Source organism: Hyla sarda, chromosome 9 (genome assembly GCF_029499605.1).
Source record: "Hyla sarda isolate aHylSar1 chromosome 9, aHylSar1.hap1, whole genome shotgun sequence".
In the NCBI taxonomy this organism is placed as follows: domain Eukaryota; kingdom Metazoa; phylum Chordata; class Amphibia; order Anura; family Hylidae; genus Hyla; species Hyla sarda.
In genome coordinates, this window is record NC_079197.1 from 84,360,216 (window position 1) to 84,504,394 (window position 144,179).

At 43.7% G+C, this 144,179-nt stretch overlaps 1 protein-coding gene across 2 annotated transcripts; it reads left to right on the forward strand.

Annotated features, from left to right (window-relative positions):
- Positions 1-15,324: 15,324 nt before the first annotated feature.
- On the forward strand, positions 15,325-74,777 carry LOC130291114 (ras-like protein family member 11A-like). Of its 2 annotated transcripts, XR_008847798.1 has the most exons (5): positions 19,432-19,689; positions 21,327-21,383; positions 22,447-22,529; positions 31,441-31,525; positions 69,941-70,073. XR_008847798.1 is itself a non-coding variant. In XM_056539539.1 (4 exons), the coding sequence occupies exons 1-4, from the start codon at positions 15,521-15,523 to the stop codon at positions 70,406-70,408; spliced, it is 729 nt and encodes a 242-aa protein (XP_056395514.1). In that variant the 5' UTR covers positions 15,325-15,520; the 3' UTR covers positions 70,409-74,777. The 2 variants fall into 2 exon arrangements, 1 of the variants encoding a protein (XP_056395514.1); XM_056539539.1 differs by lacking the exons at positions 19,432-19,689; positions 31,441-31,525 and adding an exon at positions 15,325-15,641 and having other exon boundaries at positions 69,941-74,777.
- The last annotated feature ends 69,402 nt before the right edge of the window (positions 74,778-144,179 follow it).

A 144,179-nucleotide genomic window follows, 5' to 3' on the forward strand; every position in this document is an offset into this window, starting at 1 on the left:
TCCCTAATGCTGATGTGACTAGCAGTTGCAGTGTAACGCTGTGGTAAGAGCTATTCACACACACACAGTCCCGTCCTCTCCATCTGAGTACATAGATGAAATGAAGAGAGGCAAGATGGCCGCCGATTATATAGGGGCTGTGACATCACAGGGGTCAGTGAACACTGATAGGCTGCATCTCACATGTGATTCAGGGTCAGCCCGCCTACCTTCATTCCCGCCACTGTTTCCCCGCCACTGTTTCCCGCCCTCCCATAATCCCCTGCCCCATGTACTCACATGTGGATCCGCCATCTTAGGTCTCCAATAGCCTGGAACACTGTAAAATGGAGTTTAATGAAGTGATTCGCGTGATCGAATCGTGGCGATATTCGTATTCGTTGCGAATCACATTTTTCATGAAATTCGTAACGAATTCGGGTTTGTCAACTTCGATTCGCTCATCTCTAGATAGTATTGTCCGTTCTGCTAAGTCGCTGTTCACACTATGAGTTTTCTTGTATCCGTTTTCTGAGTTTTATTGTAACAAGACTTCCCTGTGACCTTTTTTAATGAGACTCTGGGGAACGGAGTTTTACTACAAGATATCTCTGTGCTCCATGGTGGACTCTAGGAGATTGAGTTTTCTGGAGGTTTTCTGGGGGATTGAGTTTTCATTCCTGTTTGCTCCCAGTCTTGTGTTCTGGACCTAATCTGTTTGTAAGTTGTCTGTGTCCAGTGTGAACAGTGTTCTATATTTATAACTTGTTTTGTTGATCTGATCTTTGTCCGTTGAACTTGTATCTGTTTGTGAACAGTGTCCTATGTTCCTGATCAATTTGCCTGTTTATATTCTGCCCTGTTAGTATTTGTATTCTGTCTGGTATATCTGGTTGTCTAGTAGTTTTGCATTTCTGGCCTGTGACCGACTATGTATATTATTTTATTTTTTTACTCCACTGCACTGTAGCGCAGGGAGGGACGTGCTCCACATTGTCGATCTATCGCTTAGGATGGATGGGCAAGTGGGCAGGGAGAGTTTTTTTAGGGTCAATTTAGGGCTCATTATCCCTGTTCCCGCAGACTGTCATGACACTTATCATCAGTGATTTGAAATGGATCTGAGCAACACTTGGTTTAGTACTCTGGGAGAATAGGTCACAGAAGGTATGACATCATCATTATGATAAAGCTTAGGACCGCAGCTTAGGACAATCCAGTGAATGACTGCCTCACTTCTATACGAATGTTTGGTACCCTAGTCAATATCACTATTATTCAAGTGTATGCACCAGCCACAGATACCAAAGGAGCAAATCAATGAGTTTTGTTCTATATGAGGGAGGGAGGCAGCCACCCAACAAACAGCTGATGGGTACCAACAGCGCCTCCCAAAGTCCACTGGAAAGTGAACACTGTTGCTCTCCGTAGCAGCAGTGGTCACGTTCATGTGAGCTTATCTCAGAATGTTTCCAGAGGCAAAGGAGGAGGATACGTTCACATTCACAGCGTCAGCTTTTGCAGGGTTTTCCCTTCAGAACCAGCGCTGCCATAAAAGACTGTTCTTCTCCTCCTCCACCTCTTCTGACACCCCTCCAGGAAAGAAGAGAACAGAGTAGATAATAGAGACTCCTTCCACTCAGACACCTTAGAGTCAGACCCTGAAGGAATGTCTGGCTATAAAAAGGTGCACCCTCTTTAAAGGGAAGATAAAACTGCACCTAACACCATTTTCCCAAGGCTAAATAACAGTAGTTCAACATCCTCATCTTGTTTGAACACCTCATCCCGCAGTTCCCTATACGAAGCTTCTCCTTCTACAGCGGAAGGAGGAAGGACAGTACTGTGCTTGTGACCATCTGGTAACACCAATCCAGATAATCATACAAATGAGCGGCGTCCTCCAGGCGGTCCCGGCGGCGTTGCGTCCCGGCGGAGAGTTTCCGGCAGCAGGGCGGCATCTTCATTGGCAGCAGTGAGATCGCCGTAAAGCGATCTCACTGCTGCCTCTGGGAGTTTCAAAACTGCAACTCCCAGCATGCCCAGACAGCCTTTGGCTTTCTGGACATGCTGGGAGTTGTAGTTTTGCAACATCTGGAGGTCCACAGTTTGGAGACCACTGTATAATGGTCTCCAATCTGTGCTCTTCCAGATGTTGCAAAACTACAAATCTCAGCATGCTCAGTCTGTCCAGGCATGCTGGGAGTTGTAGTTCTCTAACATCTGGAAGAGCACAGATTGGAGACCATTATACAGTGGTCTCCAAACTGTGGACCTCCAGATGTTGCAAAACTACAACTCCAAGCATGCCCAGACTGCCCAAGCATGCTGGAAGTTGTAGTTCGGCAACATCTGATCCTTCAGATATTGCCGAACTACAACTTCCAGCATGCCTGGACAGTCTGGGCATGCTGGGAGTTGTAGTTTTGCAACAACTGGAGGCACACTAGTTGGGAAACATTGTTCGTTTCCTACCAAAGTGCCTCCAGCTGTTGCAATTGTTGCAAAACTATAACTCCCAGCATGTACTGACAGACCATGCATGCTGGGAGTTGTAGTTTTGCAACAGCTGGAGGCACACTGGTTTGGAAACACTAAGTTTGGTTGCAAAACAATTGAAAGTTTATTACTTAACTTAGTGTTTCCAAACCAGTGTTCCTCCAGCTGTTGCAAAACTACAACTCCCACCATGCACGGACAGCCAAAGGGCATGCTCTGAGTTTGCAACAGCTGGATGTTTGCCCCCTCCCCCCAATGTGAATACATATACATATACACATACCTCTACACAGCCCCCCTCCCCCAAAAAATGAAAAACGTCTGGTACGCTACTGTTTCCAAAACGGAGCCTCCAGCTGTTGCAAAATAACAACTCCCAGTATTGCCGGACAGCCATTGACTGTCCAGGCATGCTGGGAGTTTTGCAACAGCTGAAGGCACCCTGTTTGGGAATCATTGGCATAGAATACCCCTATGTCCACCCCTATGCAAATCCCTAATTTAGGCCTCAAATGCGCATGGCGCTCTCTCACTTTGGAGCCCTGTCATATTTCAGGGCAACAGTTTTGGGACACATATGGGGTATCGCCGTACTCAGGAGAAATTGCCTTACAAATTTTGGGGGGCTTTTTCTTCTTTAACCCCTTATGAATAGGTGAAGTTGGGGTCTACACCAGCATGTTAGTGTAAAAAAATACATTTTTTACACTGACATGCTGGTGTTGCCCTATACTATTCATTTTCACAAGAGGTAAAAGGGAAAAAAGACCCTCAAAATTTGTAATGCAATTTCTCCCGAGTACGGAGATACCCCATATGTGGGCGCAAAGTGCTCTGGGGGCGCACAACAAGGCCCAGAAGGGAGAGTGCACCATGTACATTTGAGGTGCTTTGCACAGGGGTGGCTGATTGTTACAGCAGTTCTGACAAACGCAAAACAATAAATATCCATATGTGACCCCATTTTGGAAACTACACCCCTCACAGAATGTAATAAGGGGTGCAGTGAGAATTTACACCCCACTGGCGTATGACAGATTTTTTGGAACAGTGGTCTGTGAAAATGAAAAATAAAATTTTTCATTTGCACAGTCCACTGTTTCAAATATCTGTCAAACGCCAGTGGGGTGTAAATGCTCACTGCACCCCTTATTACATTCCCTGAGGGGTGTAGTTTCCAAAATGGGGTCACATGTGGGGGGGGTCCACTGTTCTGGCACCATAGGGGCTTCCTAAATGGGACATGCCCCCCAAAAACCCTTTCAGAAAAACTCACTCTCCAAAATCCCATTGTCGCTCCTTCCCTTCTGAGCCCTCTACTGCGCCCGCCGAACACTTGACATACACATATGACCTATTTCCTTACTCGAGAGAAATTGGGTTACAAATTTTAGGGTGATTTCTCTCCTTTTACCCCTTGTAAAAATTCAAAAATTGGGTCTACAAGAACATGCGAGTGTAAAAAATGAAGATTTAGAATTTTCTCCTTCACTTTGCTGCTATTACTGTGAAACACCTAAAGGGTTAAAACTTACTGAATGTCATTTTGAATACTTTGGGGGGTGCATTTATGGGGTATTTCTAATATGAAGACCCTTAAAATCCACTTCCAACCTGAACTGGGCCCTGAAAAAGTACGATTTTGAAAATCTTGAGAAAAATTGGAAAATTGCTGCGGAACTTTGAAGCCCTCTGGTGTCTTTCAAAAGTAAAAACTTGTCAATTTTTTTATGCAAACACAAAGTAGACATATTGTATATGTGAATCAATATGTAATTTATTTGGAATATCCATTTTCCTTTCAAGCAGAGACTTTCAAAGTTAGAAAAATGCTAAATTTTCAAAATTTTCATGAAATTTTTAGATTTTTTACCAAGAAAGGATGCAAATATCAGTGAAATTTAACCAATAACATAAAGTAGAATATGTCACGGAAAAATAATCTAGGAATCAGAATGATAACTAAAAACATTCCAGAGTTATTAATGCTTAAAGTGACAGTGGTCAGATTTTCAAAAAATGCCCAGGTCCTGAAGGTGAACATGGGCTGGGTCATGAAGGGGTTAATAAAAAAATGACCCTGTTTTAAGAAATTATATAGGTATACCAGATATACAGGCACTACTAACACCAGAAATTCTTTGCTTTCTACCATTGGCAATGTAGCCCATAATGATTTAACGGATAATACTATGGGGAAAATCTAGTTTAAAATTGCTGATGCAGCTTAATAGAGCACATCAGGGAGAAAATCCAAATATTGACCCAAGTGTTTTGCTAAACTTAAAGATGATTTTACTGAAGGCGGCAAGTAGGGCAGTCCTTATTATAGGACAGTCCTTCAATTACATCCCTAATGCAAGAAGACCACGTTGGCTAATGGCAGCAGGAGTATCAGGGTTAGCTCCAAAATGTCATGAATATCCTAATTTGGATAATTCCAACCTGTTTGGTCCAGAATTCAATCAGGAAGTTAAAGGCAGATAGAGAGCCAGCAAGTCATTTTCTGATTTAAAAAATCCTTCCTATCAGTTTAAGAGACCCTTTCATTTGGAGGGTCAGTTGTATCAGTCCCAAGGCCAGACCAAAAAGTACACTCAGGGACTAGCAAGAAAGCCATATTACAGAGATCAAGGTTTCATCCAGGAGATTTTTTCAGAAATGCCTCTACCAAACAAACCACCTCAGGTAAGGAAAGAAAATTGTACCCAGTCTCAGAATTATTTAGACATATGACAGGGAATTACTTCAGACTGTTGGGTCTTAAATGTAATAAATTACTTCAATTAAAAAATCTTAACCCTTCCAGTACTTATCAGCTGCTGTATACTACAGAGAAAGTTGTGTAGTTTCTATCTGTCTGACCAGAATAGAAGTGGTTTGCACATGCTCTGCACATGCTCAGATTTGCACATGCTCTGCACAGATCCTTACACGGACAGAGGTGTCTGCAGAGAGCACTGTGGTCAGACTGGAAGAAACCACACAACTTACTCTGGAGCAGCAGCTGATAAGTACTAGAAGGGTTAACATTTTTAAACATATCATTGTTATGTTATAAAATACATACTGTAAGTAATTTAAATAATACATGCCTTTTTGAAGATAACTTTCAGATAGGAATCTAAAACAAAAATCAAAACATTAGAGAAAGAATTCAACAGAACAGCATAACACTGTGACCTCTGAATACAATACTGCCACACACTGTATATTCTTATTATAATGCCACAACACACTGCACCCTCTGAATATAATAGTGCCACTGCCACAAACTGTACCCTCTGAATATAATACTGCCACACACTGTACACTCTGATTATAATACTTCAACAAACTGCACTCTCTGAATATAATACTGCCACACACTGTACACTCTGATTATAATACTACAGCACACTGCACCATCCGAATATAATAATGCCACTGCCACACACTGCTCCCTCTGAATATAATAGTGCCACTGCCACACACTGTACCCTCTGAATATAATAGTGCAACTGCCACAAACTGTACCCTCTGAATATAATACTGCCACACACTGTACACTCTGATTACAATACCACAGCACACTGCACCATCTGAATATAATAATGCCACTGCCACACACTGCACCCTCTGAATATAATAGTGCCACTGCCACACACTGTACCCTCTGAATATAATACTGCCACACACTGTACTCTCTGATTATAATACCACAACACATTGCACCCTCTGAATATAATAGTGCCACTGCCACACACTGTACCCTGTGAATATAATACTGCCACACACTGCAACCTTTGAATATACTACTACAACGCACTGTGCCACAAGCTTCCACCCCCTTCTGTTATTGTGCAGCAAACCTTCCCTCCCCCACAACTTCCATTATTGTGCAGCAAACTTCCACCCCCCTCACAAATCCCATTACTATGCAACATACCCCCCTCTCCCACACCTTCCCTTATTGTGCAGCAGACCCCCGTCCCCCCACACCTATCATTATTGTGCAGCAGTCCCCCCCCTCCTCTCACACCTACCATTATTGTGCAGCAGACCTCTCCTCCTCCCACACCTTCAATTTCTGTGCAGCAGACCCCCCCTTGTACCCCCACACCTACCATTACTGTGCAGCAGAACCCCCTCCCCCCTCCATTTCTGTGCAGCAGAACCCTCTTCCCCCACACCTTCCATTACCATGCAGAACCCCCCCCCCCCACCTTCCATTAGAGTGTGGCAGACCCCCCGTCCCCTCCTCAGCACCTTGCTTTTTCTTGTGGATTGACTACTGCTGTTTTGACTGCTCTTGCTCTGTCTTCCTTCGTGACACCAGCCTCACTGCAGCTCGGCTACGCTCTGCCCACCAATATCATTCAATCTGGCAGGCTGTGCACAGTGGGACACAGACACCAGGAATGTAATTTCTCTTTCTGTGGAATGGTTGCATTGGGTGAAATAGCAGGAAGGTCGGACAAAGTGTCACCCCACCAGGGGGTGTCAACCGGTGCGGTGCGCATCCCCGGCAGCCCCCTAGCAATGCTACTGTGCTGGACCTTAAAGGCTTCCATACTCAGCAGACAGGAGGCCATCAGCTGGCTTCCTTCTGCCATTGAAACCATCAGGACCCTGCAATCGCTGATGGGGACCCCCCTTCCCATGGCAATTGTAGAGATGCCAAGGTCTGTACTGACCATTTCATCTGTAGGGTTAATACTGCCGAGACCAGAGCAATCTCAATCTCGGCAGTTGTGAATGACAGTTGGGTCCCACCGCTGTTCTCGTGCACCGCATACTGAAGTGCAGTGAGAATGCAGGATGTATGCATACGTCCTGTTGCAGGAACATGTCAGTTGCAAGGACGTATGCATACGTACTAAATTGGGAAGGGTTAAAGGGGTACTCAGTCCCTAGACATCTTATCCGCTATCCAAAGGATTGGGGTTAAGATGTCTGATCGCGGGGATCCCACCGCTGGGGACCCCCGCAATCTAGGAGCAGCAGCACCCTGCTGTCATCACTGCACAGAGCAAACTCACTCTGTGCGTAATGACAGGTGATACAGGGGCCGGAGCATCATGATGTCACAGCCTGCCCCCTTAATGCAAGTTTATGGGAGGGGGTGTGATGGCCACCACGCCCCCTCCCATAGACTTGAATTAGGGGGCTGGCCGTGACGTCACGAGGGGGTGGAGTCGTGACATCACAATGCCCCGTATCGCCCATCATTACACACAGAGTGAGTTTGCTATGTGCAGTGATGACAGGGGGTGCCGCAGCTGAGATTGCAGGGGTCTCCAGTGGAGGGACCCCCGCGATCAGACATCTTATCTCCTATCCTTTTGATAGGGGATAAGATGTCTAGGGGCAGAGTACCCCTTTAACATTTATTTTAAAGAAAAAAAACAGATTATGACAGAGCGGCTCCTGTAATATATAGGGGAGGGGAGGGGAGGATAAATGGCTCCTGTACTGTACAGGGAGGGAGTGATAAAGGGACTCCTGAGTCTCATAAGGCTTGGTACATGTGTGCCAGTTTCTTGATAATCCTTATTTTCTCTTGTGGTTTAGTTGCTTGTAGCATACATTAACAATAAAGTAGCTCATACCCGCTCCAAACATTTCAAAAGCTCACATGATTTTGCAATAACCTTCCACGCTGCCAAGAACATATAGGATTTCAATTTACTGGAGCGCTTGTAAATATTTAGGCGATCTATCGCTTAAAGCAACAGAGCACATTTAGTTTTCTAATGCAGCTGCAGGGCTATTTGTAAAGAATGGTGTAGGTGAACGATAATCACTCAGACTTATCAAACTGTGCGAGAGAAAAGCTGAGAGATTTCCCCATAACAACCAATCACAGCTCAGCCTACTTTTTACCAGAACTCGTAAAGGTAGGAAATCTGAGCTGGAAAATATCTCACGTTTTTCTCTCGCTCAGTTTGATAAATCTGGTCTATTGTGTATGTGCGCCAAATTTATTGATTGGTTGCATGTCATGTGATAAATATGGTGCTTGTACACTTTTTTTTTTTTTTAAGTGACACTTCAGTACACCACTTTGTATGGTTCCTTCTCTGCAACTTTTTCTTCCACTGCTTAACCTATTGTGCCAAAATATGTGACTTTTTACAAATGCTGTCAATAACCAGTGTTAATAGATAAGCAATTAGACCGTGTAGTAGGAGATATTGGCGCTGGATGAAGGAACCAGGAGGAGTGCAGCATAAAATAACCAGTGTTGTAAGCCAGGTCATGGCTGGTGTAGATTTGCGACACATTGAGGACTAATTTTGTGACAAATCGTACATGACAAATTTGTGACCACTGCAGAAAGATAACCAGACTGTGGCATAGCTACACATCAGAATCAGAATAATTTAGCCTAAGAGTTAGTAAAATCTATGTGATGCATAATTCTTCTGTGTAAAAATAGGAAAATATTTGTCACGATGCCGGCTGGCAGGAGGTGGATCCTCTGTGCCAGAGAGGAATTGGCGTGGACCGTGCTAGTGGACCGGTTCTAAGTCACTACTGGTTTTCACCAGAGCCCGCCGCAAAGCGGGATGGACTTGCTGCGGCGGTAGTGACCAGGTCGTATCCACTAGCAACGGCTCAACCTCTCTGGCTGCTGAAGATAGGCGCGGTACAAGGGAGTAGACAGAAGCAAGGTCGGACGTAGCAGAAGGTCGGGGGCAGGCGGCAAGGTTCGTAGTCAGGGTGGATAGCAGTAGTACTGGTACACAGGCTTTGGACACACAAAACGCTTTCACTGGCACAAGGCAACAAGATCCGGCAAGGGAGTGCATGGGAGGAGGTCAGATAAAGGCAGGGAGCAGATGGAAGCCAATTAAGCTAATTGGGCCAGGCACCAATCATTGGTGCACTGGCCCTTTAAGTCTCAGGGAGCTGGCGCGCGCGCGCCCTAGAGAGCGGAGCCGCGCGCGCCAGCACATGACAGCAGGGGACGGGAACGGGTAAGTGACCTGGGATGCGATTCGCGAGCGGGCGCGTCCCGCTGTGCGAATCGCATCCCCGACAGCCATGACAGTGCAGCGCTCCCGGTCAGCGGGACCGACCGGGGTGCTGCGGAGAGAGAGACGCCGTACGCGCTCCGGGGAGGAGCGGGGACCCGGAGCGCTAGGCGTAACAGTACCCCCCCCCCTTAGGTCTCCCCTTCTCTTTGTCCGGTAACTGCCTCCCCTGGGATGAGGACACCGGGAAAGGATGGAGGGATTCCTCAACGGCAGGCAGTACAGCAGGAGTGGGAATGGGGAGGGAGGGCAGAGGGCGAGGCCTGGCACGGGGCAGTGTGACACCAGGACGAGGGCCATGAGGAGGCACCGAGGCTTGCCTGACTGGACTGGGAGGGGGGGAGAGGCACTTCTTAAGGCGGGCAGAGTCCATAACGACCTTAGGGAGACCGGATACAGGAGGAACCACAGGGTCACGGCAGGGAGTACTGGTAACCGGTATAAGGCAGTCCTTGAAGCAAGAGGTACCCCAGCTCTTGATCTCCCCTGTGGACCAATCCAGGGTTGGGGAATGGTGTAGAAGCCAGGGTAGTCCAAGGAGAACTTCAGAAGTGCAATTGGGGAGGACCAAAAACTCAATTTTCTCATGATGAGGTCCGATGCACATTAGGAGGGGCTTCGTGCGGAAACGCACGGTGCAATCCAACCTGGCTCCGTTGACCGCGGAAATGTGGAGTGGCTTGACAAGACGGGTCACCGGGATGCAGAATTTATTCACCAAGGACTCCCGAATAAAATTCCCAGAGGCACCAGAGTCCAGGCAGGCCACGGCTGAGAGGGAAGAGCTGGCTGAAGAAGAAATCCGTACAGGCACCGTGAGACGTGGAGAAGCAGACTTAGAGCCAAGAGACGCCACACCCACGTGAGCTGGGTGCGTGTGTACGTTTCCCAGGCGTGGAGGACGGATGGGGCAATCCACCAAGAAATGCTCGGTACTGGCACAGTACAGACAAAGATTCTCTTCCTTACGGCGATTCCTCTCTTCCAGGGTCAGGCGAGACCGATCCACTTGCATGGCCTCCTCGGCGGGAGGCCTAGGCGCAGATTGCAATGGAGACTGTGGGAGAGGTGTCCAGAGATCTAAGTCTTTTTCCTGGCGGAGCTCTTGATGCCTCTCAGAAAAACGCATGTCAATGCGAGTGGCTAGATGAATGAGTTCATGCAGGTTGGTAGGAGTATCTCGTGCGGCCAGAACATCTTTAATGTTGCTGGATAGGCCTTTTTTAAAGGTCGCGCAGAGGGCCTCATTATTCCAGGAAAGTTCAGAAGCAAGAGTACGGAATTGTATGGCGTACTCGCCAACGGAAGAATTACCCTGGACCAGGTTCAACAGGGCAGTCTCAGCAGAAGAGGCTCGGGCAGGTTCCTCAAAGACACTTCGAATTTCCGAGAAGAAGGAGTGTACAGAGGCAGTGACGGGGTCATTGCGGTCCCAGAGCGGTGTGGCCCATGACAGGGCTTTTCCAGACAGAAGGCTGACTACGAAAGCCACCTTAGACCTTTCAGTAGGAAACTGATCCGACATCATCTCCAAATGCAGGGAACATTGCGAAAGAAAGCCACGGCAAAACTTAGAGTCCCCATTAAATTTGTCCGGCAAGGACAGGCGGAGGCTAGGAGTGGCCACTCGCTGCGGAAGAGGTGCAGGAGCTGGCGGAGGAGATGGTTGCTGCTGCTGTAGCTGAGACTGAATCTGCTGTAGCTGCGACTGGAGTTGCTGAGTCATGGTGGTCAAGTACGACAGCTGGTGATCTTGTTGGGCAATCTGTCGGGATTGCTGGGCGACCAGTGTGGGGAGGTCGGCGACAACAGGCAGAGGAACTTCAGCGGGATCCATGGCCGGATCTACTGTCACGATGCCGGCTGGCAGGAGGTGGATCCTCTGTGCCAGAGAGGAATTGGCGTGGACCGTGCTAGTGGACCGGTTCTAAGTCACTACTGGTTTTCACCAGAGCCCGCCGCAAAGCGGGATGGACTTGCTGCGGCGGTAGTGACCAGGTCGTATCCACTAGCAACGGCTCAACCTCTCTGGCTGCTGAAGATAGGCGCGGTACAAGGGAGTAGACAGAAGCAAGGTCGGACGTAGCAGAAGGTCGGGGGCAGGCGGCAAGGTTCGTAGTCAGGGTGGATAGCAGTAGTACTGGTACACAGGCTTTGGACACACAAAACGCTTTCACTGGCACAAGGCAACAAGATCCGGCAAGGGAGTGCATGGGAGGAGGTCGGATAAAGGCAGGGAGCAGATGGAAGCCAATTAAGCTAATTGGGCCAGGCACCAATCATTGGTGCACTGGCCCTTTAAGTCTCAGGGAGCTGGCGCGCGCGCGCCCTAGAGAGCGGAGCCGCGCGCGCCAGCACATGACAGCAGGGGACGGGAACGGGTAAGTGACCTGGGATGCGATTCGCGAGCGGGCGCGTCCCGCTGTGCGAATCGCATCCCCGACGGCCATGACAGTGCAGCGCTCCCGGTCAGCGGGACCGACCGGGGCGCTGCGGAGAGAGAGACGCCGTACGCGCTCCGGGGAGGAGTGGGGACCCGGAGCGCTAGGCGTAACAATATTATAACAGTAATTCAGTGGGGCAAAAAAGTATTGTCAGCCACCAATTGTGCAAGTTCCCTCACTTAAAAAGATGAGAGAGGCCTGTAATTTTCATCATAGGTATACCTCAACTATGAGAGACATAATGAGAAAAAAATTCCATAAAATCACAGTGTCCGATTTTTTAAGAATTTATTTGCAAATTATGGTGGAAAGTAAGTATTTGGTCACCTATAAACAAGCAAGATTTCTGGCTCTCACAGACCTGTAACTTCTGTCCTCCACTCGTTACCTGTATTAATGACACCTGTTTGAACTTGTTATCAGTATAAAAGACCCCTGTCCACAACTTCAAACAGTCACAATTCAAACTCCACTAAGGCCAAGACCAAAGAGCTGTCGAAGGACACAAGAAACAAAATTGTAGACCTACACCAGGCTGGGAAGACTGAATCTGCAATAAGCAAGCAGCTTGGTGTGAAGAAATCAACTGTGGGAGCAATTATTAGAAAATGGAAGACATACAAGACCACTGATAATCTCCCTCGATCTGGGGCTCCACGCAAAATCTCCCCCGGTGGTGTCAAAATGGTCACAAGAATGGTGAGCAAAAATCCCAGAACCAAACGGGGGGACCTAGTGAATGACCTTCAGAGAGCTGGGACCAAAGTAACAAAGGCTACCATCAGTAGCACACTACACCGCAAGGGATTCAAATCATGCCGTGCCAGATGTGCTTAAGCCAGTACATGTCCGGGCTCGTCTGAAGTTTTCTGGTAAAAACTCAATTCATTGTGTCTGGAGGAGAAAGAATGCTGAGTTGCATCCAAAGAACACCATACCTACTGTGAAGCATGGCGGTGGAAACATCATGCTTTGTGGCTGTTTTTCTGCCAAGGGACCAGGACGACTGATCCGTATAAAGGAAGGAATGAATGGGGCCATGTATTGTGAGATTTTAAGTGAAAACCTCCTTCCATCAGCAAAGGCATTGAAGATAAAATGTGGCTGGGTCTTTCAGCATCACATTGATCCCAAACACACTCCCCGGGCAACGAAGGAGTGGCTTCGTAAGAAGCATTTCAAGGTCCTGGAGTGGCCTAATCAGTCTCCAGATCTCAACCCCATAGAAAACCTTTGGAGGGAGTCGAAAGTCCTCGTTGCCCAGCGACAGCCCCCAAAACATCACTGCTCTAGAGGAGATATGCATAAAGGAATGGGCCAAAACACCAGAAACAATGTGTGAAAACTTTGTGAAGACTTATCGAAAACCTTTGACCTCTGTCATTGCCAACAAAGGGTATATAACAAAGTATTGAGATGGACTTTTGTTATTGACCAAATCTCTATTTTCCACCATAATTTGCAAATAATTTCTTTAAAAGTCAGACAATGTGATTTTATGGATTTTTGTTCTCATTATATCTCTCATAGTTGAGGTATACCTATGATTAAAATTGCAGGCCTCTCTTCTTTTTAAGTGGAAGTAATTGCACAATTGCACAATTGGTGGCTGACTAAATACTTTTTTGCCCCAATGTACCTTTACTAAATAACCTGAAAACTTCATAGAAAATATATTTTTCTGGTTCGCTAATATAGGCATTAATGCTATAATAATTTTGTATTTTTGCAATATAAATATTTATCATCAAATGTACATTAAAGAGGTATTCCGGCTTTATACATCTTATCCCCTATTCATAGGACATTATGACAACAATATTGTAATCTTTTACTTTAGTATAAACTGTTACTACTATAGTTAGATCCTCATATCTAAATTTTCCATGACATGAAAATATACCAGCTTTATGTTAAAGGGGTATTCCAGGAATTTTTTTTTTATCTGACTATGCTACAGGGGCTGTAAAGTTAGTGTAGTTCATTATATAGTGTCTGTACCTGTGTTTCATGGTGGTCTCACAATTCTTCTGTTATTTTGGCCCCAATGTTTATTTCTAACAGCGTACAAAATGACTGTTATCTCAGGTTTTCCCAGGTTACATCACTAGTCAGGTGTTCAGAGGAAGCCTGTCTTTGCTTCAATGGGTGGAGTGACCGCTGGGCGGGAACATTTTCCAAGAATTGTAGTTTTGCAACAGCTGGAGGCACCCAGGTCATAAAATACTGGTATTTTGCTTTGAAGAGATCACAGGTGTGTTTCAATGGTGGGATGGCTGATGCGTGGGAGGGAGAAAAGTGACTGCACACTTACAAACAAGGAATCATGGGACTTGTAGTTTACGGGAACAAACAGGAAATAGCTAGTTCACAAAAAGATTATGGTAATCTCACAACATAGCCATTTAGCCCCAAGACAAGCGCAGATCCTTTCTAAGCATGTCCATTACTGTCTGCCAGGTACATACTAAAATCACCTTATGATGGATAACCCCTTTAAATTAATTCTGCAACAAAACATCACAAGAATATTAGCTAGATAATGATATTATACAAAGCTACATTTGATCATTAATCATGGCATAGGAACTCATGTCTCTAACATACACAACCCATTAAAACTATAGTTTGAGAAAGTCTGCTACTACCTCTAGATGTGGACAAGGTTCTAGCGCTACATTTAGTATCAGTCTTTGAAAGGCTGCATGTTTTACAACTGACTCACAGTCTCCAGGACTTATTGTTCTCTGTCTCCCTCTAGCAGGGTGTCTCACAAGTATAAGGATTAAATCAATGAAGCCTAAACTCCTTCTCAAACTGAAGAACCAACAGTTCGGTTTAACCATTTCTATTCAGAATATCTAACGCTATAGGCATTCTTTGGGATTCAGAGTTTCTTTCTGTGAAACAACTTTCTACTATGTAAATGTTTCATTTTTTGTGTATGTGAAGATGTTTGTGTACCTTTGAACATACACTGTAAGTCAATTCTTATGTGTATCTATGTGCATTCTTTTTTTTTTATTTTTTAAAGCTCCCTAAAGATATAGTTCAGATCCTCCCTTTTAGCAAAAATCATATGATTATGAAACAGTTTTTAAAAATTACTTATAATGAGGTTTGGATCAAAAGGTGCAGCAAGCAAAGACTTAAAGGACAATATTGATTTTTAAATAAAAAGTTGATATATAGTACTTCAAGCTTTTTAGTTGATTTTATATACAATCTGCACAGGAAAGATATGGATGTCTAAAATGTTATCTACAGAAGAAGTATCTGTGGAAGAGATACAGTTAAAATCACTATTTCCCATATCCCCTCCCCATGGAATGTCAATGAACAACTTCTGATTGGATGTTGGATGGAGGAATCAGTTTTCACTCAAGCTGGGAGAGAAAAGTTCCCCTCTGCCTTTGACCAAGTCCCTCAGTGTGGGGACAGTTCTGTTTTGCCTTTGGAGGTCTCAGCAGCCTGACCTACTTTCAAAAATGATATTAGATTCAAGAAGCCGTGGAACCTAATAATAATAATACTTTGTCATTCCCATTGGACATTTTTCTGCACTCATCCCCATAGACTATGTCCCAGTATTCCCACAACTATCTACTAGTTCCTATCCCTGAATACCCCCTATTGGATTGTGATACTAACAGGAACGTCAAGATTGTGGTTCTGGGGGGCAGCGGTGTTGGAAAAACAGGTAAGACTGATATATACCTACCTGTAATTCTCAATCTCCCAGTTTGCACACATTTAGATGGTATATTATAGCTTTCTGTTTTTCTATGTTGTTTGTAATATTGTTAATGGGTTGTTGGATCTATTAGATACTTACCAGCATCCATAATGCTATTTCTGTATGCTCTCAGTGTCAGCACAGAGAATTAGAATGTAAGCTCAATGAATGGTAGTGTGCTGCCAAAGCCCTTCACTAGTGTATATGTATATGTCACAGCAATTTACTAGAGCCAGTGATTCTCTTGTATATTCTCTTCTCAGCATTAGAGACAAAATGGAGAATATATGCAGAAATAAGAAATACGTATTCATATAAGGCTGTTTATATCAATTTTAGACATCTATATAATAGTTATCATAGTACTTCCTGAAAAGTTGCATATAACTAAGGCTGGGTTCACACTACGTTTTTGCCATACTGTTTTCGATCCGTTTTTCTAAAGAAAACCGTATGGCAAAAAACGGATGGAACAGTATGGAAAAAAGTAAACCGTATGCGTTTTTAAACAGTATACTGTTTTTAAAAGTGCATACAGTTCCGTCAGTTTTTATAAAAAAAAAAAATATACGTTTTTGAAAATGTTGTCCACTTTTAATGGGAGGGGTCTTGGGTGGGGACTTTAAGATTCAAATGCGCATGTGCAAAGTAAAAACGTATACGTTTTTCCTGTATGGAACCGTATACATGTGCTTTTCCCATTGACGTCCATGTTAAAAAAAAACGTATGCGGTTGCAGTACGGTTTTTAAACCAGAGACAAAATCGTGGTTGACCACGGTTTTGACTCCGGTTTAAAAATGGACAAAATTTTCAAAAACGTATGTTTTTTTTTTTTTTTTATAAAAACTGACGGAACTGTATCCACTTTTAAAAACAGTATACTGTTTAAAAAACGCATACGGTTTACTTTTTCCCATACTGTTCTATCCGTTTTTTTGCCATACGGTTTTCTTTAGAAAAACGGATTGAAAACAGTATGGCAAAAACGTAGTGTGAACCTAGCCTTACTGAGCTGATTTTGTATATAGTTTAAAAATGGTAATGTATAGAAATGTTTGGAAGCAATAAGAAATATACTCTTTGTTACAATGTGTGATATAAGCATCAGCTGCTAAGGCCATGACAAGACGACTGCTTCATTTGTGAGATCCCAGCCAGAAATGCGTTGTGCAAATCAAATTGTATGAAGTGACTGTTGCATGATTTTCCTTTGCTTGATTCACACTCTAATAGAATTGAATAGCAAAGTAACACTGCTGCCTTAGTCCCCATTCAGTTCTACTGAAGCATGGCTGTCACATGACTGATGTAGATCACAGCCAAGTTACATCAAAATGCAACTGCTATACATCTTATACATCTTCTTGATTAAGACACAGAGAAAAGCAAATTAAGTGCATTCCAAGTGGTGCGTCTGTCATGCAACTGTCACACAATATAAACCCCCTATATAGCCCAGGCCTAAGTCTCAGAAGAGTGTAAAACTCTAAACAAATATTATTAAAAACTAAATTATTATTTTCCTGTTGCTTATATTGTGCAAACATATTCTGAGATGATGTAGTCAGATTGTCTTCACTGTGTTGCAAACTAACTTTTCGAACAAAGATACAATATGGACAATTTCCACATTAGATACATACCCAATTTATAGGTGCAAAATCTAAAAAAATAAAGATTTTGAACCCAATAGTGGTCTTCAACCTGCGGAACTCCAGATGTTGCAAAACTACAACTCCCAGCATGCCCGGACAGCCGTTGGCTGTCCGGGCATGCTGGGAGTTGTGGTTTTGCAACATCTGGAGGTCCGCAGATTGAAGACCACTGCATAAGAGGTAATACTCACGTGTCCCCGCCGCTCCGGACCCGTCACCGCTGCCCTGGATGTCGCTCCATCGCTGTTGCCGTCGCTCCAGAATGTCTCTGCTGCCGGCCGGGTATCCTTGCTCTCCGTCGCCGCCATCACGTTATTACACGCGCCGTCGCCGCCATCACGTTGTTACACACGTACGTGACGACGTGATGACGAGGAAGGAAAGCGCCGGCCATACAGGGGATCCTTGAATGGAGAAGACACCGAGGAGGCAGGTAAGGTCTCTCCCGGTGTCCTGTAAGCACTAACCCGGCTATTCAGTCGGGCTGTTCAGGACCGCCGCGGTGAAATCGCGGCCGTCCCGAACAGCCCGACTGAACAGCCGGGTTAGTGTCACTTTCCCTTCAGACGCGGCGGTCAGCTTTGATCGCCGTGTCTGAAGGGTTAATACAGGGCATCACCGCGATCGGTGATGTCCTGTATTCACCGCGGGTCCCGGCCGTTGATGGCCGCAGGGACCGCCGCGATAGGGGTGTATTCACCGTATAAGACGCACCGACTTTTTCCCCCCCCAGTTTTGGGGAAGAAAAAGTGCGTCTTATACGGCGAAAAATACGGTACATACAGCAACTCTGACAGCACGGTACATACAGCAACTCTGACAGCAACTCCAAAATCTGTGCATATTAATGTTATATATATTGATGTCATATATATAACATTATTCATTCTAGTAGGTACCATTTGGTAGATCCATTCAGTAATTTTTCATTTTTAAATACTGAAGCTGAAAAATACTTTTACACTCAAGTCTCACCTGGGCTACTTGCAAACAATCACTAAAATCAAAGGTTATTTCCTCTTATGGGGTTCATAAAATGCATGTAACTATAGAGGGTGCAGAGGTTGCAGTAGCACCTAGGTCCTGAGTGGGGGCTTAGTTGCCTCTCTGCAAAATAAAGTAGCGCAAAAGAGTACATCACTACAATTCAGCAACCCATCATTCCATTTGGCAAGAAAAGTAGGATTTTAGAGAGCGAGGAGTCTCAGAGGTTGAATAGAGAATATGTTTTTTTAGGACTGGAATACCCCTTTAAGAATATAGGTTGCAACAGTAACAGGAAACTTGTACTTCAAATGGCCCAACCATTCTCTCTCACATAAGAGAACACTAGTCATGTAACTTGCATGTAAAGTTTTGGACTCTGTTACAGATTTTGCACCTAGACCCAGTATCTTCAAATTAGTCTTTTGGTGAAAGTGCTTAAAGTGAATCTGTCAGCAACCTGTGGACAGGTCATCTCTTTTTTTTGGTACCAGACCCTCTTAGCTTTTGTAACCTATAAGAAATTAACAGAAATGTGGCTTAGTGTGCATTTACAAACACAGGATCCGCTGCGAATTTGAAGTAGTAAAATCCACAATTAAAGATTCACAACTGCAGATTTTATAAGGCAAGAATGCTATGTAAAATCCACAACTGTGGATCCAGTGTGTGTGAATACATAAATGAATGAATAAATAAATAAATACATAAATGAAGGAATACATAAATGAATGTGTGTGTATGTGCGTGAATACATAAAATGGTGTAGCGCTGGGCAGCATGACTGTGCTTGGTGATCCCTTGAAGACAGTTATACTAATGCATTATTTACAACATCTAAACCTTCCTTTATTAAAGGAAATCTGTCATCAGTGTCACCTGCACTAATCTGTTGGTACAGACAGGTAGTACAGATGACACTGATGACAACGATTCTTACCTGGTCTCATTCAGTGCTGACATTCTCCGGATATCCTCTTTGTATCTTCTGCTCTGGGCCCGACTTGAAGCATGGGCAGAGCTTACTGACGTCACCGCTGCTGTTTACTAGCAGCGGGACCCGGCAGAGAACAGTGGTGACATCACTAAGCTCTGGCCATTCTCCAAGTCGGGCCCTGAGCAGAAGATACCGACAGGGCAGGCCTTTGGGGTGTGCGAGCTGTGTGGCCGCACAAGGCGCCATAGCAACAGGAGCGCCGGGTGGCCGACACAGCTCGCAGAGTAACAGGCCGGTGTGAGGTGGAATTTTGAGCCCCGTGAAAACTTGCATCCCCTCCTCTCCCAGCCCTCCGAAGATTTCCGAAGCTAGAGCTGGTACACTGGTACACGCCCCCTCCCTCATCTACCCTCCCTGAGCTTGGGAGGATGCAGGTCTGTACAGGGAGAGAGTACACACCCCCTCCCTCATCTTCAAATGCTTGGGGGACGCAGGTCTGCACGTGGAGAGAGTACACGCCCCCTCCCTCATCTCCCCTCCCTGAGCTCGGGAGGACGCAGGTCTGCACGGGGAGAGAGTACACCCCCTCCCTCATCTACCCGTGCTCAGGAGGACACTGGTCTTTACGGGGAGAAAAAAGCCAGAGCAGGGGGAGAGAGGAGGAGCACGGCTCCTGCATCTCCCCTCCCCACGGAGGACGCAGATCTGCACGGGGAGAAAGAAGCCAGAGCAGTGCTCCTCATCTCCTCTGCCTGAGCTCTGTCTGTGTTTACTGAACAGGATGACAAAGTACACGGGCTCGGGATTCATACACTGCAAGGACTGGGGATGATTTCTATGTGAGAAGCGGGGGGACATGCTGGGAGTTGTAGTCCTTGTTATGTGTGTGTGTGTGTGTGTATGCTAGTGTTTCAAAACCAGGGAATGCTGGGAGTTGTAGTCCCTGTTATGTGTGTATGCTAGTGTTTCCCAACCAGGGCATGCTGGGAGTTGTAGTCCCTGTTATGTGTGTGTGTGTGTGTGTGTGTATGCTAGTGTTTCAAAACCAGGGAATGCTGGGAGTTGTAGTCCCTGTTATGTGTGTGTGTATGCTAGTGTTTCCCAACCAGGGAATGCTGAGAGTTGTATTCCCTGTTATGTGTGTGTATGTGTATGCTAGTGGTTCCCAACCAGGGAATGCTGGGAGTTGTAGTCCCTGTTATGTGTGTGTGTATGCTAGTTGTTCCCAACCAGGGAATGCTGGGAGTTTTAGTCTATGTTATGTGTTTGTGTGTGTGTGTGTGTGTATGCTAGTGCTTCCCAACCAGGGAATGCTGGGAGTTGTAGTTAAATTATCTGTAATAAAAAAAAAAGATTTTTTTCCTCTTTGTGTTTGTTTACGGGGTAAAAGGGGGGGGCACAAGGTTAGCTCACACAGGGTGCCTGAACACCTAAGGCCGGCCCTGGATACCGAAGAGGATAGCTGGAGAACCACGGAACGGGACAAAGTAAGTATCGTTGTCATAAGTGTCACCTGCACTACCTGTCTGTACCTAGAGGTTAGTGCAGGTGGCACTGATGTCAGAATTCCTTGAAAGGGTTACTCCGCTCCCCAGCGTCCAGAACATTGAGTTCCTGAATGCTGTGTGCGGGCTTCCGTGTTCACGCCCCCTCCCAAAGACTTACATTGACGGGGCGTGATGTCATGAGGGGGCGGGCGTGAACATGGAAGCGTTCAGGAACTAAATGTTCCGGATGCTGGGGAGCGGAGTAACCCTTTAAAGAATAGGAAATAAGGTTTATATATTTGCAAAAGGACAATACTCTTTACAAAATTGTATTGTAAGCCACCTTTTATAAGCTTGACTGAGTATGAGATGTCAAGGTTTAGAATGGCCTTAAAATCTAATCTGTCACCACATCACCTAGATGGTATCCTTAAATAATTATTGAGAATACAGGTTTTACCATGTTCATGTGGTGCTGTGATGCAAAAATGCAGTGGAGCAGTAATTTAAGACTCAATAAATATGTATTCTGTAACACTCCCAGACTGGAACTTACTAAGGTTTTTTCTTTTCCTTTGTCCTAGCTCTGGTTGTAAGATTTCTCACAAAGAGATTTATTGGAGACTATGAAGCAAACACTGGTAAGTTTGAACAGTAGGTGGAGAGAAGGATCAATTGCCCAGCATGTGCTTAGTTAATGAACATAGATGGCATAGCAGCCTGTAGATTCCTGGTTATCCTTTCTGGGCATTAGCAGAGGATAAACTTGTACAATCAATATTATCTGAGACCCTGTCTGTCTTTCACTAACACTATCCTCATCTCAATGGAAAGCTCTATTTTAATTTAGCTACTAACTGATTTATATATCTGGACTTCCCATGTTGGGTCCCATGTTTAAGATCCCTATTTCTTGATTGAAGAGTGATTAGCAAAGGTACCTCTCACTCTTTAGGATCTGTCCTGTATTACACAGATAGGACTAGGTACAGTATAACGCAAAATTTTTACTGTGGTGACAATGCATGGATATTAGACACTTGCTGAAATGTTTTCCCATAGATCTATAGATTAAACTGATAGTATGGGAAGACGCCACATGATCAGCATAATTTTAAGGAACCCTTCAAACAAGTAGTTTCCCAGAGCAAAGAAACCTAATTATAGTCTGTAGACTGATAGGACTAAATAAAAATACAAGGTTAAAAGATAAACACAATAAAGCATGTCCATATATTCCTTATCTTCTAGAATCAGAAATAACAAATGTTAAAACATAAATCTAAGGCCAAAATCCAAAAGAATGGCAAAGCGCCATTTCAGCAATCGGGTGCAAAAACATATTTTTTCATCCATCAAGTCCGTATATAACTATTACATAAAGTTATAAAATGATAGCAATATTTTTGTACTGATGTGATGGGTGAATAAGTTGGATTACTGGAATTCTGCTTTTCCATTCCTTTTGATTTTGGATGTCTATAAGGTTCTTTGGTCAGATCTTTTGGCAAGATGAACCAATCACTTCCCAGAAATACAAGTCTCAGCACTGTGCTCTTTCAATATCTACCTTTTGGCATAAATATTGCGACAAATTCAAGAAGCCCAACTTTTTGCACAGGGGTGGTTCTTTCTGCATTGTTAAGTATTTACATTTTTTCATGAATTTAAAGTTCAGTAATTAATTGTTTTCTTACTATATAGGTGCATTATACTCAAGAAAAGTGACAATCGATGGGGAACAAATTTCCCTTCAAGTTCAGGACACACCCTATGTTTCAATGGAGGTAAGCAGTATAAAGCTTTTACACTTGCTAGATGATATATGTTTAAAATGGTCAAAATTTTAACATTAAAATATTTTTTTTTACTTTTCCACACGTTTACATTTAAATGTCCAGCTTAGGCTGTATCCACTTTACGTTATTGCTATATATAGGTTTACATTGGGATGTATACAATGGGTGGTATGGAAGGTATAATCCTCATTTACCTCTAAGGTATACCTTTGTATAACCATACAGTGGAATATGGAATGTGTCAGCTGTTAGTCTCAAGAGTGAAAAAAATACAGTTAAATATACAGGTTTTTTGTTTGTCAAACATTACTGGAAATTACCGTCTTTTATTGTAGGTATTTTAGTGCATGCCCTGTACAGGTGCCAAATATATCCTTTTATTGTGTTCGATGGGTAATTACTGGCTTATACCATTGTTCTTGAGCTATCCCGTTTCATACGCCAAATGTAGAGTGAAAACAAAATGTGAACAGACCATTGTCCCAGGAGCCATATTTTTCCTGGTCTTTTAGTATTTATTGATAACAGACTGTAATTTATTAACTGCTGGATATAAAGAAGAATTTCCGAGTACACTAGAACCTTGTTATTCCTCAGTTTGTAATGGTTAATATTTAATCTGTAAATTTGTTTAACATTAGTTTAAAATTTTTTTGTAGGAATTGATTCAGATGTTTCCATTCCATGGTGATGTAGAAACAGATACTGTTTTTCATAATACATTACAGGGCTGGGACTCATTGTAAACAGTAGCAGAAGGACCATAGTAACATATCTATCTTGGAGCTTTTGTGGTGTTCTTTTATCATGGCCATTTGTGTGGAGCCCTAGTCTTATCGTTAGAATCTTCTTAAACCATGTTGGGAGACTTTTTTCCCTTCCTGCATTAGCATTGTGGTCCCCCTTTTACCAAGCTGCTTTCTTTCCATGCTGGTTCCGGTCCCCACTGCTTTTCCAAGTAACTAGCTGATTCACACACCGGTTGATATGTGAAGCGTTTGTTACTTTTTCTGTGTAACGCTATGCAATGCTCAATGTGAGCCTCAGAGTTACATAGAGAAAGTGAATTCCTGGTCTTACAGCAAGTACTGTGTGTATCACTTAGCCACTTTGGATAGCAGAAGAGACTATAATCGTCATAAAGGGGGAAATGAAGCTGTCCGGTTAGAGGCTTTGGTAATATTAGAGGAACCATTTAACAGCTAATACGGGGAGCAATCTACTGCCAGCACAAATTAAAAGAAGAATACTGGCAACATCAGTGACAAAAATTTAGATCCACCAGGCAGATGGTGAGATTTTGGCTTAACTCTTTAGCAAATGCCCTTTTCATAATCTAAGCAATGCCATTACATGCTTGGCATTTACAGGTTTAACTCGGATTGACAGAAATTCCCATTGTCTTACACTTTGGCTGGTGACTGGGTCACCCACCTTTTTACGTGCTCTCCCCTATTTACAGAACATGGCTGAACCATTGCATCAATAAAGCTATTTCTGCCTTTTGTCTCAACTTAATCCTTCATAGTCTGTAAGCTCTCACAAGAAGGTCTGATTTTTGTCTTTATTTGTACCCTCAAAATTGTAAAGTGCTTTGGAATTTGCTGGTGCTACGAAAATAAATATTATTCTATTATGTTTGAAAGCCAAAAACCAAAGCATTTTTCATTTTAAATATGTTCTTTTAGTACTGAACACATTAGTTGTGGCTGTGTATCTTCAAAAAGGATCTGAAAATAATGCGAAATCCAGCCCTGCTAGTTATGCTTAGATAATGAAGTGTTAATAGACAGGCTGTCATAACGAACAATAAAACACTCACATTGTAGTATCACCTCTTTAGACCTTGCCAGTATAATGACATCATTGAGTCTTATCATGTATAGCATAACCTCATGATGCCAGTATTGGATCTAGATTTATGAATACTCTTATTTTCGTAACATGAAGTCACATTAGATATACCCTGATTAAGAAGTTATGATCACAAAGCAAATAAACATTACCACGGCTCTGTCATTAGTCTATGCCACCTATTGTAAGGGAAGCATAGAATGGGGACAGGTAGGCTCTCCTTTTTAACCAAAATGGGACTGAAAGTTATAATTTTTTTGTCCTATTAGATTAATTAGAGAATGCACCCAACCTCCTCTGCACCTCCTCACAACCAATTTAACAACAACCCTAAGGCCACCCAACCCACAAACCCCACTGATAGGACACTTAAACAACACATACTGCATATCATTTAACCCCTCATACCATAAAGCCTTCAAGTGAATTCCAACTATTTATACTTAACCCCTATCCACATGATGGGTGATAAATATCTGATGGTGGTGGGTCCTTGTGTAGCTATCATTGGCAGCACCATAGAAAATGAATGGAGCAGCAGCATACATTTGTGACTGTTCTCGAAATTGTGGGGGCCTAGCAGTTTGCCCCCCCCCCCCCATGATCATCCGGTAGATAGGGGGTAAGCGTTATGGGTTAAAATTTATTTTTTAAGCAGTAATATCTGATCGCAGGGGTCGTGACGTCATGGCCATGCCGCCTTAATGCAAATCTATAGGAAGGGGCATGATGTCCGTCACACCCCCCTCCCATAGACTTGCTTTGAGGGGGCGTTTCTGTGATGTCATGTGTGGGCGTGGTCATGACGTCAAGAGCCTCCGGCACTGTACCCGATGCTCTAAACGAATGACGGGTGCATCAGGGAGATCAGACATCTTATCCCCTATCCTTTGCATAGGGGAGAAGATGTCTAGGGGTGGAGTACCCCTTTAACTAAAGTTTGGGAGGACTAGACACACCTTGATTCCCTGCTGCATTAACTGGTCCTGAAATGTAAGGAAGGTTTATGAACCCCTATGCCGGTGTGAGGTGGTTTTTTGCGCCCCCGTAGATCCTTGCGTCCGCTCCTCCCCCAGCTCTCCGAACATTTCCGAAGCTAGAACTGGGGGAGGGCAGAGCAAGGGGAGGGAGGAGGTTCACGCCCCCTCCCTCATCTCCCCTCCCTGAGCTCGGCTGCTGGACGCAGATCTCTACGACCACGCCCCCTCCCTGAGGACATAGATCTCCACGGCAGGTCCCTCCCTCATCTCCCCGAGCATAGGACGTAAATCTCCACTGCAGGTCCCCTCCCTCATCTCCCCAAGCTGAGGATGTAAATCTCCACGGCAGGTCCCCTCCCTCATCTCCCCAAGCTGAGGACGTAAATCTCCACGGCAGGTCCCCTCCCTCATCTCCCCCAGCAGATCTCCACGGTAGGTCTCCTCAAAGGGGGACATACTGCACGGGCTACAGGCTAAAGGGGGACAAAGGAGGACATACTGTACGGGCTAAAGACTGCACATGCTAAAGGGGGACATACTGAGCTCTATGTGTAAAGGGGGACCTACTGTACAGGCTTAAAGGGGACATACTGTACAGGCTAAAAGGGGACATACTGTATGGGCTAAAGGGGGACATTTAGCCCGTGCAGTATGTCCCCCTTTACACATAGAGCTCATTGGGAGCACTGCTCTTCGTCCTCAGGGAGGGGAGATGAGGGAGGGGACCTGCCGTGGCGATCTATGTCCTCAGGGAGGGGGGCGTGCTGTAGAGATCTGCGTCCATCCGAGCTCAGAGAGGGGACATGAGGGAGGGGGCGTGAACCTCCTCCTTCCCCTTGCTCTGCCCTCCCCCAGCTCTAGCTTCGGAAATGTTCGGAGAGCTGGGGGAGGAGCGGACGCATAGATCTACGGGGGCGCAAAAAACCACCTCACACCGGCACCTCCACCCCCTACCTCCCCCCTAGACCTATTTTGCTTCTTACAGGCCATGTCATGCAGGCTTCCTCATAAGATGTCAATACGCGTTCAGTAGCAGTTGGATGGACAGTCTCTCCTGGTTGTCACATACACATGAATGTTTAGCTTGGCCAAACGTTCCTGTGGTCTTAAAGAGTGGAGGGCTAAGCTGCTGTCTTCTCAAAATAGTCGAGCAGTTGAAATCCAACATTGTCGATCCTTCTCTCCCCCCATATTATCCGTTGGCGTAACGTTAGGAGGCCCATATAGATATAAGACAGTCAGTTGACCCTGCTGAAGTTGGCAGGTTGGGACAATTCTTGACTAATGTGTATGGCGACCCTTAACTTTTAGCTTGGGTCTGGCTTTCCCTAATAAACCAGTATGCAGTGACTTAATTTAAAGAAGCAAAGATGTATGCCCATAAAATTATCTGTTTTAATGTTGGTTAAGGTTATCTTGATATGTACAAACATTAGCCTAAAATGGCATAACTCTTTTTATATAATCACAGCCTAACATAGCCACATTGTCATATACATGCATTTATACATACTGAAAACACTTCAGCATTGTGTCAAGAAGGTTTGCTATAACTATGGGTCCAGGGACCTGGTACATTGTACACTACATTAACTTTTTAGAAGGTAGTTTACAAATTTTGGAAAGTGTTGCTGTCCCGAGTCCCATTTCTAGTACATGAGAATGCATGTACTGTTCCATCAGACAACAGGACATTTCACATCCTTCCGTCAGCAGTGAGGTCAATGCCATATTAAACTTGTCTTGGGACAAAATCCAACAAGAATTACCATACAAATTCCCAGAAAATGAAGGGGCATAACTTAATTGTAATTTACCATGTATGCGTCATGCTAACTTCCTGTTTACAATGGCTGCCGGGATGGATCTTTTTCCTTCGTCTGTGTAGATTATAATAAATTATTGCAAAAAGAACCATCTGGATATAGTTTACTTTTCTCTAAATGTAAGAAAAAATGCATATTGATAGATATATTAAAATTAATTCCCAAATGTTAGTAAAGTTTCAGCCATCAAGAGACTAAGAATATCTTCTTTTGGTGTTACAGGGGTATTCCAGGCAAAAACTTTTTTATATATATCAACTGGCTCCAGAAAGTTAAACAGATTTGTAAATTACTTCTATTAAAAAATCTTAATCCTTCCAATAGTTATTAGCTTCTGAAGTTTTCTGTCTAACTGCTCTATGATTATGTCATGTCCCGGGAGCTGTGCATGATGGGAAAATTTCCCCATAGGAACTGCACAGCTTCCGGGACGTGAGTCATCATTGAGCAGTTAGACAGAAAACAACAACTCAACTTCAGAAGCTAATAACTATTGGATTAAGATTTTTTAATAGAAGTAATTTACAAATCTGTTTAACTTTCCGGAGCCAGTTGATATATAAAAAAAAGTTTTTGCCTGGAATACCCCTTTAACCCCTTAACGACGCAGGACGTATATTTACGTCCTGCGCCGGCTCCCGCGATATGAAGCGGGATCGCCCCGCGATCCTGCATCATATCGCGTCGGTCCCGGCTCTCATCAACGGCCGGGACCCGCGGCTAATACCACACATCGCCGATCGCGGCGATGTGCGGTATTAACCCTTTAGAAGCGGCGGTCAAAGCTGACCGCCGCTTCTAAAGTGAAACTGAAAGTGACCCGGCTGCTCAGTCGGGCTGTTCGGGACCGCCGCGGTGAAATCGCGGCGTCCCGAACAGCTGATCGGACACCGGGAGGGCCCTTACCTGCCTCCTCGGTGTCCGATCGACAAATGACTGCTCCGTGCCTGAGATCCAGGCAGGAGCAGTCAAGCGCCGATAATGCTGATCACAGGCGTGTTAATACACGCCAGTGATCAGCATAGGAGATCAGTGTGTGCAGTGTTATAGGTCCCTATGGGACCTATAACACTGCAAAAAAAAGTGTTAATAAAGGTCATTTAACCCCTTCCCTAATAAAAGTTTGAATCACCCCCCTTTTCCCATAAAAAAAATAACAGTGTAAAAAAAAAAAAATAAACATATGTGGTATCGCCGCGTGCGTAAATGTCCGAACTATAAAAATATATCATTAATTAAACCGCACGCAAAAAAATTCCAAAGTCCAAAAAAGCGTATTTTGGTCACTTTTTATACCATTAAAAAAATGAATAAAAAGTGATCGAAAAGTCCGATCAAAACAAAAATCATACCAATAAAAACTTCAGATCACGGCGCAAAAAATGAGTCCCATACCGCCCTGTACATGGAAAAATAAAAAAGTTATAGGGGTCAGAAGATGACATTTTTAAACGTATAAATTTTCCTGCATGTAGTTATGATTTTTTCCAGAAGTGCGACAAAATCAAACCTATATAAGCAGGGTATCATTTTAACTGTATGGACCTACAGAATAATAATAAGGTGTAATTTTTACCGAAATATGCACTGCGTAGAAACGGAAGCCCCCAAAAGTTACAAAATGGCGTTTTTTTTTTCGATTTTGTCGCACAATGAATTTTTTTCCGTTTCGCCGTGCATTTTTGGGTAAAATGACTAATGTCACTGCAAAGTAGAATTGGCGACGCAAAAAATAAGCCATAATATGGATTTTTAGGTGGAAAATTGAAAGGGTTATGATTTTTAAAAGGTAAGGAGGAAAAAACGAAAGTGCAAAAACGGAAAAACCCTGAGTCCTTAAGGGGTTAACATTGTGTAGGTGTTGGTAAATGACACATAGATTAAGGCTTGAATCCAAGAGTTATTGCATGAACAAGAATAGACAGAATAGACTGTGAATGAGCCCAGCACGCTTATAGCACACTTCAGCAGCAAAGTTTGATGATCTGGAAATATGCCATATAGCAGAAAAACAGTGGGCATTTAATGGCAATGTTTGGTAAGGCGGGGCAAACTTGTATATGGTGTGCGTCTGCAGACAGCAGTGACAACCACAGGAGACAAAACCTATGGATGTAAAGATTAAAAAAAAGCATAAAATGTTTCTGATACTAATTACAACTGGGGGGGGGGGGGGAGATGGAAGGTGGGACTCTGGTGCAGGTGACATCAGCCTGATGGGGTGACACCCTGATGCCGCCAAGTCTCTAGCACCCCCCCCCACCCCCGGTCCTCAAGACGCTGCGAGCGTGTATGCCAAGTGTCCTCTAGTGCCCCCGCATCACATCGCTGCAACCCCTTCCCTTCCACCCTGCCACAGTACTCATTTTTCAGTCCTCCTGCATCGATCCAGGACTGTAAGGGCTATCATGACGCCGGCACTGATCTGAGCAAGGAAGAAGCCAGCACGTGGTCTGCAAACTAGCCAGCCAGGAACAGTAGGGTGCACCTAACCCTGGTAAGCTTCTGCCAGGGAGAAAAAGGGGTGCTGGGGGCTCTAGATGTTGAGGGGTGCTATTACCGGGGGGGGGGGGGACGGTGTTGCTGGTGGATGATGGTGTGCTACTGGCAGTAGCATCCCAATCATCCACCAGCGACACCCTCCCTAGCAGTAGCACTCCCATCATCTGTCAGCTGATGCTATTATCACAGGGGGGTAGAGGGAATGGGGGGGGCATTGCTGGTGGATGATGGGGGTGCTACTGCTGGGGGTGTGTTGCTGGTGGATGATGAGGGTGCTACTGCCAGGGTGGTGGCAGGACAGTAGCACCCTCATTATCCAGAAGCAACCCCCCCAGCAGTAGCACCCCCATCATCCATCAGCTGATGCTATTACCACAGGGGTGGGGGTAGGGGGAATGGGTGTGTGTTGCTGGTGGATGTTGGGGGTGCTACTGCCAGGGGGGTGCCAGGGCAGTAGCACCCTCATTATCAACAAACAACACCCCCCACCCAGCAGTAGCACCCCCATCATCTGTCAGCTGATGCTATTACCACAGGGGGGGTAGAGGGAATGGGGGGTTTTGCTGGTTGATAGCGGGGGTACTACTGCTTTGGGGGTGTTGCTGGTGGATGATGAGGGTGCTACTGCCAGTGTGGGGGGGGGGGGGGGTGTTGCTGGTGGATGGATGGGATGCTATTGCGAAGAGGATGGTGCTGCTGACGGATGATGGGGTTGCTACTGCCGGGGGGGGGATTGCAGGGGCGGATGCTCCCCCCTGGCAGTAGCACCCCCATCATCTATCAGTAGCACCATCCACCTTGCAGTAGCATCCCATTCATCCACCTGCAACCCCCCCCCCCAGCAGCAGCCCCTTTCATCATCTGTCAGATGATGAGGGGTGCTATTGCCACATGTTGGGGGGGTGTTGCTGGTGGATGATGGGGGTGCTACTGCCAGGAGAATGGTGCTGCTGATGGATTATGTTGGGGGCATAGGATAGGGGGAATTATTAAATTTTATATGTGGGGCACAGGTTGGGGCATTATTACAGAGTGTTTTGCATTTTCAGAGGTATGGTGTATATTAAAAGGAATTTATAGGGTGGTACAGTTTTTATGAGCCACAATATGTTGTGGTATTGTATTCAGAGGGTGCACTGTACAGCAAGGTTATATTCAGAGGGCACATTGTGTGGTAGTATTATATTCAGAGAGCGCAGTGTATGGTAGTGTGGTATTATATTCAGAATGTACAGTATGTGGTAGTATTATATTCAAAGAGTACAGTGTGTGGCAGTATTATATTCAGAATGTACAGTGTGTGGTAGTATTATATTCAGAGGGTACAATTTGTGGTAGTATTATATTCTGAGGGTGCAGTGTGTGGTACTATTATATTCAGAGGGTGCAGTGTGTGGTAGTATTATATTCAGAGAGCACAATGTGTATTGTATTGTATTTAGAGGGTAGGGTGTGTGGCAGGATTATATTCAGAGAGTGCAGTGTATGGTAGTATTGTATTTAGAGGGTATAGTGTGTGTTTGTATTATATTCAGAATGTACAGTTTTTGCTAGTATTATACTCAGACGGTGCAGTGTGTGATAGTATTATATTCAGTGGGTACAGTGTGTGGTAGTAATATATTTAGAGGATACAGCATGTGGCAGATTTATATTCAGAGGGTACAGTATGTGGCAGATTTATATTTAGAGATTACGGTGTCTGGCAGGTTTATAATAATTATTGTTTTCATATAGAGGATCAGAATCCGCTGACATAGTGAGGAGCCATCTGGGTGTCACATTCTGCAGAGAGAAGATTTAGCTGGATGAAGTCCTTGTGGTATGTACCATCTGAATTAGATAAGGAAAGACTATAGAGAAGACGTCCCCTGTAGTCACTGATATCATTGTGTATTCTTCTCACTATAGAGAAGAGGTCAACTATAGTCACTGATATTATTGTGTATTCTCCTTACTATAGAGAAGACGTCACCTATAGTCACTGATATTATTGTTTATTCTCCTCACTATGTCCTATCAGAGCTGTAGTCACTTGTAAGTTCTGCAGTTATGATCAGTAACACTACAACTCCCAGCATAACCTCACCACCGCTTAAGTCCTTCTGGGAGCTTTAGTTTTAAATGGTGAAAACTTTTTTAGCGCTTTCCCATTCTGTGGCAATTGGTATATTTGATTATTATACTGGAATTTTTCACAATGCGCTACACCAGTGGCATCTGTGTCACAACAGGCAAAAAACTTACTTGGGAGGGTGGGGCCTTTAGGTATGGGGTGACATCATTTTCTACTGCAGCGAGTGACACCAATCCTAGCAACGCCACTGATAATATGCATCTTTTTTAGTCACGGGGATCTGTGATCTCTAGATCCTCTCCTTCATGCATAGCTGGTGCTACTGGAAAGGTTCCTTCATTTGTCTCCCAATTGTTCACCTTATCTGTTGGATAATTTCCAGAGGCTTGTCTCTAGATAAGGGCTATACCTTCACTCTATGGCTACCATCTTTCTTATAATCTTCACATCTAGACCTTTCCTGTCAATGTCACTAGCACATGTAACCCACCACCACATTCACACAGTTCCCTGCTACAGCCAAAACAGCTGGTCCAGTTAGACTTTCTTCACTTAAACTGTTAGACCTATCTTTCATATCAGAACTATGATTCTATGAACAGTTTCTGCTGAAATTCAATATGTGTTACCCAAAATAACAACACTGTGCATCATGTATTTGGTTTTGAACACTTTGAAGTGGGGCATTAGGGTTATCCCTAGAAGTAAAGCTTAATAGTGCTTACTACTTTTTTAAGTGACATTCCGTTTTAAAGTCCTAGATACACAAAATACAACCTAGTTTTAAAGGAAAACGGACAACAGCATCACCCACCAGTGTTACCTTGAAACACATAGCAGCTACATGCATAAATGGGCAGTGTCAGATCCAGTTACTAATGAAAATTAAAGACCTATTGTAATATGGTTGTTTAGAAAATTATGAATATTCAATAAAGGAAAGGACTCCTGAAAATCCCACCACTAGGGGTCTGCATACCTACTGGGACACTAACCAGTCCTGCAGCAGCATCAGACTAGTCCATGAGTCATGGACAGGAGATTACTCATGGACAAGGCTGAGACCAGTGGAGTGTGTGTACCAGTGCACCAAGGGGCAGGAAACTGCCCAAATGCACCAAAGGAGCTAATTTACATATAAGGATTGTAGTGTATATCTGGGGAACTTCACTACATAGGAAAAATAGGCCTTTGTAATCAGCGTCTCCCGCACATATAGCCTGTAACCGCAGGTTACTCTGGGGTTGTTCAGGAACATTTATAAATATGGTTGGGATTGTTGTAAAAAAAAAAAAATCATATTCACCTCCCACTGGTTCCACTTAGTTTCTAGTCTGATGCCATCAGATCCCCACTTGTCATTACTACTTTCTCTGAGATAAGTTGTCTCAGAAGGAACTACCTGCTCAGCCAATCACTGACTTAGCGGGACACTGCTGCGACCAGTGACCCAAGCATCCAAAGTGCACGTATCCAGCACCGCATTATCAATTTTCACTGCTTCTGTCCTCCCTGACAGCTTTGTTTACAAGGCTATCTATCAACAGAAGATATTTGTTGTCAGATAAAGAATTTTCGTGGGATCTGCATACAATCAAAATTCTATGGTTAATTTTAGTTAAAGGGGTATTCCAGGATTTTTTTTTATTTGATTAGGCTACAGGGGTTGTAAAGTTAGTGTAGTTCATAATATAGTGTCTGTACCTGTCTCTAACGGCTGGTCTCGTATTCTTATGTGATCTTTGCTCTCGGGTATTTCCCAGGATGCAGTGCAGCCGTGACCTGACATCACTAGTCAGGTGATGACAGGGATCCTGTCTGCTTCAATGGGTGGAACAGCTGCAGGCACCCTGATTAGAAAGCAATGACCTTTGTCATTGAATCTAGCTTGCTTTTTGTTCAATGGGTGGGGTGACTGATGTGTGGGAGGTAGGAAAATGGAATTCTGGGATTTGTAGTAAAAAAGAAAACTTCAATCGGAAATACTAAGGTTCCCAAAAAGATAGCCACAGCTTTATGGTAATCTCACAACACAGCCATTTAACCCAAAGACAAGCGCAGATCCTTCCTAAGCATGTCCATTACTGTCTGGCAGGTAGGTGCTAAAATCACCACAGGATAGGGTCACACGTAACAGATCTGCCGGTGACCCGACCCATTTTGTGGCTCCAGCTGTTGCCCCCAACCCTCCCCCCCCATGTTCCCTCGACTCACTCCGTCTCTGGTCTGCTCGCAGCGGCAATCTGCCGCTACGAGCAGCCACACAGGGGGCCTGCAAGTCGGCGAATGCACTCTGACATCGCTCTGAAAATGTTTTTTTCCTGCCTTGCTTCCATTACTCTGACATCATCGCTGACATCGCAGAGCAGCCATGATGTCTGAGTGCACTGCGCATGTGCTGCTCTGCGATGTCTGAGTGGACTTGGCGACTCGCAAGTCCCCTGTGTGGCTGCTTGTAGAGGCAGATTGCCGCTGCGAGCAGGCCAGGGGCGGAGCGAGGCAGGGGAATGGGGGGTGGCAACAGCTGGGGGCACAAAATGGGTCGCGTCACCGGCGGATCCGCATCATAAAAGTACGTGACCCTACCCTTATGGTGGATAACCCCTTTAATTTTTACCTTTTATTCTTTTTTGCTTCTGGCAATGTTGTACTGTACTTGGTCATGACTGTTTTATTAGCTTTGACCAAATGTAGAGCTAGAGGACAATAGGGTGGACCATATATGCAGTAGATAAAATCTCATGTTCGTTTTTTGAAATTTAATGTCTATAGGCAACTTTATACTTTTAGAAAGTATCCATATTGATACTTTACTCCACTAAAATTCTGACAACACTTGCCTGGTTTCTTATACAGTACAATCTGAAGTTACCTTCTGATGCTACCCATAGACGTTATGTTATAAGGTTAGCTTAAGGGCGGCTCTGCAATTAAAGGAGTTATCCAGCAATAGCAAAACTAATTTGTTCCAAAAACAGCTTGGCTCCATTGACTTCAATATAACTGAGCTGAAACAACACCCTACCTGCAGACAAATGTGGTGCAGTTTCTTAAATAAATAAGCTCTTTTTTTCTAATGCTGGATAACCCCTTTAAAACCCTCCCAAACTGAATTGCATAACCTTTAAAATGTACTTACTACATTAATATCATCATTGTATCTGCTTGTAAAACCTGTCAGGCATTATGAAATTCCCTGCAGTTTTGCACATTTAGTTATTAACAGTTTCGTAATTCATTTTTTTAATATATACAAAAAATGTGGGAGCTCAAAGTAAAAAAGGGGGAAAACCTATACCGAGGATACTGCGTTGGACATACCCATGTGCCAATAAGGAGTACTAATAGTATAAAAAGGGAGGCAGTCCTGCTAGGCTAGGTAAGAGTAAAAGACATATGGTCAAAAATTAGAAAGAAGAGAAAGAAAACGTGTCTAAAATAGCATAAAATAATGACATTTATTTAGAAAATGATGTGAGGTCTGCGGCAGGGCCCTTGTCGCAGACTGGTCACTAGATAAAATGTTTGCAATGGTATAAAATACCAAAAATATAAAATATAAACAGTGATATCGCACTTCAACAATTGGACAATGAGACAATGAAAGTGGGGCAATGGGACAGTCATATTATAGGAGCCGGGATTAATCCAGATGAAAGTGCATGGCAAAAAAGTTAATAATCCATTAGGGCAATTTTCAGTAGTGCTGGAGCCTCCCAGATTGGGGCCCACTATGAATTTTTTTAGGTGCAGAGATACAGGCAATGCCCCCTCTACCCCGGCAGCACGGGAACTGAATGCAAGAGGGCAATCGCTATACAGTTCATCTGACAGTGTGCACGGTCAGATGTGTGCAGCTGTGCTTGCGATCTGGATGCACGTCCCTCTGTCCCGGTGGCACGGGAGAAATGTAGGAGGGGTGGTAGGATCCGGTGCTGGGGGTCGGGGATGATGGCTGGGAAGCAGCATGTGGCAGCGCTGTGAAGCCTCGAGATCGTAGCAGCGCATGGATGCGCTGGAGGTATCCTCTCTACCCCGACAGCACGGGGAGCAGGTGAGAGGGTAGGTGAGGACCGGCAATGCGGTAACGATTGTCTCAGATGATGTGCAGGGTTGTCTTAATTGGTGTTAAGACAACCCTGCACATCATCTGACACAATCGTTACTGCATTGTCCCAGATGAAAGAAGTGACTTACTTATAAACATTGTGCACAAAAGTCCCGCATGCATCACACCTACAGTATTTGGAAATTATGCAGCCTTCTCATCCATGGTATTTGTTCTGCAGATGCAAGGGACACACAGTTTTCACAATGCCTATTGGTCAACCATTTCATTTTTTTTTTTATTTCAATACTGCTAAATGTATATTTTTTTTTATTCCAGAAAAAAAATCCTTTAATCTGTCATGCGTGATATATTGTAAAAAAAAAAAAAAAAAACGCTCAGTTGTCCATTCCGCGTCTTTGTAATGGTTTTTAAGCAAAGTCAGTGGTTTGAATCTAAGCATTAAATTAAGCAGAACTGCTCATAGAAGGAACAGATGAATAGAAAAAATTACTTTGTATTGAAGAAAATTACTTTTTATTATATAAAATTTCATTAGAATCAAAGCTTTTCAAATCATAAAGTCATCCGAGCTATAATGATATTTTCCCCCCAAAATGAATGGTTTTATTTTTATCATACTGAGATGAAAGCAGTCCTAGTTTATACTTAACTTGGTCACGTGGCTGGAGCTCTGCTAAAGGTTCGTTGAATTTCAGCAGCATGCAGCCACTACTGAATAGTAATACAGTTTTCTATATCCTCTACTGAATCCACAGGGGAGTGATGGCTGTGGGTGCAACATGCAGGTGGACTCTTCATGGTGGGGTATGCTTTGTCCATTCAGAAGCCTCTCAATACTGCCCACCCTCCCCTTTTATTTGTGTAGAAACTCAACTGTTATACATATTGTATATGTATATTTTAGCAGTATATCATTATTTTTGCAGTTAGGTCATGTGATCCACACTCAAACCACACCAGTTCAGTCCATGCTTAGGTGTGTAAATAGGGGAGACATTTCTTCAATGTGGCTGAATTTCTGTGAACTACAGCATTACCATGCCATCTATTAAAACTGAGATCTCTTGTCTCCTCACCTAGCTCTACCCTCCCCTTTCATGTTATGCCCCCCTATAGTTACATAGTTTATATGGTTAAAAAAAAAAAAAGTTTATTCATCAAGTTTGATCCAGAGGAAGGAAAAAACTCCTTATGAGGCACCTGTCCCCCACCCTTTATTTCCAGCTATAGAGATTTCACATAATGGGTCTAAGACAGGATTTTATGTATAAGCAGACCACTCGCTCTTTCTTACTTGTACGGTCATTTCTGTAGAAATTATAAACCTGAAAGCTAATCACCCCGAACACTGTGTTCACGCTGCGAGGGTCGACACGCCCCTCGTGACATCACGCCACACCTCCTCAATGCAAGTCTATGGGAGAGGGTGTGGTGGCCGTCACGCCCCCTCCCATAGACTTGTATTGAGGGGGCGTGGTGTGACATCATGAGGGTGCGTGTCCGAACCCTGCAGCGCGCACATAGCACTCTGAACACTGGCCAGTGGAGTACCCCTTTAAGAGACCAGGAAAGCTGTGATATAGTAGATGAATCTGTACACTGATACACAGTTATACTCTGGATCACACTATGTACAAATTCTCTAGTGTAGATGTGGTTTGACAATCCGCTCCTTTCGCTCTGGCTCTGCAAAGCGAGTGGCATTATGGGAAATGTAGGCTGCATTCTCCAAGCCATATCAGAGCAGAAGGAGTAATCAAAATGGATAAGTATAAACCCGTAGATATATGTAGAATAGGTATCCACAAGAGCCTTCGCAGTATTCTTTAATAATAGTATATCAGCACTATATAGCTAAAAAAAATGCCAAAATGCATCTCTGTGTGAACCAAGCTTGATGATTTAGCAGTTTTTTTGAGGAAATGTTTTTGCATGGAGATAGTGCTATAGAATGTTATAATAATGAATGTAGTGCCAGAATTAATGTGACTGAAACTAAAATAAAGGTTGGATTCTGTATTTCTGCATATTTGCATTACATGACCTGGCCCAGCTCCTGACTCACATTTGCCAAAATCTTATTGTGAAAAATATAACTCTCTTGAGAGCAGAGGAATACTAAAGATGAAAGTAGGTGAAGGAGTAAAAATTGGGTATAATACAACTCATGTGGACTGCAGAAATTCTTTTGTACTTTATGAGGTCATATATCACAGAAGAGCAATGTTAATGATATACAGTAGTGAGGCCCAGCAGTTCTTTATACACCATCTATTAAGTGTTACCTTCTAGATGGTTGACATTTCCTTAGAATCCACACATTAAAACAGCTGGTTTAATTTTGGTATATTTTCTGGAAGAATATTCTGTCATTTATTTTATGATATTATTTCTTTCTTTTTCACTTTACATTTGGGACATTTGCTATTACATTTTGAAGGCACTAAATAGTGAGGCTATATTTTAATGTAGTTATTTAGTCTCAAGCGTATTTGGCAATATGGAATAGTGAATCCACAGGCGGCTCTACCATAAGTGTGTGATTGCAGGGGGTTTGTTTTTGCTCCGACTGCAGGGACCCTACGTGATCACCTGTGCTGCACCCCGGCTCTCCCAAGGAATGGAGAGTGTTGACCCCTGCACAAGGGACATAATGATCCCGACTTTCTGAGCCTCAGTACCAGAGGAGTAGGGTCTCAAATGAAATTATCTGATAAAGAAGTCAGACTGTTTTGGACTATGCATTCACTCAAGTCTTATGCTGATATTAACCGTGTGCTACGCGGGTTACGAATTCATAAAATACCTTCACAATACACAGAAGACGAGGTCTTCATGGAAGCCTGGAAACCGGTACATTTAGTACATGCCTCCAACTTACTGCAACTCGTCCTGGACAGTAACCAACAGGAGTATATGAGAGTGACCAGCGTGCTGTGTCGCGCTAAGACAGAGCATAGAACCCACGTCACAGAAACTGCAGCTAACACGTTTCTAAAGAAAATTGAAAAGAAGATCTTAGTCACCCAGGCAGAGGTGAAGGAAAATAAACGCGACAGGTTTATGCGAGATAAACAGGACTGTGACCGGAATAAAATGTTCACCTGGAACAAGAGAAGATCTAACAAAACACGTAAGAGGCAACCTAAGAAACAACAAGGTCCAACCAATAAAAGTAAAAACAAGTCCCCCCGACTTCTGGACCACAGATTCGGACACTAGCGCTTCCGACAACATTGCAGTAAAGAAGATAGCGCAAGAGGTTAATGCAGTCCCTTTAGGAGACGCACACAAAGGGGTGGAAGAAAGAAAAAAAGAACCAGATATGTGGAGAAAACACAAGGGAGTGAGCTGGAAGGACTAGTTCTCCCCATGAATGTTATCAATACCACTAACGTAGACTTACCTGATGATGAGGTGACTCTTCTTTACAAAGGTTCCAATTTTGGATTAAATTATAATTTTGATGCAGTACAATTTGAAGTGGGACCTTTTCAAATCTTTGAGAAAAGTTAATCTACACAGGTTTTTTTTAATAGAGTAGATACTAATACATCCAAAGTACTAGAGGTCAAGGAGGGAGAAAAACCATGCAATATTGGGCCACTAAGATTTAGTTTATTAGAGGATTTTACTCCTGCTGAGAATAAAATTGAGGAGCTCCTCGCTGACTTAGCCAGCGATACAGGTTCAGGTGTAAGTGAAGCTGAAGATTTTGTTGCTCCTTTTAAAGGAGGCAATCAGTCCACCTTCTCTCCCCCAGTTATACCTGGTGGCTCCCTAGACCTTTTCAGTAAGGCAGTAGTAAAAGAAGTTAAAGCTTAAATTTATCCTCCCACTAGTTCCAACTTGTCTATTAAAGAACAGGAAGCGTTAAAATGGCTTAAGAATAGACCTGACCTTAGGATCAGTAAGGCAGACAAAGGAGGAGGTACAGTGTTTTTATCCACCTCCCGTTATGAGGAAGAGGCATTGCGCCTCCTGGGTGACAGGTCTGTATATATTCCTTTAAAGTCTAATCCCACTAGTAAGATGTCTCTTCGCATCCAAGTAGAGAGGGGTATTCTATCTAGAAGAACAGCTGAAAACTTGCTCCCTGCCTTTCCCAAATTCCCTAAATGGTACTTCCTTCCCAAAATCCATAAGTCGCAGAGCCGACCCCTTGGCCTCCCTATTGTGGCGGGGATCGGCTCTGTGACTGAACCTCTATCTCAGTTCATTGATTGGATTTTGAGACCCCTACTCAACTCTGTACCCACATATTTGAAAGACACAAACCATTTACTACAGCATCTTTCCAGTTTTGATAGGCAAATCGGCTTTTACCTAGCTTCCATAGACGTAGAAAGCCTGTACACCCGCATCCCTCATGATGCGGGTGTACAGGCTATCAGGCTATTCATGCTACAGAAAGATCCCATGTTAGGACAAACAGCTAGCAACCAACCTCTTGTCACCTTCAGAAAGAGCATCACACTAGGAAACATTTTCAGAAAAAATGCATTTGCAGAAGGTGGTAAAAATAGTCGTTGGTTAACTGACAGCATGCCTAAGGGTAAATTTTGCATGTAAACACTGTTAATTTTGCACACTCAATTTAGCAAGCAGAAATATTTCAGTTGGTAGATTACTTCATGTGGTAAATCAATGTATAACTTGTAGGACCACTTATGTGGTTTACATATTGGTTTGTCCCTGTGGATTCATTTGCATTGGTAAAACGATTAGGAGCCTGTTCATACGGGTTAGAGAGCACCTACGGTCCATTCATACTGGAAAAGGTGCTCCCAGGCTCATTACACACATAAACAAATTCCATGGAGGGCATGGATCAGTTCTTAAGTTTGCTGGTCACGAGAAAATTGATTGTCCTAAGAACGGAGGTGATCGCCACAAAATGCTACTCCAGTGTGAAGCACACTGGATCCTCAGATTAGAAGCTCTGGAGCCGACCGGTTTAAACGATCAGAATGATCTTAGTCCATTTTTTAATTGGTTTTATTTAGTTTTGCACCACTGTTTGTATTTATGTAGACATCTCCATAGTAACCCTATGATTGTCTATTTAATACGCACCTGAGCGGCGCCGAAGATCGGCAGCCCGAGGAAGTGCGCTTGGAGCGCAGGAAACGGTCTGTCGCTGCGAGGCTACTCCTCTGCGTCTACCCGCTGTACAATTTCAATGCACATGAATAAAGATTCCTGCCAGAAATTACTTTGGGTGAATGCATCCATTCTTTTCTTGAACTTTGTGCCATTGTTTATCCTATCCGGAGTGCACCCCTGTGAAGTCCCTCAGGTTACTTTGCTGGTATCTAACATCCCAGCATGGGCTAGTTTTGGACAACAGTAACGGGCTCACCTGCCTCTACTAGTATCGGATTTCAAATGAAAATATAGTTTGCAACTTTCACGAAAGGCCCTAAATGCCTTCCAGTTCCCTGAAAAACGGTCAGGGAGATTACTGTAAAGGGGTACTCTGGTGGGAAAAAAATTTTCTTAAAGGGGTACTCCACTGGAAAACATTTTCTGTTAAATCAACTGGTGCCAGAAAGGTAAACAGATTTGTAAATTACGTCTACTAAAAAATCCCAATCCTTCCAGTACTTATCAGCTGTTGTATAATACACAGGAAGTTATTTTCTTTTTGAATTTCCTCTCTGCTGACACCTCTGTCCATGTCGGGAACTGTCCAGGGCAGTAGAAAATCCCCATAGCAAACCTTTTTTGCTCTGGAATGTTCCTGACATGGACAGAGGTGTCAGCTGAGAGCACTGTGGTTTTTTAATAGAAGTTATTTACAAATCTCAAGGAGAGTAAGATATTTTTGTATATAAATGGTATAAAAATTCTAAGACCGTGCTTCAAATAAACTAGTATTTATTTTATTAAAATACTACTTATAATGCCCAAATTCCCCACACAGGGCCCTTGTGGGGGGAAGATAACTCAATAGCATATAGCATACAATAAGATAAAATCTTATAAAATTTACTTATAAAATATCAGCAATACAAGCTATGGGTTTTATCACTATGACCGCCTCTGAGTGTCCGTACATTAAATACAGTCTGTAGAAGGTATACTATTGATACAATGTTCCTGTGCGTTATTGCAACAAAGTTTATGAAAGATATTACCCATGCTGCTGAGTTAATATTCGTGTGAAGCTCTTGCTGTTCAAACAGCGCTGGCAGGCGCTGAGTGTAGCTGGTCCGAACAGCACCAGACCCGGTGTATACCAAACAATGGTAATTCCTCGTGGCAGCGGCGTCTGACGTCAGCCAGGGATCAGCAATAGATGGATTGCAGGATAAAATGGATCACAGAATGGATGGTAGCAGCAGTCGATAGGAACAACAGCACGGTGGATTCCACAGGCAAGTGGATCTTTTAGTAGATAGATTTCAGGAACAGCATATTCCGGGCTCACAGTGGCTTGCACACCACGATGGTCGGCAATGTATGCTCAAATAAGCTAAACGCACTTCAGGGTACTCCGGTGTATCACTTTGTATATAAAAAGCAATCAAAATGTCCCAACAAAACATAAATAGTACCGATAAAAACTACAGACCACGGCGCAAAAAATTTGCCCTCATATAGCCCCATATGCAGAGAAAAAAAGTTATAGGGGTCAGAAGATGACAATTTAAAACATACTAACTTTGGTGCATGTAGCTATCATTAATATGATAAAATATAAAATACATAAATTGGGTATCCTTGTTACCGTATGGACTTACAGAATACAGATATGGTGGCATTTTTACCGAAAAGTGCACTGCGTAGAATCAAAAGCCCCCAAAATTTACAAAAGAGCATTTTAGTTCCAATTTTGCCCCACAAATATTTTTTTCTGGTTTTGCTGTAATTTCTGTGGTGAAATGATTGATGTCAGTACATAGTAAATCTGGTGACACAAAAAAATAATCCCTCATATGGGTCTGTAGGTGAAAAATTGAAAGCATTATGATTTTTAGAAGGCGATGAGGCAAAAATGGAAAAATCCTGCATCCTTAAGGGGTTAAAAAAAATTTGACATCTGCTGGTAATGCCAAACATCACCTGAGATCACTCTGATGTCCATCATTTAACTCAATAAACAATGCAATAGCGATTGCAGAATTTAAACTGTTAAATCCCGGTAATCTCTGATGTCTAATGACTCGATCCCAGGGCTGGACTGGCCACAGGACTGGCCGGTCCGCGGCACATTTAACTATAAGCGCATCTTAAATGCGCCTATAGTTAAATGCGGCGCTCGGCTGATTGACAAAACGAAGAGCCATTGGCTCCTTGCCCTGTCACAATTGTGGTTGCCCACATTATGCAGGCAGACACAAGAAACCGAATGTCCATCCTCTGCACTCTGGCGCAGGAGTGAAGTCATTATCATGCACAGAGCTGAGGAGAAGACAAGATGTCACACCATGGAGCCAGGTGAGTATGTTTTTTTTTTAAATCTAAATAGTGCTGCTACTACAACTATCTAAAGGGGGATGCTACTCCAATTTTATAAAGGAGGCTGCTGCTGCTACTACAACTACCTAAAGGGGGCTGCTTCTACTCAAACTACCTAAAGGAGCCTGCTGCTTCTGCAACCACCTAAAGGGAGCTGCTGCCATTACAAATATCTAAAGAAGGCTGCTGCTACTAAAATTATCTAAAGGGGCTGCTGCTACTACAACTATTTAAAGGGGGCTGCTTCTTCTAAAGCTGCCTAAAGCGAGCTGCAGCTACCGCAACTACCTAAAGGGCGCTGCTGCTACTACAACTACCTAAAAGTGGCTGCTGTTACTACAACTACTTAAAGGTGGCTCCTGCTACTACAACTACCTAAAGAAGGGCTGCTGCTGTAAACATGGGGGGGGGGGGCTGCTACTACTATATACAGGGGGCTGCAATCACTATGTACGAGGGGGCTGCAACTATTTACAGGGGACTGCAACTATATGCAGGGAGCTGCTATGTACTGGGGATATTTAATAACATAAGCAATTTAAAAAAAAAATTTAAAAGCTAAAATTGCAGAATCTGGTTATATCACATCTCACAAAATGTAATAAAAAATGACCAGAAAGCTATAACTACACCAAAACTAAAGCTCTAACACAGCTGTGTAAGTGGAAAAATGGAAAAGTTATAGGGATCAGAACATGGCAATAAACAGAATTTTTTTTATTTATTTTGACTTTTCTTTATCCATAAAACATAACATAAATTAACTCCAAAAAATCATGCAATTTAATATTTTTTTCTATTTTGCCCTACATTTAATTTTTTCTGGCTTAAAAATACATTATATGATAACATAAAGTGTACTAGTTAAACATACAATTTGTCCCACAAAAAAGCTCTAGTACAAGAAAACGTAAGCCACAAATCAAAATTTGAGGGGTCATAAAGGGGTTAATAGGGTGGCCCCCAACCATTGCCGGACTTTAGGCTGGATAAGGTGCAGGGTGTCAAGGTCAAGACATTAAGACAAAACCTGGTGCAGATGTCAGGAAGCAGGTCAGGGTTAACCAAAGTACAAACCAGGGAGCGCAATACAGCAAAAGGTTTTCCTCGTAGTATTCTCCCAGCCCTCTGGTAGAGATCACATGGTAGGTGTTCACACTGGTGTGGTGCTGTGTGTCGGCCACTGGTGCTTTTTCTGTGGGGTGACCTGGAGCCGAGGGCTTGGGTCTGCCTGGCCACTAGGTCGTTTCCCCTGTGAGCTTGGTGTTGTGGTACACTAAAAACCCTTTTGGTTTTTAAAATTAGGCAGAGCAGCATTTAGATCATAGTACAAGTTGTGGATGTGCAGCCATGTTCTGTTTCTGTATTGTTGAGTTACAATACAGCAAACAGACAAACAGACAGATATTGCAACAAAACAATGTCAGACAGACCAGATCCAAACCAAGATAGCAAAAAGGTACAAATCTATAGACAGAAGGCATAGTTAAAGGCAAGCAAGAGTCAAACCAAATGGACTTCAAAAAATAGAATGGCAGACTAAAGAATAGTCAGAAAACAGGCAGGAGGTAAGAGAAACAGACAAGGCAAAAACAGACTAAAGCTGGTGAGACACGATTGAGCTGCAGTCAAGAACAGGGCTAGGACACACTGCAGAGGTTTAAATATCGCTTCCACTGCTGCTGATTTGGTGTCTGTAACTCCTGAGTGGCCAGAGGGCAGCATGTGAAGCCTGGCCAGGTGCAATCGTAGACCAAGCTGTTTTTCTTGTAGAGGAGAGATACCTTTCATACCTAGTTTGGCGGTCTCCTCAAGGGGACAAACTACCTCTTCAGTCTTACCTGACCATGACAGGTTTGTATGTTGTAAAAGGAAATAATAATGTTTCCTGTTCAGTGACAGCAAAAAAAAGAACTATAAAACCTAACAAATTCTTTTAGGCTTCATGCCCTTTAAGAATCCAAAATAAAAACTCAATAGTTAAAAAAAAAAATTTTGAGCCATAAAAATCACTGGCCAAAAAGTCAGAAACTGACGGAAAAGAGTATGTGTGGACATATCTTATTATTAATGTGTAGGAGTTTTCCCTCTCTCCATGCATCTGTTCTGTCATAAAGTAAATGCACTGCACATATGAAGGTTAAATATGTAACTGTGATAAATTAAGCAGATGTTCGGTTATCTCCAGTTATTCTAAGAGTCATAAAGACAGAGGGAACAAGCGGTTATACACTGATAGAGAAGAGATCTTGCAACACAGAAGTGTCTGTGACACTGCAGGCAATAACCCTTAATTGAGGAGTTTTCCCTTACGTCATTTGTATGAGATTAAAAACATTATGTTCTCACGAGTGACTCCAGGATCCGTCCCAGGCTGACAAGAACAGCTGCTGCCATTCTGGAACTAGATTGTTTCCTGTGCAAGTATAGTTCAGGGAAGGAAATGGACAAATAAGGACAAGGAGACTTGGGCTGTCTGACCATAGCCACTCAAGTTTCCATGAGTTCCTTTTAATGTGATTCTCATTCTCAAGGTCATATTATAGGACAGTGACACAGTGATGTCATCAGGGGAGAATTAGTAATAACAACATTAACTCCCAGGGTAGTCATATATCTTTGTTTCTCATTTGCTTTTTTGTCCTGTAATTTCTATCCTGGTTTATTAAACGTGTGTTCAAACATCTTGCCTGCATCCTGAATGTGGTGTAAGGTCACATACAGGGCCGTCTTTAACACAGGGAAAAAGGGGCAGCTGCCCTGGGCCCTGTCATTCCTGGGGCCCAAAGCAGCTAGCCCTTTAGCCCCACACTAAAGCAGCTAGCCGCCGCCGGTCCATAGCTGAAGAGCACAGCGCCCCTCATTCAGGCCCCACTACCTCTAAGACGCGCAAGAAGAACCCGCCCCTCTACTCCAGGCCCGCTACTGTGTAAGCAAACCCCCAGCACCCGCCCCCCCCCACCCCGCTACACTGCTACACCAACTGGGTGGCAATCTCAGACATCCAAGACCCCCTGTTCCTGTGTCCCCTTTCTTAGCAGCACGTAAAATCCCCATCCAACCTCCCGCCCGATACGGTGTTGGCTGCGCACAAGAAACAACGTCCTGCCGCCTCCCTACTGTTTTGTCCTGCTACTGTCTCCGGCGTTTGTGGAAGACAGAGCCACTGGTGCTCCCTATAAGTGTCCCAGTGGCCCTTTATGTGAGGGGTTGGGTGGGAAATGAATGTGAGGGGTTGGGTGGGAATTGAATGTGTAAAGAAAAAAAAACAATATATATATATATATATATATATATATATACTATACACCAGTGTTTCCCAGGGTACCTCCAGCTGTTGCAAAACTGCAATTGGACATGCTGGGTGTTGTTGGTTTTCACAGCTGGAGGCACCCTGGTAAACACTAATGCGTATATATCGCCGTTCCCCAACTAGGAGCAGTTGCAAAACTCCCAACATGCCTAATTGTAGTTTTGCAACAGCTGGAGGCACCCTGGTTGGGAAACGCTGATATATATATATATATATATATATATATCATGCATGTGTGATTAAATATATCCTGCATGGGAAGGGGGTTATAGATAGATATTTATGTGTGTGTGTATAGATGTGTGTTATTGCAGTGTTATTCAGTCACGGTATGTGTTATTGCAGTGTTAGTCAAGGTATGGCGGTATTGTTGTGTTCTTGTATGGCGTTGTTATTCAGTCACGGTATGGCCATATTGTTCTGTTCTGTAATGGCAGGGTTATTCAGTCACCATATGGGGGTATTTTTCTGTTCTTGTATGGCATTGTTATTCAGTCACTTTATGGCGGTATTGTTCGATTTTGGTATGTCAGTGTTATTCAGTCACTGTAAGGTGGCATGTTTCTGTTCTAGTATGACATTTTTATTCAGTCACGGTATGGCGGTATTATTCTTGTATGGCAGTGTTATTTAGTCACAGTATAGGGGTATTGTTCTGCTCTGGTATGGCATTATTATTTAGTCACGGTATGATGGTATTGTTCTTTTCTGGTAAGGTGGTGCTATTCAAAAAAATTGCTTGCCCGGGGTCCAATCAAAATTAAAGGCGGCCCTGGTCACATACTGTACATCCTTTGTTGTTTCCAATGGAGCGGTTTTATTGTTCACAGGCATATGTGTTTAATTAGGACAACAGTTGGCCCCTTTATGTTTTAGAAAACATAAGCATCAGAAATTAGATGCAGACATAAAAGCAATCTACTCCAAACTCCACAAACAACAAGCTAGTCATGTATTTCCAGCTAAGGTGGTAATTCGTTATTATACACTATGATATATGCACATAAAGGGGGGGGGGGGGGTTTATACATTGTACTTTATTTCGGCCCAGAGATATTGTTTGTAGTATGTTTAGAAGTATTCAGAAGTATTGTGTTAAAATTATTCTTGTACTTATGGTGATTTTTCTCCAGTTACATTCTCTCCCTAGAAGAGATGAACTCGAGCATACTGGATATAATGCTTGGCTATTCTCTTATATAGATATATTTTTAGAGATACAATAGGTGAAATGTTTGCAGTTTTCACTGCCTGGGGGCCAACGGGGTAACTTGAAAATGGATCTGTAAGTTTAATAAGGTACCTTATGTTAAGGCAGCATAACACAGCATAAGGGGTCAAGTATCCACTTACCATATTTTTCGCCATATAAGACGCTCCGGCATATAAGACGCACCCTATTTTAAAGGAGGAAAATCTAGAAAAAAAAGATTCTGAACCAAATACTGTAGTAAAATATTTTATATCAGTATAGTTCCCCCACAATAGTTGGCAGTATAGTTCCCCCACAATGGTAGGCAGCTCCTCCCCCCTCCCCCCCACAATGGTTGGCAGTATAGTTCCCCCACAATAGTTGGCTGTATAGTTCCCCCACAATGGTTGGCAGTATAGTTTCCCCACAATAGTTGGCAGTATAGTTCCCCCACAATGGTTGGCAGTATAGTTTCCCCACAATGGTTGGCAGTATAGTTTCCCCACAATAGTTGGCAGTATAGTTCCCCCACAATGGTAGGCACTGGCAGCTCCCCCCCACAATAGTTGGCAGTATAGTTCCCCCACAATGGTAGGCAGCTCCCCCCCCCCTCCAAAATGGTAGGCAGCTACCCCCCCCCTCCACAATGGTTGGCAGTATAGTTCCCCCACAATGGCTGGCAGTATAGTTCCCCGCAATGGTTGGCAGTATAGTTCCCCCACAATGGTTGGCAGTAGAGTTCCCCCACAATGGTTGGCAGTAGAGTTCCCCCACAATGGTTGGCAGTATAGTTCCCCCACAATGGCTGGCAGTATAGTTCCCCCACAATGGCTGGCAGTATAGTTCCCCCGCAATAGTAGGCAGCTCCCCCCCACAGACATACAGCTTCCAGCCATATACAGTGTATGGCTGGAGGCTGTATCTCTGTGTGCTGCCCCCACAGTGATCCGGTCACTGCTCCTCTGGTCCAGTGTCACATCTACTGCTATGGCCTATGGACCATAGCAGTAGGTGCCGGGACCGGAGGAGCGGTGACCGGAACGCTGAAGATTACACACCGCCGGTCACTCACCAGGCCCCGGTCGGCGTGCGTCTTCCTCCGGTCCTCCGGCGCCTCTATGGTTGTATGCACGGGACGTCACTGAGGTCCCATGCGTACAACCATAGAGAGGCAGAGGATCGCAGGAAGACCGCAGGAGGACCGGAGGAGGACGCGCATCGGCCGGGGAATGGTGAGTGACCCGCGGACATCCTTATGTCCCGAAAAGATTTTTCGGGACATAGGGATGTCCGGCATAGGAAAACCTATGATTTTATCTGCCCGGGCCGGCTCCTGTGTGCGGCTGCAGGCGGGGTCCGGCCAGAGCAGGTAAAAACTAATACTGTATATTAAAAACCAGGGGGCCTACAGCTGTTGTGAAACTACAACTACCAGCATGCCCAGACAGCCTTTGCCGGCCCGGGCATGCTGGTAGTTGTAGTTTCAGAACAGCTGGATGCCCCCTGGTTTTTAGTATACGGTTATTAGTAATTCACTTGCCCGGCACCCGGAACTGTATGTTCCAGGCATAGGGCAATAAACATAGCCGGTGTGAGGTGAAAAATTCACCGGCGGTCATGAGGCTGCTGCGGGTGGGGAGCGGGTAGTCAGCGCTGTACCGCACCGCCGCAGCCTCTGTACTTACAGCTGACTTCCCGCTCTCGCCCGCAGCAGCCTCGGGCGTATATTTGCCGTATAAGACGCACCAACTTTTCCCCCCCACGTTTTGGGGAAGAAAAAGTGCGTCTTATACGGCGAAAAATACGGTAATAAAAAAAACTAATCTTTCTTAACATGCAAGGTATTACTTAAGAGGTATTACTAAAGAGATCCCAAAATAAGGAGGGAAACCTGCCACATTTTGCCTCTTGAAAACGCTGTGGAGATGGCGAAACATGTAGAGGCGGCAATTTAGTGTTTTAATTTGGTGTCAGGGTTGGAATGTTGGGCTGCTGCAGAGCCCTTGATATTGAAGCCATATTGCTCTAATCATACTCGTACTATCCTACCTGACATCCTAATTTTAATCATCACCTTGCTGGGTTTATTTCTATTTTAATAGTATATACAATAAAGGTTATATTTTAAAGGGGGATTAATTAGAGGTGTTTTTGCACCCCGGGCTATGGCCTTGTGGTTAGGAATTTAGTCTTGCCTTTTGGCCTCAATAGTCCCCCTGGGGTCAATTTTGGAGTTTTGTTTCAAGTCACCGCCCTTAAATTTGAAATCTACGCTCTCAAGTTCCAGATCAGAGAACAACTGCGTATCTTCTGGAGACCTGGGAATTCGAGATCTATTTAAAGGGCCAGCATACCAAATACAGAAATGTCAGAACCTGCAGCCCCACAGCCCCCATCCGAACAGCAAGGGGGTGATGCTCCAGTGGCCCCACCAATGGGGTCTCCACCCCAAGTTAGAAGGGTGTCGCCGCCTTCACCAACACCTTCTACTTCACAAAGACGTACTCTACCTGTGATTCCAGCAAGACCTCCATCACTGGCGGAGCAGGACCCAGCAAATCCACCTCCAGTCTCTCCCTATGTGTTGGGAGCCCCTGTTGCTGCACCTGTCTTCTTGGGGAATCCTGTGCTTCCCACCTACAATGGTGACCCTTTTACCTTGAGAGACTTTAAAGAAAAGTTTTACAGCCTCTTCGGATTTTATGCGTTGCCCCCTCACCAACAGATACAGCTGCTTTTGGGACAGCTCCAGGGACCTGCCTTGGAAGAATTGCATTCCTGGCCGGCGGCTGATAAAGCCACAGTGGGACAGATTTTTGAAGGACTCTTTCAAGTGTTTGAATCTCATTCTCCCTCAGAGGTACACCTCAGACTATATGAATGATGTCAGAAGCCGGGTGAGACCCTCAGAGCATATGCAGTAGCTTTACAAAGCGCATTAGAGGTGGTACAGAAATTGGACGGCATCACGCCAGATCAGGGCAATTGAGTACTGATGGACCGTTTTATAGAAGGGGCACTGAACAAATGGGACAAGGCCCAACTTAGGATGCTGGCCGTGCAAAATCCCGACATGGCTTTCCCAGCTTTTAAGAGACTCGTGGTTAAAGTAATAGAGTCGGGACCTCAGACAGAAGAAACTAGTGTCCCCGCTACCGAATCTCCGGGGCCCACGCCCCAGCCGCCTGTCCCTTCTCAATCTGCCCCGCCAACACCTTCTTCTAGCCCTTGGACAGCTGACTTACAAGACATTAAACAGGACATTGAACAGTAAGCCAAGGCCTTTAAAGAAATGGCTGTACGGCCAAATCCTTCTAGATCTGCAACACCACCACCTAAGAAGGTTGACCCTCGCCCTGTTGGGCCACCAGGTACCCCTCCTGTGAGACCACCTGGGAGTCAGAGACCCATCTGTAGCTATTGTAACAAGAATGGACACTGGAAGAGCCAATGCTGGGCTTTAAACGGGTGTCCCCTGGGGTCGAGGACCGCACCCCAGGAGTAGAGGCTGAAGAGGCTGAAGGTCCTGAATCAACCAGTGACATGAAGGGACTGTCTATGTATGTAGCTTCTTGTCCTTATGTACAGGTGATGATTGAAGGTATCCGGTTACAAACTCTGATAGATACGGGGTCTCATGTATCCACTATTCCACAGGTGGTTTTCTATAAGTACTTGGGGCCCAGAAAGGTTGTGTGACTCTCAGGAAGCGGAGTTTAGAGTAATTGCAGGGAACGGGAAACCAGTACCCAGGCATGGTTACTGGGAGCCCACGGTGCAGTTGGGAAAACATGTGTTAGGAAGGCAGAGTGTGATTGTCACCAATGTTAGGGATGAGGGGGCAGCTGATTTCATTTTAGGCATGAATATTATGAGGCACTGTTTTGATGACATTGTCTGTGCACTGCATGCATCTCTCCCTCACCTGTCACCCCCAGGCCAGTGAGCTGCCCAACACCACCTCAAAATCCTCCAAGCAGAACAGAAGTTCGTGAATCATCAAGGAGAAATCTGTTGAGTAAGGATTCAAGATATCCGAGCCGTTAGTCTACAGCCACAGACGGAGACAGTTATTTGGTGCCGTGCCCGACCCGGGGTTAAAAATCAAGATTACCAAGCGCTCTTGGAACCCCTTCTACTGGAAGATTGTCCCTTGGTGCGAGCCGCTAGAAGTCTGGTAACCGTACGTAATGGAAAGGTTCCAGTGAGACTTATTAACCTCTCTCAAGTTGCAGTCCAACTACCCAAGTATACCCCAGTGGCTACTCTACACCATTTAGATGTCAGAGATGTAGTCTCGAAGTCACAAGTGGTTCAACGAGAACCTGACCAGAATCCTGTGGAACCTTGGTGGAGCCAACTACAGATAGGAGGCGAAGATACCCCCAAGGAACAGGTGGAAGGAGTCATCCAGGTGGCTAAGAAATATCAAGAAGCTTTCAGCAAGTTCTCCACAGACTTCGGCAGAACCACCATGATCAAACATAGGATTCTCACTGGAGACAAAACACCCATTGAAGAGAGACATCGCCCTGTGGCTCCTGGGATATATCAGACCATAAAGAAAATGCTCGTGGAGATGAAAGAGGCCGATGTCATCCAGGAACGCCAGATTCCTTGGGCTGCACCTTTCGTCCTGGTGAAGAAAAAAGATGGAAGTTGAACAGCATAACTCATAAGGATGCCTATCCTCTCCCTCGCATCGAAGAATTCTTGACTGCGTTGGGGTCGGCCTCCTACTTTTCCACACTGGATCTGACGAGCGGCTACTGGCAGGTGCCAATGGCAGAAGAGGACAGAGAGAAGACCGCATTTGTGACCCCTATGGGTCTCTTCGAGTTCAAAAGTATGCACTTTGGACTGTGCAATGCACCAGCTAGTTTCCAACGCCTAATGGAGCGATGCTTGGGGCATCTTAACTTCCAGAGTGTTCTGTTGTATTTAGATGACATCATCGTCTATTCTCGGACATATCAGGAACACCTGGATCACCTGAAAGAAGTTTTCCAAGTCCTTATCCAACATGGACTCAAGGTTAAACCTTCCAAATGTCACTTGCTAAAGCCACAAGTGCACTATCTGGGACATGTCATCAGTGCTCAAGGAGTCCAGCCTGATCCAGACAAAGTGAGTGCTGTGAAAGAGTGGACTACACCCAGGACAGTGCGAGACGTCTGAAGTTTCCTGGGGTTTGCTGGATAATACCGGTGCTTCATCCCCCATTTTGCTCAAATTGCTGGACCCTTGACCGAATTACTGAGAGGGACTGCCTGGGATAATTATAATGGGAGGCTTCCCATACAGTGGGCGGAAGAACAAGAAGATGCCTTTCGAGCCCTGAAGTACCTCCTCACGGAACCCCCCATTTTGGCGTGTCCTGACTACAGCCTGCCATTCCGTTTATACACAGATGCTAGCTTTGAAGGTCTGGGGGCAGTCTTATCTCAAGTGCAGGATGGCAAAGAGAGGGTGATTGCCTATGCATCTTCGAGGTGCTGAGAAGGATGATGCCAACTATAGCTCCTTCAAGCTGGAGCTCCTGGCCCTGGTCTGGGCCATTACTGAGAAGTTTAAGGACTATCTGGCTGCTACTCCCTTCATGGTCTACACTGATAACAACCCCTTGGCCCATTTGAACACTGCTAAGTTGGGAGCTCTTGAACAGCATTGGGCCAACTATGATTTCAACATTAAGTATCGCAGCGATGTACTTTCTCGCATGGCCCCGGGAGAAGCACCCCCTGCTGAAGATGTATGGGAAGATGTGGAAATGCCTCCCTTCTACCGAAGGTTCGTGAGCTAGAGTGCTCTAACTGCCCAGGCGGGTGACGGACCTGAATCTCCCAAAGTCCCTGAAGATCTGTCCACCTGGAAGACACTTCAGGATAAAAGTCGGGTTATCAGGGACCTCCTAGACTATTGCCTCCACAAGAAAGAGCCCACTCGGGTGCGCAAGACCCACGGAGACTTCGAATTGAAGCGGTTGAGGCAGCAGAGGAATTGCCTGTTCCTGCACAAGGGGCTGGTTTACCGAAATTCCCTGGATCCGGTTTCCGGAGACCGCATACACCAGATTGTGGTTCCCAGAAGACATGCAGCCATGGTCCTGAATGCCTATCATGATCAATCTGGACACTTTGGGGTCCATAAGACAGAGATCACCGTCAGAAGTAGATGTGACTGGATTGGGATGCAGGGAGACATCGAGAAATGGTGTGCCGAGTGCTCCGTGTGCAACGTGATAAAGAACCCCAGGAGGGACGCAAGAGCCCCTTTGCATCCCATCTGTACAGAAAGGCCGAATCAAATTGTTGCCTTGGATCATGTGAAGCTGGCCCCCACTCGGTCTGGCTATTGTCATGCTCTAACTATGGTGGATCATTATTCCAAGTGGGTGGCCGTGGTCCCTGTCAAGGATCTTACCGCCAAGACTGCTGCTCAGCTCTATCGACATTGGATCCAACCTCTGGGGTGTCCCAAATCGGTCCTCACGGATCTGGGAACCGCCTTTGAAGCCCAGTTGTTCCAGGAACTTTGCCGGTTGCATGATTGCAAGAAGCTCCGGACAACGGCCTACCATCCCCAAAGGAATGGGCTCTGCGAGAGGATCAATCAAGTTTTCATCCAGATGCTCAGAGCTGCCTCTGTCTCAAAGCACGAAGAGTGGCCTCAGGTGTTGCCTGAACTGCTGGAAATTTACAACAACACTGTCCACTGCTCTACGGGGTATACGCCCTTTTTCCTGATGATGGGCCGACACGGCCAATTGCCAAAGGATCGAACCTTCGGGCTACAGGCATCTTTCAACAATTCTGCTCAGGCTTCCCAAGGTTGGGTGTCAGAGCATCAACGAAGAATTGAGGAAGCCAAGGACATTGTTGAGAAGAAAATGGGTGAAGTTCATGAACGTCAGCAGCAAGATTATAATCGACATGCTTCGGCTCAGCCCTTGCAGCTTGGAGATAAAGTGTGGCTCAGAAAATTTCCTAGAACCCATAAATTGGACTCCTTGTGGGAAATGGAGCCATACACCATTACTGCAGTTCCTTATCCTGAAACGGACATGTACGAAATAAAAAAGGACGGGTTCGAGCCACAGGTGGTCCACAGGAATAGGATAAAAGTGTGCCTGAAAGAAGATATGCTTGACCCATCTCCTCCTACTCCTCCTGATCCTCCTGCTACTTCTACTGCACCTCCACCAAGGCCATTCATCCCACTATGGACGTTCCTTTGTTCCCATCTAAGCAGCCTACCATGTATTGGGGTATACCATTCCCAGCTCCATCCAGCCAGCCGCCACTGGTTGCACCACCCAGTCAGTTGCCAGTAGCTGTTGCTCTCTGTCAACCACCATTGGTTGGTACACCCAACATCAGTTCTGCTCCAGTGAATGCTCCAAATATTGATGCCACTACTCCACCTGTCTTAAGAGAACCCCTCAGTTCAAGCGAAGATGTTGCTTCCGTTTCCAGCCCTCCAGCTGGTCCCTCGGGGACTGAAGTTCTTGAAGAATCCTCAAGTGAAGGAACTCCTGATGACTCAGAGGTGGTGTTGCGGCGGTCTCAAAGGACTACACAGGGCAAACTACCCATAAGGTACCAGGACTCACATTTAGTACCTGCACACATAGTACCTTTGATAACCCACTTCAATGCTCTGCCAATCACTTTTCAGTACCCCAGATTACTGACTTAAGTGTACTACCTCAAGTTTCTCTAGTACATACATCAAAATAAATATCTCACTTAAGAAAACACTTAGGAATTGTAGCATATTGATACCCAATTCCTGCCACTGTTAGGGAAACTTCTTCTTCTCTTTCATTGCGTGTGTGAGATGCTCTGCCTGGCCAGTAGGTGCTCTTGCTAATACAGAATTAAACATGTAATTCTAAGAATAACCTAGTTAGGTTATTTTGAAAGTGCTCTAGGGGTAAGTAGTGTGTAGCCGATAGACCCTAGCAGCCATCCTTACTGTGACCTAGCTTCTGGCTAGCCAGTATAATCCTATGTGTACTAACAGGTAACTTATTGTTGCCAAAAAGATAAAATGTGTGAGATAATAAAATTGTCTAGTCAGCTTGACGCTAAAGGTATATAGAGCTGAACTAATGTCTAGATAGTCTCATGTATAGGGAGTTATAATAATGTTCAGTTTAGTCTCCAAGAGAGAGAGTGTAGAGAGCTAATAAAATGTCTTAGGAGCTAGCAACTACATGTCAGATAGCTGCCTAATTTTCTAGTAAGCTTTAAAGTGTATAGTAAGTTTAATAGAATGTTTAAGAAGCTAGAAACTAAAGGATAGATAGCTTCGTTAATGTCTAGATAGCTTCACTAATGTCTAGATAGCATTCATGTCTAGATAGCACCAATGTCTAGATAGATTTCTATTGTCTAGTTCAGATACTAGTAAGAGTATCAGAGAATGTAAATGTGTTCAATTTTTACTTAGGATGTATAGCAAATTTATAGATCATCCTGTCCTAGTCCTAATCCCTCTGTCTTAGGGGACAGGCGTCGAGGTCGACTTATCTTAAGTAAGGGGGTTTGCGGTGTCCCGGTACCGTATGCTATCCGGTACCTGCGCATGTGGGTCCCCTTAGCCAGAGTCCCTAGGACGTCGGGGTCCCCGTTGTCTAGTTCACCCCTGGTCACCTCTCATCTAGATAGTTATTCAGCTAATGGTTCATTTAGGATGCATGTAAATATGATTATATCAATGTCTATAAATAGTTAACTACCTGTATACAGCGTAGCAGGACCTGCGGGTCACGTGATCAGGAAAACTCTATGGACCTTATCTATCTTATCTATCCCCTAAATCCGGACGGATCTGCAAATATTACCCTAAATTCAGAGACTGTATCTAAAAGTCAAGGTCCGCAACAACTGTCAGTCATTGCACTATATAGAGACTGTATTCCTGAGACTGTTATTGTGCATTGGATGTACCGCAAGCCTTTCAGTAAAGTTTGTTCAAGTTCAAGTACCTTGTGGACCTTCAGTCATTTTGTATATGCACCTATCGTTACTGGGAAGAGCGGCGATAGGCCGGAGAGTTACCTCAGCATACTAGCCCTCAGCCTGGCGTCACGAACTATAGGGTTAACATTAACCCCTCATTTACCGAAACAACACCCCAACTACCATACACCCCCAAGGGCTACCACATATATATATATATATATATATATGTATTTCTTACCCATAGTGTATTTCTTTAGATTCCTTACTACAACCCCTATAGCTGTTTTGCTCCTTCCACATAGAGCTACAGGTGGACCTGATGTGGAGGGCAGGATCCTCGAAAAGCATTGTTTGTGTTTAGTTTACAATGAACCTTTATTATTTTACTGTATATATCTTATCTGTTATTTTGGCCCTTAAAAGGGTTTCCAGGGGTCTTTTCTGCTTTATGTTCTTCATGGTCAGCATTGGTTTTCAAATGGGAATCTTGATCACTGACCTTAAAGGGGTATTCCAGGATTTTTTTTTATTTGACTATGCTATAGGGGCTGTACAGATAGTGTAGTTCATAATATAGTGTCTCACAGTTTTCTCACAATTCTTCTGTGATTTTCAGCTCACTATTTATTTTTACCAGCATACAAAATGACTGCTGTCTCGGATTTTTCCCAGCTTGCAATGCGGTCATGACCTGACTCACTAGTCAGCTGATGACAGGGAGCCTGTCTGCTTCAATGGGTGTAGAGAGCAATCTGCAAGTAATGCAACAGCTGGAGGCACCCTGATTGAAAACCACAGGTCTGCAGCTCTTTTATGTTTCAATGGGTGGGGTAGCTGATGTGTGGGATGGAGGAAAATGGAATCATGGGATTTGTAGGCAAAAAAGAAAACTGGAAACAGGAAATACAAGTTCACAAAAAGCTAGCCACAGTGTTATGGTAATCTCACAGCTTAGCCATTTAGCCCAAGACAAGCACAGATCCTTCATAAGCATGTCCATTACTGACTGCCAGGTACGTACTAAAATCACCTTATGCTGGATAACCCCTTTAACTGGGGCAGCTGATGCCTACAGTATTTTAGATGTTGTTGTGGTTTCTTTCCACATAGGGCCATAAAGTTAAAGGGATAGATGTTGATGCTTAACAAGTAAAATAACTTTAAAACTGCATTTTCCATTCACCTGGCTTATCATTGTGCAATATTAAAATTAGTTTGAGTTAAAACATTTAAAGAGGTTGTCCGGTGAAAACTTTCTTATCACCTATCCACGGGGCCCCAGCTCTAAGAAAGAAGTACATGCTGTAGACAGTGCATTTTCCATTCATTTGTATAGGGGCATTGAAGATATCCGATTTTAATTATACATTTTTAGTATTAGCATCAGCTAGGGGTGTCCCTTGCAGGGCACCATCTTAGGCACTAGACCTAGGGTGATAAATAATATATATGTATATCATCTGTAATATCTCTAACTTCTCTCTTTACATAGAAGAAACTTGTATTTAAGTTACAGTTTCTCTCTAACTCCTGTTAAGTTACAGTGCGTGCTCTCATGGACATTTATTTTCAAAGCACTGGAAAGAGGTGAAATTCCCACATTGGAAAAAATTTGGCATTTTAAGTAGTTAAAATAAATGAATTTTCCATATTAGCACATCAAATGTAAAAACATGGCAAGTTGAGGAAAATGACCTGCAAATTATCTGAGATCCCTCATACACACATTTCAAATCTTCTGATCTAAACTAAATACTTTCATCAAGTCCATTTTCATGGCACCGCTTTCCCAGTTGTAATGTGGTGAGTGGACACTAGTTTTTTTTTTTCCTTCAATAACATTCCAGAAAGATTCTGATCTTTACGAAGCTATATGTATACTGTATGAGGTATCACTGAAACATTGATAATAGAATGGTTTGACATTAACAACAGTAGAAGAAAAGGGTATGAAGCTTACCAACTTCGTGCTGCTCTGTTGCCTCCTGTTCACACTTTGACCATAGCGTAGCACTTTTTCAATTCCAAAGAAACCATCTAGCATTTGTATTTTGCGAACAATTAAAGCTTTCCTAATCAGATATTATGAAAACTTTAAAACATGTAAAAAGTCCTGCATAGCCAATGGGATTATTTATATAGGGTTAAGTATTACCAAAAATGCTCAGGTGGATTTTCAGTTCTCAATCCTTAGTGATATAATAGGGCACCCCATACATCTCAATTTCTTTCCTGTAATGCCTCCTTTGGCTTTCCTCATTGGGTGACTCTAGAAAACATTTTAGTTTCTTTTTATTCTTAACCAGCATTAGGGTATGTTCACGCCTTTAAAGGGGGTACTCCGGTGGAAAACTTTTTTTTTAAATCAACTGGTGCCAGAAAGTTAAACTGATTTGTAGATTACTTCTATTAAAAATTTGTAATCCTTACAGTACTTATTAGCGGCTGTATACTACAGGGTGGGCCATTTATATGGATACAACTTAATAAAATGGGAATTGTTGGTGATATTAACTTCCTGTTTGTGGCACATTAGTATATGCGAGGGGGAAAACTTTTCAAGACGGGTGGTGACCATGGTGGCCATTTTGAAGTCGGCCATTTTGAATCTAACTTTTGTTTTTTCAATAGGAAGAGGGTCATGTGACACATCAAACGTATTTGGAATTTCACAAGAAAAACAATGATGTGTTGCCCATTGTGTTGGATTGTCAATGCAACCCTCTTCTCCCTCTCTTCACACACCGATAGCAACACCGCAGGATAAATGCTAGCACAGGCTTCCAGTATCCATAGTTTCAGGTGCTGCACATCTCGTATCTTCACAGCATAGACAATTGCCTTCAGATGACCCCAAAGATAAAAGTCTAAGGGGGTCAGATCGGGAGACCTTGTGGGCCATTCAATTGGCCCACGACGACCAATCCACTTTCCAGGAAACTGTTCATCTAGGAATGCTCGGACCTGACACCCATAATGTGGTGGTGCACCATCTTGCTTGAAAAACTCAGGGAACGTGCCAGCTTCAGCACATAAAGAGGGAAACACATCCTCATGTAGCAATTTATCATATCCAGTGGCCATGAGGTTTCCATGATGAAGAATGGCCCCACTATCTTTGTACCCATATACCACACCATACCATCAATTGTTGTGTTCCAACAGTCTTGTGAAGAGTGGGAGAAGAGGGTTGCATTGACAATCCAACACAATGGGCAGCACATAGAACACATTTTATAAGTGGTCAGAAACTTGTAAATAACTCATGAAAGAATAAAGTTACGTTTAAACCAAGCACATCATTGTTTTTCTTGTGAAATTCCACATTTTGATGTGTCACATGTGTCACACGTTTGATGTGTCACATGACCCTCTTCCTATTGAAAAAACAAGTTAGATTCAAAATGGCCGACTTCAAAATGGCCACCATGGTCACCACCCATCTTGAAAAGTTTACCCCCTCACATATACTAATGTGCCACAAACAGGAAGTTAATATCACCAACCATTCCCATTTTTATTAAGGTGTATCTATATAAATGGCCCACCCTATACAGAGGAGATTCTTTTCTTTTTGGATTTCTTTCCTGTCATGACCACAGTGCTCTGATGACACCTCTGTCCATTTTAGGAACATCCAGAGGAGCATATGTTTGCTATGGGGATTTCCTCCTGCTCTGGACAGTTCCTAAAATTGACAGAGGTGTCAGCAGAGAGCACTGTGGTCATGACAGGAAAGAAATCCAAAAAGAAAAGAATTTCCTCTGTAGTATACAGCCGCTAATAAGTACTGGAAGGATTAAGATTGTTTTAATAGAAGTACTTTACAAATCTGTTTAACTTTCTGGCTTTAGTTGATTTAAAAAAAAAAAGTTTTCCACTGGAGTACCCCTTTAAAAAATTAAACAAAACAGCAAAATTCGTTGTTTCCATTTGCCTACAAAAGAGATATAAAAGTTAATTATTTATGTTCCTCAAAATTATTCTATTAAAATGATGACTTGTAATGCAATAAAACAAGCCCAATTATAGAAGAATAAACAAATTATGGTATAAAAAATATTTTTATGAAATGTTTTGCAAAAGTAGCAAAAACTATATATACATGGGATGGCTATAACATGTTTTCTCATGTCGTAGGGTGAATGGCACACAATTCAAAATGCAACAAAGAAAATGACAAAAGTGCTAAATTGCTGAATACCCCAAGAAACAGCTAATAAAACGTCACTCAGTAAGATAAATGTACTAAAAAAAATGTGAGGGCCATGATGGGGGAGTGCTCATCTAGCTTCTAACTAAAGGCCATTGTGGGGGCAGGAATATGGTGCTTAAATACATGTCATGCACTGACTCCAGAGCAAAAACAACTTGATTTCTATGGCATGACATAATATAAAAATCTTTTAGCATAAAGAATTTTCCCTTGCAGTTTCTGTTTTGCAACCAAGTACATAAAGCCTGCTTTTCTCTCTATTCTGGGCTATGGGAAATTGTCCTCTTACAATGCCATTGGACCCTTAAATTAAATTGTCCTCTTACAATGCCAATGGACCCTTAAATTAAATTGTCCTCTTACAATGCCATTGGACCCTTAAATTAAATTGTCCTCTTACAATGCCATTGGACCCTTAAATTAAATTGTCCTCTTACAATGCCAATGGACCCTTAAATTAAATTGTCCTCTTACAATGCCATTGGACCCTTAAATTAAATTGTCCTCTTACAATGCCATTGGACCCTTAAATTTAATTGTCCTCTTACAATGCCATTGGACCCTTAAATTAAATTGTCCTCTTAAGGCCTTTGGACCCTTACTGGATATCTGCTAGAGTGCAGAGCTATTTGAGTTGTCCTTCTCTCCTCATGCTTAAAGGGGTACTCCAGTGGAAAAAAAAATGTTTAAATCAACTGGTGCCAGAAATGTTTAAATCTTAATCCTTCCAGTACTTAGCTGCTGTATGCTCCACAGGAAGTTCATTTCTTTTTGAATATTTTTTCTGTCTGAACACAGTGCTCTCTGCTGACACCTTGTCCTTGTCCAGGACTGTCCAGAGCAAGAGTAAATCCCCACAGCAAAACTCTCCTGCTCTGTACAGTTCCTGACACAGACAGAGGTGTCAGCAGAGAGCACTGTGGTCAGAAAAGAAATTCAAAAAGAAAAGAACTTCCTCTGTAGTATACAGCAGCTGATAAGTACTGTAAGGATTAAGATTTTTAAATAGAAGTAATTTACAAATTTTAACTTTCTGGCACCAGTTGATTATAAAAAATATTTTTTTCCACCAGAGTACCCCTTTAAGGCCCTTTTTACATGGGCCAATTATTGAGCAAATGAGCATTCCTAGGAACGCTCATTTCCAATAATTTAATTATGTGATAGGGCCAGCGATCAGCCAGTGACAAACAAGTACTTGTTCTTTTGTGAAGCACATTGCTCTGTGTAAACAGGTGGAAGTTGGCCAACAGTAATCAACTTATTGGGCCACACAAATGGTCCAACATTCATTCACCCAGCCACACGATTGGTCCAGAAATGTGCTGGCTCTACAGATGGGCAACAATCGCTAAGGTTGGTACTTGTTATTGTGCAGTTCAGCTGCCCATGTAAGAGAACCCTAAGTCTCCTAAGCCCAATTACTGGTGATGGTATTTGTATTAGCAGTAGAAAAGGTAGAAAGAGGGAAGTGTTCATGCCGATGTACACAGGTGTGCCTACAGTAGTATTTTGTGCAGTACTGAAGACTACAAGGATAAAGATACTTTGAACAGAGTTACTAAACTAGTACATGGGTTGCAGGATAAAACTTATCAGGAAAGATTAAAAGGACCATAAAGGGGTATTCTGGCCAAAGACATCAAAGGATAGGGAATAAGATGTCTGGTCGTTGGGGGCCCGCCGCCGGGACCCCATGCGATCTCCGTACAGCAAACGCATTCTGTGCAGGGCTGCTCATCACGCCCCCTCATTATGTCACACCACGCCCCCTCCATTCATGTCTATAGGAAGGGGCATGATGGCCGTCACAAGGGGGGTGTGGTGTGACGTAACATCTCCTGTCTTGGAAACACAGAGGTTTCCGAGACTGGAGCAGCAGCCCTGCATAGAATGCGGGTGCTGCATGGAGATTGTGGGGGGTCCCAGCAATGCCGCCCCCCCTCACCCATGATCAGATATCTTATCCCCTATTGTTTGGATAGGGGATAAGATGTCTTTGGCCAGAATACCCCTTTAACATATATAGCTTGGAAGAAAGATGAGACGTAGGGTACGTTCACACTACGGAATTGCCACGGAATACCGCCCGGAAATTCCGTGGCAATTCCGTAGTGTGAACGTATCCTACGCAATTCTGCGGTGTGAACTTTAACATTAGTGTGAACGGGTCTCCGTGAGACCCGTTCACACTGCGGAATTTCAGCGGCGGACATTTCTGCCGCTGAAAGTGTTCCGCGCAAAGAACATGTTCATTCTTTGTGCGGAATCCGCGAGCGGACCATAGCCGTCAATGGTTAGGCAGAATCTCCGCTCGCAGAATTCAGCGAGCGGAGATTCCGCAGTGTGAACGAGCCCAAAGGGGATATGATAAAAACTTTTAAATACATAAAGGGAATCAACATGGTAAAGGAGGAGAGCATATTTAAATGGAAAAAAAAAACTACTACAAGAGGACATAGTGTAAAACTAAATAGGAAAAGGTTCCTGCAGTAATATCAGGAAGTATTACTTTACTGAGAGAGTAGTGGATGCATGGAATAACCCTCCTGCAGAAGTGGAAGCATAAAGGAGTTTCAGCATGCATGGGATAGGCATAAGGCTATCCTTCATATAAAATAAGGACAGGGTCTATTCATATTATTCAGACTATTGGGTAGACTAGATGGGCCAAATGTTCCTTATCTGCTGACACATTTTATTTTTCCAATGTAACCTCTATCATCATTTACTTGGCCAATTATTTAGCTGTCCCTCTGCAGCTTTCACTAGTCACTATCACTCTGTTTCTGCCAGTATATGTAAGCCTCTCTTACCCCACCTGGTGGACACCATAGAGTGGTGTAACAATGTTTTAATGTTTACTGTGACATAGGGTTCCACAATGGCAAACAATTACCCTAGAAAAATTTCTCCCTGCGGTCACAAGTTCAAAGCCTAAAAAAATCTGCAACAGTCCAAGTAAAAATATTTTAAAACAATTAAAACATTGCCCAACATTCTTGATGACCACTTTAAAACAATACAGTAAGTAGAACAAAATTCAGGGGTGTCTCATACATTCAGGGGTGTCTTTTTTGTTTTTGTTTTAGCAGGCTGCTCCGAACATCCTCAGATTCTCCTGGATTTATCATTAGGAGTACTCCTCTTTATAACCCCAGTGTGATAGTACATTGCAGCATTACAGCAGTGCACAATAAAATGAATACACACGATTTACAGTGTAAAGAAACATTACTTTTGTAATGGAGAAGGCAAATTACTTACAATTCATTCCTCTTATATATATCTAATACAAATGTTAGGCCAACAGTAACTCGGGATATTGTTGGAAAGATTGTTGATGTATCCATCTTGATGACTCTGCATTAAATGATACGCCTTCTAATTCACAACACATGGCCAATATGCAAGACTTGACTTGGTTTACATACAAAATGAGTCATAAGATCCAAGCTCATGTATCACTATTACATTTTTATCATTTACATCATGACTTCAGGGCTTTTTCTGCTGGATCTGAGCTTTGACATTTAATCCTCAATTCAAACATAGAGTTTCAAATCTTTCCAAGGCTCGCTCCTGATAAAAAGAGTCAACAGACATGGAGCAAACTCATCCATCAATGTATTATTCAAAATGGTGTACAATCTAAACAGGAGGCGATACAGCTGGACAGAAGAATCACTGCTGACCACACATCTGTGCTGTTTACTTCTGTTCTGTAAGCACATTGTTTGGTGGAAGTCAGCAGAAACACTGGAACATACTGGATGTGGGTCAAATATTGGGTAAAATCCAAAAATACCTCCAGCACAGATCATTAGCTGTGGCCTTCAGTCCTTTTCTTTTCACATGTGGCAATTTTACAGTCCTCAGATAAATGTAGTTGACGTTTCTGCAACAAATCTGATGTATATGAATAAACCCTTAGGTTAATGTTCACTCTACAGAAATTCAGCCATCTCCAGAATCTGCGTTAAAGGGGTAGTCCACTGGCCAGCGTTTGGAACATTTAGTTTTGAAAGCTTTGTGTGCGCTTCGGGGGTCGGTCACGCCCCTTGTGATGTCAGGCCAGGCCCCCTCAATGCAAGTCTATGGGAGGGGGCGAGATGCCTTCATGCCCCCTCCCATAGACTTGCATTGAGGGGGCGTAGCCTGACATCACAAGAGGCATGGCCGACCCCCGTAGCACGCACACAGTGTTCAAAACTAAAAGTTCCGAACACTGGCTAGTGGAGTAGCCCTTAGTCCCATAAACTACTAGGGGACTTCTCTCGCAGATTATGCCAGAATATTGAATATTTTCAACCTTCCAACATGTGACCTGCTCATCGGAATTCTATGGAAATCGTTGGGAGGCTGCTACATGTACAGTTTCTTTAGTGTGAACAGGGCCTTACTGTCCTGGAAGCCTATTGTTGAAACCAAGCAGTGTTGTCAGCTTTGTGCTTCTATGCTCTCCCTGTATTTATGTAGATTCTGTTTTATTGATCCTTATTCATCCCCCACTTCAAACATACAGAGGTAGATTAAAGGAGGGTGTCAACAGATTAATGCTGCCTGAACCAGGGCCAGGCTTCCTTATGGCTAGGTTTCCACACAGGTTTTTTTCTGGCATTTTTGCTTTTTGAAAACTGCCATTGCAGTTTCTGAGCCACAGCCAAAAGTGTATTCATAAGGAATGGGAAATATAAATGAAGACCTTATACTCCTCCTTCCTACCGGATCCACTTATGACTTTGGCTCAAAAAACAACGCCAGAAAGAAACCTATGTGGAAACCTAGTCAATCACTGACAACTTAGTTTTACTCTGAGATGCTGCAGTGACTTTATACTATGCCATGGCTCAAGAAAAGTGTCCAAGAGGCGGTCTTTCAGCTTGATTGATGGGTTTTTCTCTGCTTTGTGCATAGGGGGAGACCTGTCAGTCAAGTAGAGACAAATACGGGGAAAGCTGGGGAGACCACGGTTTATAAAAACTTTTGTTATGGCTTGGTTTAAATTAGTTTTTTTCTGAAATGCAGCAGCATTCCAGAGTGAAATTTGGTTGTCAGTGATGAGGCAGCATGTTGGGTATTTTGCTGCCCAGGGTCTGGACACCTGCTGACAGTCTTCCTTTAAGGGGCTTGCTCTGACTTCCTTTAAGTGGCTTGCTCTGACTTCCTTTAAGTGGCTTGCTCTGGCCCTAGCATGTAAATATGTGTCTCTGAGTTAGATAGGGAGATGAGATGAGATAGGGGCTCGATATGTAAATATGTGTCTCTGAGTTAGATAGGGAGATGAGATGAGATAGGGGCTCGATATGTAAATATGTGTCTCTGAGTTAGATAGGGAGATGAGATGAAATAGGGGCTCGATATGTAAATATGTGTCTCTGAGTTAGATAGGGAGATGAGATGAGATAGGGGCTCGATATGTAAATATGTGTCTCTGAGTTAGATAGGGAGATGAGATGAGATAGGGGCTCGATATGTAAATATGTGTCTCTGAGTTAGATAGGGAGATGAGATGAAATAGGGGCTCGATATGTAAATATGTGTCTCTGAGTTAGATAGGGAGATGAGATGAGATAGGGGCTCGATATGTAAATATGTGTCTCTGAGTTAGATAGGGAGATGAGATGAGATAGGGGCTCGATATGTAAATATGTGTCTCTGAGTTAGATAGGGAGATGAGATGAGATAGGGGCTCGATATGTAAATATGTGTCTCTGAGTTAGATAGGGAGATGAGATGAGATAGGGGCTCGATATGTAAATATGTGTCTCTGACTTAGATAGGGAGATGAGTTTGTTACTTTAAGTTGTAACTGGTACTGTAGTATGCGGATACATTCTTTGTACAGTAATGAAGAATGCCATAGCTATGTAAGCAACAGAAAAATACAAAAAAATATATCTATAGACATAGCAAATCAAAATAATCTGAACTGATTTTTCTTTGAACTTTGGAAGCCACAGCTCAGATGATTGGGGAAAGTACAAATGACTGTTTCACTACTAAATAACATTGAACTGATGGGCTTTGTAGATTTTTGGTTTTTAATACACAGTTGTTGATCTGATATCTCTTTCTCAGACACAGGGTTCAAATTTCACACTACAAGTATCAACCTGCTTTTTTACTGCCGTTATTTTACTATAGCGGATGAAAAAAACCAAAAAAAAAAACAGATGCAATAACTGGTAATAAAGGATGATAACTGATGACCATCATCCTTTATTTTTAATGTTTTTTTTCTTAAAAAACATGATGTTCAACAGTTATTACCAGTTACAACCATTTTTTTAATCAGGTTTTTAACCCTTTTTTTAAATAAAGCTGTACTGAGCATGCTCAGTACAAAAATCGGATGTTAACCCCTTAAGGACGTAGGGTTTTTCCGTTTTTGCATTTTCATTATTTCTTCATCACCTTCTAAAAATCTTAACGCTTTCAATTTTGCACATAAAATTTCATATGATGACTTATTTTTTGTGCCACCAATTCTACTTTGCAGTGACATTAGTCATTTTACCAAAAAATCCACGGCGAAACGGGAAAAAAATTAATTGTGCGACAAAATTGAAGAAAATATTTCATTTTGTAACTTTTGGGGGCTTCCATTTCTACGCAGTGCATTTTTCGGTAAAAATAACACCTTATCTTTATTCTGTAGGTCCATACGGTTAAAATGATACCCTACTTACATAGGTTGGATATTGTCGTACTTTGGAAAAAAAATCATAGCTACATGCAGGAAAATGTATATGTTAAAAATTCTCATCTTCTAACCCCTATAACTTTTTTATTTTTCCACATACAGGCCGGTATGAGGGCTCATTTTTTGCAACGTGTTCTGAAGTTTTTATCTGTACCGTTTTATTATTGATCGGACTTTTTGATCGCTTTTTAATCATTTTTTCATGATATAAAATGTGACCAAAAATACGCTATTTTGGACTTTGGAATTTGTTTGTGCGCATGCCATTGACCATGCGATTTAATTAACGATATATTTTTATATTTCGGACATTTCCGCATGTGGCGATACCACATATGTTAATTTTTATTTACACAGTTTTTTTTTATGGGAAAAGGGGGGTGATTCAAACTTTTATTAGGGAAGGGGTTAAATGACCTTTGATAACTTTTTTTTCTCACTTTTTTTTTTTGTAGTGCTATAGCTCCCATAGGGAGCTATAACACTGCACACACTGATCTTTTATGCTGATCCCTGCAAAGCCATAGCCATAGCAGTGAGATAGGGGCTCAATTGCTCAAGCCTGTAGCTCAGGCTTGGAGCAATCAAACCCAGATCGGACACGGAGGAGACAGGTAAGGGGACCTCCGCTCGCGTCCTAGCTGATCGGGACTGAGCTGCCGGGAAGCGTTTACTTTCACTTTCAGACGCGGTGGTCAACTTTGATTGCCGCGTCTGAAGGGTTAATAGCGCGCGGCACAACGATTGCTGCCACGCGCTGTTAGCCCAGGGTCCCAGCTGCTATTCATGAATAGCAGCCGGGACCGACCCGGTGTGATGCGGGGTCACGGTGTGACCCCGTTTTAAACACCGGGACCGGGCGTAGGGCGTACAGGTACATCCTACGTCCTTAAGAGGTTAAAAACCCTGACAATAACTGATGATAACGGATGTTTTTTTTTGAACATCTGGTTCCCATAGACTTCAATGTTACATTTTAACATCCGGTTTTTCACCATTTTTTTTTGCTGGACCAAAAATTAGTGCATGCCCCGTCTTTTGTGCTGGCAAAAATAACTGACATTAGTAAAAACGGACATGCCTGATGCAAAAGGATGTTCAAAAAGTCTGATTGACATGAATGGGATTTTTTGACGGACGTTTTCAGGACTTTTTGCCGGGCGTCATAACAGAAGTTTTTTACAGGATGGTACCTGTAGTGTGAAAGAGGCCTAACCTATTAGTATGATCTAATGCCAATATACAATATGTGGTAACTATATAATAGATAGAGGTAGAGACAAAAAGGAATAATATGATTCAAATAATTGAGAAGTTTAGGTGGCAACCTAAAGAACCTCCAGGACCAGCAGTGCAAAATATGCAGTATGACAGTGGTTCTCAATCTGGAGTACAAGTACCTCCAGGGGTACTTAGCAGTTCTCCAGGGGGTACTTGAAAAAAATCAGTAATGGCAGCTACAGACACTGGTTACTGGTCTAGACTACTTTGATAGAAATGGAAGTCTGACGTCACTGCACCGAGGAGCGGAGCAGGAGGACAGCAAAGGGGAAGCGTGGGCACTGGGCTGCTGTGGGCAGTAACCTCTATCAGCTTTGTTGCTCCACTGCCCCTGCAAACCGGAGACAAACTGCTATGAGCCATAGCAATAGGTCCCCAAACCAGTGGAGCACCAAAGCGGCACAGTATGGTGGCCTACAACTATATATGGGGCAGTTTGGAGGCCTACAGCTATATTTGGGGGCAAAGAGGGGGCCTAACAACTTTATGGGGACACAAAGCGGGTAATATTACTGTGTGTGACAATAAACATGGGAAGTTTGTAAATAGGTGGGTATTATACTACAGAAAGAAGCCTAAAACGTTTGTTTGCCTGGTTTCTTTGGAGAAGTCTTGTATTGGAGAAATCTTAATGGCGGTCTAGGCCAGATAGTGAAGAAAAGAAAAGTAAACAACTCCGGTTAGAGAAGACACCACCTGTAAATTGGGTGACTAGGGAGCTAGGGAGAGGAACAGGGGCCTGTTATAGAGGAAAGTAAAGCATATGAATTATACTATAATCATTACAAAATGTCTCTAATATGGGGGTACAATTTTTTGGGAATGGGCTGTCAAGGGGTACTCAGGCAAAAAAGGTTGAGTACCACTGCAGTAGGAAAGCACACCTTGCATATGCATGATGCACTATTTCTTTATTTGCTAAATGAGTGTTCTTCTTGCTTTCACAGGAGGATGCAGACAGTATTTGTTGCCAGGAGCAAATAAACCGATCCATTTACTGGGCAGATGGCTTTGTTCTGGTGTTTTCCATCACAGACTACAATAGCTACCGTGTGATTAGACCTCTATACCAGCACTTACGGAAAATCCACCCAAACACCAAAATCCCACTTCTCCTCGTAGGAAATAAAGCTGATCTTCTGAGGGCTCGGCAGGTGGAATCTGATGAGGGGCTCCAGCTTGCCAATGAACTGACTGGTACATATGCTGAAGTATCTGCCAGAGAAAATTATGAAGGAGTATATGGAGCATTCTACCAGCTTTGCCAGGAGGTTGGCAAGATGATTTTCAGCTGCAATGGAGAAAAAAGAAGAGGGCTTCATCTTGTGCGTCCTAGGTCTCCAAACATGCAAGACCTAAAGAGACGTTTTAAACAAGTGTTATCCTCCAAAGTCAAATCTACTACTACTCTCTGACCGTTAACAGATGTGCACAAATAGATGTGCACATTTCAGATATATCCATCAAAATCAAAAAGTTTGTCTCCGCAAATTGCGCTGGAAACAATTTGTGTCTTTTTGCATTTATAGTTTACATCAAATTTGGTATTATTGATTGTGAAGTGAAAAAAGCTAAGTAACTCTGTTTAACTGTTTGTGCAGCTATAGTTAAGGTATACATAGTACCTACACATAGCTGAAGTAGTTTATGGACTTATCTCAGTTCACTACACGATAATGACATCACTAAGGCAGGGCATGTATAGGTAAATGTTTTCCCTGTAAACAACCTGATTCAATGTTTGAGACAAGAATTGGGTTACATATGACTTCCAGATTTGGTGTGAAATAAAACAAACAAACAAAAAAAACATTTGATAGCAGATCAAATGTTTAAGATATAAGATATAAGATCTGGCTGGCAGCAGATGAATAGTCTCAACAGCTCCAAAGAAGGACAACCATTACGCTGCCCTCCCATGATATATCAGCACATATTCGGCTAGCAGAAGAAACAAAAGGCTTCACTCCTACATCACATTGACCTTCTCTAATTTGGAATACCTATGTTTTACTTGACTGTTCCTAGTTTACAACTTTGTGAATAAAATGTAATTTCAGTGTTACTATGGCAAAAAGCCATAGGCATTTGTAGGGATTAATAATAGTGTATAGGACTGAGTTGAACAAATTATGTTTTTTTTTCCTCTGGTATATTAGAACCTGATATCACACAATATAGCTAATGCTATCCATTTAAACATGGCAAATTCACTAAAACCCAAAATCTGATGTGTCTAGTAGCAAATTGTTACAAAAAAAAATGGCATAAATCAGAAACTGTTCTTATTGATTTCCCAATATGTTTTGTGACTGTCAGACTTTATTCACATCATATACACTGACTATGTTGGATGGTATCCCGTGTGATCCTGACTATTTACAGACTTTTATGGGACAAACATATGCAAAATAAATGTGTTCTTTTGGTAAATGTTTCAATACACAAGCAGTATGGTATCAGCATATTTAATGGGACCAGAAAATCCTTTCTTCATATGAATTATGTGCAGAAAATAATTGGTTAGATTATCAGTTGTTTTTGCTTTCCTCGTTTGCATAATGAGTTCTTTATGTGTTGGAACATCATCCACTTCCAGAAGGAAGTCCTCTGAAACCTCTAATGATAACTCTTCATATATGGCCAGTCACATCTTCAGACTTTCCCCAGAAAAACCTTCTGTGTAATGAGCTTTCCTCCTCCTGTGCTCCCTGAGGGGCCGTTGTTTGGCTGACAGCCACTTGGTACTAATGCAAAATGTATGCCGTCACTCAGAAGGAGAGGATGGAGTTCCCTGCATTTCTACCTTGGAAAGCTCCATGGATAGTGTTCATAATGGCATAGGGATGTCATTGGAGTATACAGATACCTGTAGTCACATAGTACGGTTGAAAAAAGACATATGTCCATCAAGTGAAAAGAAAAACCCACACAGTGAGATCTGTTAACTAAAGATTTATAGTTACAAACTTATGTCCGGACACCATTTGGAGCATCCATAGGTAGTTCCATCAAACTTGATAAGAAGAAAAAAATGTAGCATGCTGTTCTATTTTTCCAGTCGAAACCAAGGATACAATGCTGGAACTCGAGGGATCCCTTTATAAGTCAATGGGGTCCATCAATCTCAGTTGGTTTCATTTGGCGCCAATGTGAGCCTTAATCTTTCATTTTTTATGGTATACATAGGAATAGAGGCCAGAGGGAGGCCGAGAGTACATACTTATGCCTCTCTGTGGCAATGGAAGCCTATGGACATGTTTATCATGTAAGTGGGGAGCTTTCCCAATGTACATATTAAACATGTGGCACAATGTGATCCAACACTAACAGTGGGGAATGCCGGTAGTTTGCATTAGACAGACATTAGGGCTAAATTCCCTTGTGCTGGTGAACACTTGAAGGCAAAATCTTGCCCCCATATGTTCACAATGGCCGTGTGTTGTTGCCAGGATTATTATAATGATTTTTTAATTTGTATATCTGTATAGCAGTAGGAGCTCTGTTTTTCTCCAAATCCCCTATAAAACAATATTAAAAATGCTTTCAAGCTCTCCCTAGGAATGCTAGTGGCATCAACATGCCAGGTCTTGAATCGTTTTCTTTGCAAAGGATTTAGCGGTCTGTATCATGAAACAAAGCTGCGACTACTATATAATATGAAATTAATCAGTACAGAATTTAGATTCTATTTAGATTACATAAAATATTTCAAGTTGGACATTCACTTCAAAGTACTGTTTTTAACACAATTCACTGTATCCACAGGAATGGCCTAATCCAAGGAAGGAAAGTAACAAACCACAGACCAATCATGTCCACATAATTAGTTTCTAACATCAAACATTATAAGTACAAATAGGAATAACACTAAATACCACTAGATACATATCACTCATCTGTGAGTGCTGCGGTGATTTTTTTTCTATTTGTAAATACATACCTGGAAACATTTGTTAAAGTATTACTTTGCCATTAAGTTATCGTCAATGAAAATGTCACAAATATAACCATATATATTATCCTTGGAATAAATGCAAGAACCTATATTAACCCATTAAGGACGCAGGGTTTTTCCGTTTTTGCATTTTCATTTTTTCCTCATCACCTTCTAAAAATCATAACGCTTTCAATTTTGCACATAAAATTCCATATGATGGCTTATTTCTTGCGCCACCAATTCTACTTTGCAGTGACATTAGTCATTTCCCCCAAAAATCCATGCGAAACGGAAAAAAAATTTAGTGAAGAAAAAATATCATTTTGTAACTTTTGGGGGCTTCCGTTTCTACGCAGTTCATTTTTCGGTAAAAATAACACCTTATCTTTATTATGTAGGTCCATAAGGTTAAAACTATACCCTACTTATATAGGTTGGATATTATTCGTACTTCGAAAAAAAATCATAACTACATGTAGGAAAATTTATATGTTAAAAATTCTCATCTTCTAACCCCTATAACTTTTTTATTTTTCTGCGTACGGGCCGGTATGAGGGCTCAGTTTTTTGCGCCATGTTCTGAAGTTTGTATCGGTACCATGTTTGTATTGATTGGACTTTTTGATCACTTTTATTCATTTTTTCATGATATAAAAAGGGACCAAAAATACACTATTTGGCATTTTTTGCACGCACACCATTGACCGTGAGATTTAATTAACTATATTTTTATAGTTCGGACATTTCCGCACGTGGCGATACCACATATGTTTATTTTTATTTACATTTTTTTTTTTTTTATGGGTTAAATGACCTTTGTTAACTTTTATTTTCACTTTTTTTTTGCAGTGTTATAGCTCCCATAAGGACCTATAACACTGCACACACTGATCTCCTATGCCATAGCTTTGCACGGATCAGAGAGATAGGGGCTTGATTTCTCAAGCCTGTAGCTCAGGCTTGGAGCAATCAATCGACGATCGGACGCCACGGAGACAGGTAAGGAGACCTCCGCCTGCGTCGCAGCTGATCGGAACATCGCGATTTTATGCCGCACGCTGTTAGCCCAGGGTCCCGGCTATTATTAGCAGCCGGGACTGACCCGTTTTAAACACCGGGACCGGGTGTAGGGCGTACAGGTACGCCCTATGTCCTTAAGGAGTTAAAAGGGGCACTCATTATCAAAAGGTATCCCCTATTCATAGGATAGGGGATCACTAGTTGATGAGTGGGGTCCAACCATTGAGACCCACTGATCGTGAGATTGGAGGTCAAATGTCCTCAGGAATAGAGCAGCACTGGCAGAATTCCAAATTGTGAGACTATGCTTCTTTAAATGTATTTTGTCCTGATAACGATAGAAGAACAAAATTCTTACTATATTAATTATAAATGAATTGGCACTTTTATATCCTCTACATATTTAAATAGGTTATTCAGGATTAAAAACAGCACCACACATGTCCTCAGGTTGTGGGTAGTATTACAGCTGCACTCAAGTAAATGCAACTGAGCTGCAATATCACGCACAGAGGCCAGGTGTAGCAGCTATGTGCAGCTATGTTTCTAATTCTGGATAACCCCTGCACAGCACAGCATAAGAGTCTGATCGAAGGGGGTTCAACTGATGGGACCCACACCAATCTACTGGCCGGTGCCCCAATGTTCTGAAGATTTTTGTTCAGAACACTGGCTATCCTTGTGCACGGAGTAACATGCCCCCTCCATGCACTGTCTATGGGAGAACCGAAGATTCAAGAGTACAAATACTCAGGTATAAATCTTCAGAATACCTGGGTGTCGGGAAGGAGTTAGCAGGGGTCTCAGCAGTTGCCTACGCCCCCCCCCCCCCCCCACACCCTTTGGATAGGAAAGTAGAAGAAAAGTATAGGAATTCCCCTTTAATATCTTCGCTAAATGGGTATTCCGGGCAAAAATATTTCATCCCCTATCCAAAGGATAGGGGATAAGGTGTCTGATCGCGGGGGGCCCACTGCTGAGACCCCCCGTGATCTCCCTGTAGCACCCGCATTCTATGAGGGTGCTGAATGTCCAGTTTTGGAAACCTTCAGGTTTCCGGGACCGGGGACGTGACGTCACACCACGCCCCCTCCATTCATGTCTATGGGAGGGGGCGTGACGGTCGTCATGTCCCCAGTCCTGGAAACCCGGAGATTTCTGAAACTAGAGACGCAGCCCTGCATAGAATTCGGGTGCTGCAGGAAGATTGCGGGGGTCTCAGCAGCGGGCCCCCCACGATCAGACATCTCCTTTGGATAGGGAATACCCCTTTAATGTAGGCTGCCAATTCCCCTGCATCCTATAGTAGTTTTCTGGCTCCTCATGATATATTATGATACCTTCTCCTAAATGTGTGATCCGTGCACTACATTGCTGCCCCTAAAATGTGCAGGTAATGGACACATTTTAAGCAGCACTGATTTTTTTTCTAAATTTGTGAATGCTGGTACTCTACTTTATAAGTAGTAGATTCAAAGAAAAGCCTCCTGGCAGAGGTTAAATGAGCCTATAAGCAAAAGAGAAACAATTTTACCTTTTGCAGCAAGATATTAGTTCTTAGTTTGCGTTGATGGTGGAAATCTCTTCTATAACTTAAAGGGGTATTCCAGAAAAATACATTTATGGAGCAGCCTGTAGCCCCATAAATACATAAAACATTCAAATGACATAATAAAGGTATTTTACAGATGTATATAACTTTTGGGCAGCTAGACTGCCATAATTTAATTCCTCTGTGAATGTCCCTTTAAATATTAGTCTATAGTAAAATTATCCTACAGAAATTAAACAGTATCAGTGATGTTATATCACAATTTTTCTATGTACAAATGATATTGACCACTTATTTTCTAATAAAGTAGATATACGCTAAATCTTAAGTGGATTTGCTGTTTTTTAAAACAACAAAAAACAAAGACACGCCAAATTGAACAATGTGAACAATGTTGTATCACAACTGAATCCATTAGCCTTCATTAGGCTGTGTTCACACGTTCAGGTTTTTAAATTGCAATTACTGAATACAAAACCAATAGATATCAACATCAATGGAAGGAAAAAGTACCGGGTTAAAGCGGCGCCAACCACTCCTATTCAATTTCCATTGAATATTTGATCAGCCTTGTTCACATTGAAAAAGGGACATTCGTCCTGAAATGCGTCTGTATTAAGAGGCATAAATAAAAGTCACATTTATTTTAACTGGACTACATCCTGAAATTGAATAGAAGCGTTAGACCCTGTTTTGACTCGGTACTTTTTCCTTCCATTGATGTGGATATCTATTGCAACTTTCAGCCTGGAGCCTGCCTGAGTCCGATCATCGGGTGACTGCACCGCAAATCGCAGCAAAGGCTTTTATACAGTAGCTGTTGTATCTACCACACAACCACAGAAGGTGAGCTAGAACCACATACTCTTATTATAAAAGAGTTCCACTCTTTTATACTGTCAAATGAGAAGCTCTGCTTTCCATTTTAACCCCTTAAGATGAACACAAAGCCAAGAATTGATCTGAAAAGCAGATGTTGCAGTATTTTTTTTACGTGTCTCCTTCATTCATGATATGTTTCTGGCTTTGAATACACAAATTGCAATTATAAACCTGAACATGTACCAAAGAGTTATTGAATATGTTTTGCCAATAACTCATGAAACAGTTCTTTTTTGGGATGCAGATGTAGCCATGGACCTTGCAATATGCATTAACTGATGGTCTCCATAAGGCTAAGTTTCCACTTGTTTTTTTTTCTGGCAGTTTTTGGAATACTGCCACTGCAGTTTTTGAGCCAAAGCCAGAAGTGGATCCATAAGGGAGGAGAAGTTTAAGTTCTTGCTTTATATGTCCTATTCCTTTTGAATACATTTCTGGCTTTGGCTCAAAAACTGCCAGAAAAAAAAAAAAACAAGTGGAAACTTAGCCTTAAAGGTGTGCTCCACTGGAAAACATTTTCTTTTAAATGAACTGGTGCCAGAAAGTTAAACAGATTTGTAAGTTACTTCTATAACAAAAATGTAAACCCTTCCAGTACTTATCAGCTGCTGTATACTACAGAGGAAGTTCTTTTCTTTTTGAATTTCTTTTCTGTCTGATCACAGTGCTCTCTGCTGACACCTCTGTCCATGTCAGGTACAGGAGAGGTTTGCTATGGGGATTTGCTCCTACTCTTGACAGTTACTAAAATGGACATAGATGTCAGCAGAGAGCATTGTGGTCAGGCAGAAAGGAAATTAAAGAAGAAAAGAACTTCCTCTGGGGCAAACAGCGGTTAATAAGTACTGGAGGGATTAAGAATTTTAAATAGAAGTCATTTACAAATCTGTTTAACTTTCTGACACCAGTTGATTTAAAAAAATAATAATAATTCCCAGTGGAGTACCCCTTTAAAATGCCAATGCATAACCTTGTGTACTGTTTTGACTTCTGGAAACAGTGGAGTGCTGAATGAATGAAGTACTCACGGGTGAAGTACTCATCACAAAATGTATATGTTTATCATCTGAGGCACTCACTATAGAAGTAACCGACTACTATGGGTTGCATTGAAGGGCATATGTGGCCTTTGTGCTACAATCAAGTGGATCCACACATTGGTTGTCTTGGACACCCAGCCAATTGCATTTTTCACACTATATGGACATGAATGGAAAGACATCTGCTAAAATTGTAATAGTATTGTGCAATATAAAGCAATGTAAAAGAAGAAGACATGGTGTCATAGCTCCATCAAAGGTGCCAAAAGTCTGACCTCCATCAATCTGATAATGTATCCTAAAGATAGCTAGAAAACCCTGTGAATGCCCTCCAAAACTCCACATTAGCCACTGCACTACCAGGGGTGGACTGACTGGCCAGTCCGATCAGACGTCGTCCGAGGGCCTTTAAGGGCCCGCAGCTACTGAGGATACAGGACACTCATCCCAGATCCCCAGCAGACAGCGCTGCCTTCTCCCTTATGTGCGATACACGCACATACAGGAGAAGGCGACCCCTATGTGTGAGCCGCATCTGCAGCTTACACAGAGGAGACGTGACCTCTGCCCCCACGCAGTATGCAGTACAGGCGCCGATTATGTCACTCATCAGCGACTGTACTGTGGTGGGGAGAAGACACGAGCCCCTGCTGCTGAGGACATCGCTGCATGGGACATCAGGTGAGCATAATTTTTTTTTAACTCTGCATATACCTATGGGAAAGAGGGGGGGTGTAACTGCCTATACCTATGGGAAAGAGGGGGGGTGTAACTCTGCCTATACCTATGGGAAAGAGGGGGGTGTAACTGCATACACCTATGGGAAAGAGGGGGGGTGTAACTCTGCATATACCCATGGGAAAGAGGGGGTGTCCCTGCTTATACTGTGGAAAGAGGGGGAGGGGTAACTGCCTATGGGGAAAGGGGGGTGGTAACTCTGCCTATACCTATGGGAAGAGGGGGGTAACTCTGCCTATACCTATGGAAAAGAGGGGGGGTGTCCCTGCTTATACCTTTGGGTAAGGGGGTGGGGGTAACTCTGCCTATACCTATGGGGAAAGGGGGGGGTAACTCTGCCTATACCAATGGGGGAGAGGGGGGGGGTAACTCTGCCTATACCTATGAGGAAAGTGTGCGGGGGGTAACTCTGCCTATACCTATGGGGAAAGGGGGGTAACTCTGCCTAGACCTATGGGGAAAGGGGGGGGTAACTCTGCCTAGACCTATGGGGAAAGGGGGGGGGGAATTACCTATACCTATGGGGAAAGGGGGGAATAACTCTACCTATACCAATGGGAAGGGGGGGGGGTAACTCTGCCTATACCAATGGGAAGGGGGGGGGTAACTCTGCCTATACCAATGGAGAATAGGGTGGGTAACTCTGCCTATATCTATGGGGAAGGGGGGGGGCAACTCTGCCTATACCAATGGGGAAGAGGGGGGGGGATACTCTGCCTATACCAATGGGGAAGAGGGGGGTAACTCTGCCTATACCAATGGGGAAGAAGAGGGGGTAACTCTGCATATCCCTATGGGGAAAGGGGGGGATAACTCTGCCTATACCTATGGGGAAAAGGGGGTTTAACTCTGCCTATACCTATGGGGAATGGGGGGTTAACTCGGCCTATACCTATGGTGAAAGGGGATGGGGGGGGGACTCTGCTGCCTATACCTATTGGGAAGGGGGTTTAACTCTGCTACCTATACCTATGGGGAAGGGTGGTTAAGTCTGCTGCCTATACCTATGGGGAAGAGTGGGGGGCTAGCTCTGCTGCCTATACCTTTGGGGAAGGAGGGTTAACTCTGCTGCCTATACTTACAGGGAAGGGGAGGGGTTAACTCTGCTGTCTATACCTACAGGGAAGGGGGGGGGGTTGACTCTTCTGCCTATACCTACAGGGAAGGAGGACTACCTAACTTTATACTTGGATGCCTAACTACTTACCTACATACCAGGCTATCTAACTACCTACATACCCAACTACCTAACTGTACATACCTGGCCTTCATACATGGCTGCCTAACTACCTAACTATCCCCCCTACCTACCTAGCTTGTCACCTACCTACATATCTGGCTTCCTGATCTACCTACCTAGCTAGTTACCTATTTACCTGGCTACCTACCTACCTGCCCTTTTACTGTGCAGGACATTAAGGAGGGGATTATTACAGTGTGTGGGTCTATAGATGGAAAGATTGTGTAGAGGAGGGGAGGGCACTGGATAAATGCAGAGTCTGACATGTTTGTCCTGCAGATGTTAAGAGGTCCACATGGCGGTCTTATCCAGACAGAGAAGAAATGGAAAGAGGACGCCGCTGATCAGAAAAGACGTAATTGTGAGTCCCAAAATGTAACTGTAATCACTTATATGGTATTCACATCCTTTGTACGGGTGCGTTCACACTGAGGAATTCAAGAGGAATTCACGAGGAATAATTTCGGTCAAGAAATTGTTGCCTTCTCCATCAAGCGGAATTCGAGCGGAATTCAAGCGGAATTTCCATGCAGAAATGAAGAGGAATGAAGGAGGAGGCTATTTAATCTACTTTTCTGAATTCCGCTCGAATTCCACTTGAAAACAATGTCGGGCAGAATTTTTCTTTTACCATTGATCATTCTATTGGATTCTGCTCGCGGATTCCGCTTGAAGAATGAACATGTTCTTTCTTCAAGCGGAAAGGAATTCAGCGTCGGAATTCTGCTAGCAGAGTTTCCGCAGTGTGAACAGGACAGCAGAAATAACATTAAAGTCAATGGGCAGAGGAGATGTGCATTAATTTGGAAAGGAGAATTCAAGAGGAATTACTTGAGTAAATTACTCTTGAATTACTCAGTGTGAACGCACCCTACAGCTGATATCTACCACCATATGATCCTGTATATAATCACTTATATTGTATACAGATCCTGTATAGTATACTGGTCTGTGTATAGTGGTTTTATTCAGTACAATATGGCGGTATTATCCAGTTATTGTTTTGTGGTATATATTTACTCCTTGTTTATCAGTATTATTGGTCATGGAAATTTACCTACGTTAAAGTGTTTCTTACATATATACATTTTTGTTTATTGTGTGTGGGATTTGGGTGGAATATAGGCATGGCAGAACATTGATGAGCTGTAGAGACCAGCAGGGGCCCTTGCCTTTTTTTTGGTCCGAGGGGCCCCGAGTGTTGTCAGTCCACCCCTGTACACTACCAATCAGGACGATCACCCATCAGTTCTGTGCTAGCTTGCTCCTGACTTTCCCCATTTCATCTTAATAATGTAACACCACTGCAGCCCCTGGCACTTTCTGCAGTCACCTTTTTGTCGCTTCTAATCATCACAACAAATGTATTTGCACTTAAAGGGGTACTTCGGTGGAATTTTTTTTTTAATGAACTGGTGCCAGAAAGTTAAAGATTTGTAAATTACTTCTATTTAAAATCTTAATCTGTCCAGTACTTATCAGCTGCTGTATGCTCCAGAAGAAGTTGAGTTGTTCTTTATGGTCTGACCACAGTGCTCTCTGCTAACACCTCTGTCCATGTCAGGAACTGTCCAGAGCATGAGCAAATCCCCATAGCAAACTTCTCCTGCTCTGGACAGTTCCTGACATGGACAGAGGTGTCAGCAGAGAGCACTGTGGTCAGACAGAAAAGAACAACTCAACTTCTTCTGGAGCATACAGCAGCTGATAAGTACTGGAAGGATTAAGATTTTTAAATAGAAGTAATTCACAAATCTAAACAATAAAGATATTTGAGGCTCAAGGTCTTTGGATAAGGAACACACTTGTTGGTTAAGATATATCAGATATGTATTAATTAGTTTATATCAAACTGATAATCCGGGATCACAGGGCCCTTGTAAATCCACGGAGTCAGATAGATTGAAATAAAAAATATAAAATCATAAAATTCATATATATAGAAATTCATAAATATAGAAATAAAAATATATCTATAGATGTATAAGACCACTGGAAATGATAGCAGCTAATTCAAATCGGCATTCTGGATAGTGTTTGTTTATAGGTAATGTCCATAAAAGTGCCAATGCAGTCCTAAAAGTATATCACAGTCTTTCACACTTATAAATGTGGCCCCTGTATACATCGCCCACCATCCGCTAACACCGCGCTAATAGGAGTCGGCAGAGACTCCAGCGGTGCGCTCTCAGGCCAGAGAGCGGGTACAGACGGCTGCTTGACATCGCTAAGGACAAGCAAAGAGCGGTAACTATACCTCCGAATAATTGCATCCGGACTGGTGAGCTAAACCTACTTTAATACTATGCGCATAGTTTGAATTTACTGCCGGCATTCGAATAACCAGTGCTGCGGAATACAGTATCCTAGAATTGCTCTATATGACACACAACATATATAAACACCCCCCTTCCCTCCCCCCCCCCCATTTTTCTGATGCTGCAGCTGTTAGATCCTGTTCTGCCAGCTTTTTGTAATGTCCTGCACCCCTGCTCAGCTTTGTAATTGGCTGAGAGAGAAACGGGATGTCAACAGGTAAAGGAAGAACAGCACAGATGGACGGAACAGAAGATCTGACAGCTGCAACATACAGTGAACAGGGGAGGTAAGTATTCGGGATTTTATTGTTTTATTATAGGGGAGGCACATTGACCTTTGACATTTTCCGTCAGCAACAATTCACATTCAAAACTGCTGACATTGTTAGATACAGTGGCTTTTAGTGCAAGAAGACACCTGGTAACCTTGTCTGTGCTTCCATAACATAGAAAAATGCTTTTAGCCTCAGGTGCAAAGAGTAAAAAACACGTTCTTAAGTCCCTGAAGTTCTGAGGGCTGGAACACATTCTCGCTCTCTTTCCCAACCCTGTTCCTGATCGACAAGAGTCAGAAAGCCCCTGTACAGATTAGAAAGTCCTGTCATGATGTTGATCATTTTTAATCTTTCCAGTCCACTCCACACCCTGCTTTTATTTTATAAAGCTGAGTACCCGATGCTGCACGGTTTTTCCTACCTAATGCCTGAGGGGGAGGAAAAGCAACAAAGGAGGAAGCTTTTGTCCTCATATCCCGTCCTGAAATGCTGACCCCATATCACCTCCTCAAATCCTGACCCATATCCCCTCCTCATATCCCAACCCCAAATCCCCTCCTCATATCCCATCCTAATATCCTGACCTCATATTCTGTCCTCATATCCCCTCCTCATATTCCCTCCTCATATCCCGTCCCCATATGTCTTCCCCATATCCTGTCCCCATATCCCGTCCTCATATCCTGTTCCCATATCCCAACCTCCTATCACGTCCTCATATTCCGTCCCCATATCCTGTTCCCATAACCTGACCTCATATCCCGCCCCCATATCCCTTCTCCATATCCCTTCCCCTTATACCATCCCCATATCCCAACTTCATATCCCTACCCCTTATCCCATGCCCATATCCCAACCTCATATCCCATCCTCATTCCTAATAATTATATACCGTCCTCAGGTGGGGCTGAGTTGTGATGAAAATATTGTAAAATGAAAATAAAAGGAGTATGGCTTAAAGGGTGGGCGTGTATTTGCAAGATGGGGCATGGAATGCGGGGAGGGTGTGGCTTGCCAGCCGGACTGACGCATTCACCAGGAGATGCAGAGAGAAGCTTATGGCGTAAGGTACCTGAAGTTCCATATACTTGTATGGGACTTGAAGCAAAAACCCCAATCTTCACATATGGAGGTAGGTTAGGGGTTCATTTAACTATCATATATTTTTATTTGACATATAATTATTATGTAACCAAGTATTAACAAAATATCTCCAGCCGTACGGAAGTTATCCTGGAACATACTTTTCCCATAGATTTGCACTGGACTTTAAATAAAAACCCCGACCCTCGCAAATGAGGGTAGGTTAGGGTTAAATTAACTATCCTGTATTTTTTTTGTGGACATATAAGTAACATGTGACCAAGTATTATCGAAATATCTCCAGCTGTTTGGAAGTTATGCAGTAACATATATTTCCCATAGACTTGTATGGAACTTTAAACAAAAACCTAAACCCTCACAAATAACGGGTGGGTAAGGGTTAAATTACCTATCCTATGTTTGTTGCTGACATATAAGTAACATGTGTACTACGTTTCATGGTAATATCTTCAGCCATTTGTAAATGATGCTGGAACACACACACATACACACACACACACACTGAGTTTTATGAGTACCCAGTGTTGCCGGTTTTTCCTTTCTCATCCTTGTTGGGGAGGAAAATCAACAAAGGAGGAATCTTTTGACTTCATATCCCATCCCCATATATTGTTGTCATACCCCAACCCCATATCCTGTCCCCATATCCTGTCCTCTATATCTCAACCTCCTATCTCGTCCTCTTATCCCATCCTCATATCCTGTCCTCATATCTCAACCTCATATCCCGACCTCCTATCCCATCCTCATATCTTGACCTCATATCCCGACCTCCTATCCTGTCCTCCTATCCCGTCCTCATATCTCGACCTCTTATTCAGAACTCCTATCCTGACCTCCTATCCCGTCCTCATATCCCGTCCTCATATCTTGACCTCATATCCCTACCTCCTATCCCGTCCTCATATCTCGACCTCCTATCCCGACCTCCTATCCCATTCTCCTATCCTATCCTCATATCTCAACCTCATATCCTGTCCTCATATCTCAACCTCATATCTCGTCCTCATATCCCGTCCTCATATCCCTACCTCATATCCCATCATCATATCCCGACCTTATATCCTGACCTCCTATCCCGTCCTCCTATCTCAACCTCATATCCTGTCCTCATATCCTGTCCTCATATCCTGATATTATATCTCGACCTCCCATCCCAACCTCATATCCCGTCCTCATATCCTGACCTCCTATCCCGCCCTTCTATATTGACCTCATATCCCGTCCTCATATCCCGACCTCATATCCCATCCTCACATCTCGACCTCCTATCCCGACCTCCTATCCCGACCTTCTTTCTTTGTGAGATGGGGTGTGGCTTGCAAGCAGGATTGACACATTCACCAGGAGATGTAGAGTGGAGTTGTGGAGTAATGTAGAGGAAGTCGCATGGGACTTGAAACAAAAACCCATCTTTTATATAAGGGTGTAGGTAAGGATTAATTTGACTGTCATATATTTTTATTTGACATAGAAGTAATATGTGTACCAGGTATTATTGAAATATCTCAAGCCGTACGGACGTTATGTGGGAACATACATTTCCCATTGATTTGCATGGGACTTTAACCCTTTAAGGACGCAGGACGTAAATGTACGTCCTGGTGAGGTGGTACTTAACGCACCAGGACGTACATTTACGTCCTGTGCATAACCGCGGGCATCGGAGCGATGCCCGTGTCGTGCGCGGCTGATCCCGGCTGCTGATCGCAGCCAGGGACCCGCCGGCAATGGCCCACGCCCGCGATCTCGCGGGTGTCCGCCATTAACCCCTCAGGTGCCGGGATCAATACAGATCCCGGCATCTGCGGCAGTGCGCGATTTGAATGAATGATCGGATCCGATCATTCATAACGCCACACGGAGGTCCCCTCTCCTTCCTCCGTCCGGCTCCCGGCGTCTCCTGCTCTGGTCTGTGATCGAGCAGACCAGAGCAGAAGATCACCGAAAACACTGATCTGTTCTATGTCCTATACAATTTTGTCGCACAATGATTTTTTTTCCCGCTTCACCATAGATTTTTGGGCAAAATGACTGACGTCATTACAAAGTAGAATTGGTGGCGCAAAAAATAAGCCATCATATGGATTTTTAGGTGCAAATTTGAAAGAGTTATGATTTTTTAAAGGCAAGGAGCAAAAAACGAAAATGCAAAAACGGAAAACCCCCCGGTCCTTAAGGGGTTAAGCGCAACAATAATATAAAAGTATGTAATAATGGGTATCATTTTAATCGTATTGACCCTCAGAATAAAGAACACATGTAATTTTTACCATAAATTGTACGGCGTGAAAACGAAACCTTCCAAAATTTGCAAAATTGCATTTTTCGTTTTAATTTCCCCACAAAAATAGTGTTTTTTGGTTGTGCCATACATTTTATGATATAATGAGTTATGTCATTACAAAGGACAACTGGTCGCGCAAAAACAAGCCCTCATACTAGTCTGTGGATGAAAATATAAAAGAGTTATGATTTTTAGAAGGCGAGGAGGAAAAAATGAAAACGTAAAAATTTTATTGTCTGAGTCCTTAAGGCCAAAATGGGCTGAGTCCTTAAGGGGTTAAACAAAATCCCCGACCCTCACAAATGGGGGGAGTTAAGGGTTAAATTAACTATCCTATATTTTAAGTGGACATATAAGTAACATGTGACCAAGTATTATCGAAATATCTCCAGCCGTTTGGAAGTTATGCAGTAACATATATTTCCCATAGACTTGTATGGGGCTTTAAACAAAAACCCGACCCTGGCAAATGGGGGTGGGTAAGGGTTAAATCACCTATCCTATGTTTGTTGTTGACATATAAGTAACATGTGTGCCAAGTTTTGTGTTAATATCTTTAGCCGTTTGGACGTGATGCTGGAACATACACACACACACACACACACATACACACATAGGGGGAGATTTATCAAACCTGTGCAGAGGAAAACTTGCCCAGTTGCCCATAGCAACCAATCAGATCGCTTCTTTCATTTTTCACAGGCCTTCATAAAAATGAAAGCAGCAAGCTGATTGGTTGCTATGGGCAACTGGGCAAGTTTTCCTCTGCACAGGTTTTGATAAATCTCCCCCATAGAGTTTTATATATATAGATAGACTAGCTGAGTACCCAGCGTTGCCCGGTTTTTCCTTCCTAATCCTTGTTGTGGAGAAAAATCAACAGAGGAGGAAGCTTTTGTCTTCATATCCCGTCCTCATATATTGTTGTCATATCCCAACCCCATATCCCGTGCAGCGCCAGAAAGGCATCCCCCAACATAGTCTGATTTGCGATGTTTCCACACAGGATTCCACACGTTTCCACCAGGATTACGGGATGAACAATGTCATTCCACTGCTTCATATTCTACAACACGTGTTGGAAACGATGGTTGGTCAGGGCGCTGGAGATGTGGCACTTACATCTCGAGGCCACATGAGCCCTGTGGGGACTGAACTGAAGGAGGAGGGGAGGGGAACAGTGGAGCACAGGCAAGGTTTTGCAAAATTATGGTGAAAACCAGCGGCACCTTAGACTCCGCTCCCTGGCACGGCCTGCATCATCTGCCACAGAGGTCCAGCGGATCCACTACATCTCCTGCTCCAGATTACCGTGGTGTTGCTGATCTACTACCTCCTGAGCTCCAGTCGACTGCGGTGAGTCTTACAGAACTCGATGGGCTCTGGTCTTTTTTCAGCCTTATGAACTATGTTACTATTTTACTAGAGCTGTTAGAACAGCAGCGTTCAGTCAGGTTCAGTGATAGGGTCACCTTCTGACTGTGCAATTAACATCACACAGTTAGCACAGACTGGAGCCGGCAGCCGGATAGAGGAGGCTGAGAAGTGCATGCATGCTCTGCATGCAGTGCTCCTCTTTGGCATGGTCCAGGAATCCTCCCTCATTACCTTACCGCAAGAATAGCAGCATAGCCTCCAAGTCATGCACTCCTGGTGATGGGGAGAGACTGGAGCGTGCACTAGCACAAATAAATGCGGTCAATGTGATGTAAAAAGGGGGGAAGTGTGAGGAATATGGAGGACAGTGTAAAAAATATGGGGGGGGGGTGAACAATATAAGGGGGGGGACAATGTGAGGAATATGAGGGACAATGTGATAAAAGATAAGGGCAGTGTGAGGAATATGGGGGCAATGTGATGAAAGATTGGGAAATGTAATGAAAGATGGGCGCAATTTATGTTTTGCCCATTCTGCAGCACCTGAAACTACGGATACTGGAAGCCTGTGCTAGCATTTCTCCTGTGTTGTTGCTATCAGTGTGTGAAGAGTGGGAGAAGAGGGTTGTATTGACAATCCAACATAATGGACATCACATTGAACACATTTTATAAGTGGTCAGAAACTTGTAAATAACTCATGAAAGAATAAAGTTACGTTAAAACCAAGCACATCATTGTTTTTCTTGTGAAATTCCCAATAAGTTTGATATGTCACATGACCCTCTTCCTATTGAAAAAACAAAAGTTGGATTCAAAATGGCCGACTTCAAAATGGCCACCATGGTCACCACCCATCTTGAAAAGTTTTCACCCTCACATATACTAATGTGCCACAAACAGGAAGTTAATATCACCAACCATTCCCATTTTATTAACGTGTATCCATATAAATGGCCCACCCTGTATATATATATATATATATATATATATATATATATATATATATGTTTTAAGCCCGCAGGACTGTATTTGTGTGAGGGAGGAAGTAATTATCGCCTCCTGCATTTCCAGGTGGGGCTTATTGGTAACAGGTGGGGGACGTGTGTATATAACTCACCCCTCTCCTACAGGGGCGGAGCGCGTGACGTTTGTGGAAGTCCAGGCAGGTAAGTTATTACTCGAGGTGGTGCGGGCTTGGCAGCTACCTCATGGCGGGATTCCTGTCCGCCTGCCTCCAGTACACATGCATTAAGCAAACTCACCCTGCTCTGCAAATAACAGTAACCTGCCCACCGCTCATAGACAGACATATCAAGGTGCTCGTAGCGGTTTGGTACATATGCGCAGAGCAAAATCCATTGCATCCATACAACACACACGCCCATAGCACTTGTAAGGCACACACGTTCCCAGTAAAATACAATGCACGCACTCACTCAGCATTGTACACTGCACGCAAGTTCTTTAGTATCGTATACTGTACGCGCGTTTACAGTAACTATACTACAGCAAAAAAAAAAAATTATTTAAAAAAATGTTTTTTTTTTGTTTGTTCGCATGCTCATTGCATTCATGGTGTACGTACACTCATATATTTATTCTGTTTATACACTTACAGCATTTGTGCCGCTCATAAGCTCATTGCAGTCAGGCGGTACATATGCTCTTAGTTTTCCTGTTATACACGTATCATAGGTTTACGGTTCATACACTCATGGTATTAAATGCAGTACGTAAGATCATAGCTTGTGCTGGTTATTTGCCTGTAGTATTGTTCCTATGCTCATCACTTTACGGCCATAGCTTTGTGCTGTTTATCTGCTGGTAGCATTTATATGGTTCATACGTTCATGACATTATATCATTCACACTCTCATAGTCTCCACTGGCAGGGGTTTTAGCAGTCTCGATGTTTACTTGCTCGTAGCAGTTACCATACATAACCCCTTAACAGTTTAGGTTCACACGCTTGTAGCATCGCTAAATGTCATATGTAGCATTTACCTATACATAGGTAGCTTATACTGTATATATGCTCATAATATGATACTGTTTCACACTCTTGTTGCTGTTTACACGCTTACAGTTAAAACTGTTCATACGCTCATTGCATTCATGTAGTGCATACGCTTATAGTGTGCGGATTATTAACACTTATTATTGTACGACCATTGCATCCATACGATTCATAAGTTTTGGCTTATACTGGTCATACACGCATTACTTTTATAATGTGCACATGGGTAGAGCATATTCACGGTTTGTTAACTCCATGACGTGTTTATCGTCCGTACGCTCATGGTTTAAATTCATAAGCTTATGGCACACTACTCATACGCTCATAGTAGTTATACAGTTTTATATGCCATAGCATTTATACGGTACATATACTTACGGACGATACATTCGTAGCATTCATACTTGGCAAACTCGTTTATTCTGTTCACCTCATGGTGGTTGTTCTCCCACCCCCTTAGTGTTTTTATACGGTCCACAAACTCTTGACTTTCATGCTGTTCATATGTTCTTGGCATGTACGTGGTCTTACGTTCATTTCATACGATGTTACGTTCGTGACAGCCAAACACTTCATACTTTATTACTGGTTCACACGCTCAAACTTCATACTGTTCATTGCTAAGGGTATTTCATACTGGTTACGGCATTATACTGCCCGTGCTCAATTATACGGTTCATACGCGCATGGCAGTTACTTTGTTCACACGCTCATGGTTTTATTTGTCATACGCTCACGATTCTTAAATTGGTGACACGCTCATGGCCTTCGTACACTCAGGGTTCACACACATAGTGTCATGCTGTTTCATGCGGTTGTGGCATGCGCTCGTAGCAGGTATACAGCATTATACTGCATATATTATTTATACCTCATAGAATCATACCGCATTCATTCGTAGCAGGCGTTATACTGTACGTATACTCGTAGTAGTCATACTGCACATTCACTTAGCGTTATATTGCACATACGCTCTTAGCGCTGATACCGTAAGTATACTTATAGCATTATTCTGCTCATAGTATCATACTGCATATACGCTCATAGGGGGAGATATATCAAAACCTGTGCAAAGGAAAAGTCACCCAGTTGCCCATAGCAACCAATCAGATTGCTTCTTTCATTTTGCAGCCTTGTTAAAAATGAAAGAAGTGAGCTGATTGGTTGCTATGGGCAACTGGGCAACTTTTCCTCTGGACAGGTTTTGATAAATCTCCCCCACAGCATTTATACCGCACATAAGCTCATTGTATTATACCATATACATGCTAATGTTGTTTATATTGCACATATAATTGTAGCAATACACTACACACACTCGCAGGATTTATTTCTGCTTATACGATTGTAGCAGTCATTCTGCTGACACGCCGTAGCATTTCATTCTGTGTACTTGTAGCTTTTATTCTGTTATGTTCTCTGCACTAACATCCATAGCGTTTAACTGCACGTTGGTGATAGTATTTATTCTGCATGTTCATCCTTAGCGTCCACACTACACATATGCTCCCATAGCTTTACTGTACGTATGTGCATAGCATTCATACTGTATATTCGTGCACAGTATTCATACGATAGCTTCATACAGGTTGGTTAGGATGTTGCCCTATTGCCTGACTCCTCTTCAGGTTAAGGGGTTAATGTCGGTTGCTACTGACTTGTTCTAAGAGCAATTTCATCATTGTTTTACTGTCATGACCTGACACGTTCTCAGCTCAGATACAACCTCCTCTGTTGTGTTTCATGACTACGTTAGCAGTTAGTTATAGTGCACATATTCGATTATCCGGCACAGGTTCAAGGGTGGCCGTCAGTTTAGTTGCACTAATCATCTATTCAATACCCAGTCACCTGACTCAGTCCTTCAGGATCAGGGGTTGAACTGTGGCTGTTACTGTCTCATTGTCAGAGCAACCAATTTCACGTGGTTATTTAGGTAGTTTTGTTACGCGAATGGCTTTAGTCTGTCGATATGCTTATGGTTCAATGCTGTTTTATGTTCTTTACATTCATACAGTACATACTCTCATAGTGTGCTGGTTAATTGCTGATACGTTTTGTTGTTCATATGCACGTTGCAGTAATACCGTACATACACTGATAACTCATACTATTATACGTCATAATAGTCACACAGTTCATACGAGCGTTGCGTCATGCAGTACATATGCTCATAGTGTTGTGCTGTTATGTTGCTTGTAGCAATTATGTTGGACATATGCTCTTTTAATTTATGCCGTACATATGCTCATAGTTTTATACTGTTTGTCTGCTTGTAGCATTCATTCGTGTATACGTTCATCGCATTCATATCATACATACGCTCCTAGGTTCACTGGCAGAAAAAAAAATACATTGGATGGAGGTTGCATGTTGGTTAGGGTATTTGTCACAATTTGGTCATTGTTATTACTGACACGCCTTTAGAGCAGAGAGGGAGAAAAAAAGTGGAGAGAGGACAGCGCCTCGTGTGACACCATAAAACAAAGGACCCCAGATGGGAACCCTGGCAGGGTAAACTCTCACCTGGTGACCCTCTTGAGGGTTATGCGTATCTCCCCGTTTCGAGGGGTACTTAAGGTATCCGTGCTGCAGCCGAGGTGCCTTGACTGGTATTCTGTGCAGGAACCCGTAGGATAAAGGATTGTGAAGGGAAAAAGGAGGCCCTTAGGTCCAGCGCTGCTTGGTCCACAGAGGTTCAGTGGAAGTCGTGGTGAAGGTTAAAAAGTAGTTTATTTAAAATTAATAAATAAAACTATTTTCCAAATGCATGCGAGCAATGATAGACATGAACCTTTAAATAAGCAGTGAACTACACACCGCCGATATCAATTCAAGAACTCTGTCAACCAGCGGAGAAAGTTCACCTTGCCCTCCCCCTGTCGTCCAAAAGAAAAGAAAGAGAGGATGTCGAGGAGGACAGAAACAAAGACAGAGAAAAGAGAAACAAACCAAAACATCAGTTACTCCAGCTGGACCACCAGAACTAAACACAATCCGAATCTTTAACCTTTCCTCACATGCCCTGACCGACACGGAAGAGAGTGTCCTCAAAAAGGGTTTATCCTTTTGTCCCACAGCCAGGTCCAGAGATTTCGACCTTTTTCTTGATTTAAATAATTATATTAGAAAATGAACCCTAAAACGGCATTTCAACTTAACTTCTACAAACAGCACTTTGCCCACTACATCTAAAGAACTTTATGTCACTAATCTTGACCCGGCTCCTATAGCTACAGGTCTGAAACCCCCATCTACATTCCACCATACTCACCATAGAGGTCCATTTTTAGACACCTTCTCAGCAGCAGTCAGTTCTGACTTCAAACCATTATGTTCCACAACTGTAAATAGCTACAAACCAAACCTTTCCAAAAAACGACGAGAAGCCATAACCTCCCTGTCTAAGGACAGTTCAATCATAATCAAAGCAGCTGACAAAGGGGGTGGCATTGTGTTACTGGATAGAACGAAGTACCTGCTTGAAGCCAATTGCCTTTTGTCTGATACCACCTTCTATATACAATTACCTCATAATCCCACTACGATATATTGTAGTGAACTCCAGGAATTTCTCTTGCAAGGCTACAACTCTGGCATTTTAAGTAAAAAAGAATTGGAGTACATCACCATCTCCCAACCTGATACCCCTCTATTCTATTATTTGCCTAAAATACATAAGAATGCGACCAACCCCCCAGGACGCCCCATCATTTCAGGTATAAATTCTCTTACCTCCAATTACTGGATATTCCGCTTACAAACTTTACAACCATCAGGTCTCAATGAGTATATTGAACATGTAACCTAAGTTGGAGGAAGACTACATTGTTTCTCTGAGCCTCTGTCATTATATTTATCTATTCTACTTTCTCAATAGCTGTCATTATCCCGACCTACAATCCGATTGGTCAATCCCAACATACCACTCACCGTAATTCTACGTATCACACCTAATCCACTCCAGATTGGTCGCTATTCCCCAGGTGACCTTTGTGTATATCCCCGTCAAGAGCTTACGCCGTACTGCCAGCTGATTGGCTACTAATATTTAGCCGCACCCTTCTTTAGCCTTATTGGCTGTTCACGCATCAAAACCCCTCTTTTAAATATAGATTTGTTTTTAAACATGTCACGTGAATTCATGCCCTTTTTCATCCCTATTTTCTAACTAAACATAGTTTCCATCCATTTATTTAAATCTTATTCTGACAATATCTGATACCGTATCTGTTTGACGCACTCCAAGCCTCCCTATGGGATACACTGCCCTGCGCCTCAAGCCTCTTTTCGGGACCATTTCCCAACAAGACAGATGCTACATACACTCCAATAAGCATATTTTAGCATATATTTCAGCACATATGTGTATATACACCCTTTGTTATAATCTGCATATTCATAGTTTCTTTGTATTTTAATGTATTTTAATGCGTTATACGCTCTGTAATGGTAATGTTCCCCGATTCAGTTCCGGGGTGAACATACGGCCCCTGACCTTGAACATTGGTTTGTAGCTTTTTTCACTGCTTATTTAAAGGTTCATGTCTATCATCTTCTATACATTTGCAATCTGAAGAAGGGATATGCTAATCCCGAAACGCGTCATTGCTCGCATGCATTTGGAAAATAGTTTTATTTATTTATTTTAAATAAACTACTTTTTAACCTTCACCACGACTTCCACTGAACCTCTGTGGACCAAGCAGCACCGGACCTAAGGGCCTCCTTTTTTCCTTCACACGTCTTTAGAGCAACACGCTAGCTCCACACAGGTTTTGTTGTCAGAAATACTCATGATGTTACCCAGTTGCCTGACTCCTCTTCAGGTTAAGGGGTCAATGTCGGTTGCTACTGACTCATTTTCAGAGTAATTTTGTCGTTGTCATATGGTGATGACCTGACACGTTTCAGGTTAGATACAACCTTCGGATGTTGTATGCTTGATTACGTTATCTCTTAGTTACAGTAGACATTTTCAATTATCCGGCATAGTTGCACGTTGTCTTTTAATATGTCATTAAAGTTGTACTTATAATGGTGTCGGACCATAAATTCATACGTTCTTTACATTCTCACGGTTCTTACGCTCCCAGCTTGCGTGACACGTGAACTACTCGACTGTAGTTTCTATACGGGTAGGATTATTATGTGCATACGTTCCTAGTCTTGAATAGCAGTTGCGGCTCTTGCATACATATATATAATACACGAATACAGTATTCATGTCGTGCTGAAGTTTATAGCAGCATATCGAGCACATATTCTTAAAACCTGCTACATCCGCAAGGGGGATGCACCACATAGATTATTGTTACGGGTATAGCACCAGAACAATAACATCTCAAGTAGCCAGTGGGCTTGTGCATGCTGTTAGCAGGTTATTCTGTACTTAAAGTTAGCATGTTTCATGCTGTGTATACAGTGGACGTAGGTTTCATTGGTAGTGTATTTGACACAATTGGGTCATTGTTATTACTGAAACGCCTTCAGAGCAACACTCTAGCTTCATACAGGCTTATTGTGAGGAATACTTATGTCATTACCCACTTATCTGACTCCTCTTCAGATTAAGTGGTTAATGTCGGTTGCTACTGACTCGTTTTCAGAGCAATTTCATTGTTGTTACATAGTGATGACTGGACACGTTCAAGTCAGATACAACGTCGTTGTTGTGTTCGTAATTACCTTATCACTTAGTTATAGTAGACGTATTCAACTATCCGGCATAGTTGCACATTGTCTTTCAATATTACCATTAAGCTGTACTTATAATGGTGTCAGGCCATAATTCATTACATCCTTTACATTCTCTCGGTACTTATGCTCCCATCTTGGGTATGATATATGCACCAGTATGTAGCATATGTTGCATACGACCATAGTTGTATGCATGTAGTATTACTATGTGCGTGCATTCCCAGTGTCGATTAGCAGTTGCATCTCTTGCTGTACATATTTTTAGAATTCACGATTACAGTATACATATCGACCCACATTTATCATTGCCTTTAGACAGTTTTTTGTGTCTAAAAAAGGCGCAAAAAAGGCGCAGGCAGGGTTTTTTGCGCCTTTTTTTGCCCCTTTTTGTTTACACATTTCTGCTGATTTTGAGTTGCAAGCCACTGATTTTGAGTTGCAACCACTGATTTCGGCAATAAACATGATATAGAAGGGATTTATCATTGCGCCTTTTTGTAAAAAGGAGCAAAAAAAGGCGCAAAGCCATTGAAAAGTCTCTAAAACTACACCAGCCCAGACATGGCATAGCTTTTTGGTGTTTGTGTAGACAGAAATTTTAGAAAATGTGGACCTGCACAAAATTTATCAAAGCTCTTTTACCTTTTAATAAATTTGGTGCTCCTACACATTATCAGCACACAAAAAAAAGGTGTAAAAAAATGCTTAACTTGTGGGCCATGTGGGCCATCGTGCTTACGTTCATAGCAGCTGTATTGAGCATATATTTGTTAGCCTGCCAAGTCTGCAGGGGGGATGCGCCACATGGGTTATTGTTACGGACATGTCTTCAGAGCAATAACATATCGAGTAGTGAGTTCTATTTGGGTATACTGTTAGCAGGTTATGCTGTGTATATATACGGTTAACATATGCCGTATATATGGTTTTCATGCGGTGCATACAGTGAACGTAGGTTATTTGGTTAGGGTATTGGATACAATTGGACATTGTTGTTACTGACACACTTTCAGAGCAATACGCCAGCTGCATACAGGTTTCTTGTCAGGTATACTCGTGATCATTACCCAGTTGTCTGACTCCCTTCAGGTTGAGGGGTAATGACGGTTGCTACTGACTCATTTCAGAGTAATTTTATCGTTTATTATATTATGACCTGACACGTTTTCAGGTCAGATACAACCTCGTCTGTTGTATTTCTCGATTACGTTATCATTTCGTTATAGAACACGGATTCAACTATCCGGCATAGTTGCACGTTCTCTTTTAAGGATGACCAGTATTTAGTTGAAGATATATTGGCTATTTAATACCCAGTTTCATTACACTTTTTTAGGATCGGGGATTGAATCGTTGTTGCTGCTGACTGATTTCAGAACAACTGATTTTGACGTGGTGTTTTCAGATCTCATACAATCTCACTATTGCATTTCACCCTTACGTATTAGAAGTAAAAAAAAAAAAAATGGTTTACAAAGACTTGTCACAGTTACAGGCACAATGATTTCTTTAAGACCTATCATGTCTACAGGCTCGATGGTCTCACGGGAACCTGTGACGAGTTCAGGCACGTAGGTGTCACAAAGACCTGTCAGGTCTACAGGCATGATGGTTCATCTGGTCACGTCTGCAGGTAAGGTACGTTGCTCACGCAGGGACCTCTCATCTGCAACGGGTCATCACTCCCAAGTCCAGTTGGGTCAGTACATTGGCTAGTTAGGTTTGTCTGTCGGTACAGTTTCAATCAGGTAAGGTGGCTTCGGGAACCTTGTCAGGCGACATGACCCACACGGTCTATCATGTAGATAGGTATTTCTTGTCATTTACCTGTCAGTTTAGTTTTGCCTCTTAAATAGCAGGGGATTGGTGCTTGTCAGACCTGCCACAAAGTTAGCCCTTCAATGTCCATTTGAAACGGTTGTTACTACCACAGTTTCTAAGGTATGGTTACCACCTCTAGTAGCCACTCGATGCTACTCTTTCAGCACACAAGGTATAGTCTACTTCCGGTATGTGAAGATTGATGTTGGGTGTAGGATGTGTTATTTCATGAATTGTATTCATCCTAGCATGGTTGCTTTTTACCCTCTATAGGCGTGCCCTCATTACGCGGTTATGGCACAACTCAGACCGCTGTACTAGGGTTAGATCTTTGTATAGGTATGTAGGATATGTTTCCTGTCACTAGCACATGGATGGAGCCTGAACACAAGTTTTTAAGCCCGCAGGGCTGTATTTGTGTGAGGGAGGAAGTAATTATCGCCTCCTGCATTTCCAGTTGGGGCTTATTGGAAACAGGTAGGGGACGTGTGTATATAACTCCTCCCTCTCCTACAGGGGCGGAGCCCGTGACATTTGTGGAACCCTCCCAACCCTCCCTTATTTTATTCCTTCACTATAGGGCATGCCCTCTATAGGCTTGCCCTCATTACTCGGTTATGGCACAACTCAGACCACTGTACTAAGGTTAGATCTTTGTATAGGTATGTAGGATATGTTTCCTGTCACTAGTACATGGATGGAGCCTGAACACAAATGTGCATATATATATACATATATATATATATATATATATATATATATATATATATATATATATACAGATGGCATCTGAGTGACACTTATTCGGTGGTGTGGCTGCCTGTGAGAACTATATTCAGCGCTGATTTTAGTCTTTCAGGAGGAAGGAGTGTAAAGCTTGTCTTCCTCCCTCTCACTGTTGCATCTTGGAGGCAGCATATTTTCAGCAGCAGAAAGAGTACAGTACATCTGTACACATAGGACCTGTCCTGAGAAGGATCATAACTTTATCAGAACACCCTGTACTCTCAAATCTTTATCTGTATGTAAAACTGTCCAGGATGTTGTATACTTGATTCCTCCTGAAGGTTTTAGCTGTTAGGTCATTGCTGACTCTTTTCCAGGTCTCCAGATGTGTACAGTTTTATAGTAGAGAAGCCTGTACATGTCATGTTTCTGTAATATCTATTCCTACTGGGCATACATATATCCAACACAGTGATGTAAGAATGCATGAATAAAATGCATGTAGCCATGTCCACATATAGAACTAATGCTCACATGGATGCCATAATATAGAGACAAACCACATAGTAAAATCATAGTATGGTAATATTGCATAAAGTGATGTCACAAAATAACAAATGCATGTATTGAGCAGTATGAAATATAAATAACACTTCACTATTATAATACAGGGATGTAATACAGAATGATAATACTGTGTTAGTGCACACTAATAAAAACAATGTATTATAAATTACACAGTCATGTCACTATTATTTATTCCAGGATGTATCATGTGCGCCTTTTAAACCCTTAAGGACCCAGGACGTACGGGAACGATCCCTGCCACGCGCCGGGCAGATATCGGAACCTGATGCCTGCTGAAATGCTTCAGCAGGCATCCAGGGCAAATGCCGAGGGGGGCCATGTAGCCCCCCCATGTCGGCGATTGCCGCAAATAGCAAGGGAAATCGCCCCTGCGATCTGCGGCGATACCGGGCTGATCGGGTCCCGACTGCCCGGTAATTTTGCATGATCCCGGCTGTCACAGACAGCCAGGACCATGCTGAAGTATAGGAGCGAGGTGGCAAGCCTGCCACCTCCTCCGATCCCCTGCGATTCTTCGGTTAGCTAACCGATCAATCGCAGGGGGGGGGGGGGGGGCGGTTACTTCCTCCCGCCCTGCCCGGCCCCTGGAAGTCCGGAGAGGACGGGAGGAAGAACGGAGGATGTGGCGGGGGACGGGGGAGTGCTGGGGACCGGCCCCGGTACTTACCTCGGCCCTGAAGACCTGGATCCCGGCCATGAAGACGGCGGCGGCGACAGGTGAGTTCCTCTTCAGCCGCGGTCGGGCCCTTTACAGCAATGCACGTCGCCGTAAAGCAACATGCATTGCTGTAATGGGACCCTGTATACTACAACTCCCAGCATGCCCAGACAGCCCTTGGCGTCTGGGCATGCTGGGAGTTGCAGTTTTGCAACATCTGGAGGTCCACAGTTTTGGGACCACTGTGCCCTTCCAGATGTTGCAAAACTACACATCCTCAGCATGCCCTTACTGTCCAGGCATGCTGGGAGTTGTAGTTCTGTAACATCTGGCCCTTCAGATGTTGCAGAACTACAACTCCCAGCATGCCTGGACAGTTTTGGCATACTGGGAGTTGTAGTTTTGCAACATCTGGAAGGGCACAGATTGGGAACCACTGTATTAGTGGTCGGCAAACTGTAGTCCTCCAGATGTTGCAAAACTACAACTCCAAGCATGCTGGGAGTTGTAGTTCGGCAACATCTGGCTCTAAAGATGTTGCCGAACTACTACTTCCAGCATGCCTGAGAATGTTTGGGAGTTGTGGTTTTGCAACAACTGGAGGCACACTGGTTGGGAAACATTGTCTGTTTCCTAACTCAGTGTTTCCCAACCCGTGTGCCTCCAGCTGTTGCAAAACTATAACTACCAGCATGCACTGATAGACTGTGCATGCTGGGAGTTGTAGTTTTGCAACAGCTGGAGGTCCCCCCCTGTGAATGTACAGGGTACATTCACATGGGCAGGGGGCTTACAGTGAGTATCAGGCTGCAAGTTTGCGATGCAGCTAATTTTGCGCCGCAGCTCAAACTCGCAGCGGGAAACCCCCGCCCGTGTGACTGTACCCTAAAAACACTACACTTCACTACACTACCACAAAATAAAATAAAAAGTGAAAAACACTACATATACACATACCCCTACACAGCCCCCCTCCCCTCCCCAATAAAAAAACATCTGGTATGCCACTGTTTCCAAAATGGAGCCTCCAGCTGTTGCAAAACAACAACTCCCAGTATTGCCGGACAGCCGTTGACTGTCCAAGCATGCTGGGAGTTTTGCAACAGCTGGAGGCACCCTGTTTTGGAATCACTGGCGTAGAATACCCCTATGTCCACCCCTATGCAAATCCCTAATTCAGGCCTCAAATGTGCATGGCGATCTCACTTTGGAGCCCTGTCGTATTTCAAGGCAACAGTTTAGGGTCACATATTGGGTATCGCCGTACTCGGGAGAAATTGCCTAACAAATTTTGTGGGGCTTTTTCTCCTTTAACCCCTTATGAAAAGGTAAAGTTGGGGTCTACACCAGCATGTTAGTGTAAAAAAATAATTTTTTTACACTAACATGCTGGTGTTGCCCTATACTTTTCATTTTGACAAGAGGTAAAAGTTAAAAAAAGCCCCCCAAAATTTGTAATGCAATTTCTCCCGACTATGGAGATACCCCATATGTGGGCACAAAGTGCTCTGGGGGCGCACAACAAGGCCCAGAAGGGAGAGTGCACCATGTACATTTGAGGTGATTTGCACAGGGGTGGCTGATTGTTACAGCAGTTTTGACAAACGCAAAAAAAAAAAAAACACATGTGACCCCATTTCGGAAACTACACCCCTCACGGAATGTAATGAGGGGTGCAGTGAGAATTTACACCCCACTGGTGTCTGACAGATCTTTGGAACAGTGGGCTGTGCAAATTTAAAATTTCATACAGCCCACTGTTCCAAAGATCTGACAGACACCAGTGGGGGTAAATGCTCACTGTACCCCTTGTTATGTTCCTCAAGGGGTCTAGTTTCCAAAATGGTATGCCATGTTGGGGTTATTTTGCTGTCCTGGCACCATAGGGGCTTCCTAAGTGCGACATGCCCCCCGAGCAAAATTTGCTCTCAAAAAGCCAAATATGACTCCTCCTTTTCTGAGCATTGTAGTTAGCCCGTTGTGCACTTCAGGTCAACTTATGGGGTACCACCATCCTCAGAAGAGATGGGGTTACAAATTTTGGGGGTATTTTCTGCTATTAACCCTTGCAAAAATGTAAAATTTGGGGGGAAACACACATTTTAGTGAAAATTATTATTATTTATTTTACATATGCAAAAGTCGTGAAACACCTGTGGGGTGTTAAGGCTCACTTTATTCCTTGTTACGTTCCTCAAGGGGTCTTGTTTCCAAAATGGTTTGCCATGTGTGTGTTTTTTGCTGTTCTGGCACCATAGGGGCTTCCTAAATGCAACATGCCCCCAAAAAAACATTTCAGAAAAACGTACTCTCCAAAATCCTCTTGTCACTCCTTCGCTTCTGAGCCCTCTACTGTGCCCGCCGAACACTTTACATAGACATATGAGGTATGTCCTTACTCAAGAGAAATTGGGCTAAAAATATAAGTATACATTTTCTCCTTTTACCCCTTCAAAAATTGGGTCTACAAGAACATGTAAGTGTAAAAAATGAAGATTGTGAATTTTCTCCTTCACTTTGCTGCTATTCCTGTGAAACACCTAAAGGGTTAAAACACTTACTGAATGTTATTTTGAATACATTGGGGGTGCAGTTTTTATAATGGGGTCATGTATGGGGTATTTCTAAGATGAAGACCCTTCAAATCCACTTCAAACCTGAACTGGTCCCTGGAAAATGGTGAGTTTGGAAATTTTGTGAAAAATTGGAAAATTGCTGCTGAACTTTGAAGCCCTCTGGTGTCTTCCAAAAGTAAAAACACGTCAATTTTATGATGCAAACATAAAGTGGACATATTGTATATGTGAATAAGAAATTTGTTTTTGGGAATATCCATTTTCCTTACAAGCAGAGAGCTTCAAAGTTAGAAAAATGCAAAATTTTCTAATTTTTCATAAAATTTTGGGATTTTTCACCAAGAAAGGATGCAAGTATCGACAAAATTTTACCACTATGTTAAAGTAGAATATGTCACGAAAAAACAGTGAATGAATCAGAATGATAAGTAAAAGCATTCCAGAGTTATTAAAGTTTAAAGTGACAGTGGTCAGATGTGCAAAAAATGGCCGGGTCCCAAGGCGTAAAATGGCTGGGTCCTTAAGGGGTTAAAATTGCTTTAAAAGTCACACATATTTGCACACAGCACATGCCAGCTGGGACCTGGTCTAAAAGGTTGTGTCCTGCTGGTGTGGGCCATGCGGGACATTTTTCATTCCGTGCACAGGGCAAAGGGAATGAGAAATGTAGCCCTATGTGTTGTATACAGCCTTATATAGCACCAAAGCAGGACACTTGTCACTAAAGTCCCTGCTCTGATCGCACCTGCTGGTGAGATACATTATACCATGGTGCAGAGTGCACTGTGCAGTGGCGGGATTCCTGTCTCTCTAATGATGGGAGTCCCTGCTTTGTACTTGCTGTGCCAGTGACTATACAGCCACAGGTGCAGCTTGTGTGAGGAGGAGGTTGTCACGATTCGGCTGGCAGGAGGTGGATCCTCTGTGCCAGAGAGGGATTGGCGTGGACCGTGCTGGTGGACCGGTTCTAAATTGCTACTGGTATTCACCAGAGCCCGCCGCAAAGCGGGATGGTCTTGCAGCGGCGGTAGCAACCAGGTCGTATCCACTAGCAACGGCTCAACCTCTCTGACTGCTGAAGATAGGCGCGGTACAAGGGAGTAGACAAGAGCAAGGTCGGACGTAGCAGAAGGTCGGGGCAGGCAGCAAGGATCGTAGTCAGGGGCAACGGCAGGAGGTCTGGAACACAGGCTAGGAACACACAAGGAAACGCTTTCACTGGCACAATGGCAACAAGATCCGGCGAGGGAGTGCAGGGGAAGTGAGGTATAAATAGGGAGTGCACAGGTGAACACACTAATTAAGCCAACTGCGCCAATCAGTGGCGCAGTGGCCCTTTAAATCGCAGAGACCCGGCGCGCGCGCGCCCTAAGGAGCGGGGCCGCGCGCGCCGGGACAGGACCGACGGAGAGCGAGTCAGGCACGGGAGCCGGGGTGCGCATCGCGAGCGGGCGCCACCCGCATCGCGAATCGAATCCCGGCTGGGAGAGGTATCGCAGCGCCCCGGTCAGCAGGTCTGACCGGGGCGCTGCAATTGCGAGGATGTTGCGAGCGCTCCGGGCGGCGTAACAGAGGTATAATACATTGTTCTCTTGATCAGCCAGGAAAAAGTTAACTCTTTCAGAATAGACACTATCCAGCAATGTCTGCAGGGAGGGCAGTGAAGGAGGATGTGGTGGGTGAGAGACACGGGGCGCGATCCGAGAGCGGGCACGTCCCGCACCTCGGATCGCGTCCCCTCCGGGAACATGGAAGCAGCGCTCGCAGTCAGCGGTGCCGACCGGAGCGCTGCATCCAGAAGCATGCCGCGAGCACTCTGGGGAAGCAGCGGGACCTGGAGCGCTCGACGTGACAGTACCCCCCCCCCCTTGGGTCTCCCCCTCTTTTTGGAGCCCAGGAACCTATGGATGAGTTCTTTGTCAAGGATATTGTCCTCGGGCTCCTAAGACCTCTCTTCGGGGCCACAATTCTCCCAGTCAACAAGAAAAAATGTGTTACCTCTGACGACCTTGGAGGCGAGGATTTTATTTATCGAGAAGACGTCAGAGGACCCAGTGACAGGAGCAGGAACGGTGACCTTGGGGGAAAAGCGGTTAAGAATGAGAGGTTTGAGAAGGGATACATGAAAGGAGTTAGGAATATGAAGAGAAGGAGGAAGATGGAGCTTGTAGGAGACAGGGTTACTTTGACTTTTGACTCTGAATGGCCCGAGGTAACGAGGACCCAGCTTGTAGCTAGGGACACAAAACCGAATATATTTGACAGAGAGCCACACTTTGTCACCAGGGGCAAAGACAGGAGGAGTTCTTCTCTTCTTATCTGCATGTTTCTTCATGCGAGAAGAGGCCAGTGAGAGCGACTTTTGAGTCTCCTTCCAGATAGAGGAGAAGTCCCGGGTCAATTCGTCTACGGCAGGAACTCCAGAAGAAGTGGGGATGGGGAGGGGGGGGGGAAGTGGGTGACGGCCGTACACCACAAAGAACGGAGACTTGGCGGATGACTCAGAGTTTTTGAAATTGTACGAGAATTCAGCCCAGGGTAACAAGTCGACCCAATCATCTTGGCGGGAGGAGACAAAATGTCGCAGGTAGTCACCAAGGATCTGGTTCACTCTCTCCACTTGTCCGTTGGACTGTGGGTGGTAGGAGGACGAGAAATTTAATTTGATCTTTAATTGATTACAGAGAACTTTCCAAAATTTAGACACAAATTGAACGCCTCTATCCGAGACGATATGCGTGGGAAGCCCGTGAAGACGAAAAATCTGCAGAAAAAATTGCTTCGCCAACTGTGGCGCAGAAGGAAGGCCTGGAAGCGGAATAAAGTGAGCCATTTTGGAAAAACGATCAACGACCACCCAGATGACAGTGTTGCCATGGGATACAGGAAGATCAGTGATGAAGTCCATGGCTATGTGGGACCAAGGCTGTTCAGGCACCGGCAGCAGATGGAGAAGACCTGAACATTTCTGACGAGGGGTCTTGTCACATGCACATATATTACAGGCTCGTACGAAATCGGTCACATCTTTTTCCAAGGAGGACCACCAATAGTGTCTGGCAATCAACTGTAAAGTCTTTTTTACTCCAGCGTGACCAGCCAGAAGGTAGGAATGTCCCCATTTGAGGATCCTGAGGCGAAGATGGGGAGGAACATAAGTCTTTCCTGGAGGGACAGGTACCAGAGAAGCAGAAGCAGAAGAGATCAGGCACTCAGGGGGAAGGTTTGTGCTGAGGAAGGGTCTCGGCTTCAGAGGCATCGGTGGTACGAGATAGAGCATCAGCTCTGACATTCTTGTCAGCGGGACGAAAATGGATCTGAAAGTTGAAAGGGGCAAAAAACACGACCACCTAGCCTCTCGAGGATTTAGCCGCTGGGCGGATTGGAGATGAGACAAATTTTTATGATTTTTATGAATTTTATAAAAATGGTGATGGGGTGAAAGGATCCTTCCAAAAGATGTCTCCATTCCTCAAGGGCCAACTTAATCGCCAACAGTTCACGGTCTCCGATGGAATAATTTTTTTCTGGAGGTGAAAAGGTTTTGGAGAAAAATCCGCAAGTGACATTTTTTCCTTTAGCGGATTTTAGTAGGAGAACAGCTCCGGCTCCAACAGAGGAGGCGTCAACCTCGAGGAGGAAGAAGGGCTTCTGAGGATCAGGTCTGGACAAGACTGGAGCAGAGGAGAAGGCGGCTTTGAGGTGGTTAAAGGATTCCTCCGCCTGTGGCGGCCAGGATTTCGGATTAGCATTTTTCTTAGTCAGTGCTACGATAGGAGCAACGATGGTGGAGAAGTGAGGACTGAATTGGCAGTAGTAATTTGCAAATCCGAGAAATCTTTGGATTGCTCGCAGGCCAGTGGGACGAGGCCAATCCATTACCACAGAAAGTTTAACAGGCTCCATTTGAAGACCTTGTCTGGACACAATGTAACCCAAGAAGGGAAGACTGCTGCGTTCGAAAAGACAATTCTCGATTTTGGCGTAAAGTTGATTTTGGCGTAGTCGCTGGAGCACTTGACGAACATGAAGGCGATGTTCCTCTAGGTTAGAGGAAAAAATGAGGATGTCGTCAAGATAGACTACCACACAAGAGTACAGCATATCCCGAAAAATGTCATTAACAAAGTCCTGAAAGACTGCTGTAGCGTTGCATAGACCAAATGGCATAACAAGGTATTCAAAGTGACCATTTCTGGTATTGAAGGCGGTCTTCCATTCATCGCCTGCTCGAATACGGATGAGGTTATATGCGCCCCTTAGATCTAGTTTGGTGAAAATATTAGCACCTCACAGTCGGTCAAAGATTTTGGAGATGAGGGGCAGAGGATAGCGATTTTTTTACGGTAATTTTATTGAGACCGCGGTAATTAATACAAGGGCGGAGAGATCCATCTTTTTTAGCGACAAAGAAAAATCCAGCTCCAGCCGGGGAAGAAGATTTCCGGATAAAACCTTTTTTGAGGTTTTCTTGTATGTACTCAGACATAGCTTGGGTTTCCGGGGCAGAAAGTGGGTAAATCCTACCACGGGGCGGTGTGGTACCAGGCAGCAGGTCGATAGGACAGTCATAGGATCTATGTGGTGGTAAGACCTCTGCCTGCTTTTAACAAAAGACGTCCGAAAAGTCCTGATAGGCCTTAGGAAGACCTGACAAAGGAGTAGCCATGGAGACTTGGCAGGAAGAAACTGGGTGAAGACATCGCTTGTGGCAAGAAGATCCCCAGCTCTTAATGTCCCCAGTGACCCAGTCGAGGCTAGGCGAATGACGTTGGAGCCAGGGCGAGCCCAGAAGAATTTCAGAAGTGCAGTTGGGTAGCACAAAAAGTTCAATATGTTCATGATGGTGAACTCCAACAGTCATGAGAAGCGGTTGAGTGCGGTAACGCACGGTGCAGACCAGTCTCTCTCCATTGACGGATGAAATGAAGAGAGGCTTGACGAGAGGGGTAACTGGAATGTTGAATCTGTTTAGTAGGGAGGCTTCAATGAAACTTCCTGCTGAACCCGAGTCCAAGAAGGCCACAGCGGAGAAAGAAGTAGCATTGGCGGGTATAGCAATCCGCACAGGTAAAGTCAATCGTGGAGAGGTAGAATTCACTCCTAGCAACGACTCTCCTACGTTGACTGGGTGAGTGGGTGCGTTTCTCAGACGCGGAGGACGAATAGGACAGTCTTTTAGGAAATGTTCTGTGCTTGCACAGTATAGGCACAGGTTTTCATCCCTACGGCGAGTCCTCTCTTGTTGGGTCAGGCGAGATCGATCCACTTGCATAGCCTCCTCGGCAGGAGGCACAGGAACAAATTGCAAAGGACGTAGGAAGAGAGGAGCCTGGGTGGAAAACAAGATCCTTTTCCTAACTAGGCTCCTGGCGTCTTTCCGAGAAACGCATGTCGATGCGGGTGGCCAAATGGATTGTTACGCCTAGCGCTCCGGGTCCCCGCTCCTCCCCGGAGCGCTCACGGCGTCTTTCTCCCTGCAGCGCCCCGGTCGGTCCCGCTGACCGGGAGCGCTGCACTGTCATGGCCGTCGGGGATGCGATTCGCACAGCGGGACGCGCCCGCTCGCGAATCGCATCCCAGGTCACTTACCCGTCCCGGTCCCCTGCTGTCTTGTGCTGGTGCGTGCGGCTCCGCTCTCTAGGGCGCGCGCGCCAGCTCTCTGAGACTTAAAGGGCCAGTGCACCAATGATTGGTGCCTGGCCCAATTAGCTTAATTGGCTTCCATCTGCTCCCTGGCTATATCTGATCTCCTCCCTTGCCGGATCTTGTTGCCTTGTGCCAGTGAAAGCGTTTAGTGTGTCCAAAGCCTGTGTTACCTGAACCCTTGCTATCCATCTTGACTACGAACCTTGCCGCCTGCCCCCGACCTTCTGCTACGTCTGACCTTGCCTCTGCCTAGTCCTTCTGTCCCACGCCTTCTCAGCAGTCAGCGAGGTTGAGCCGTTGCTAGTGGATACGACCTGGTTGCTACTGCCGCAGCAAGACCATCCCGCTTTGCGGCGGGCTCTGGTGAAAACCAGTAGCCTCTTAGAACCGGTCCACTAGCACGGTCCACGCCAATCCCTCGCTGACACAGCGGATCCACAACCCGTAAGCCGAATCGTGACAGTAGATCCGGCCATGGATCCCGCTGAGGTGCCGCTGCCAAGTCTCGCTGACCTTACCACGGTGGTCGCTCTGCAATCGCAGCAAATTGCCCAACAAGGACAGCAGCTGTCGCAGTTGACCGCCACATTACAGCAACTTCTGCCTCTGCTACAGCAGCAACCATCTCCTCCGCCAGCTCCTGCACCTCCTCCGCAGCGAGTGGCCGCTCCTAGCCTCCGCTTGTCCCTGCCGGACAAATTTGATGGGGACTCTAAACTCTGCCGTGGATTTTTGTCTCAGTGTTCCCTGCATATGGAGATGTTGTCGGACTTGTTTCCTACAGAACGGTCTAAGGTGGCGTTCGTAGTAAGCCTTCTTTCAGGAAAGGCCTTGTCTTGGGCCACACCGCTCTGGGACCGCAATGATCCTGCCACAGCCACAGTCCAGGCCTTCTTCGCTGAAGTCCGGAGTGTCTTCGAGGAGCCAGCCCGAGCTTCTTCTGCCGAGACTGCCCTGTTGAACCTGGTCCAGGGTAATTCTTCAGTGGGCGAGTACGCCATCCAATTTCGTACTCTTGCTTCCGAGTTATCATGGAATAACGAGGCTCTCTGCGCGACCTTTAAAAAAGGCCTATCCAGTCGCATCAAGGATGTGCTGGCCGCACGAGAGATTCCTGCCAACCTCCAAGAACTCATCCATTTGGCTACCCGCATTGACATGCGTTTTTCTGAGCGACGCCAAGAGCTCCGCCAGGAAAAAGACTTAGATCTCTGGGCACCTCTCCCACAGCATCCTTTGCAGTCTACGCCTGGGCCTCCCGCCGAGGAGGCCATGCAAGTGGATCGGTCTCGTCTGACCCAGGAAGAGAGGAATCGCCGTAGGGAAGAAAATCTCTGTCTGTACTGTGCCAGTACCGAGCACTTCTTGGTGGATTGCCCTATCCGTCCTCCACGTCTGGGAAACGCACGCACGCACCCAGCTCACGTGGGTGTGGCGTCTCTTGGTTCTAAGTCTGCTTCTCCACGTCTCACGGTGCCCGTGCGGATTTCTCCTTCAGCCAACTCCTCCCTCTCAGCCCTGGCCTGCTTGGACTCTGGTGCCTCCGGGAATTTTATTTTGGAGTCTTTTGTGAATAAATTCCGCATCCCGGTGACCCGTTTCGTCAAGCCGCTCTACATTTCCGCGGTCAATGGAGCCAGACTGGATTGCACTGTGCGTTACCGCACAGAACCCCTCCTGATGTGTATCGGACCCCATCGCGAAGTGATTGAGCTCTTCGTCCTACCCAACTGTACCTCTGAGGTCCTCCTCGGTCTGCCATGGCTCCGGCTTCATTCCCCCACCCTTGATTGGACCACCGGGGAGATCAAGAACTGGGACTCTGCTTGCCATAGGAAGTGCCTCTCCCCCCCTCCCAGTCCCGTCAGGCAAGCCTCTGTGCCTCCTCATGGCTCCCGTCCTTGTGTCACCCTGGCCCGTGCCAAGCTTCACCCTCTGCCCTCTCTCCCCATTCCAACTCCTGCTGTACTGCCTGCCGTTGAGGAAACCCTCCATTCTTTCCCGGTGTCCTCATCCCAGGGGAGGCAGTTACCGGACAAAAAAAAGGGGAGACCTAAGGGGGGGGGTACTGTTACGCCTAGCGCTCCGGGTCCCCGCTCCTCCCCGGAGCGCTCACGGCGTCTTTCTCCCTGCAGCGCCCTGGTCGGTCCCGCTGACCGGGAGCGCTGCACTGTCATGGCCGTCGGGGATGCGATTCGCACAGCGGGACGCGCCCGCTCGCGAATCGCATCCCAGGTCACTTACCCGTCCCGGTCCCCTGCTGTCTTGTGCTGGCGCGCGCGGCTCCGCTCTCTAGGGCGCGCGCGCGCCAGCTCTCTTAGACTTAAAGGGCCAGTGCACCAATGATTGGTGCCTGGCCCAATTAGCTTAATTGGCTTCCATCTGCTCCCTGGCTATATCTGATCTCCTCCCTTGCACTCCCTTGCCGGATCTTGTTGCCTTGTGCCAGTGAAAGCGTTTAGTGTGTCCAAAGCCTGTGTTACCTGAACCCTTGCTATACATCTTGACTACGAACCTTGCCGCCTGCCCCCGACCTTCTGCTACGTCTGACCTTGCCTCTGCCTAGTCCTTCTGTCCCACGCCTTCTCAGCAGTCAGCGAGGTTGAGCCGTTGCTAGTGGATACGACCTGGTTGCTACTGCCGCAGCAAGACCATCCCGCTTTGCGGCGGGCTCTGGTGAAAACCAGTAGCCTCTTAGAACCGGTCCACTAGCACGGTCCATGCCAATCCCTCGCTGACACAGCGGATCCACAACCCGTAAGCCGAATCGTGACATGGATCAGTTCAGACAGATTAGCAGGAATTTCTCGTGCGGCCATGACATCTTTGATGTGACTGGATAAGCCTTTCTTGAAGGTCGCGCAGAGGGCCTCATTGTTGCAGGATAGCTCAGAGGCGAGGGTGCGGAACTGGATGGCGTATTCGCCCACATAAGAACTCCCTTGGACAAGATTCAGCAAAGCAGTCTCGGCTGAGGAAGCCCAGGCTGACTCCTCAAATACACTACGTACTTCTGAGAAGAAGGACTGGATTGTAGCAGTGGCAGGATTGTTGCGGTCCCAAAGCGGTGTGGCCCATGACAAGGCCTTTCCAGACAGGAGACTGACCACGAACGCCACCTTAGACCGTTCTGTAGGAAATTGGTCCGACATCATCTCCAGGTGTAGGGAACACTGGGACAGGAATCCATGGCACAGTTTAGAATCCCCATCAAACTTGTCAGGAAGAGACAGGCGGAAACTGAGAGCAGCCACTCGCTGCGGAGGAGATGCAGGAGCTGGCGGAGGAGATGGTTGCTGTTGTTGCGGCAGAAGCTGTTGCAGCATAGCGGTCAGCTGAGTCAGCTGTTGTCCTTGTTGCGCGATCTGCAGTGATTGCTGGGCGACTACGGAGGTTAGGTCAGCGACACTGGGCAGCGGGACCTCAGCGGGATCCATGGCCGGATCTACTGTCAGGATACGGACTGGTATGCAGAGAGGACACTGGCGGTGGATCCTCTATGTCAGTGAGGTGATGGCGTGGGGCGTACCAGGGGAACGGAATCTAAGGGGTTACTGGTTTTCACCAGAGCCCGCCGCAAAGCGGGATGGACTTGCAGCGGCAGGTAACCCCCAGGTTGTTCCACCCGATAGCGACTCAACCTCACTGACAGCTGAGACAGGCACGGTACACATGGACAAGGCAAGAGCAAGGTCGGACGTAGCAGAAGGTCTGGGCAGGCAGCAATGGTTCATAGTCAAAGGCAATGGCAAGAGTCTGGATACACAGGCTTGGGATACACAAAATGCTTTCTCAGGGCACTAGGGCAACAAGATCCGGCAAGGACCGGAAGGGGAAGTGGGTTTTTATATGTATTGAACTGATTGGGCCAGGCACCAATTAGTGGTGCACTGACCCTTTAAATTTCATAGAGGCGGCGCACGTGCGCCCTAGAGAGTGGGGCCGCGCGCGCCGGGAGGGCAGTGAAGGAGGACGTGGTGGGTGAGAGACATGGGGCGTGATCCGAGAGCGGGCACGTCCTGCACCTCGGATCACTTCCCTCCGGGAACATGGAAGCAGTGCTCGTGGTCAGCGGTGCCGACCGGAGCGATGCATCCAGAAGCATGCCACGAGCGCTCCGGGGAAGCAGCGGGACCCGGAGCGCTCGACGTGACACAAACTTAATAATTAGCATTTTTATATATATAAAATAGCTTTTGATCTATGTACTATTTTGCTCACTCTGCTTGCAGACCTCTTGAAGGCTGGTAGCATTTCTTTAGGACCATGACAAACTTGCTCTTTTCCTCCCTCTCCCTTGTCATGAGGTCTGCACAGACATTTTTACATTTGGAAAGCTTTGTGCCTAAAGTGCATGCTTTATATAACCCAAATGCTGCCATGTGGAACCTATATGGTGCAAATACACAAAAAATAAGTTCATATAATGACCAAAGAGAAACCATTTTGCATATAACTAACAATTTAGCACCTTGTATTGCTTGTCAGTGTGCATGGAAATGCTCCTCTTCTGAAAAGAACGCAAGCTGTCTGCATCTTATCTGGATCTCACAGGGGTTCAGCTCACTCTGGTGAAAGCTGGCTGACACACTGCACTGAGATAAGCACCCATTCGTTTTCAAATTTAAAGTGACACCCATTCGTTTGCAAATTTAAAAAGACAGAGACCCCTAGTGGCTGTTTTATATTTTTAAAAATTTTCACATCTTTAGCAATCAAATTTTTTTTGTTTTTAAGTTGGGAAAATGCTTATTTTTAATGGAAGCATTAAATGAAAAAAGTTGTTTCTAATGACAGTAATGCTTTAAAGTTGTGCCCAATTCACTTGAACTTGACAACCTGCAATACCTAGCTGTTTGCCGAAGAAGAGACAGCACTCTCTCGTTTTACTGGTAATGCAATTCGTGCCTAATTATTCATCCAAATCGCAAGAAACTGCTGTGCTTGTAACGTACCGATTTTTTTTCAGTAGTATAAAATAGTATTAGTAGAAAGGTTTCGGGAGTAGGCCCCTTATCAGGCTCTACTGAGTGGAGATAATTATGAAGTATGCCTTCTAATAGGTATCTCAATGTCAAGTCGCATGCCTGCTGTTGTATATGGAGATTCCTTATTCTTTACATTAGCTACACAACTGCCGACAGCCATAGTTGTATTCTAGTGGAAACATAAAATGCATTAAAGGTTTACTCAACTGCCCCAGCGTTCGGAAAATTTTGTTCTGAATGCTGTGTGCGGGCAGCGGGGTCATGATGTCATGGCCATCCTTTTTATTTTATAATTTTTTTTTTTACCCAACAAGTTTTGAAAAATGTCAAAGGGGCAAAAAATTCAATTTCCACTCAAAGGCAAAAAAACAGCAAAAGACAAAACAAGATGTTAGCTGTAAGTCTATAGGAAACTGCAGAAAGCCTTATCCACTTGGCGTTTTTGAGTTTGGCGTTTTTTTAATCTTTTTGGCGTATTTTAGTGATTTTGGTCAAAAACGCTGGATTTCAAAAACGTCTGCTTGCTGAGGGTCTGGCGTTTTTTTCGCAAAAACGTTGCGTTTTCCCCCCATAGAAGTCTATGGGAGTGAAAAAACGCAAAGAAAAACGCTATGTGGGTTTTAACTTTGGCGTTTTTGCAGGCGTTTTTTAATCTTTTTTGGACTTTAGCGATCCAAAAAAGTGAGGGAGATACCTTTTTTATTTAAATTTCATAGGGTAACATTAAAAAAATTGTAAAAAATATACATTAGTGTTAGAAAAAATTGTATCTAACAAAATGTATATTTTTTTATAAAGAAATTTTATTTAATTTTGAAACAGTAAGCAATTTATGTGGGCGGGCAGGGCACTAAAATGTATCCGACAATTATAAAAATATAGTGTATGTGAGTGTCTTAAATTTTTTTATTCATTTTTAGGTAGTACTACTACTCCCAGCATGGACCACACTGTTCCATGATAGGAGTAGTAGTACTTTGACTCACTGTCAGATTGCCCCGGCTGTCACATTTGTCAGCCGCGGCGATCCTCCAGTATACTGTATAGGCTGGCCGCTCTCCTCTGGTCCCTGTACTGCCGTATATTTACAAATATTCACATTTCCCGCTGAGATGTGATTGGCCAGAGGGTTCTAGCCAATCACAAATGCCTGGGAAATATGAATATTAGGACATATACGGCAGGGACCTTAGAAGAGCGGCCTGCCGGATCTATACTTTATACAGGATGATCGCAGCTGATGTCTAGAGTGACATCAGCTGTGATCATTTCTACTACTACCCCCAACATGGAGCACACACTGCTCCATGATGGGAGCTGTAGTACCTGCATTAATAGATCGCAACAAGCGTCACCTCTGACACCTGTTGCGATCTGTAAAAGTACTACAGCTCCCATCATGGAGCACAGTGTGCTCCATGTTGGGAGTAGTAGTAGAAATGATCACAGCTGATGTCACTCTAGACATCAGCTGCGATCATCCTGTATAAAGTATAGATGCAGCCGGCCGGCCGCTCTTCTAAGGTCCCTGCCGTATGTGTCCTAATATTTATATTTCCCAGACATTTGTGATTGGCTAGAACCCTCTGGCCAATCACATCTCAGTGGGAAATATGAATATTAGTAAATATACAGCAGTACAGGGGACCAGAGAAGAGCGGCCAGCCTATACAGTATACAGGAGGATCGCCGTGGCTGACAAATGTGACAGCCGGGCGATCTGACAGTCAGTCAAAGTACTACTAATCCTATCATGGAACAGTGTGTTTCATGATGGGAGTAGTAGTACTACCTAAAAAATGTAAAACATAAAGGTTAAAAAGTAAAAAAAAAAACAAATACACTTTATTAAACACATTATTAAAAACATACTTTGTTATTTTTTATTTTTTTGGTACCCAACAAAGGGTACCAAAAAAACGCCAAAGTAAAAAAAAAAAAGCTATTTCCACATAAAGCCTCAAACACAAGAAAAAACACCAGAAAAAAAGCCAAGAACGCAGGGCAGTTTTTCTGGAGTTTTTTCTGGCATTTTTTTGGAGAAAAAAAAACCCTGCAAAAAACTCAGTGGAGACCCAGCCTTACTGTGGTACACAATTCTGGTTTAAACTTAGACTAGACAATCTTCAGATTCGACAGATCAGCCTGATACCCTTTGATAAATCTGGCACATTTGAAGTCTGCTGGCCTAAGTTTACACTGTCTGACAGTTTTAGTAAATATGAGCCATTGTTTCATGACTGAAGTATAGTTGCTACCTGTATTCTTTTTCTATAATTTACTATAACCATAAAATTGCATGTCACCGTACACCATGTCCAGGGCTGGCGTTAAGGCGGGGCAAACCGGACAATTGCCCAGGGCCCCCATCCCCCAGGGGGCCCCCTGCGGGCTGCTCAGTGGCGTATCCAGGGGGGAATCCAGCACTGAGCAGCCCACAGTGGGCCCCCTGTCACATTCAGGACATCCCTGTGTCCCGAAAGATCTTTTCAGGACACAAGGATGTCCTGGTTACCTTTCTGCGGCCCCGTGTTAACTTTCAAAACGCTAGGAGGTAGCGCACGCAGGGACGTCACTGACAACCCGTGCGTGAGTCCATAGGAATGGAGGAGCAGAGCATCAGAGCATCAAGGAGGAGGACGAGCGCTGGCCCACATGGTAAGTTACAAGCTGCACGTCAGCTTCGATGCTCTGACCACCACTCCTCCAGTCCCGGGACCTAATGCTATGGCCTATAGGCCATAGTAGTAGATCATGACCCCTGACCGGAAGAGCGGAGGACGGAGCACTGAAGTGGGGCAGTACACAGACAAACAGCCTACAGCCATACACTGTATATGGCTGAAGGCTGTATGTCTGTGGGTTGCCACTGCCTACCTAATGAGGGGGCACTACAACCTAATGTGGGGGAACTACAACCTAATGTGGAGGAGCTATACTGCCAACCTAATGTGGGGGGAACTTTACTGCCAACCTAATCTGGGGGAACTATACTGCCAACCTAATGTGGGGGACCTTTACTGCCAACCCAATGTGGGGGGACCTATAATGCCAACCTAATGTGGGGGACCTATACTGCTAGCCTAATGTGGGGGAACTACAACCTAATGTGGGGGAACTATATTGCCTACCTGCTGTGGGGGAACTACAACCTAATGTGGGGAGCTATACTGACAGCCTACTGTGGGGGAACTACAACCTAATGTGGGGGACCTATACTTCCTACCAAATGTGGGGGAACATACTGCCTACCTAATGTGGGGGAACTACAACCTAATGTGGGGGAACTATATTGCCTATCTAATGTGGGGGAACATGCTGCCAACATAATGTGGGGGAAGTACAATCTACTGTAGGGGGAATATACTGCCTACCTAATGTGGGGGAACTACAACCTAATGTGGGGGAATTATACTGCCATCCTAATGTGGGGGAACTACAACCTAATGTGGGTGAATTATACTGCCTACCTAATGTGGGGGAACTACAACCTAATGAGAGGGACTATACTGCCAACCTAATGTGGGGGAACTACAACCTAATGTGGGGGAACTATACTGCCTACGTACTGTGGGGGAGCTACAACCTAATGTGGGGGAACATACTGCCTACCTAATGTGGGGGAACATACTGCCAACCTAATGTGGGGGAAGTACAACCTAATGTGGGGGGAATATACTGCCAACCTAATGTGGCGGAGCTACAACCTAATGTGGGGGAACTATACTGCCAACCTAATGTGGGGGAACTACAACCTAATGTGGGGGAACTATACTGCCTACCTAATGTGGGGGAATTACAACCTAATGAAAGGGAACTATAATGCCAACCTAATGTGGGAGAACTACAACCTAATGTGGGGGAACAAAATGGCTTACCTAATGTGGGGGAACTACAACTTTATGTAGGGGAACTATACTGCCAATCTAATGTGGGGGAACTATACTGCCAACCTAATGTGGGGGAACTATACTGCCAACCTAATGTGGGGGGACTATACTGCCAACCTAATATGGGGGGGGAACTATACTACCAACCTAATGCGGGGGGAACATACTGCCAACCTAACGCGGGGGGAACTATACTGCCAACCTAATGCGGGGGGGGGGGGACTATACTGCCAACCTAATGCTGGGGGGGGGGGGCTGGGAACTATACTGCCAACCTAATGTGGGGGGGGGGGGAACTATACTGCCAACCTAATGCAGGGGGAACTATGCTGCCATCCTAATGTGGGGGAGCTATGCTGCCAACCCAATGTGGGGGAACTACAAAAAAATATAAAATTTTACTATTCTGATCCCTATAACTCTTTTATTTTTCTGTATATGGGGATGTATGAGGGTCATTTTTTATGCTGTGATTTGTAGTTTTTATTGGTACCATTTTTGTTTTGATGGGACTTTTCCATTGCTTTTTAGATATTTTTTTAATGGTATTTGAAGTCACCAAAAATGTGCAAATCTGGTTAGTGCACTATTACCACTTTTGGGGCCCCACTTTTGATTTTGCCCAGGGTCACGCTAAGCCTAAAACTGGCTCTGACCATGTCATATGAAGAGTGAGCAGTAAAACAGATAGATGATGTGGCTACGTTTCTACAGATCATAGTGACGGGTCTCTGAGGATGTAATTCCAACGCTTTGAGTCAGCACAAAAATATAAAACTGACACATAACACATGGAAATAAGATCAACATGATAGCAAAAAGACAGAGACATGCTGGGGCCAAGAAATGAAATAGAATAAAGAGCATTTCTTTCTGCATGAGTAGTGAGGACTGGTTTCTCCTTCTGTAGTTCTCTAGTACATAAAAGTAAGGATTCTTTATATTTACACAGGATTTACTTTGCCATGGCAGCCAATGTAAAAAGCTGCATTTCTTTATTAATGATAAGGAATTCCACCTGGGATTAAAAGAATAATAATAATGTAACAATAATGTAAATCATAAACAAACTTTTAAAGGGGATGTCTATTTTCCAAGGCTCTCTTCGGGAAATCTAAATGAATGGAGGGATAGTCCCTGGTAAGGGCCTTCTATTATTAGCTAGGGTGGAATATGGTCACAAACAGCAACTCTTGCCCTGGAGGACTCAGCATGCCCCGGCATTACAAGGACAGGCCTTTGATTTTAATGAGAATTGTGTAATACTTTTTATCTTCCGTGGTGGTGCTACAGGAGAGCTAAACACTTGCTGACATATTTCCTGGAAGACAATAACTCTCAGCAGAAAGACATCCTGAGATATTATTTGGGGGGTCAACTTCTTCCAAAATGAGATTGTTCAATAGGTCCAGTTGTTGTCATGCCTCATATTCTCCAAAAATAAATTAAAATTTTCAGTCAGATTGGATGGAGACCATCTGGGAGCAGCAATCTTCCATAGATTTTCCATTCAGGTATAGGCCTGAGATTTAAGGACATTTAAATGCTTTGATCTAAACCATCCTATTGTAGATTTGGCTCTATGTTAAGTGTCATGGGGGAGATTTAGCAAAACTTGTGCGGCGGAAAAGTTGATCAGTTGTCTATAGAAACAAATCAGATTGCTCCTTTTAATTTTTAAAGGCACGATTAAAAAGGAAAGAAGCAATCTAATTGTTTGCTATAGGCAACTGCGCCACTCTTCCTCTACACAGGATTTGATCAATCTCCCAGTGTTTTGCAATGCAGACAAAAAGATACATTTTGGTTTTATCTGACAGAGAACCTTCTGCCACATGTTTGCTGTATCTTCCTCATGGCTTGCAGCAAACTCCAAACTAGGTTTTTTGTAGCTCACTTTCTTCTTTCTAATCTTCCATAAAGGCCTAATTTGTGGCATAAATGAATAATAGTTGCCCCATGGACAGATTGTTCCTCCTCAGCTGTTGATCTTTGCAGCTCCTCCAGAGTTTCCATGGTTGTCTTGGTTGCTTTTCTGAATAATTTTCTCCTTGCTTGTCAGTTTGGGTGGACGGCCTTGTCTTGGTAGGTTTTCAGCTGTGTTATATATTTTTTTTTTTTTACATTTTCTGATGATGGATTTTTTTGGTGCTCTTTCAGATGTTCAAAGCTTGGAATATTTTTTTTGTCACCTATCCCTGCTTGTACTTTCCCACAACTTTATTCTGGGTATATTTGGTGAGCTCCTTGATCTTCATGCTGCTGTTTTTTTGCTGCTTCATGCTGCTGGTATTGCGCAGAAACCACATGGCCGTGCCTCACACTTGCGTAGCCGCCGTGCATGCTACAGGGGAGGTCTGGAGGAGGAGCATGTCCGTCCTACACTGTGCGGCGATATCGCTCGCATAGTGTAGGAGGATTGGATCGGCAGGTTAACAAATGCTCGGCAAGGCAGTGCAGCACAGAGGTGATAGAGCCTCATGCAGGGCCGGACTGGGACCAAAAATAGGCCCGGGCTTATAAGACTATGCAGCCCATTTCTTTTTTAGGTGTGGGTCCCAGCAATTGGACCTCACCAAAATAAAATGGACTGCATAGTCTAAAATCACCACGGTTGAAGTGGCTCTCCAGCTGTTGCAAAGCTACGACTCCCATAATGCCTGCAGAGTTTCAGGCATGATGGGACTGGGAGTTGTAGTTTTATAACAGTTGGAGAGCCACAGATCAGTGTATAGTTTCATCCATCTTCACTGCAGAAATAATAAGTGACCTCAGCAGTGATGGGACAGTCAGGCAGAATACATAATGCTATAATGACTGACAGATGTCTTCTCTTTTGTTGTTCCTTTTCTTCTTCATCTGGTCCAGACATCAGAACTTCTTCCAGTTACATCTTTTTTTGCAGAGTCTGACACTGGACATCATTGGTTCCTTATGTTCATCCTCTGTATGAAGACAATAATCATTATAACCCTGCCAGACACTGTGCCTCCTGAATATAACTCACACATGTTTCTTCTGTTTAGCAAAATCTCACCCCTGTACTCGTCCACACTTCGGACATTAAAGGACATCTGCAGCAAAAGACAACATTTGAGACCCCCTGAGATCTCCTGCATGGGGCCACGGCTCTCCCGCGTAGGAGGCATGCCGGACGCAGCGTGACGCCATGGCCGACACACCTGCTCCATGTATCTCTATCGGAGAGGCGGGGAGGCAGCGTTCGTGCTTCCACGTCTCTCCCATAGAACTGTATGGGGAGGGGGCATGGAGAGGGCGTACCATCGACCTCAGAGAGGTTGATGCTACGCGTATTAGCCGCTCACATAGAGCGGCAATGCGGGGGCCCTGTTTGAGAGATCACGGGGGCACCCAGTGGTGGGACCCCCGCAATCAGACACTTATCCCCTATCCTGTGGATAGGGGATAAGTTGTCTTTTGTTGCAGATGTCCTTTAAGCCAGCAGAATGTCTGCTAGGCGCCGCTAAAGTCATTGGATCTCATAGATGGAAAAGCAGTCCGGTGGAATTCAGCCCAAAGAATGAACATGTTCATTCTTTGGGTAGATGTCCATTCCACTGTGACGATTTCGCACTATGCACAGTGCAGCAGAATCCCATTGAAAACAATGGGTTGCTGCTGCAAGTGGATTTCTGCCGACAGACTCCAGTGTGAACGAGACCCAAGTCTCCCCCAGACCCCCTTAGTACTCTTTCAGACCCATCTTTCCCCTCTTTCTTTAGACCCCTAAGTCCTCCAGACTCCTCTGCCCCCGTCATCCTCCTTAACACTTTTCTGACCTCCCCCCAGACCCCTTCCCCCTCAGGGGTCATGTGTGAGTTATATTCAGTGGGCACAGTGTCTGGCAGGATTATAATGATCATTGTCTTTATACAGAGGATGAGCATGAGGAACAAAAAAAGATGTAACTGGAAGAAGTCCTGACCCCTAAGACCCCTCAGTCAGCCTTCTTCACACTTTTCTGCCCCCTTCCCAAGACCCCTCAGTCATCCTCCTTTACTTTTCTGCACCCCCAGACCGCTTCCCCCAAGACCCCTCAGTCATGCTCCTTCACACTTTTCTGCACCCCCCAGACTCATCCTCCCCCAGTCATCCTTAACATTTTTCTGACCCCCTCCTGATCCCTTCTCCACCCCAAGACCCCTCAGTCATCCATTTCTCAAGCCCTTCCCCTCCGCACACCCCTCTTCAGTCATCTTTCATTGTTACTCAGCCCCCCCAGCCCCCTTCTTCTCTGCACACCCCTCTTAAGTCATCCTTCTTTATATTTCTCGGGCCCCCCCAGCCCCCTTCTCCTCCACACACCCCACTTCAGTCATCTTCCCCCAGCCCCATTCTCCTCCGCACACCCCTCTTCAGTCATCTTCCCCCAGCCCCATTCTCCTCTGCACACCCCTCTTCAGTCATCTTCCCCCAGCCCCATTCTTCTCCGCACACCCCTCTTCAGTCATCTTCCCCCAGCCCCATTCTCCTCCGCACACCCCTCTTCAGTCATCCGTCTTCACATGTTTCTTCCCAGCCTTCTTCTCCTCTGCACCCCCTGCCATTGAATTATCCTCCTTTATACTTTCTTCCTTTCCCCCTTCTTCTCTTACCTTGTAGGGGAGGATTAGTCAGCTGTAGAAGTGAGCGGGGATCCGGGTTCCTCTTCTCCTCGGAGCAGAGCAGCCGGGGCAGGGATGTCTGTGACGTCAGGGGTGTGCCTGTGCACGGACATCTGCTGCTCATAAAGCAGCAGTGTCCCTGCCTTGGTTTACTGCAATTGGGGCCGGAGGACTGGTCACCGGACAGAGTGAGGCCCCTTTTAGGGTAGGGACGGGCTGTGTCAGTGAGGAGGCAGAGCGGGCTGTTTTCTTCACTACACCGACCCCTACTTTCAAAGCGGAGGCCGAGACTTTGAAAGCAGTGGCCGGTGTAGTGCAGAAAACAGGTGTATCGCGACAGGGCAGGTGAACGGCCCGACCCACTGGGCAAATGCCCGGTCTGCCCAGTGGCCAGTCTAGCCCTGGCCTCAAGTTTGAGGCTTGATTAGGGTGTGCCCAGGCACACCCAGCACACCCCATGCGCACGCCTATGATCTTTAGCGGTTTAAAAGTGATGCTGGGACATACACACACACACATACACACACACTTTGAGTTTTATATATATACATATATATATAGATGAAGTGACCAAAAATGCACAATTTTGGACTTTTTTTCATGCGTACACCATCGACTGTGCGGTTTAGCTACCCTTATTTTAATAGTTTGCACATTTACACACGCGGCGGCACCACATATGATTTTTTATTTTTTTATTTCATTATTTTATTTCAAAAATGGGAAAGGGGGGGGGGGTGATTCAAACTTTTATTAGGGAAGGGGTTAATTCACTTTTATTAACTTTTTTTTTTTTTTTTAGTCCCCATATGGGGCTATACCATGCAATCTTTTGATTGCAAATACTGATCAATGATATGCAGGCTAAGAGCAGCAGATGACCGTTTGGATGTCGAGGAGGCAGATAAGGGCCCTCCCACCGTCCACTCAGCTGATCAGGACCCGTGATGTCACCGCGGATATCCCAATCAGCTCCACTGAGCTACCGGCACTGTTAACCCCGCATTTTAGATGCCGCAATCAACTTTGACCGTGGCATCTAAACAGTTAATGCCGAGCATCGGCCCGATCAGCAGTGCCCAGCATTAACCGTGGGTCCTAGCTGCCCATAGAAACAGGGACCCACCAGGTTTAAAGCCTTCTCTGCTCGTGAGAATGGTTTAAACCCAGTTAATGGGTTACCTGTTCGCCGTTGGTCTTGGTGGGGTTAAAGTGTATTGGCTATAAATTCATGCAGAATTCCATGCAGAAATTCTGGTGTGTGAACATACCTTAAGGCCGTGTTCACATGGCAGAAATTCCGCACGGAATTCCACATGTATTTTCTATGTGGAATTCCATGTGAATTTATTGCCCATCAACTTTAATGGGATTTTGCAAGTTCATTCAGACAGCAGAATTTCCACATGCGGAATTCCACTGCTGAAATTCTGCATTCTGCAGTCCAGAAAAATATGTCTGGTCTTATATTTTTTGCACTTCGGAATCCTATTGAAGTCAATGAGGCTTGAATTTCAGCTGAAAATCCGGAATTTGTGCAGAATATGCGTGGAATGTGCACGGAATTTTTGCAGAATTTATGCGGATTTCGTAGGGTACCACCAAATTTTAGATGCAGGAATGATGCTGTTGGGATGCTAGAAATTGTAGGCAATGAATTTTTAATGTTTTATAATGAATTTTTATACTAGGGAGCCATTATTGTGAGCGGGGCAGTGAGAAAAGAGACCCATGGACATCACAATAATGGAAGACAGGTATGTATAATTTTATGTGATAGATTTAAAGGGGTACTTTAAGGGGTGGAATTTTTTTTTTATCAACTGGTGCCAGAAAGTTAATCAGATATGTAAATTACTTCTATTTAAAAACCTTAATCCTTCCAGAACTTATCAGCTGCTGTATACTACAGAGGAAGTTCTTTTCTTTTTGAATTTCTTTTCTGTCTGACCACAGTGCTCTCTGCTGACACCTCTGTCCATTTCAGGAACTGTCCAGAGCACTGTGGACAGACAGAAAAGAAATTCAAAAAGAAAATAACTTCCTCTGTATTATACAGCAGCTGATAAATACTGGAAGGATCAAGATTTTGAAATAGAAGTAATTTACAAACCTGTTAAACTTTCTGGCACCAGTTGATTAAAACATTTTTTTTTTAACTAATAGTGACTGTATAGTGTGATAAGTAATTTTATTAAAAATATAAAGTTTAACCTTTTTATTTAATGTCATTTTTTAAATCATTAAAAATATGTTAAATGTGTATAAATCCGTTTCACTAACTCTCACTACTCTTATCTTTCATTACAGATAAAAAAAATTGCCATCAAATGCTGTAAAATGTCAGTATGTTAAGTCGCAAAACCACAAACTTTATTGGCAAGGTTAAACGTTATATTTTCACACTATATAATCACCATTAATTCAAGTTTAAATCTATCACATAAAATTATACATACATTGTTGCGATGTCCGCGGGTCTCTCCTTTCTCACTGCCCTTCTCACAAAAATGGCTCCCTACATCTAAATTAAATAAAAAATTGTTATAAAATGTTTTAAATTCATTACCTACAATTTCTAGCATCCCAACAGCATCATTACTGCACCTTAAATTTGGTGGTACCCTACGAAACCTGCATAAATTCTGCAAAATTCCGTGCACATGTCGTTAATGGGATTCCGCAGCCAAAGTGTGGAAAAATATAAGACGAAACTTTTATTTTTCCGGACTGCAGAAATTCTGCTGTGTGAATGAACTTGCATAATCCCATTTAAGTTAATGGACAATAAATTTACGCAGAATTCCATGCGTAAAATTCACGCGGAATTCAGTGCGGTTTTCTCGCCATGTGAATCCACCCTAAGATGTATCAAAACCTGTCCAGAGGAAAAGTTGCTGATCAGATCAGATCGCTTCTTTCCTTTTTAACAAGGCCTCTGCAAAATAAAAAAAACTATCTGATTGGCTGCTATGGGCAACTCAGCACCCTTTCCTCTGGACAGGTTTTGACAAATCTCCCCCTAAGGCCGGGTTTAGACAATAGAATTTCTGCACTGAATTCTGCATGAAAATTCTGCATGAATTTATAGCCAATTCACTTTAATGGAATTCCTGCAGCAGAAATACTGCTGTGTGAATAGGACAGTGGAATCCTATTTACAGTGGGGATCAAAAGTTTGGGCATCCCAGGTAAAAATTTGTATTAATGTGCATAAAGAAGCCGTTCTTATAATATGTCAACAAAACTTAGATTTTATTTCCATCATTTACACTTTCAAAATAACAGAAAACCAAAAAATGGCGTCTGCAAAAGTTTGGGCACCCTGCGGAGTTAATATCTTGTACTGCCCCCTTTGGCAAGTATCACAGCTTGTAAACGCTTTTTGTAGCCAGCCAAGAGTCTTTCAATTCTTGTTTGAGGTATCTTTGCCCATTCTTCCTTACAAAAGTCTTCCAGTTCTTTGAGATTTCTGGGCTGTCTGTCATGCACTGCTCTTTTAAGGTCTATTCATAGATTTTCAATTATGTTGAGGTCAGGAGATTGTGAAGGCCATGGCAAAACCTTCAGTTTACGCCTCTTGATCTAATCCCCCGTGGATTTTGAGGTGTGTTTAGGATCATTACCCATTTGTAGAAGCCATCCTCTCTTTAACTTCAGCTTTTTCACAGATTGCATCAAGTTAGCATCCAAAATTTGCTGAAATTTTATTGAATCCATTTTTCCTTCTACTTGTAAGATGTTCTCTGTGCCACTGGCTGCAATACAACCCCAAAGCATGATTGATCCACCCCCATGCTTAACAGTTGGACAGAGGTTCTTTTCATTAAATTCTGTTCCCCTTCTTCTCCAAACGTACCTGGGGTACCCAAACTTTTGATCCCCACTGTAAGTGTATTGGCTATAATTTCATGCAGAATTTTCATGCAGAATTCAGTGGAGAAATTCTGCTGTGTGAATGTGGCCTAATTGTCCAGCCCTTCACCGATCATTAGAGCGAGTGGGAAGAAGCAAGCACTCAGGGGCTTCTGTCTACCAGATGGGCTTCATACAGCCCTGTATTATTAACTAGGTGAACAAGACACAGGCCTAGGGCAGCACTTTATCAGGGGCAGTGGCTGGGTAAAGGATTATCCTTTTTCTTTTTTTCTCTTTTTTAAAGATAAGCCCCAAAGGAGGGATGGTGGTTGTATTGGTGACACTGTATATTGAGTGTAAGGGTCAATTCACATGGCGGAATTTCCACCTGAAATGAAATCCCCATACACTTCTGTGGGTTTCTGCACTCCCGTTGACACTTCGGAATCTCCGCTTGCGGAATTCCGCTAGCGGAATTCCGCCAACGGGGGTGCGGAAACCCATAGAAATGTATTGGGCTTTCATTTTAGGCAGAATTCCATTGGCGGAAATTCCACCATGTTAATAGACCCTAAGGCAGTTCTTCTCTGAGAGTAGGGTAACCTTACTGCATGACAAAGCTGTCTCACAGTTAGAAATATGTATGGAGGGACCATGGGTGTAGCGGTGTAGGTGGTGGGGTCAGATGGTATTAACCCCGGGGGGGCAAAATGCTATTAACCCCTAGAGTTCGTGATGCCAGAGTGGTTTTTGGTACCGTAACCACATGAACGGAATATCTGCTATTCCAATGGCTAGTTAAGGAAAGGAGAGTCCACAACCAGTTATGGATTAACAGAGGCTTTACTGAGTTTAAGACAGATGGTATTATCTTCACAGCTAGGCCAGATTCCCAGAGAGGTAGTCAGGAACCCAGAAGGACCTTGCAGCTTGCTGGGACCAATTATACTTGTAATAAACTTGAGACAATTATCTGGAGGCTTGACTATATGCAGGACTTGACTACTTGTAGTGACAGCAGGCATAGACTTTTGACTTACTGGAATGACTGTAGCTTTGTGGCCTTCCAGGTAGCTGATCACTTGCACTGAGACATCTGCACTGGCTGGTTCTCAGTAAAGTAAGAGAAGAGAGTGAATTGTAATGGCCACCCCGTTATATAGTGGGGGGGCTGGACTAAGGCCATTGGTCAAGATGTGGGTCATAGGTTAAGCTGGTGCTCTCTGGGAGAATATGTGAAAACAAATCATGTGACTGCATAACATGTGACAGACTTACAGGTCCTTGAGACAATCTCTCACAGGTCCTCTGCTCTATCTATACATCAGGATCCTGTCTATACATTAAAGCAGTATACACAACATTCTGGAAACAACAAGGGGAGACCCTGCAGGGGAGCCCTGAGGTCACTGAGGGTCTCAACCTGACAGGGCTTAAGGGTAGTACCGCACCATATCCTGTACTGGGACATTACAGGGAAGATACATAACATTATGAGCATTGCTGCCAGCCAACATCTTCCAATGAGGAGACAGATTCATCCCCCGTCAGAATCAGCTAACATTAGCTAACGGAGACTCTCCTCAATGAATTATTCTGAGCTGGCGGTGATGCTCAGCTTGTTCCAAATCCTATGTGTGAAGGTAGGTACTCACCATTTATATGTATTTAGGCCATCTCCCCCTTGCCCAGAGAAGTGCTGCCCTGCATTCATGACTACATTAAATGACAGGAAAGAAAGACAAGTATGCACACCCAATAATACCATGAGAAACACCTAAAAAGGCTGGATGGAGCATAGGTCGCTTTCCATCCGACCTGATCAAGATCAGACATCTTACGTATGAAGTTTGAACTGCTCACATTGCGAAGTAGCTTACAAGAGAAATAAGAAATAAAAACGAAGGATTGAAGTATGTCTTTGAGTTCGTGAGTAACTTTATTGAAAAGATGTCTATGCACCTAATGCAAGCCACGATGTCCAGGTACACTCAATAAGTTGTCATTGTGATGATTACGATAAGCCTTGTGCCTGTTGATTTGTGCCATATCATCTTCCCATTAACTGAGATACTTTGTCTAGAGACTTTTTGTGCTTACAAGTAATACCCCAGACAAGCTGTGGACAGGTGTGGTGCTGTTTTTGGATGAAATCAGCTCTGTTGGGCTAGGTTCACACTACAGAATTTCCGAGTGAAATTTCAAAACAGAATTTCAAAGCGTAATTTCCACTGCAGAATCAATGCTGGCAATGGGATTCTGCTGCACAGTTCCCACTACAGCAGTTCAGTGGCGAATATTCTGCTTCTGAAATTCCATCGCCAAAAGAATGAGCTTGCTCATCCTTTAGGCGGAATCCACGTTAAAGAAATTGTCATTTATGGGGACTGCAATGTCAATGCAGTCCTAGCAATGACTGATTCAGTCGGTGCTGGCCGCACTCAGAATCTCTGACCAGAAATTCCATAGTGTGAACCTAGCCTTAGAAGTTCCATAGTGTGAACCTAGCCTAGTGGGGAAGGCATTTGCTTTTTATTACTGCCATATTTTGGGAAGAATGCGTTGTTCCTGGAACTTCAGCCCATTTCTGTATAGTGCTTAAGAGGTATGAAAATATTCCAAATATCCCAGTGAGGTTGCAGGGCTTGTATGTTATGGATTTGTTTGGATAAGCATATGTTATTTACGTGTATGATCACAGGCAGCAGATTTGCTGTACAGACTTTTGCATCTAAAAGGCTAGATATCTAAGAGAAATTGTTTCTGTGACAAGTACATGGGATATTGCTAACTACACATGAATGAGACATATTCAGATATGTCTGCACCATATTTGCTGTGTTTTATTTATTTACCCCTTTAGGTTTATACTGCTATGAAATAGGTTAGCCACCAGATGGCACTCTGTCACTATACTTGGAGAATTGGGAACAAATTGCTTTCCTTTTTTTTTTTTTGGTTTGTTTTTGTATGCGTGAAACCAGTAGGGGTTTCCCCAACTGAACAATCCCTTTCCTTATGCCTAATTGGGGAATATGTACATGTGTTCATAAGAGGGGTACCCCACTTGGGACTCCCCTTTCTAAACCAATGTATTGGTCTACTGCAAGGAATGTGCCTTACTGTGCCTCCAGTAATCCAGTTAGTCCATCAGATGCTATGGTGTGACACTATTGTGCTTTAGGAAACTATTCATGGGTTTGGGTTTGGCTTGATCAGGGAACAATTTATTTAATAATACCTTTAAGTCCTTAGGCTATTTTTACACTAAATGATCGGTGCTTAATTGGTGTATGCGAAAGGAAATCTCCATGCCTATATAATAAATATACCAACAGATCCACCATTTCCCCCAGACATATACATCTAACAGGTCTCACAGTGTAAACACAGCTCTATAAACAGGACCCTTAATAGTAATCCCTATACAGGGGATTTGATGCTGCATGAAGATATGTCTGAATTTGTCCCTATATACATGATATAAAAAATGGAGCACACCCTCTATAAAAGCCTTTGCTCTGTGTGGGTTGCAGATGTATCTCCTATATATTTTCTTTCATCTACACGCAAAAAATGGCCCATTTAATTCAACATTTCATAGATGATACACTTGTTATATAAATATTATATAGTCTGATACTTATAAAATTATTGAAGCCACCATCAGCACTGACCCTAATTCTATCTATTGGGACAGTGATGCCCTTGGCAAACAGTAGCTTCTTTAAACAGAAGGATTTGTTATGCATACCATAGGGTCAGGGCTGATGTGAAGAGGAAGGTAGAGTTGTAGTCCCAGCAGGGGTAGGAGGGATCCCCACTGAGTGGACACAGGTACAGAACAAACAGGGAGGCCACAGGAAGACACAGACAGATCCCTGCTGGGCCCAAGGATCTGACCCTGCCATGGGAAACTAAAGCACTGGTTATCACTGATCAAATGCTTCAGCCTATGTTCCCACTCAGTTGTTTGAGCCTTGAGAATCCAGTTTACATGCAACTAACATCACTGGTCACTGTATACTTTCCTATGTTCTTTACTATGTACAGGCTTATCACAATCTTTTTATATCATTTTTGAACAGAAGACAGCTACACATGAGGAAAACCCTATGAACGCCTAAGTATCTGAATCTAAAGGACAGGTACCATCAGGCCTAGACAGTGAAAATTGTTTGTCACCTCTACAATAGAATGTAATTCATTGTGACATAATACTACAAACGTTACTTAGTCAGGGTTTGGCCATAAAAGTGTCCACTGGTGGAGCAATATGGGCTATGAACATACATTAATGTACCTGCCCTAATAACCATCAGAATAGGTTTCCACACAGGTGTTTTTTTTTTTTTTTGGAAAACTGTTAATGTAGTATGAACCAAAGTTAGAAGTGGATCCAGGAGGAAAGAGAAGAATAAGTCCTTCCTTTATATTTCCCATTCCTTTTGAACACACTTCTGGCTTTGGCTCAAAAAATGCAGTGGCGGTATTCCAAAAAACGCCTGCATGGAAACCTAGCATTATTGTAGATTTAGAATGATATATTCTTCAGTAACATATCCATGCTATCAAGCTCATCAATCTTAAAATCACTGGGGTCTAAGATAATGTAGCCCCTTTAGCAGAAATGCCACTGTGAAAAGTGATCCTTCATGGTGGATTTTCCACATATTATTCTTTCTTAAAACATCTTTTGGATTTTCCCAGAGCAGCAGGAGATACTAAGACCATAATGTAATTTTCAATCCATGAGTGAGGATCTTGCGTTATTTTCCTAAGGATATCTCCATGGCCCACAACAGTTTTTTGTGCATGTGAATGATGTTTTACAACTAGTTGGGTCATGTCTCTAAGCTACTTCTGAATCTTGAATTTAAGTTATTTTTACCATGCTTTGGCATGTTGTTTCCTGTCTGTGTGATGACTCCATTGATAAGAAACTATTGTCACCTTAACAACCTCAATGTCTCCTTCAGGCCTCCCCAGTGTGTGGACCCGGGGTTTATGACACGTTGATGTCTCACTTGATACTGCATCAAACAAGCCACCGCAACAGCAGGACACTGCAAGTAGGATAAAACTCCATAGCCCAACTTCTAAGAGTAGAGTGCAAGTGAAAATAGAAAGTGACACCTCAGTTGACTCATGAAATGTCACAGGCTTCTCTTGTCAGACCTGAACCATAGATGGAAATTTATTTAATGAGATTCTTTTTGAGTAATTTATTATATTGTACTTAAAAATTTAAATTGAGAACATTAATAGTATTTATAAATGTGAGCAATACAAGAAAAAAAATACTAGAAATAGAGAGAATTGTAATATTTAACAGGCTCCTATAAGTTTGTAGGGTATATGTTTGTAAATGAGGGTAAAATGAGTCATGGGTGAATGGTATATAGGCTGCCTTTTCTAGCTAAAACATTCCATTCACTGCCCTAGCCCCATATCTAAATGCCAAAGAATCCAGTAACTTCTTTGCACTTCAATTGACAATGCCCAGAACACTTCCCCCATCAACACATGGTCCAGGTATATGATCCCCAATCTTGCCAACTTGGAGGGCCATATGCCATATTGCTGCCAAAAACACACAGAGATCTACGTGCATATTATATCCATACAAAAAACTCTGCATAAAAGCAGCCCCCCCCCCCCCCAACTGCAGCCCCATCCTTAGGACCAGAGAACTTAGAGAAGGACATGTTTTTGTAAGGGTATTGTAAGGCTCATAGACCTCAGTGCAAATTTTTACCAACTAACATGCATTATTTATAGTTATGTTCCCTGGGTCCTTGCAGGCTTCAGGGCTCTGGGTGCAGGTGCACCCCTGTGCATCCCTTAGTTACACCACAGCTACTATAAATGTGATCATTGCTGAAAATGTACAAAATTATAAATTACAGTAAATACAAATGTTCCATTTTTAATTAGGATTCACTGGTTAGGTTGAAAACAATGGATGTTAATCCAGGTAATGTATGCTAGTATACTCCTTTATTCTTTCAGTGGTTTCATAGCCAAGAATAGTTTTAGCAGGACAATAGACAATATAATTGTCACGATGCCGGCTGGCAGGAGGTGGATCCTCTGTGCCAGAGAGGGATTGGCGTGGACCGTGCTAGTGGACCGGTTCTAAGTTACTACTGGTGTTCACCAGAGCCCGCCGCAAAGCGGGATGGTCTTGCTGCGGCGGTAGTAACCAGGTCGTATCCACTAGCAACGGCTCAACCTCTCTGACTGCTGAAGATAGGCGCGGTACAAGGGAGTAGACAAGAGCAAGGTCGGACGTAGCAGAAGGTCGGGGCAGGCAGCAAGGATCGTAGTCAGGGGCAACGGCAGGAGGTCTGGAACACAGGCTAGGAACACACTGGGAAACGCTTTCACTGGCACGATGGCAACAAGATCCGGCAAGGAAGGGAAGGAGAAGTGAGGTTAAATAGGGAAGTGCACAGGTGAATGAACTAATTAAGCCAACTGCGCCAATCAGCGGCGCAGTGGCCCTTTAAATCGTAGAGACCCGGCGCGCGCGCGACCTAAGGAGCGGGGCCGCGCGCGCCGGGACAGGACCGAGGGAGAGCGAGTCAGGTACGGGAGCCGGGGTGCGCATCGCGAGCGGGCGCCACCCGCATCGCGAATCGCATCCCGGCTGGGAGAGGTATCGCAGCGCACCCGGTCAGCAGGTCTGACCGAGGCGCTGCGATTGCGAGGATGTTGCGAGCGCTCCGGGGAGGAGCGGGGACCCGGAGCGCTCGGCGTAACAATAATGGTGTTTTAGCAAAATCGTCAATCCTGAAACCAATTCTTTTCTATCTACATAATAGGCAATGGTAACATCACATTAATGGCTTCCATTTGATATATATGTTGGGAAAAGCTGTAAATATATACCTCTGGCAGAAGCCAAACTACAACTCTTTTGGCCTCTATTGGGCTATCCAAGCTCTTTGGATTTACTGTGTATGGCAGAGGCTTTTCCCGATGTACACTTTAAGCATGTGTCACAAATGTAATGTGAACATTGGCACAGGATCAGCTATTAAACTGTCCTTTATTTCCCATACCTACTTATTGTCATATTACATTTAATCCTAAAATTGCAAGTGCAAGAGAAATTAAAATGATACATTTTGCATTAGTTTTGCATGTATTTTCATACAAGGGTTATAATGCCACTGCCAGCTACATGATATCAAACAAATCTTAGTGAAAACATGTTAGTAAAATGTTTTTTGTGGCAAATTTGCTGTAATTGGTGTCTTTTTTTTTATTTGAACACAGAACTGGATGAAAAAACTGGAAATATTTTTGTATGCAATTTCATCTTCTGAATTATTCCTTGAAATCAATGGGCTAAAGAAGTACAAGCACCAGGAATATGACATAATATTGTTTTAAGGCATGCAACATGCTCTCCAGGGGGGAAATTCATCAAGACCTGTGTAAAGGAAAGGTTGACTCATTGTCCATAGCAACCAATCAGATTGCTTCTTTTATTTTTCAAAGGCCTTATCAAAAATGAAAGAAGCAATCTGATTGGTTGCTATGGGCAACTGGTAGACTTTTCCTCTGCACAAGTTTTGATGAATCTACCACCAGATGCCTATATGACAAAGTAACAATCGTAACATATGATTGCACTGGCTAAAATACCTCAATGCCAGTATATGAAAACGTAATCCTAGGCTAGGTTTATGTTACGATTTGACAGAATGTTGCACATATACGTTGGCAATCTGTCAAAGCAGGATGCCAACATACATGAATACATATTGGTATGGACCATATTGACTTAAATGGGTCAAATGTAGTCAGTTAGTCACTACATGCAGGTCATTTCCCTACCGCATGCACAGGCTCAAAAGTTTGGTGTGTTAGTCCCATAAAGTACACATATATGTTTGTGTAATTACCTAAATGTAGTCACTAGTTGACCATGTTCTGGCTATTAAAGGGGTATTCTCTGCAAAAACATCTTATCACCTATCCAAAGGACGCCATCACGCCCCCTCCGATAGACATGCATGGAGGGGGCGTGGCGTGACATCACGTCCCCAGTCCCGGAAACCTGGAGGTTTCCGAAACTGGAGACGCAGCCCCGCATAGAATGCAGGTGCTGCAGGGAGATCGTGGGGGTCCCAGCAGCGGGGATAGGGGATAAGATGTTTTTGCCCGGAATACTCCTAGGGGTCTGTGCCAGTACATGCATCTATATGTCAGCATCCCATTTTTGACAGAATGTTGACACATACAGTACATGCAATACCATGTCAAAACAAACATCTGCAGGTTAATATACAGGTTAATGTACAATTGGTTTGGTTTTTTTCTTACATATTATAAGTATAGAGCTTTGCTTGTGTAAATGGTCTGACCAAATATACCAATTTTATTTTATTTTTAAAGTCCTTAGTATTTTCTCTATACAATTAGAGCATAAAACAATAGCCTGTTGGATAACACAAAGCAGATTTTTGTTTCTTTTAGCTAAATGCTATTGTTGATAAAAGGCATCCCCATTTTACAGAGATAGTCATAAAATATCACCTCTGCTGGCAATGAAGAGGTTAACCCTTTGATCTTCCCTACTGTGTGACATATGGGTATCAGTCTAAATTCCTGCTATACATTTCCTGACTGCATTGACCTGGGGCAGATTTGAAAACAAGGGGCAATAAAGTTCCTCCTTCATTATTGGGATTTACAGTTAATGATAGAGCGTACAGATGGGAAGAGAACAGAACGGAGTCAGACAATGGCGGACAGGATGCAACCAAACGTCATAAAAATGTCACATTGTTTCCTCCTAGTGACGGATATCGTCTTTATTACAATGTGTTTCTAGAGCTGTGAGATTTCTTGAGCTGTTAAGTCTCCAGATTGTCTAAAGACACAAGGCTTTCTATTGGATAATTGAACGTATTGTTTTCAATATCTTCATATATATATGTGTATATATATATATATATATATATATATATATATATATATATATATATACTGTATGAATTCCTTTATAGATAATTCATAGATCCAGCACTGCATTCTATTCTAACCACTACTGGGACACAAGACTAGGCCAAGTCAAACCCAACAACCAATTTAATCATTCCTTGTATGACTAGATCCCAGGATGGATCACAGTTATCACAGGATCCATTAATGCCTATTATGCCTATTGCCTATTTACAGGCCTTTTCAAAAATGAAGAAAGCTATGTGATTGGTTGCTATGGGCAACTCAGCAACTTTTCCTCTGGACAGGTTTTGATAAATCTCCCCCAATATGTTTAAATCAGATACATGCAGTAATGTATACATTGATTTACCATACACATTTCAAATTCAGGAAAGATGTTATATAGATGTCTGTCTATGAAACAACTCAAGTAATGCAGCATGTTACAATGTGAACTTTGAATATAAAAACATACTAATATACTATTTGAAATTTAGACTGTAATTTCAAGTAAGGAAAAGGAGCAAAGAATGCAAAGCTCTGAAAATTATTATTAGTTTATTTGTATTGATAAATAACACCAAAAGCCATAAATATTAGATTTCTCTGTGGCCTGGCAGAAATGTGGGCTTCTGCTGTGGAAATTGGCATCCCACAAGAATTTCTTTTTTTCTGTCTGAGACTTATGTGGTTTCAAGGTGTCTGCCAGCCATGTAACCTACCTCTCTCTCTGCTGCTTTAACCCCTTAAGGACTCAGGGTTTTTCCGTTTTTGCACTTTCGTTTTTTCCTCCTTACCTTTTAAAAATCATAACCCTTTCAATTTTCCACCTAAAAATCCATATTATGGCTTATTTTTTGCATCGCCAATTCTACTTTGCAGTAACATTAGTCATCTTACCCAAAAATGCACGGCAAAATGGAAAAAAAAATCATTGTGCGACAAAATCGAAGAAAAAATGCCATTTTGTAACTTTTGGGGGCTTCCGTTTCTACGCAGTGCATATTTCGGTAAAAATTACACCTTATCATTATTCTGTAGGTCCATACAGTTAAAATGATACCCTACTTATATAGGTTTGATTTTGTCGCACTTCTGGAAAAAATCATAACTACATGCAGGAAAATTTATACGTTTAAAAATGTCATTTTCTGACCCCTATAACTTTTTTATTTTTCCATGTACAGGGCGGTATGAGAACACATTTTTTGCGCCGTGATCTGAAGTTTTTATCGGTATGATTTTTGTTTTGATCAGACTTTTTGATCACTTTTTATTCATTTTTTAATGGTATAAAAAGTGACCAAAATACGCTTTTTTGGACTTTGGAATTTTTTTGCGCGTACGCCATTGACCATGCGGTTTAATTAATGATATATTTTTATAGTTCGGACATTTACGCACGCGGCGATGCCACATATGTTTATTTTTATTTATTTTTACACTGTTTTATTTTTTTTATGGGAAAAGGGGGGTGATTCAAACTTTTATTAGGGAAGGGGTTAAATGACCTTTATTAACACTTTTTTTTACATTTTTTTTGCAGTGTTATAGGTCCCATAGGGACCTATAACACTGCACACACTGATCTTTTACACAGATCACAGGCGTGTATTAACACGCCTGTGATCAGTGTTATCGGCGCTTGACTGCTCCTGCCTGGATCTCAGGCACGGAGCAGTCATTCGCCGATCGGACACCGAGGAGGCAGGTAAGGGCCCTCCCGGTGTCCGGTCAGCTGTTCGGGACGCCGCGATTTCACCGCGGCGGTCCCGAACAGCCCGACTGAGCAGCCGGGTCACTTTCACTTTCACTTTAGAAGCGGCTGTCAGCTTTGACCGCCGATTCTAAAGTGTTAATACCGCACATCGCCACAATCGGCGATGTGTGGTATTAGCCGCGGGTCCCGGCCGTTGATGAGCGCCGGGACCAACGCGATATGATGCGTCGTTAAGGGGTTAAAACAAAAGACTGCTTTTGATTTTTTGGGGCATTTTTGGAACCAATAGGAAGGAGAAGTATAAGTTCTTCCTTTATATTTCCCATTCCATTTGAATACACTTCTGGCTTTGGCTCAAAAACTGTAGTGGCAGTTTTGAAAAATCCCCAGAAAAAAACCTTTGTGGGAACCTAGCATTAGTGGTATTCTTCTATTTGTTGTAGAACTGTTCTGTCCTGAGACTACAACATCGATAGGAAAAAAAAAGTATATAAAGGTATTGCCATATACCAACAAGATAATAGATAATCAGTCCCCTCCACAACTTCAAGGAATTAAATTAGTGTTGTTCCATAAAAGGAACAGGGGTGCTGTATAAAACTTAACTTTTAATAAAAGTGTTAAATAAAATATATATGAGGGGTTGCTGGTCGAGACCCGACCGCTAGCTGATACCAGAAGCTCAGGCCTCTCGCTGCGACTCCTGCTGCCACTCGCCCCTAGTCTGCTGCAACCACTGCCTGCGCCTGATGAATTTAGGCTTCTGTTACTCCTCTCTGCCTGACAAACTCAGTGCGTATATGAGGGGAGTACAATACGCTTCACTACAACAGTACTTGTCTAGAACAGCTGCAGGTGTGTACTTTTGGCTGGCCTTTCACAGTAACTAGGCCCTAAAGACTTTAACAAGAACAAAATGGTACAACACTTAGATGTGCGCAAGATAATAGAAAATCAGTCCCCTCCGCAACTTCAAGGAATTAAATTAGTGTTATTCCAAAAAAGAAACAGGGGTGCTGTATAAAACTTAACTTTTAATAAAAGTGCTAAATAAAATATATATTAGGGGTGTTCTACCACAAAAACAAAACAATAATAGACAAAAGTCACAATGCCGAGATCACACAAGTTGGTCACTATGCGAAGTATGCGTCATCAATATAAAAGTCCTGTACAGCCTCTCCATCTGTATTATAGAATTTTTTTTGCATGTTATGGCGAGCCTTGTGTTCATATTTACATCAACTATGTGTACCTACTATCCCTCTCTAATGGTTCTGTGTACAACTTTGGTAATTGTACCTAAGCCTTATATTTACATCTTGTAATAGTAACAAGAAGAGTATTACGTGTGTGGTAATTAGGGATGAGCGAATCGAATCTGACAAATCCGAATTCCTTACAAATTTCAGAAAAAAATAGATTTGCAAAAAAATGCAAATATTGGCGCGATTTCATCGTGCAAATCACTTAATTAAACTCCATTTAGTGCGGTCCAGGCTCCAGGGCATTTAAAATGGCGGATCCACATGTGAGGACATGGGGCAAGGAATCCTGGGAAGGCAGGAACAAGGGTAGGTGAGATAACCCTGAATCACATGCTGCATGCAGCCTATCAGCAGCCAGCCACCCCTGTGATGTAACAGCCCTATATAATCGGCAACCATATTGCGGCCAGTCAGTTCAGCCTTTCATTGCAGAGAGATAGATATGGACAGACAGCGCTGTGTTGGGCAGAAAAGCTTTCTTCCAGCAGCGATTCACCTTCTAGTCACATGCACAGAGGGACAGAGAGCAGTGTGTATTACACAAAAAAGCATTCTTATTGCAGCGATTCACCCCCTAGTCACTACAGCGTTCTATTACAGAGAGTAGTGTGTTGCACAGAACAGCAGCGATTCAACTCAAGCTCAAATCCTGCCTAGAAGCACTGATAGGAAAGGGATATAGATTGAGAGAGAGAGTGCAATTTTGGGTGTAGTACACAGCGAATGTGTACTGCGGCACTGGTGTGTACTGCTGGTGTTGGACACAAATACTTTTTTAAGTGTACTGGAGCGCATTGTCCTCCCCTCATAAGTGCATACCACATACGTACAGCTAAGTGGTGTGCTATTTTCTTCCTGTTAAAGTCTCAAGGGCCTAGATACTGTAAAAGGCATGCCAAAAGTACTCACTGGCTGATGTTGTACACAAATAGTTTTTAATGCATACTGTAGCACATTGACCTCCCCTCATAAGTGCATACCACATATGTACATTGAAGTGTTTTAACATTTTGTTCCTGTTAAAGTCTAAAGGGCCTAGTTACTTTAAAAGGCCAGCCAAAAGTAAACACCTGCCCAAAAGTACACACTTGCTGGTGTTGTAGACAAATACTGTTTAAAGCGTACTGGAGTGCATTGAACTCCCCTCGTAAGTGCATACCACATACACACATCTAAGTGTTGTACCATTTTGTTTCTGTTTAAGTCTTAAGGGCCTAGTTACTGTGAAAGGCAAGCCAAAAGTACACACCTGCAGCTGTTCTAGACAAAAAAAGTTTTAAACGTAGTGAAACGTATTGTACTCCCCTCATATACGCTCTAAGTATGTCAGGCAGAGAAGTGCCAGGATGTGTACAGAGGAGTAACAGAGGCCTAAATTCATCAGGCGCAGGCAGTGGTCACAGCAGACTAGGGGCGAGTGGCAGCAGGAGTCACAGCGAGAGGCCTGAGCTCCTGGTATCAGCTAGCGGTCGTGTCTCGACCAGCAACCCATCTGCCATCACTGACTGGTTAACTCTGTCATCTACTTCATCACAAGTGACATCAGACACCCCCAGTCACAACCATCAGTTGCAATGGTCCGGGAGCAGTCCCTATCCTCCAGTTGCCTCTGTCCTATGCTATTCCCACCCCCATAGAAGTATCCTATGAGGTGGATTCAGCTCCTTTTTTTTAGTCAGTACGATCTACTAGAAGACAGTCAGCAGCCCAGCCAAGAAGTGGAGGAGTCATCCCCCGCTTCCTTTGCTAGGTGGGCAAGTAGTAATGAGGAGAGTGGCATGGTAGGTGGTGTTGGGAGCGTTTAGGATCCTGAAGCACACACTGTTGAGGAACCTGAGGAGGACATCAGTGGCGTGCTGACACAACACAATGATGATGAATCTGATCGCACTTGGGAGTCAGGTGCAGAAGGGGCTTCATCATCAGGAAAAGAGGGTGGCAGATTGCCCAGGAGGCAGCAGTTGAGCGTGCAAGGTGGTAGCACAGTTGGGAGTCAGCATGGTGGCAGCAGTGTGAAGTCTGGAGCCAAACGTGTCTGGGGTAGATCACCTGCTTCGGGGCAGCCTACCTGCCCCGGTTGGTAGTGTAACAGGGGTCCCTGGAGTCATCGGCAGTAGCAGTCAGTCATTGCGGACTGTTGGTGGGAAAATAAGCTACTTTGTAATGTGGCAGTTTTTCATCAATTATCCGGAGGATGTTAACATGGCCACATGCAATTTAAAAAAAATATGTTTAATCTTTTAACCCCTTAAGGACCAAGGACGTACAGGTACGTCCTTGGTTCTGCTCCCGTGATATAACGCGGGGTTACACGGTAACCCCACATCATATCACGGCGGGCCCGGCGTCATAGTGCAGCCGGGAACCGCCGCTAATAGCGCACAGTGCTGATCAGTGCTGATCAGCTAAAAGCAAAAGTAAAAAGTGCCGGTTAACTCAGTGGGCTGTTTGGGATAGCCGCGGCGAAATCGCGGCATCCCGAACAGCTTACAGGACAGCGGGAGGGTCCCTACCTGCCTCCTCGCTGTCCGATCGCCGAATGACTGCTCAGTGCCTGAGATCCAGGCATGAGCAGTCAAGCGGCAGAATCATCGATCACTGGTTTCCTATGAGAAACCAGTGATCAATGATAAAGATCAGTGTGTGCAGTGTTATAGGTCCCTATGGGAGCTATAACACTGCAAAAAAAAAGTGGGAAAAAAAAGTGAATGAATATCATTTAACCCCTCCCCTATTAAAAGTTTGAATCACCCCCCTTTTCCCATAAAAAAAAACACAGTGTAAATAAAAATAAACATATATGGTATCACCGCGTGTGGAAATGTCCGAATTATAAAAATATATCATTAATTAAACCGCTCGGTCAATGGCTTACGCGCAAAAAAATTCCAAAGTCCGAAATAGTGCATTTTTGGTCACTTTTTATATCATTTAAAAATGAATAAAAAGATCAATAAGTCCTATCAATGCAAAAATGGTACCATTAAAAACTTCAGATCACGGCGCAAAAAATGAGCCCCCATACCGCCCAATACGCAGAAAAATAAAAAAGTTATAGTGGTCAGAAGATGACAATTTTAAACGTATTGTTAGGGTTCGGCAGGCTGGATGTGGATCCTCTGTGTCAGCGAGGGATTGGCGTGGACCGTACCGGTGGACCGGTTCTAAGTTGCTACTGGTATTCACCAGAGCCCGCCGCAAAGCGGGATGGTCTTGCTGCGGCGGTAGCAACCAGGTCGTATCCACCGGTAACGGCTCAACCTCGCTGACTGCTGAGAAGGCGTGGGACAGAAGGACTAGACAGAAGCGAGGTCAGACGTAGCAGAAGGTCAGGGCAGGCAAGGTTTGTAGTCAATGGTAACGGCAGAAGGTCTGGAAACACTGGTAAGGCAAACTCAGGAACGCTTTCACTAGGCACAAGGCAACAAGATCTGGCAAAGCAGGGAAGGGGAAGTGAGGTTATAAAGGCGTGGAGCAGGTGGAAGCTAATGACACTGATTGGGCCAGGCACCAATCATTGGTGCACTGGCCCTTTAAATGTTAGAGAGCTGGCGCGCGCCCTAGGGAGCAGAGCCGCGCGCGCCAGGACGTGACAGCCGGGGACCGGGACAGGTAAGTGGATTGGGATGTGATCCGCGAGGGGTCGCGTCCCGCTATGTGAATCGCATCCCCGTCGGCAGTGTCAGTGCAGCGCTCCCGGTCAGCGGGTCTGACCGGGACGCTGCAGAGAGGGGAATGCCGCGAGCGCTCCGGGGAGGAGCAGGGACCCGGAGTGCTCGGCGTAACAAGTATTAATTTTCCTGCATGTAGTTAGGATTTTTTCCAGAAGTACGACAAAATCAATCCTATATAAGTAGGGCATCATTTTAATCGTATGGACCTACAGAATAAAGATAAGGTGTCATTTTTACCGAAAAATGTACTATGTAGAAACAGAAGCCCCCAAAAGTTACAAAACGGCGTTTTTTTTTTTCAATTTTGTCGCACAATGATTTTTTTTTCCATTTCACCGTAGATTTTTGGGCAAAATGACTGATGTCATTACAAAGTAGAATTGGTGGCACAAAAAATAAGCAATCATATGGATTTTTAGGTGCAAAATTGAAAGAGTTATGATTTTTTAAAGGCAAGGAGCAAAAAACGAAAATGCAAAAACAGAAAAAAACCCGGTCCTTAAGGGGTTAAATTGTGAGGCCCTTTGGTCCGGTTAGGCTGCCGCCACCTCCAGGCTGTGTCGTTCTGTCACCATATGGTCTGCTCTTGCTGCTGTCACCTCCAGGCTTGCTCATTCTGCCACATTTTGGTCTCCTCATGCTGGTGACACCTCCAGGCTGTGTCATTTTGCCGCCATGTGGTCTCATTATGCTGGTGGGACATTACCTAAAAAAATTTTTGGTAGCACTAGCTACCATAAATCTTCAATTAAAATTTGAAAATGTATCTTTTAATCTTAGGAATTGTGAGGCCCTATGTGGTCTCATCATGCTGCTGCCACCTCCAGACTGTGTCATTGTGCCACCGTATGGTGTTGGCCCCTTGGATTAAACTTTTAAAAATGTTCATGTATCTAAAATCTTCAATTTACATATTACAAAAAATCTTTAATATTTTCTATTATGAGGCCCTATGGTCTCGTCGGTCTGCTGCCACCTCTAGGCTCTGTCATTGTGCCACCATGTGACTCCTTGTTAGATTGGGTTTTGTGGTCATACAGTATTAGTTCAAAGTAAACGCCAGGACATTAAACTTGGGAATCTAATATAAATCTTAAATTTAAATGTAAAAAAAATCGATGTAATCTGCCCTATGGTCGTCTACGTCATATATTACCTGTGGAATTAGCACAAGAATTCAATGAAACAGGTTGGAGCGATAACAATGAACCATAACTGATTAAATGAAACATTCGCACTTTCACATGCAGGGGGGTGCAGGGAGACAGGGGCTGGAACAGGTGGTATGTTGCCTGGCTGAGGATCGCCAGCTCGATGCTCACCTGAATGGGTACTCAAAATTTTAAATAAATTCAAATTAAATGAAATAAAAATTCTATAAAAAATCTCTTTATTCTCTTGAATTTTGACGCCATATGGTCTCCCTGTTGCCACATCCAGAAGCTCTGCGGCAGTGATTTTAATAGTGATGCCTGTAATCTGCATGTCATACTGAATAAAAGTATTATTTCACTAACACAGCACACTCCCTATGCGTGTTAGTACAAGGCAAAGTGTTCTACACCCCTATTGAGGCTATATGGTCTCCTCATGCTTCCGCCACCTCCAGGCTGTGTAATTCAGCCACTATATGGTCTCCACATGCTGCCGCCACCTCCACGCTGTGTCATTCAGACACTATATGGTCTCCTCATACTGATGCCACCTCCAGGCTCTGTCATTGTGCCGCTCTGGGACAGTGATTCTAATAGCGACACCTCTGATTTGCATGTCATACGGAATAACAGTATTATTTCACCAACACAGCATACACCCTATGCGTGTTACCGCAAGGCAAAGTGTTCTACACCCCTATTGAGGCTCTCTGTAGGCCAGAAATAGCAGTTTTTAATAGCAATTTGCTGCATATAAATTCGGAACAAATGAAATTTTTTCGGAAAATTCGGCAAATCGGCCGTATCAAATTCGCTCATCTCTAGCGGTAATCATTGACTTAGGGATGATAACTGTAGGTTGAATGTTGTCTTATATTTGTAGTCAGCTTTATGCTGTAACGTAGTTCAGTTCTTACAAATAGGTATGTAGAGTGTGTGTTAGTAAATTAGAGTTTCCTATTTGTGCTTTGAAGAAAAACAGCATTCACAGGCAACGTGGATGGACCCCAGATGGATCAGTAATCGGAGTGTAATCGGCATGGTACGAGACATCAGCTGAAGCTGCCCCCACCAGCTAATTCAAAAGCTTTAGCCTTATGTTTGATATTCAGTGTCCTGGGGGATTGTGGAATTGATCAATGTCTAGTAGAAACTTAAGAAAGTATGAATATGAAAGTATGGATATCATGAAGATATGAACATAACATTAAAGAGGTTATCCATTAATCAAAAAACAGGGATAATTTCTTTCAAAGACCGCTCTCTGTCTCCAGATTGGGTGAGGTTTTGCAGCTCAGTTCCATTAAACTGAATGGAGCCAAGTGGATAACACACCCAACCTGGAGACAGACAGGGAGCAGTCTTTTAAAGAAGTTATCCCTGTATTTTGATTCCTGGATAACCCCTTTAACAGATGTGCAGCCACAAGGTGGCCCTAAACACAAGATGGCTGTTGGTCCATTGCTTGTTTGGCTAACTGCTATCTTTTACAATCCCACATATAAATGAACACTTGCCTCTGCCCCCAAACACCTTAGATACTTGGCTGGTCCTGACCAACATGTGTCTACTGTGTATGGGGCTCTATAGACAAAATAATATCCTTAAAGGGCATTTTCTTGATATAATGTTGATAGTTATCCTTAGGATTGGTAATGAATGTGTGAACAAAAACATACTATTATCCACACCCATTTATGACTTAACCCTTTAAGGACCCGGGCTTTTTCCGTTTTTTCATTTTCAATTTTTCCTCCTTAACTTTAAAAAATCTTAACTCTTTAAAATTTTCACCTAAAATTCTATATTATGGCTTATTTTTTGCATCACTAATTCTACTTTGTAATGACATTAGTCATTTTACCTAAAAATCTACGGTGAAACAGGAAAAAAAATCAATGTGCGACAAAATTGATGAAAAAACACTATTTTATAAGTTTTGGGGGCTTCTGTTTTTACGCAGTACATTTTTAGGCAAAAATTATACCTTATCTTTATTCTGTACATCCATACGGTTAAAATGATACCCTACTTGTCTAGGTTTGATTTTGTATCACTTCAGAAAAAAATCATGAATACATGCAGGAAAATTTATACGTTTAAAATTGTCATTTTCTGAGCCCTATAACTTTTTTATTTTCTGTGTTCAGGGCGCTATGAGGGCTCATTTTTTGCGCCGTGATCTGAAGTTTTTAGCGGTACCATTTTTTTCTGATCAGACTTTTTGATCACTTTTTATTCACTTTTTTGAAGTGATCAAAAATGCGCTATTTTGGACTTTGGAATTTTTTGGCGCGTACGTAATTGAACGTGCAGTTTAAAAAGCAGTATATTTTTATAATTTGGACATTTCCGCACGCGTCGATACCACAGATGTTTATTTTTATTTTTATTTACACAGTTTTTTTTTTTATTCTTGGAAATGCCGGGTGATTCAAACTTTTATTAGGGGAAGGGATAATTGAAAGGGTTAATGATTTTTTTTACACTTTTCTTATGCAATATTATAGCTCCTATAGGGGGATATAACATTGCATGTACTGATCTTTAACACTGATTGATGCATCCCCATAGGAATGGATCAATCAGTGTTTTCGGCGATTGATTGCTCAAGCCTAGATTCAGGCTTGAAGCATTCATTCGGCGATCGGACTGCAGGAAGGAAGGTAAGAGACCTTCCTCCTGTGCTACAGCTGTTCGGGATGCCGCGATTATACCGCGGTGATCCCGAACAGCTCCCTGAGCTAGCCGGGCACTTTTACTTTAGTTTTTAGCCGCGCGGCTCAGCTTTGAGCGCGCGGCTAAAGGGTTAATAGCGCGCGGCACCGCGATCAGTGCCGCGCGCTATTAGCGGCAGGTACCGGCTTCACTATGACGCCGTGCCCGCCACGATATGATATCACGATATGATGTTATATCGCAGGACCGGGACTCAGGGCGTAAGTTTACGCCCTGGGTCCTTAACAGGTTAAAGCACAACTGTCAGCATCTTTGTACCCCCAGACCAAAGTCATCATAGTATTGTTGATAATCATTGCAATGCAGCCATACCTTTGGCTGCATGTTTCCATTTTTATTAGCCAGAAAATCCTTTTTTAGTGCGGTAGGCAAAAATCAGATAGGCGTGGCCGGGGGTCTGCAATGCCCCGCCTCCGCCACACCTATCACCTGTATGTGAGCGCTGGGACTGCTGTGTGAGTGACACACCGGTCATAAATCTGTCTACTGCAGTATAAAGAGAAAAATGTAAACATTTTTTAACAGACGTTACCACTTTAATTCACACAACTGAGAAGTATTTGCATGTTTGAGTATTTCAGTGACCAATGTTTACATACAAGGAAGGGGCCCCAAAAATCATACTCATACTGTATGCCAAGTACCGGTACTTGTTTACACCCCATGTGCAAGGTCTGATACATGTTTGCAGCCTTTGATAGTGCACTGTATGATGGTTGTCCCCTCCTTTTCTTTCAAATATGGCTTCTCTATCCCAGGAGAATCTTGTTTAGGTTCTCACCACCACAGCACACGGAG

Bases quoted from the DNA above. Each gene is read 5' to 3' on its own strand.
- LOC130291114 (XM_056539539.1), top strand. From the start codon at position 15,521: ATGTCCCAGTATTCCCACAACTATCTACTAGTTCCTATCCCTGAATAC. The intron at 15,642-21,326 runs GTAAGACTGATA...CCTTTGTCCTAG, and splicing joins CAGCGGTGTTGGAAAAACAG to CTCTGGTTGTAAGATTTCTC. The intron at 22,530-69,940 runs GTAAGCAGTATA...TTGCTTTCACAG, and splicing joins CACCCTATGTTTCAATGGAG to GAGGATGCAGACAGTATTTG.